We start from the raw sequence: 144,179 nt of genomic DNA on the forward strand, positions 1-144,179 counted from the left end.
CCCACTGGGAAACGGCCCAGGCATCTAGTGAAAGCACAGGCTGTGCCAAGGAGAGAGCAGGCTTCAGATCTGTCTTTAACCCAGTTGGCAAAGAAGGGGAGTGATGCAGAAATGGGGGGAGGGGGGAGGCCCTCCTGCTGGCCCAGCAGTGCTGTGATGAGAGCTGTCCTCATCCCTTTGCAGCCAGCAGAAGGGGGAAATGGGGAATATCTTGCAAGACAACTCCCACCTGAACAATTCAGTACGCTTCACAAACAGTGGTGTAATGCTGAAGCTGCAGGCTCTCTATAATACTTTGCGTATGTTCAAAGTCCTTTACAAACATTAACCAAGTGATTGGTAGCTGAAATGCAGCCAGAGGTGGTGGGGGAAAATACGTTATTGCTGAGTCACTGTTGCCTCGCTCCAGGGCTTCCTTCAGGTGCTATTTAAAGAGCATTAGGCTGCAGCCAATATGGTAAACACACAAAAAATGGTAGGCACCAGTGAACCTGTTGGGAACATTCTCTTCTGCTGGCTCCCGTGTCTGCCCCCAGCTGTGTGACACTGCTGTTTTCCTTGGCGCCCTCCCAGAGCAGGCTAGGGGGCTATTCTGGCTCCCTCTGAAGTGTTAGCACGCAGGATGTGCAAACTAGTGAGAGTGAAGAGGCTTTCTTGTAATTAGTGCAGTTCTGCTCTGGGGAGCCATTTGGGTCTTAGAAAAACAAAGCAATAATAGAAAGCCCCACCCACTCGGTGCCATCTGCAACAGTAGGCAGGAATGGATGGTCTGGTAGGCTGCTAGTGGTTAGAGCTCTATGACAGCAGCACTATTCCACATTTCTATAGGACTTAGGAAGGCCATTAGGAGTCAGGTAAAAACAGGACACCAGTAACAAATCATTATGCCAAAAGACACATCTGTTTCAGAATTTCATGGCTTCCAAAGTGCCTGTGATCTAATCTGGATCTTAGTGGTAAGGCATCACGAGTGACTTTGAATGTAGATTTTTCAGCAGAGCCGATTTTATCACATTCACAAAGAATGGGCTTTTGTTTCTCAGGCAGACAGCTTCCCTTTTTTCCATGCGAAAAGGAGCTGAGCAGAGGCGGATATTATCTGGGCAGAGATTCTCCAGGACACTGCTAATAGGATGCCAGGTTATCTGGAATATAACAACAGCTGCAGGCATTTGGCTTCTTCTCTGAGCACAAGTCTGCATGTGCATATAGCCCTGATTTAGCTAATCTGCTCTTGCTCCCTGAAAGGACAATCTAACATTTCACATTTGGGAAGAACAAGACTAGAGGGCAAGTTGCATTGCAAATTGAGAAAAAGACGCCCCGACTTTTAAGTTTGGGGCGGCTTTCTCATCAGTGTTGGTTTATTACTTTGTCAGTCTCATGACTTAGCTGTTAGTTTTATCTCACTCAACTAATATCGCAGCCTAATCCACTGAAGCCTGTAATAGGCTTAGGAATAACAGGGGTTTACATCCTCATTAGTGTTCAGCACTAGATGTCAGAAGAAAGTAATAGCGGCAGAGTCCCCTCTAAGAAAGCAGAATCCAAAGAGAGCTGGCTAGGTAGTAGGGGGGGTTGGGGAATGGAAAAAATTTAAAAATTCATCTTGAGGAGTGGAAAGGGGGGGGGACAAAGATGGGGGAGGGGTAACTAAAAGGGAGCAGGGATGGGCAGGAGAAGTAGGGAAGGGGAAAGTTATGAAGAGCCTGAGCCTGCAAACAGTTACTATGAACTTAGTCCCAGTGAAGTCAATAGTAGTGAGTATTTGCTCGGTGACTTGAAGGCAGGGACTACCTCCACCTCTATGCCGTTTACAGCACGGAGCTCTCCACTAATGTTTATACTATGCAGTATATTGGTATCCTTATAATGCACATACAGTGAAGCTAGAATTGCACATTGGTGTTGTGCGTATTCAGGCTCTAGGCATGGAGCCGGCTTGCTGGCGATTCAGCCACCTTACACAGAGTGTGAAAAATGGACATGCCTGAGCTCCGTAGCTGTGCTGATCTAATCCCCAGTGTAGACACAACGAGATGGAGGGAAGCATTCTTCCATTGCTTGGAGAGGTGGAGTTTCTACAGGGATGGAAAAACCCCTTGTCGCTGTAGGAAGCATCTACTGAATGCGCATTGGTTAATTTAGGCCTGCTGCCAGCATAACACAGGTCATAAAATTTCACCAAGCCCCTAACTTTATTTGAGCTGTAGCATAACTTCTGGAAAGACATCCAATCTTGATTTAAGACCTTCTGCTATCAGAAATCTTCTCATAGAGCTATTCAAACTGTGATCAAGATACCTCTCAACTTTCTCTTTGATAAATTAAATAGATCAAGCCTTTTCAGTGTCACTCTGCAAAGCAAGTTTTCTAAATTTTGAGTCGAATAGCTGGTGGACCTGTCCCTCTTATTTTTACTGAGAGTAGAGCTAAAATATTGGTATCATTTTATCAACAAATGTATTAGAATTAAAAAGTAGAAAGAAGGGCAACAAAAATGATTAGGGGTTTGGAACTGCTTCTATATGAGAAGAGATTATAAAGATTGGGATTGTTTAGGTTAGAAAAAGGGACAACAGAGGTCTATAAAATCATGAATGGTCTGGAGAAAGTGAATAAGGAAATATTATTTACCCCTTCACATAACATGAAGCAGGGGTCACCCAATGAAATTGATAAGCAGTAGGTTTAAAACAAACATAAGGAAGTACTTCTTCACACAACCCACAGTCAATCTCTGGATCTCACTGCCAGGGGATTTCATGAAGGCCAAAAGTGTAAGTAAGTTCATGGAGGATAAGTCCATTGATGGCTATTAGTCAAGATGGTCAGGGCTGCAACCCCATTACAGGTGTGTGCCTAAGCCTCTGACTGCTAGCTGCTGGGTCTGGAGGACAGGGGATGCATCACTAAATAAATTGCCATGTTCTGTTCACTCTCTCTGAAGCATCTAGCACTGGCCCCTGTTGGAATACAAGATTCTGGACTAGATGGATCATTGGTCTGACCCATTATGGCCATTCTTATGTCTTAGATTAGATCTGTTCTCGCTTGTGGGGCATTTTATTTTATTTTGCATGACACCCTTAGAAGCCCAAATATACTTTCAATGCATTTGGCAAACACCAATTCGCAACCACCCCATTTCCACCAGTGTCCAACCAGACATGGCCCCAGATTCCTTCCTTCCTTTGTAGTCATACCAACAATGGCTGCAGAAATAGGCATGGCTGAGAAAATTTGATGCATTATATTCGTTCCAGTGGAGGATGTGCACTGGGGAGCCTAAAATCACAACACTGCAGTTTAGTATACAGCTGATGAAGCATCTGTATTTCATTGTACGGTATTTCATTTAATGTCTTGAGACCAAAGCGGTAAATTCCAGACCATTTAAAAAACAGGGCCATTCCCTTCCCCACTCAGAAACACTGAACAGTAGGTCCCTTGTGCATTCTCACAAGTTTCCCCTGGCCTGTGAAATGTGCCCCTGACTAACTTACCAAGCTACTACTCTCATTCCAGTCTCTACCCTGACTCCTTTGGTGCTGCCCGCAGAGTATTTTTCAGTGTTTTAATCTATTTTATTTTCATATTTAACCCCCCTGGTTTACACAGAATAACCATATGCTCTTTCATCTGTTCCCCTTATCCCTCCCCGCAGGTTATCACCCTCATTTCACTGGCCCTTGTTTACACCTCACAAGTAAACACCTTATGTCCTCTGAGACGGGCCTCGCTTGCCATCTTGGGTGCTATAAAAGTAAATCACCAAGAGCCTTTATTGCTTTTGATTTGAGAGATTTTTCATTTCTGAAATGCAAATGTGGAACACCATGCACAGAGCTGATGTGAGCACCGGGAGAGGAGATGTTACGGTGCTGTGGACTTTTCCGGATAACATCCTAGTTCACACATATAGAATCATTTTATCTGCATTCACTAAGAGACTTTAATAGGGCATTTAAGACGATACATTTATTTGTAGGAGGATTCAGTTTCTGCTTTTCAGCAAAATATACAGACATAGCGCTGTCTGTTCACGGACACCGACACCCCCATGGAAAGAGAGGGAGTGGTAAACAAGTGGGAAATTTCAGCTTACGTCACCAACAACTAAAATCTAAGCAAGAACACTCACAGCAGGGGGTAACTCCTAGAGATTAAAGATGGGCTGGGAAGAAGTGATGGCCCATGGAACCCAAGGGGTGATTAAGCCCAAGAGAGTGTTGTCACTGCTGAAATAAGGTGCAAACAAAACGAATAGGGCTGCTGTTTCAAGTGGTATTAGGGTGACCAGATATCCCGATTTTATAGGGACAGTCCCGATTTTGGGGTCTTTCTTATATAGGCTCCTATTACCCCCCCAACCCCCGTCCTGATTTTTCACACTTGCTGTCTGGTCACCCTAAGTGGTATTGCTAGCAAAGCTACAAGTGGCACAACTGGCAATGCAAGTTCTTGAATGCTCTCCCCGGTCTAGCCTCTTTACAATCCCCAACATGGCCACTCTGTCGGCTAGCTATTCCTAAACTTGGGCCTGTGGAGCTGACGGCAACAGGCCTTTCTTAGCACTGCTTTGCCCCGTTTGTAAATAGTATTCTCCTTACCGTTATTCCACCCCAAGACCAAGGAGACTTTTGACTCCTTCTCAGCAAGGCCCAGATCACAACATGCAGTTTGTACAGGCACAAAGCCATCTTCTGTATTAGGAGAACAAAAAGCAAACTTTAAGGAGAAAGGGCAGCTTGCCCTGGGTAAGGAAAGTGACCTCCCTCATGGCAATATAAGGCAAGGAACTTGCACAGCTTTGCTTTAGCCTAAGATCACATTTAACCCCTGTCCATCCAGAAGTCCCCCAGCATGTTTAAATACGCGTCTGTCTCATCTTGCTATCCTTAATTGGACAGCAGGCTGCTGGTATCATATTGCAGAGTGCCTTGTGGGAGCACAGGGATTAGGCAGATGCGCAGCCAAGACAGACACACAAGAGTCAAAAAACTGACAGCTCGCTGGGAACCGCTTAAACACACACAGTATTTAATTTTCTGTGTAGAGGTCAGTCTGTGCAGCTGCAGTCTGGCATTGTTAGATACTGGGATTGAGCAAGGCAATTAGTGAGCATGCATATTACAAGGCAGGGATAGTCTTCCAGGGCAAAGGCACCAAAGGGGTCATAGAGCACTTCATACAGTCTCTCGGGGCAAGCGAGAGTAGCTTGCTGCCAGGAGGAGGAATGGGGGGAGAGGGCTGAAGCAAATGACCTCATTTTGGAGAGCTCAGCAAGAGAAGAAATAACATTCCAGGGCAACAGCTGGACGTGGGAAAGGATAATGGGACCTGGAACTGGGCAGCTCACTTCACCCCAGGAGACTGGTCACATTTATACCCTGCTAATCTGGGATGGGTTAGTTCACTTCTGCCAGAGCCATCACAAGAAGGTAATGAGTGTTCGGAAAGAGGAACAGAACCACTCATAGAAGCTGCCTCTGCTCGTTTTGGCATCTTTTTGTTGTCAGAGGTCACATGGCACCAGAACTAACTTCTCTCCCTCTCCCTTGTTCCCCTCCAGCACGTTACAGTGAGCTTGGCAGTGGTTACTAGGGAGCCATTTTGAAGATGCTTCCTGTGAGCAAGTGGCTTCCTCACCCTCCTCCAAACACCATCTACTCAGGCTGGAGAAGTCAGAGCTTACTCACTTCCTGGGTGTGACAATGCGGTTCTGGCGGAACCCAACTGAGAGCGCCAACTCAGGACAAATTGCTAAAACAGGGCAGTTGCAGCCCAAGGCTGGGGTGTTTTCCACCTCTAAGGCAAACCAAACCAGCCAGACTAAGGGAACTTCGGTCTCACCCCACTGGCTAACCGCAAGTCTCTCAAGCAATCTCCTTAGACACTCCAGTTTCCCAGTATAACCACCAGTGCCACTCGTACGGGGACAAATGGTTATGAAAACCAGTACCAAAGTAACAGAAAAAGGTTCTCCTGATCCCAAAGGACCAAGCCCCAGACCCAGGTCAATATACAAATCAGATCTTTCCCACAAATCACGCTGTTGCCAATCCTTTAGAATCTAAAATCTAAAGGTTTATTTATAAAAGGAAAAAGATAGAGATGAGAGTTAGAATTGGTTAAATGGAATCAATTACATACAGTAATGGCACAGTTCTTGGTTCAGGCTTGCAGCAGCGATGGAATAAACTGCAGGTTCAAATCAAGTCTCTGGAATACATCCCCCGCTGGGATGGGTCCTCAGTCCTCTGTTCAAAGCTTCAGCTTGTGGCAAAGTTTCTCCAGAGGTATGAAGCAGGATTGAAGACCAGATGGAGATGAGGCATCAGCCTTATATAGTCTTTTCCAGGTGTAAGAACACCTCTTTGTTCTTACTGTGGAAAATTACAGCAAAATGGAGTCTGGAGTCACATGGGCCAGTCCCTGCATACTTTGCTGAGTTACAAGGCGTATCTGCCTTCTCTCAATGGGTCCATTGTATAGCCGATGGTCCTTAATGGGCCATCAAGCAGGCTAGGCAGAGCTAATCTCAGCTTGTCTGGGATGTCACCCAGAAGCATCGCATAAGTTTGCCATACAGACAGTATAGAGCCAATATTCATAACTTCGACCACAAAACTGATACACGCACATAGACAGCATAATCATAACCAGTAAACCATAGCCTTGTCCTAGACACCCCATTTGACCCCCTTTATACAAGATTTGGGTGTCACTACAGGACCTTGATTGCAACAATGATCTATACGGTCCCAGTTTATGTCAATAACGTCACACTGGGGGTGGGGTTTTAGTCACAAAAGGAACTCAAAATGAAGTGAAGTCCAACTCAGGCCTTCTCAGCCCACACCCAGAGTCTTCTCTATCTCCCTTCTTTCCAGCTAGGGTAGCTGCAGCCCATTGGACTGAAGATGAGGGAGGTGTATAGTGAATCCATGTCTTCACGGGGCGGTGTTATTGCTCCTGGCTGAGCTCTGTGTTGACTTTTCACAGTAGCACTTGCCGTGTGTTCATGCAAGCCTTTTAGCATGTGAAAGTAGAAAGCCTGAAACTTGTCTCTTACTTTTCAAGATTCAAGATTATAGATTTTTTTTTTTTTTTTTAGGAGTAAAATGCAAATGGTTGCCAGAGATGTTGTGTCATATTCCCTCTGGGTTTGTTCCAAGCCCATAGACTCAGACTTTAAGGCCAGAAGGGACCATCGGGATCATCTAGTCTGACCTCCTGCACATTGCAGGCCACAGAACCTACCCACCCACTCCTGTAATAGACCCCTAGCCTCTGGCTGAGTTACTGAAGTCCTCAAATCATGGTTTAAAGACTGCAAGTTACAGAGACTCCACCATTTACTCTAGTTCAAACCAGCAAGTGATCCGTGACCCATGCTGCAGAAGGTGGCAAAACACCTCCCTCCCCCCCCCCCAGGGTCTTTGCCCATTTGACCTGGTGGAAAATTCCTTCCCAACCCCAAATATGGCAATCAGATAGACCCTGAGCATGTGGGCAAGACTAACCAACCAGACAACTGGGAAAGAATTCTCTGGAGTAACTCAGAGCCCTCCCCATCTAGTGTCCCATCTCCAGCTGTTGGGGATATTTGCTACTACCAGTTGCAGATTGACGCTCAGTCTTGAAACCAGTTAGGCTTCCCCCCCCCCCCACTGCTTCCAGTGGAAGTCTGGTTCCAGTAGCACTGCAGGGACTGAAATGGGTTTTCCTGCTGTGACTCATCCATGCTACACCAACACTAAGTAGAGAAGAGAGTCTCCCAGCTCCAGGGGTGAAAGTAACTTACAGGACTTACCGGTATTGCCGGAGTCCTGAGGGAGCGTGGCCTCATCTGGAAGAGGCGGGGCCTCTCAAGATTTAAAGGCCTTGGGGCATCGGCTGTGGCTGGGAGCCCCAGGGCCTTTAAATCAACCCGGGGCTCCCAGCTGCAGAGGTGGCTGGGAGCCCCCAGGGCTCGGGGCAAATTAAAGAGCCCGAGGCTCCGGCCGCCGCGGGAGCTCCGGGCCCTTTGAATCCCCACCACAGCTACTGGAGCTGCGGGCGGGATTTAAAGGGCCCGGAGCTCCCGCAGTTGCGGGGAACCCCAAGCCTTGCCGGCCAGGGGTCGGGATTTAAAGGGCCCAGAGCTCCTGCCACTGCGGGGAGCCCCGAGCCCTTTAAATCCCTGCTGCGGAAGCCGGTGCGGTCCGGCATGGCACTGGCTCTTGCCGGTATGCCGTACCAGACCGTACTGCTTACTTTCACCTCTGCCCAGCTCTCAGTGCTCCAGCTGCTGATGCTAAGCCAGTGTGGAGGTCAAAGGGGTGGCTGGGAGCCCCACTCTCCTCTGCTCTCTCCCAGTTTCCTTGAGGGAGATGGGAACTCACTGGTCATTTTCCTTTTTCAGGTTAGGTCCAGTCACTCTTTCCATAATTGGATAAGCTCTATGCACAGAAATAAGCTCCTCCCTCTCATGAAGACACATTAAGGGAAAGCTACAATAGGTTCTAACAACATATGGGAGTACATAAAGCTAAGTATTGTCTCCAGCACATGGCAAAGTTGGAATGGTGTGCAGTAAATCAGTTGTGGTTCATGCATTACATGAATATAAAAATAATCAGATAGCGGCCTCATTCCCTCAGCATCCTGCTGGTCACCAAAAGCCCATTTTGAATGAGGAAGGAAATAATTGATGCAAGCACATGGGGAGATACAGATCTCCTCCCTCAATGGCTTCTTCATTAGAGACTTATATCACTATAAGGCTGCACGTGATAGACTACAGTGCAGGGGTTCTCAAACTGGGGGTCGGCACGAGGTTATTACATGGGGGGTTGTGAGAAGTCAGCCTCCACCCCAAACCCTGCTTTGCATCCAGTATTTATAATGGTGTTAAATATTTTTTTAAAAGTGTTTTTAAATTGATAAGGGAGGGTCACACTCAGATGCTTGCTATTTGAAAGGGGTCACCAGTACAAAAGTTGGAGAACCACTGCTACAGTGCATTGGCTATTGTCCAACTCCATCCCAGTGTCTCTGATTAACTCCGTCACAACATACAGGGACACTACAAAACTGTGCTTACTGAAATACAAGCAAGGCTATACAAAAGCTGTCCACTTTTTTCCTGGAAAATCACTTCTCAACCCCCTCTCTGTACTATTAGTTGTTTCTCCACACACACTGCCGTATTTCATTGTTAGGAGGGGCTGAATGACACAGATTAGCAGACAAGCAGCTTTGCTGAAATGTAGAAGGGCAGATCATCAACAGCCAGTACCACAAGCTGCTTTGTTGAAATTTAAGTCCCAGGTTTCAGGCTGGTGTTTGACCGTAGCCTGGCAAGCAAGCAAACAAATGAAATGGAGGTTTCCTAACCAGTCACTAATAGGTTAAATCCCACTTCATAAATCCCCCCCGGACAGAGTGCAATCATGGGGCTCATCTCCCCCAGAGGTGTCCCGCAAGTCCTGGCAGGCAGTGCTCCAGGGCCTGCCAGACGGGTGGACAGGGTAAAAATAAAGTAGCCATCCTGACTGAGAAAGGAGGGAAGAGAAACTGGAGCTACACAAGTCAGAAATGGATGGACATGCTTGAGAAATTTCCAGAGCTCTTAATAAAGGAGGGGAAGTGTAAATGCAAGCATGTAACAGGCACACACCCGACTAATGAGAGCCTCAGCCATCAAACTGATTGCACATCACACCTCCTTAAACACAGGATTTGTATCAAGAAATCCAATTGGAGGAGAAGTGATGCTTTAAAAAAAATTGTGAAGGTTTCCAAGTTTATTTGTTCTAATTACCCAGCTCATGCCACTGGGGAGGGCTAGGAACTCATCAGGGCAGTTGCACAGCACAACAGTTGTAATTGAATCACTCCAGCCAGTAAGACAAACGCAAAGGGTCATAGACAACAGATAGCTTCCCCTATGCTAGCCCCCAACGCCATTCACTGCTGAGGCACAATGAAAACACACTCATCTGAAGAGATACTGGTCTAATAATGGCCCATTAAATATAATGAAAACTCAAGTGTGTTATCTGTGCCTGTCGCCTGCATTCAGCCTTGGCATGGCTAACCAGGCTCCAGGATAATGAGTTTACAGAGGGAAAGCTAGTTTGATTCTCTCCGATTTACTAAGACCTTTTCTCTCACTGCAGTTACACGGATTACCTGACAGGATTCTCATTCACGCAGAAACTCACTAGCTTAGGGAAACCGCACAGCCACTCACCCTCCTGGCTGGGGTCAGAGAGCCTCTCACCATGGCATCAGAGCTGCAGTGAAACCCCATGCCTCGAATACTTTCTGCTCCTTCACTTCAGTGATCTCCTATTGTATAGAAGGCTCAGACTTTCCCAACCCATCGCTGTTCCCTTCCATTTCCTCCCATGTGGGCAGGTGAATCCACATCAATCCAAATGGCAGCCTCCATCACCCTGATCCTCAGACTGCCCCCACGCAGGTGTCTGGAGTTCCCTATGCAATGTGGGGAACTCTAATGCACCAGGAAGCACCGACGCTGTCTTGGCTGGAGTCCTTGGCACAAGAAGGGGCGGTGTTGAGAAGAGCTTCCTGCACCAGAAGCATCTGCCTCAGCTCAAGTGCTCCAGCTGGGCAGAGGTCCAACAGCTCCAAATATAGGGTGAGAGGAGAGCCTTGAAGCCAGTAGTGTGGGCATCACAACAGCCAGGCAGGGGACCAGGAGCCAATGGGTGAAGTGGCAACGCAATGTATTGATATCCAGAGACATTCCCCACTGTGCTTAGAGCAGGCGTGTAGGGAGGAAAGCCAGTGGCCTTGATAGAGAACAACATGGGGCCAGGGGCTTTGACAGGAGATTCATTGGGGAGCTGCTGGTCCCCTTACTGTCTTCTGCATCAGCTTCTATCTTGTCTAATGAAGCCAGAGCTCAGTAGCACCCAGGCCACAAGTGCATTGGGGAACCGACACTTGGGGGAACCCTCTATTGTGCTGGCAACAGTGCAGGGCATTTCACTGGTGACGCTTCCCCACTGGGCTGAACCAATGTGGGCAACATTAGCACCAAGTCTGGCACTCAGCCAGCTTGGCTGACTCAGGCTGTAGATTTGAGGGTTTACCGGTCAGAGCACCCCAGGCCAGCCTTGGGGCAGACTGACAGTGGTCTCTCTGGGGTTCCTCAAGAATGGCTTGAGGGTAACTGCTCACATTTTATCAGTGCTGGGGGAGGCAGCTGCAGATTTGTCCAACAGCCCCGGGGGAGCTCTGGCTTCAGTTTGGTGGTTCGGGCCCTGTGAGAGTTCAAACAGCGAAGAGCAGGAACATTTTTCTGTGACTGTTTTATTTCCTTCATTCAGCTTCCAAGTCCACAGGACGAGCTTCCTTGCATGTAGTATTTCCAAGGTGCGATAGGGCCATTAACTAAACTTTTATATTGCCATGTTTCTTGATGGCCCATCTGATTTTGATAGCTTCTGGATGGGCAGGGGGATTATTCCCACACCTGGGTTCACAAGTTCAGAGCAAACATTCTCAGTTATAAGGCAAAACTTCTGTATTTTCTTTAGTGTGGAATCCCGACATTACAAGTGAGATTAATGCATGCAGCAATTAACAAGCATTTCATAGAGTCTAAACAATAAATACATTCTAAGACAAATATCTATTTTGAGCAAAACAAAGATACAGGTGAGCTGATCTGGTCTCCAGCTATGAGTTTGTCAGTTCTTAGCTAATGCCTGGAGACTGAGCATGAGCTAGTATCTGGCCTCCCAGCATCACAGACACTTGCAGGCATCAGCAGCCAGAACGCTGGCTCTGCACCAGGAACTGCACCTGTACTCCTTGCTCCCCACAGCTCCATACTTTCTGCCTCTCTTGCTGACTTTCTCCGGACACAGGAGCCACTGCCCACCTCCTGTGGAGCAGGGACCCAATCTGGCAGCCACCACCAGTGGAGTGGGAGCAGGCCTCTTCTCTTCCTGACTTGCTCTGATGCCCAGATCTGCCAGCCCAAGCACATGGCAGGAATCACTGGAGGGCAACTGTCCCCTTACTGAAATAGCGCCCCTGAAGGATACCATTTGAGAAGGAGGGCTCGCAGGTAAGCCCAAGGTTCTGGTAAGTTTTGCCCCAACTCAGAGGGGCTGAAACTGAAAGGAATTACCATGACGCAAGCCTAGAACAATGATCAGAGTACCAGCCAAACGAGTCCTACCTCCAAGGCAACTGTGGCAGGTTTCTCCATAGCAGAGTCAACACATGTCCTTTCTATCACACTATTATAATGAGAACCTCATGATGAGGCTGGAGCAACCCCTCCTCCTCACTTCATTTTTACCTACCCCATGGGAAGGATTGAGGGTTTGCTAACAGGTATATAGCTAGCTTCAACAGCAGAAGCTTGATTCCTTAGTGCTTAATAAAGACAGTTCAAAATCCTCTCTGATGCAGGATGCCAAATGAACCGGAAGCTCTGCTGGCTGGCTGGAAGACTGAAGTTGTGTGTGTTGTAGGATGTGAATCGCAACTCTGAGCAAACCCTTAATCTATCGGAGAGATATTTTGCAGGCTATTGATTGCAATGTGGCTTGCACTGAAGGTGACTGAGACAGGACGGCTTGTTGCTGCTCTCCATTCCATGGCTCTATCTGGTCCTGGCTGGGCAGTCTCGTTTCACTGGAACCTCCTCCCCGACACTGTCCTTCCTACTCGGATCAGAAATGTCCAGAGGCCAGAACAGTTAGCTCTCCCCATTTCTGCCCATCCTTTCATTGAGATGGGGCAGGGGAGTTGGGTTTGGGTTCATGTATTTCCCTGCCTGGGGCTCTGGTGTCTGAAAATCAACTCTTGAATTACAGTAACTCCCCTTTAAAGATTAGCAACCGTATACGGTGCACTAACGTTTAGTGAACACAACCAAGGACAGGGGTTCACATCATTTTGCACTGGCCTTTGCTCAGTCCCCACAATAAGGATACAGCACAGTCTCAGACAGTAACCGAATACAGTAGGCAACAGAAGTGTTCTCAGGCGCTCAGCGTTTAAGACATTTTTATTTCTTTGCGTGTTACATTTACGTTAGTGATTACGAAAATACAGCTCCTTTTTGACATTCAGACATTTTGACAGGGAAAATAGATTTGTTTCTAACGGGGCTATTTGTTAGCCTTGAATGCTCCAACGCTGATTTCATGATCCACTCACCCTCTTTAGGCTGCAGGTCCATCACAAGATCCCTTCCTGGGCTTCACACTCACATCGCACTTGGGGCCCAAGCCCTCACCACACAGACTTCAAGTTTTGCTCATTCATCTGCTAATAAGCAGTTGCCTAAGTATTTCCAGTTTCATTTCTAACGGCATCTACACAAAACGCTGCAAAACTCCAGCAAAGGAGAGCAATCACTTATGCAGTGCCTGTGTATAGCAATAGATATTACAGACCCATGTTAGCTTGTGACCACGTCCGTAACATATAAATAAGAAACAGATTAATCCACTTTGTTAGAGACCTAGAGAAAATACAGCGGGTTCTCCACACTTGTGCATATTCACAAGCAGAGCTATGGACACCAGGCTCAAGCAACCTTCAGGCCACTGGCACATGGAGAGGAGGTACAGCTAGGCAGAACCAATCGCTACTAAGCTCAAGGCAAGAAATCCACAGGCTTTAAGAACAGAGCACCCCATGCCCCTAGCTACAAATACACACCTCTGTGTGACGCACCAGAGGCTGGGAAGACACTAGGAGACAAGCTGCAGGTTTCAGTTAGCAGGACACACTGTGTCTAGGCCAGAGGCCTCTGAAAAGAATAACGTTGCCTGGACAACTGTTACTACTCTGCCGGCACAGTGTGAGAGAATCTCTGATTTAATCATCACTATGTAAAGCAGACTGGAAAAAGCAGTTGCTGGACCAGGCTGTTAGGACCCCGGTTGGTGGGTTGTAACCCAGAGAGCAAGCCAGGGGTCAGGAGGAAGCGAAAGGCTCACCACACACAGTAGTGGAGATGCAGCTAGCTAACCCATTTGCCAGGACTGCAGCATATTTGCACTAGCAGCAGAAAACAAAACAGATGTTACAAAAGCTTCTTCCAAACACTGGCCTACTCCACTTGGTAACTGCAGGGAGAGATGTGTATGGGATAAGGGATCCGCTACGGCAAAGGCTTTTTACTTCGGGACCTCAGAACAACTAAACATCCAAAGCTATCCAGCATCCAGGTTGGTAAGTCCCTCACAAGCTCGGTGTCCCCTCCTGTTAACAATACCCACACAGCTGATGAATGACTTCCTGTCCCAGTCAGAGCATGACACTAGTGCCAATCGTCCTCTTCCATTCAGGGTAACAACTCTCATAAAGGGCCAGACCTCAGGAGTGCCCTTAAAATGCTTTCTGCTGGGGTGTTCTATTGCTGACACTTCTACAGGGCCTGTCTGAACCCTAGGCCTCACCCGGAGGAATAATAAGTATAAGCAGGACTGGTAGGGGATGGGGAGAAGTGTCAACAGGAGACATTTTTGTTCCAAGTGGCTCTCTCAGTCCAATCTGATGGTCAGTTAGCTGGTTCCTGGAGACATTTCTGGGAACTCCTTATACATTTCCCAGATGATCATTTTGTCCATCTGGCACTGCTGCCCCTCCTCTTCCTCAGCCAAAATGCGCTGCAAGGTACCTTGCAGGTCAGAGAGACGGTGCTGATGCTGCAGGTAGGGTGTGGTACGCATGATCGCATGCATTAGAGACAGATACTCCATCCTCAGCTGCAATGGGGGGAGACAGAGCACAATGCAATATTTAAATGAGATAAACAAGTGTTCCAGCTTCCAAAAAGCATTAACACTGGAACAGCTGCTGCGGGTTACCATCAGGAGTGAGATTCCAGCGTAAGCACCTGCTTTTCTGTGGGACTCATTAGTATCTATAGAATCTTGATGCTTTTCCCAGAGCAACTTACAACAGTTACATCAACAGATCCCACTCATCTACTTTTAGGGAGGGGCTAAAGCAAGGAACTCCCTGTCCCTTGCGAGTCCCCAAGAAGGAAGGGACAGCAGCCAGTTACCCCAGGTGGGGAGTGAACCCACCAACTGAAACGTAGAGAAATTATTCTCATAGGTAAGCTCTTCCTATATCTTTCTGTGAGTGGATAGAGGATGGATGGGGCCAATTTTCATGCCTTTTCCCCATTCACACCTGATCCCAGCTCCCTGATCACTGTAGTGGTCCCAAGGGCTGAAATGCCTGATCTGACAGCAATGTGGGGGCTCTGTGAGGGACAGAGAATTGGCAACAACTCCCTAAAAGGAGGCTTCAGTCAAGTACCTGGACTGTGTCATTCCTCCAGCTGCTACAAGGGCAGACTGGGCTTGCCTCACTCTCTGGTCCTGTTGCTGAGGCGTGCCGGCTGGCCTAGAGTTGCCGAGTTAGCAATGGGCCGTGGAACTCCCAGGAGTCCCTGTGTGTTGCTTGGCCTAAGGCCAGCTCTGCCAAGCAGGCAGAGGACAGGAAAGAAAAGGGATCCAGAAATCACTGATTACTCTATTCCAGAGCACCCATTACTCATCTGGGCTATTCTGCTTCACTGCTAGAACCCGCCTCCTCTCCTCCCCACCATGGCTTGGGTAGCAAGAGGCCTTCTCTTCCATTGCACTGGAAAACTCCCTTCCTTCCCAGATCCCAGCCCCAGTCCCTCTGGCTCAGCACCTTATCTCCAGGGGAGAGATCGGCAATCTGCCGCACCGTTATGTCAATCATCACCATCATGTCTGTGTGGTAGAAGATGTTTGCGGTATCCTTGCTGGCAAAGATGTCCTGAAGGAACTTCAGCACCGAATGCGGCGGCTGAGGCTGGTGCTTGAAGATACAAACCGGATCATCTGGGGGCCAAGCCGGAGAAGGGATGAAGGCAGGTTGTCATAGAAAAAAAGTCTGTGTTAAAATCTATAGTCAACATTTGTTCAAGTTCTCTAGCCACCTTCTTTGGATTGAATCTCTGCACCAGGACAGAGCCAGGACTCGAGTGCCATGTGCCTTGCTGAGGATGTTTGTCCTGACCTAAGACAGCTACTCCAAAGCACTAGTTCAGACACTACACCATGCCCGGTAGCTGTGAATGCTGGGAGAGCACCGGCAAATGCAGTGCCTAATTCCGGGCTGCATAACTGGGATGACGGCTCTGCAGGGCACTGAGCTGAGACCAAACTCATATCTTAGTCTAAGTATTAATCGTTATTTGTGTTTCACCAACACATCACAGGGAAAGCTCATTACTTCAGCACCACCCAGCACCCCTCAGAACTTGCTGGCCTCCCTGAGCAGCTACACTCATTTTCTTCTCCCTGGTTTATTAATTTTGGTGCAAAACTCCCTCAACAGCCCCTGAGTCCAGCCAATCTTGTATCTGAAATGAGCTTTCACCATGGAGACCAGCCTAATAACCTACTCAGAAGCAAGAAAATAATAAACGCCTCCAGGTTTAAATAGGCCACCAGCATCTCCACTCTCTTCAGAGCAAAATATTCACACACATCCCAGAGAGGCTTCTGAAGTACACTGGCCCCTCTCCTCTGCCTGGAGTCTCCCCAGAAGATTATTGCTACCAAAGGGTCTCAACTCCTGCTGGTTTTTTGCAGCCGCTCAGGGTGAGGTGGTAACATTAGGTGATCGGGCAGTGAAAGAGTTAAGTAAAGGCTTTGGAAGGAAGTCAGGTGGACAGCACGGAGGCTGTATGCAGTCTGACTGATGTTGTCCAAAGACCATGATTTACAACCCTGAAAAGAACTGAAGCCAGAGAAAAGAACTACAAGTATCACAGACACAGGACGGGTTATTTAACAGCATGTCAACAAAATAAAGCTAATACCAGTGCTCCAGAAGGTATTAAAAAGCACAACGCAGTGGCAGATAAACAGGTAGAAATACTTGACATTGTGCTGACTGGGAGCTGAGCTTTATGGGTTTCTAATGATCTGCTTTACAAATACAGTGGATTTAACACTATACTGGAGCTGGCGAATCAGGTGGGTGATTTGAAAAGGGAAAGTGTACCTGTAAGCAATGTTCTCTGAGGACAGTATTCCCTCTAGACCCTCCACCTGGGGCACCTGCTCCCCAGCATGGACAATCAGGGGAGTGATTCAGAGCTTGACAGACAAGAAAGGCAGGCAGATCACAGAACGCTATCTCAGGAGGGGCATGAAGACAAGGGAAAAACTGGCTTCCATTCTCCAGAGGAGATAACACTGCTGTGCTGCAAGTAGGCTCAGCAGAGGTCAATTGTTATAGTTTTCTAATTGTGAAGAATTTTTACTGATTCTTATTTTTAAGATTTTTTCCCTAATTTAAACTATATTTATTTCGGTGGTTGTGGGGGGTAGGGCTGGGGTTAGGGAGGTGCTGACAGCTGGGCTGCAGGGGGCTCCCTGTGTGGCTGAGAGGCTCAAGACACCGGGGAGGCTGTGGTCATCCTGGCTCAGCAGAGGGCTCCCTGCGTGGCCGCAGGGCTGGTGACACCCAATCCCTGCAGACACAAGGTGTGGGGAAGGCTGGCGTTCTGGACCAGTGGAGCAGGGACTCCCAGCCAGGACTGCAAGGAGAAGGATGAGCCCTTGGCTCCCGGGGAGGCAATCCCACTGCTGAATAGCTCCTGCTGGGGAATGCTCCTGCACTCCTGGCTGGTGATGAGTGAGTGGGGCCGGGGACAGCTGATCTCTGCAGCACGCCCACTTGTAACCAATTGATTCTTTTAGTCGATTTCAGCATTGGCTGAAATAGACTCTTACCTACAGTTCTCGATTAAAACCGAATCCTACCAAGCCTAGCCTAGCCATTCCCACAAAAGGCTGCACTAATCTCAGCCCATGGGGATCGGCTTGCAAGAGAACATCAGTCCACCTGCCGTTATTAGTTACTTAGCAGATGTCATCAGCAGGGCTTTATTTCAGACAGTTTCTTCCTCAGGAATGCAGCCCTGTCCACCTCACACTGAGACTTGTATGAGAGCAGCAAATCTTAGTGAAGCGGTGAGCTCATCTGCCAGCCGCCCCCTCTAACTCTCTGACCTCTCAATGATATCAGCCTCATCTCTCTAGCTCTGTGTTGCCATTAACCTTTCCCACCTGCTGGGAATGTAATAAAGTTGCAGAGACACTCACCTCCCCTGTTCAGTAGCAACAGCACCTTTTCCGTGAAGGTCTTGACGTTGGAGTGCTTGCTCACCGTAGTCATGATCACATTGTGTTCTGGAACTAAGAGATGAAACAGGCTCACTAGCAATGACAGATCTCTTTGCAACACATTTCAGGTTGTCTTAAGTGAGCGGCAAAGGAAAAGAAACAAAATTCTAAGCCTGTCGTCATGCCACTGACATGGGAATCTTTGGGGTGTCACAATCATTGCTGTGCTCAGAATGAGAACATCAGAGGGTTGGACAGAAAATCTCCTCCAAATTTATTGCATAAATACTGGAATTTCACTTTCTATTTGCACCTGGTGAACTCCCATCCAGGGGATCAGAGCAGCCTTTGGAATACTCTGCAAGGCTTTATGCTCTGAAACATCACTTCCATTCTGTTTTAGATCCAACACTTGAAGCCAGAGGACCCACCCACCCCACAATAGGATCTCCTTCACTTTGTCAGGTCAGCAATACCTTGGTGGACCGTCACCTCTGCAGACCTCAAAAGTAAATAAGGGCTGGGCATATACTTGTATAACACTCCCCGAAGGAAAACCCAGGTGCTGATGAAGTGTACCACACTAATGACCTCAAAGCCTCAGCACGGTGCAAGAGGGGTTCTGTGAGGCAGAAAATGCCATCTTTTGTATGAGATGACAAACAGATTAGAGGAAGATCTAATTTTTGCAAGAATAGATGGGTTAATCCTAGCGTCCTGGCCAAATTCTTACTTGAGTTATATTGCCTCCCTAAGGTTTCGTTTGAATACAGATTTATTCATCTCCTCCTGCTCTGAACTGTTGGGTGGAACATTGCCAAAGTGTTTCTGTGGTGGGGATAGGGATCCTGGTCTATATTGTTTAATTTGTAAAGTACTTCAGGATCCTTCAGGTTGAAAGGAATAATCTATTAAAAGATCCTAAGAAAGCTTTAACTATCTCTGCATTAGTGAAGTGCTAATATTCTGATAGAGGGTCCTGTGGCACCTTTAAGACTAACAGAAGTATTGGGAGCATAAGCTTTCGTGGGTAAGAACCTCACTTCTTCTGACTTGCATCTGAAGAAGTGAGGTTCTTACCCACGAAAGCTTATGCTCCCAATACTTCTGTTAGTCTTAAAGGTGCCACAGGACCCTCTGTTGCTTTTTACAGATTCAGACTAACACGGCTACCCCTCTGATATTCTGATAGATTCTGAAGGCTTGGGAATAAAAGTTCAACCTACTAATAAGGAGCCTGAACATCATTTAGCAAGTTCTCGGAATACGAAAACACGTCACTCTGCTCTCAGCTTCTCGCTACACCCCAGGTGGGCAATAATCCCCCAGAAATGCACCGCCCGTTAAGTGTTATTGCCTAATTACAGAAGCCAGCAAACGCACTGGGTAACAGTAAGAAAGGATAATGAATGAAAGCAACCAAGAGAGCATACTTAATCAGTGTCTGTGCGATAAACTTCCATATGAAATTAGAAACAAAATCACAACTACCTGAATGTTAACGAAAGGGAATACAAAATAATGGGTGAGCTATTGGCCATGTCCTTGCTGCTTCAGCCTTCCCTCGCCATGAAACCAAGGATAAAGGCATTGTACAGAACAACAGCAAGGAAACAACAAGACAATTACAACATAGCAACAGGAGATCTTGCATATTCAGGATTAACAAGCAGAATCCAAGCCTAGGCCCTAATATTACACTTCCATCTTCTAAATGATTACTGACTCCAAAACTCTTGCAAACAGCAGCAGCTGGGAGAGGTTAAGCTTCTTTCCACAAGACTAGATCTTTTGCCTATTAGTAAGGAGCTCAACATGGTAGGCATGATGAGGGATCAAGAAATCCAGGAGAAAGTGATGCCTAGCAGAATATGTTTATGAGACTGACCCTAATGCATCTACGTTTAATGAGATTCAGGAGGCACAGCCAGGGATAAGTAGCAGCTCTGCCAATCACCTGAAGGAGAGAGATTAGTAGTTGTGCAATTATATTGATACGTGCTCACTAAAATAGTTAGATGTTCCTGTGAAGTTAACCCACGCAAGTGCACGGCACGATATAAAATCCCACCAAAATAACTGACTGAAAGAGTGGAGGGAATCATGTGGGCCCAGATGGCTTGGCCTGCCCCAAGAGGTTAATTGGTTTTGACAAGCTGTCATTCACTTAGAATGGTATTTTCACCTGGAATCCCAGGTGGGGTTGTATTTGCTGACTCAGTCCTGGCCAGAGAATGGAGGAGTCAGGGTCTCTCTCACTCTCACACTTTCTTTCCTTGGTGGGTGATTAAAATCACCCTCTGCCCCCAAAGGCATTCTCTCTCTAGGTCCTTGCTCAGTGCCTACAACAGAAGGCTTGGAGGACTAGAAGAGGGAATAAAGAAGAGACGGGAGCTTGGCAAGTTAGCACAGTGCAGCCTGGAGGTCAAGAAACTTTCCCTCCTGTAGACCACCAGAATCCTGTGAAAGGGAGGAAAAGTAGTGTCACTGACCTGGAATGTGGAGATTAAAGGCCAGAAGGACATTAACAAACAGGTCAGGCAGTTGCTCTGTGGTATCTGAGGGCAGCCCCTCTTCAATCACATCCAACAAGAACTGGACAAACTGTGAGTTGAGGTGCTCTGTACATGAGGAGAAAAGGGCTTTCAGTATCTGGTGCTGATCAAACATGCTACCTTCCCTGATGCAAGACATCTGCTTCTTTTACACTTGTGAGCATAAATCAGCTGCAATTTCAGCCACCCAGGAGGTAATGCCCAGGTTACTAGATGGCCAGCTGTGGGGTCTTTTGGTAGGAGATGTGAATGGCTCAGAAAAAAACTATGCCCATTTCACAGCAGTGCTAGGAGCAGGGCACCCGATGAGCAGTTTTGCTGAGTAAATGCATTCCCAAATTTCTATTCTAGCTACTGTTCCAGCAGCAAACCAACCAACGAACATAAGCATTACGGGCAAGAAGAGATTTATATTCTTGCCCAGTAGTTTAGTCTATTTAAAATTAATCCAAATCATTAGTAGTAATTCATTTTAGCCTAGCTATTAGGAAAGTGCTGCAGCCCATGCAAACAAGGCCACCTGCAGGAAATAATCACCAGGTTATACTAGGAGAGGAATACATATTTCTGCAAGCTTTGAGAGATTCATTCTGTGCTCCCCATTTCACTGGCTTCAGAGATTGTGCATCTTTATCATGGAGTCTAGTGAACTGGCTAAGGAGACTCCTACACAAACCTCTCCAACAGCAGCTACGTCTCTCAGGGATGTGGAGAGTCCCTCCTGTTATTCTAGTGTACGTCTACACTGAAGCGCTGCCGCAGCTGTGCCACTGGAGTGTTTCAAGGGCAGACAAGCCCTTAGGCTTCTTGGCAACGTTGGGACAACAACTCTCCTAGGTTGTGCTGGTGCAAAATTGGGAGAGGGAATAGAGAAGGTGTAGGGGGCATCTTTTTCTCTCCTCCCATGCATGCGGCAGGGAGAATCCCCCTCTAGCACTCTGGAGAGCTTTTGGCCACCAGGAACCTCCCCAAGATGTCTAGGCAGTAGATTTCCCTCTCCTCTATGCACTCAGTTCTTACCATAGTGGTGATATGGCAGCGGCTCTCCCATGGAGAATATCATAGCCAGCACCAGTGCAGAGTAGCACATCTTTTGATGGTCTGCAAGATAAAACCATAGATCCAGCCATTAATACTCCCAAGTGTCTGCCCTCTGGTTTGAGGTGATAAGTAATTTAATACATATAGGAAGGTAGGCAACTACCCTCTCCCTTTTAAAGAGGGATCTCAGCTGTGAGGCTTAGAAAAGACTTCCAGCCAATTAATGACGGCAAGGCAGAGGGGCATTTCAGGACAGCTGGCATGCTGCAATACAAACAAACACCTGTATCTAACATTACATGTATTTGACTGTATCCCTCTCTCTACACTCTTCACATATTATTAGTCATATTCCACTGTACGCTCTTTGGGACCAGGACCATGTCTTCCTATGTGTTTGAGAACACCCAGTACAATAAGCCTTGATCCTAATGGGGGCCTGTGAGCACTGCAATGATAAATACATTAATTGGTAGCACAGGATAGACTCAGGAAATCTAGATTCAGTTGCCATATTTAATTTCCCAACACCTATTCTTAAAAAAAAAAAAAAAAAAAAAACCCACAACAAGCAGCATTTGAGAGGATTTTTTGTTCCCTGCAGCTCTGTCAATGCACCTCACACTTGATTTACACCATCTCCTATTAGTCTAATCCTGTACTTTCCCTCACAAGCACACACCTAGCTTTGCCAAGACACCTCTCTTCTGACATATACTGTGCCTGCTAGTCTAATCTTGGACTTCTTGTGAATATGAGGTCCAGTACCAATCACATGTTAACCACTAACACAGATGGCATCTCAACATCTGAACCCGCAAGAAAGAGCAGTTACAGACAAAAAGTTCATGAAAGGGGGCCAGGGTTAAAAAGAGGAAACCCATTTTCATCTGTGACCCCAGGTAGGGTTTGAACACACGTCTGTAGAGAAGACAGGCCAGTTCCGCAACGCATGTCAGAATCCAGTCCCTCATGTTTTTTACACAGAGTTTGGAAAATACAGAGAGAGAGAGAGAGAGAGAGAGTGAGTGTGTGTGTGTGTGGGGGGGGGGGGATTGGGGGGAGGGGCAGAGGAGTTTGATGGGCTGAAGTTTCCTTTGATACATATTATTTTTATAGAAATTGCACAACTCATCCAGCTTTGGAGGACACACCCCTGAACTACACCAACACAACAGCTAAGTGCTCCAGTGGAAAGGAAAGAGGCAAAAGAAGCAGGGTGGGAATGAACATGGTAGACATATGTTTTCAATCAATTTGGGGATCATAATGAATGTTCTTGGTTTTTCCTTCTTTCTTAAGAGGCTCCTAATAAACATGACAGGTGAATAATTAAAATCTCCTCTGTGCCGTCCCTGGACACCTCCAACAATTTATGTAATAACTGGAACCAGAAAAGCACCCATGCTTCTAGCCATCTTTAAATACTTCCTGCTTCAATGGTTAATATGTCATAGCTAGGTTTCTTTGCTACTGTGTCTGCATTCTTCCATTTTCAATGGATCAGCTCTGGCTAAGTTTGTTTAAAGTCACCTGAGACTGCGGCACACAATGCTCAAGACTCCAGGTGTGCATTCTGCTGGCTTTCCAGGATACACTTGTCTCATGCATCAATCTGTCCCACAACCTGCTAGTCTAGCACAATTTGCACTGGCAGTAGCTGTACGTGAATGCTCCACAGAATCACAACCACTGCCTTTCCTGAATCTTAATTAGCTGGTGTGCTTCAGTAGGGGTTTATAGAAGAACCATACAACAGTGCATATGTCACAATGAAATACAGTATATATCCCCTCAATTCCATCTGGAAGATTTTAGGAAGTGGAGCATTAATGTTTGTGCTGTGCTTTGGAAGTGCGGAGTGCTAGATAAAGGCTAAATACTATGTTCAGTTACATCTACCTGATAGTGATTGGGCCACTTATACATATGATATAAATAAAACCTAGGTGTGGGTTTTTTTTGTGTTTTTTTTTTTAAAGTTGAACAGAAAGGTACTTTTTATGCCTTGAAAATGTAGATTTGATAAAAGTTTTCCGTCCAACATATATTTTCATAATGATGCCATATTTACTACAAGAGGCACTCTGTCTCTAATTCATTGCCAGAGCACCTCACCCAATCCCCCATCCTGCCAGATCTGAATATACCATCTGCGAAGGGTCTTGTGCCATACAGAGTTTGTTCTTGCATGTACAGACTACAATTCTATCACTGTGGTATCTTACTGCTACGGAATTGACTGAAACCTGGTGATCATTATTGAGTGCAGAAGCTGTATCATGAGAAGAAGGTGCCAAAGAACCATATAAAGTCTAATGTTCCTGAAAAGCAATCTATACTAATGGTCTCTTACACACAGACTGAGGGAATCCAGTTGAAGTGTGGAGTCAAACAAACACACACCATCACACATAAGCTGCTTGTCCAGAACTCTTCAGATTGTAAACTCCCTGGGCAGAGATGGTGTCTAGGTCAATGACGCTTAACCAAAAATATTACAGCATTATTAAGATTAAGAGATTACTGGATAGAGGTCTATAGATTGAATGGCTGAGAAGGTAAACCAGGCACTCCTAGTTAGTCTCATAATACAAAAATGAGGGACACTCAATGACATTTTGAAAAACAAAATTCAGAATGAATCTGTGAAACTCTCTTCTACAAGATATAACTGAGGCCACAGCTTAGTTTAATTAAAAAAAAAAGAACTGGACATTTGTATGGATAATGGGAATGTGCAATTAGAGGGGATGCGTAGGGAGAATATGGGGTGGGGAGGGGGTCAAGTGACTCCCCAGATGGGCCAGCGGGGAATGGGGAGGGAGAGGCTCTCTGTCTTTCTCTCCCTGTGCCTCTCCCCTGGCATGGTCAGCTGCTCTCCCTGTCCCTGGCAGCTGGGCGGGGAGCAGGATGGAGCCACTTCTGCCTTAAAGAGCCTGGCTGAGAGGCTCGCTCTCACATACACACGCACTCACCTCCTAGCCAGGCTCTTTCAGGCAGAAGCAGCTCCATCCCACTTCCCACCCAACTGCCAGGGACAGGGAGAGCAGCTGAACATGTGGGGGGAGGATGGGAAGGGAAGGGAGAAAGAGGAGATGCAGGGAGAGAAGGACAGAGCCTCCACCCCCCCGCCCCCCACAGAACATGGGACAGGGAAGAGTGCTGTGGCCCTGGGCTGGGCACAGGGCGGGAGGAGTCACTGGGCAGAGGAGACATGTGGGGTGGTCATGTGTCCTTCCTTTTAGCTGGTACCCACCCAGTATGGGAAGGCACCAGTCGCCGATCCTCATTACCTGGAGTTGGGAAGAAATTTCCTGTCCTAACTGTCCAGGTGTAATTGTCTTACATCCTCCTCTGAAGCACCTGGTGGGGGCCATGGTCAGAGGCAGTATGCTGGACTCTTCCTGTGTTCCTACTAAGGCTCTGGTTTGTGCTTGAGCTTTAAAGGCAATACTGGAACATGAATAAACGCTGACTTGAGAGCAGTGTAATCACTCAATACGGAAGCAAGTACATGGTTTATAATCAGTATATTGAATGATAGGCTGGTGTTTTGGGGCATTCCAACCTTCCCTAGTCCCCTTCAAGATACTGGACACTCACTGTATCCTCTACAATGTGTTGAAGAACTGAGGCAATAATCAATCATGACTTTTTTTTTTTTTTAGGATCATAACAATGGCCAGATGGGGAAAAAAAATAGCATTAATACAATTCTTTTGTAAGAATACAAGACTGTAATTCAGCCGAGGGACTCTATTGACATCAGATGGCACGCACACAGCTCACGTGGTTACAAGGGGCAGTAAGGCATGCAGTGAACTCCTGCCACAGATTTCTCAAACTCGCTGTGGTATTCTGCAAGAGAGCCCTTTGCTGAAACATATTTTCTGAAGCTTCTTGAAGGTCTTCATAAACCCCACCTAACCCCACCTCAAAATGCAGCAATGGAAAAGCTGGGTAGGGTAGGTGAGGATCAATCAGTGCTCAATTTGTAATGAAAGAGGTGCCAGGGCTCAAGCAATTAAAAAAAAAAAAAAAAAGTTCATAACTGACATAGAAGTGCCGGGGCTAGGAACTGCTAGAGGTGCCGGGGCTCAGCCCTGGCACAAATGAAGCACTGGCGAGGATTGTCTCCAATGCTCAAATGAAAAGATTTGACAGTAGAGTTGTGTGTATATTGAACTGCAACAGGGAATGGTCATGATTACAGAGGAGATTATCCGTCTGTTTTCCTTAGAATTGTTCTGGTTAATTCTGCCTCACTGTGTCTTCTTATAAACCCTTCTAACAGCACATTGAGAGATCTGCAAGCCAGCAGCATCACAGGAAAATGACTGTCCAGGAGCAATAAAAACAAAGCATCTGTCAGAAGACCTGGACAGCAGCCAACGTGCTTGCATCAACCCCAGGGTAAGGCTTTTTCATCAGAGGCGTCTGGGATCCATGCAGAGAGCTCGAGCCTCAAGTGTTCCTCTGTAACTAGTCAGGCAGGATCCTGTGGAACTCCTGCAGCCAGCTTTACAATCCCCAGTTGCTTGAGGGTTGGCATGGATTGCTCTGGCCCCTACCAGCCACAAAAGGATTAGATACTCTACAATATATCAGACAATGGAGGAGCTGCTATTCTCAAATTCCTAGGGCCAAAATAAGCTTAAGTCACTTCCCGATTCAAGGTCATTTCATTCACGGTACTGTTTGCAGTTAGTTCTCTGTGACAGGAATCTCAGTGCTTAGCTCCAAAATGGTATGTGGATACTGGTAAAGCCTTACAAATCTATCTTTGGGTGACAGGAAAAAAAACACCCTGCAGGTTGGCCAGGGGCAAGAATACAGGCCCATATTATCACTTCTCACCACTCGCTTTCTCTGTGGCTGGAGCCCTCCTGCTTTATGATGAGCTGCTGTTTAAATAAACTTGCCATTGAAGTGAATGGAACATCAGCACACACAGGGTTTTTTGGCAGCCCAGGCAACACACATGTGAGGAGGTGCACCTGGCATGCATAACAAGGCAACACAGGATCCAGACCCGACTTTGTAAAGCTACCCCAGCTAAAAGCAGTCTCTGCCACCTGCCACCTAAGCCAGGGAACACCTCCTTTAGGCAGAATGGGAGCCTTTCCTGATGGGTTTCTCTGATGCCTAAACACTACAGTGCTGCATGGATCAAAAGGCTTATACTTGTAGAATGCAGCTGCAGTTTAAAGACATCAGGCGAAGGTTAGGGAGGGAGGGGATACTGAGAATGAGTCTCAGAGTCCAAGTCTACTGACTCGGGCTTGTGGCGCTCACACTATGCCACTAAAAACAGCAGTGTAGGCATTGGGGTTGGAGTTGCAGCTCTGAAGCCCACCCCTGTTCCCTGAACTTCAGAGCCTGAGCTCCAGCTGGAGCTACAACATCTATACAGTGCTGATGTTTTCAGCACCATCGCGCGAGCCTGAGGCTGCAGCCCCTGCCTCTGGGACTCAGTGACACAGGGTTTTAAAACACAGTGTAGACATATCCCGCGAAGTTGCAGGGCAGGAGTCCAACAGGAGAAAATGAAAACGTTTCAGTCCCCGCCCCACCTGTATCCACCACTGTGGTGCGTTGTAGTTGTCCAATAGTGAAGACAGATAATGCCGTAGGGAAGCCAGACTCTACCAGAAGAGCTATAGGATGGCCCCATTCTACAAAGAAAGCTGGGTACATGTCAAGCAGGATTACGATGCTCCACTCACATGGAGCTCAGCAAGGATACGCACAAGTCAGCTACTGTCGGAGCTTGACACTTCCATTCTAAGGGAACCAGACTGGATGGCAGCACTGGGAGGCACACAGCCCCTGGGAACAGTGACCCCTCTGGCCAGTTAATGAGCAATGCCGAGGGGCTCCAAAGGAAGGGAAGGCCAGTCTATCTTAACTGCACAGATGAAGGGCAGAGAGAGGCTGAATGCTGCAGCACTGCCCTACCACTGAGTATAGCACGAAAACATCCGCCTGGAGACAAACTTTATGAATTAGTGATGGATGCAAGAGAAAGTTTATTTTTAGATGGCAGCAAACCAGGAGTAACCTTGAACTGGAGGCAAGCATCCTGCTACAGCAAACAATCGGAGCTCCAGCTCCAAGCATTTCCAAGTCTGACAGAAAGAAATGCAATGTGTCATACTCATTGTTAAGGCTACATTTTAGTCATGGGTATTTTTAGTAAAAGTCATGGACAGGTCACAGACGGTAAACAAAAATTCACGGGCCAGTGATCTGTCCATGACTTTTACTAAAAATACCTACCATGACTAAAACTTGGGCGAGGGAGGGGACAATCCGGGGGCGCCAGTCCGGGGGCGCCACAGGTGCTGGGGGAGGGGTCGAGGTGACCTGGGACACCCTCTGCTGCTGGAGGAGAGGGGGGCTGGGCCATGGCGCGTGGCCTGGGACTCCCGCTGGTACTGGGGGAGAGGCTGTAGCCCGGACCCCCGTGGTACTGAGGGAGGGAGGGAGGGCCAGGCCGCGGCTCATGGCCCAGGACCCCCACTGGTACTGGGGACATGGTTGGCGTGGCTCCCTACCCAGCTCCCTGCAGCTCCTGGGCCAGCACCAGCTGTTGCAGAAGTCATGGAAAGTCACAGAATCCATGACTTCAGTGAGAAACTCGTAGCCTTACTCATTGTGTATGGCTGATAAGCCAATATAATTTAAAGAGAAAGTTTATATGGTATAAGCATAATGAACTAAGCCCTTGCTGTATTAACCCAATATGCACTGTGCTGCTCCTAGCTTAAAGCACTTTTCAATCACTCCCCTTTTGAAATGCATAATGTCAGAGTCTAAGCACAGAGGAGTACAGAGGGCACCGCATTAGGCTCAACCCTAATTTCCCAAGGCCAGAAGGAAGCATTGTGATCATCTTAGTCTGAACTCCTCTATAACACAGGCCAGAGAACTTCACCAAAATAATTCCTAGACCAGATATTTTAGAAAAACCCCAGTCTCAATTTGTCTAGCTTCAACTTCCTGCCACTGGACCATTCAGCCACATCCGTCCTTTCCATTACACAGACTGCTTGGCTGGTATGGGCAAGCTGTGAGTTAGAGACACAGTAAATTCCATGACCTTTGTGACGTTGCACCCCATAACGCTTATGAGTGTTAATATGACATAGCTGGAATATGTTTTATGCTAATATGCCATGTAACATATCTTTGCAAAAGTTATTATCTGCTGAGTGTGTTCATCCTATTTGTATGAATGCATCATTCTTGTATCTGAAACGAGGAATATAAAATACAACTCTGAGGTCCTATTGTAGTTATGCAAAATGTGGGCCACGAATGGTGGTTTGGAATCTCGATGGCTCCCATTAAACAGGACAATTGGTTGTAAATGGGTCTGTTTACTTGTAAGTCTTCCTGTATACGTGTGTGCTGGCAAGAGGGTAATGAAGTCTTACAGTGACATGTGAACCTGGGCGTAGTACCATTTCTAGTGTCCATCACCAGAGTATCCAGCTGCTGATCAGGTCAATTAGATCTGCTTAAACTGGCAGGTTCTTGAAGAGTCTGGGAACCACATGGATGGAACTTTTAAAAAACATTTTAAAGTAAACCAATCTTCAAGCCAATCCCACGCCCCGAGCCCCTGATCTCTGGTTACAAAGAGAAGAGAAACGCGTGAAGGGAAAATGGCATAACAGTAAAGGCAGCACAACCTATTACAGATGGGACCTGTTCAGCACGGACAAACTATTCCGTTTAAGCAGTATTAGCAGCTGGTTAAGTGCTGAGTTGCCCTTAATTCATTATTTAAATCCTATGGAGGCAGAGGTTTGAAAGTCTGTCTTTTGGATCAGACCAGAGTCTATTTTTGACCTGTATTTACTACAACCTCTTAACGCTCCCTCCTGCATTATAGAAACCTAGCTAAACGGAGCTTTTCCACCAAAATCAACAGGAATAGACAGGGCAGGTTTCTGAAGAGAATATGTACATCAATACATCCATCTGGGAAGGCAGAATCCTTGGCAGCGGTGTAGTTCTAGTGCATGCAGAGTGAGACTACGCTGTATAGTGCATTCAGGAGTGAGGGTGAGAAATAAGTAACCCTTCTGTCCCTGGTTTTAACTGCACACCATTCCCTAGTTCAGCTGTCAGTCCACTGCTCCACACCACAGAGCTAGACAAGTCTAAGCTGCAGACAGACTTTGGAAGCTGCCTGATCCTCTTCCTTCCAGGGAAAGAGGGGGTTCCATTTCATTTGCATAAGGATAAGGACAGACATTCCCGTTATTCCCTCCCAGCTCAGAGGGGTTTTTAGAGTTGCATCTGATGCAAAGGAGGACACAGTCCATTGCTCCATTTCCACACAGCTTTAATTAACGCTTTCCTTCTCTGGGTTGCATCTGACAGTTCACACAGGGGAGAGGAAAGCAGACTGTGAAGTGTCCTCACGCCCTGCACTGAGGGTTGCACTGAGCACGGGCATCGTGTAACACAAGGCAAAAGAGAACCGCGCTCAGCTTGGAAAAGTGAACAAGCTCTCAGGGGAGTTTCCAGCTGTAAGGTTTTTTCTAAGGGTACATCTACACTACCGGGGGGAGTCGATTTAAGATACGCAAATTCAGCTACGTGAATAGCGTAGCTGAATTCGACGTATTGCAGCCGACTTACCCCGTTGTGAGGACGGCGGCAAAATCGACTTCTGGGGCTTTTTGTCGGCGGCGCTTACTACCACCTCCACTGGTGGAGTTAGAGCGCCGATTCGGGGATCGATTGTCGCGTCCCGACGGGACGCGATAAATCGATCCCCGAGAGGTCGATTTCTACCCGCCGATTCAGGCGGGTAGTATAGACCTAGCCTAAGAGGCAGCAGCAGCAGCCTATAGGGGCTTGTTAAACAGTTTTCTTTGTGTTTGAGATGGAAGCACCACCCATTCTCTCAATTAAACTGTACATACTGACACATTAGCCTCACATGTCTCCCACTCCCCCTTCCTCCCACCAGCCCCTGGTAAGGAGTGATTGTTTTCAGCTGGCTAGTTTCAGATGGTAGATGAGAAAGTCAGCAGAATAAACCAGCTTTAATGTATTAGGAGCACACCTGGAAGAGTATTGAATCCAGTGCCTTTGGAACAACCTATAGTGAGTGCCCTACACACCAGAGCCAGCCCATTCCTGGATGCTTTCATTTGCAACCAGTTCTCAGATATGCTCAGGCTATATGAGGGATCTGACTTCAGCTGACTTCAGAGGGAGGGAGAGTATGTGTGTTCCCAGGCCAATGGTGCTGATGACCCCAGGGAGGCAGGTTTTCTGTTAATCTTAATGAAGCGTCAGTTTCTGTATCTGTCCTTTACCTGGGACCCAGGCACACAGCCTGCATCCAGAACGTGCTCTGCATGGCCTCACTCATACACTACCTCCCGTAGGCTACCTGCACGCACTGCTCTGAGGGACAGGTTCAAGGGATAAATTAAAGAAAGGAAGAGTTATACTTAGTAAAGTGAACTGTCATACTGGTAAGATGTGTTGGGTCACATCTCCCCAGGGAAGGAGTAGAACCTCCACTGCTTGCATTGAAAACTTGACTGGACAAGTGGCCAGGAAGTATAGCATCAGGAACAATCTTGCATTGACTCCTAGTGTTGGTGGAATGATAAATGGGATTTATCCCCATCTTCAGCTTCTCGGAGTTTCGCATGTTTAAACCCCTGGCAGAGTAGCTCCTGACCCTAACGAAGGACCAACGGAAGGAGAGAAGACCTATGAATCTATGACAGGAGCTATGCCTACACACTCTGCACTAACTGGAAGCCTCAATATCACCATCCATTCCAGGCACATTGGTGACACTAATGAGCAACAAGACTAATCGCAAGGAGGGTTATTCCATTTTAGCCAGGACATCTCTCCAGTCGTCAGCAAGGGATGCACACTTAGCAATGGGGTGAAAAGGGTGGTGTACAGAGACAAAACCTGCCTGAAAGAGGCCAGATTTCTTCCTCAAGGATCTGCCTGCATCTTCCATTATCACCATGAAACAAACAGAAAGCTGAAAGACTCAAAGCAACACTTGGCAGAAATAAAGAATAAGCTGAAATGATATTAATTTTTGGCACTTCCTGCATAACTGTATATTCAACAGCAAGAATGTGTGGTGCTATAATATAGAAGGTATTTATTTATTTAGTCCTAAATCAAAGGATTAAAACCAAAAGCTAGGTTTTATAAGGTTTATTTTAAAATAAGCATACATGTCTCCCCTAGAATGCTTAGGGCACACTGAACTGGAAGCTCAGGATTGGCTAGAATTCCAAAATGTAAATTCCCCAACAGCACGTAACCTTTCTAATGGAAAGCCATGCCCCTAGGGAGTCACACCTAGGAGCAGTCCATAACTACGGCTCACCTTGCGTATGAGTCTGCATGTCACGAGCCAGCTCCATTGGAAGGACGGAGTTAACGAGAGTGGAGATAATAGCAGCGTCCAAGTTGCACATTGCTCCAAAGCACTTCAGCAGCAGCAGCCGCAATGGCACTCGGTGTTCCTAGAAAGAAAGGAATCCTTCCAATTAGACAAAACCACAATTGAGTACTTGGTTCAAGCAGGGAGCTTGCAAGTCCACACTTACTGTGACAGTGCAGGTGAGTGAGCAGAAGCGCTAGGCAGCCCAATGTTTCAACCCATTGTCAGATATGGCACAGATCTTTCCAGTGTACAAGTTGATCTAGCCCCAATACCAACTTTTAAAAACTATACAGATTTTTTTTAAAACTCATCTTTGTGTTGGAATCAGCTACTAATGCCTGTACTATTGATGCTAACAAAAGGTACAGGGCAGCAATAGCTCACACCTGAAATACCGTGCACCTTATCTGCAGTTTGACTGTTGTGACGAGACAGATGAAGAGAGCCTAGAGTGTAAGATCCTATTTTGGCTCCACCAAAACCAGATCTGATTCAATCTGAATGCCTGTGCCTCTTACAGGGATGCAGAGCTTTCATGACCCCGGTAAGGAGGGGGCCGATACAGTGCTCCTAGAAGACCTATAGCTTGCAAACGCCCCCCCTTTACTTCAGGAGTAATCTCAGGGGCTGGTCTTCACTACCCGCCAGGATCGGCGGTAGAAAATCTATCTCCGGGATCGATTTATCACGTCTCATCGGGACGTGATAATCGATCCCTGAATCGACGCACTTACTCCACCAGTCCAGGTAGGAGTAAGCGCCTTCGACGGGGGAGCCACAGCAGTCGATTTGCCGCCGTCCTCACAGCAGGGTAAGTCGGATCAGATACGTCAAATTCAGCTACGCTAATCCCATAGCTGAATTTGCGTATCTGAAATAGATTCTCCCCCCCGTAGTGTAGACGTAGCCATAGTGAAGTGCCGAGTGTGGAACTGAAAAGGAGTTTTAGCACCTCAAGATCTATCAGGATCTATTAAAATCTAAACCAATTTTGCAGCATCTCTGATAATTAATGAAAAGGACCTTGAAGGGCTGCTATAAAGTTGTCAGGTTTCATGCTGAGAGAATGGGTTTTTAATCAGAAGGCTTTGAGTGCACAAAGCAGAAATTCCATCATCGAGTCTCTTTTCAAGGCAGTGGTTCTGCTTGATCCTGAAGCCCACCCTCTCCCTGACAGGAGCCCCGAGGCTAAGCTTCACTTGATATCACTCCAAACACCAGCCGACAAACTGGTTAGAGAGATCAAAAGAAACCCAGAAGAACAGAGAGAGGAATCCTGGCACCAAGTGTCACACGTACTAAAGTCCAATGGGTAACTGTACCACTTTCCATATGGTCATTCGTCCTGTGAAATCACATTCACAGAGCACACCATGGAGAGCAAGAATGCACTGGGAAAGCCAGCAGCCTGGGCTGTGTACTCCTGACTGGGCTTCCCAGTTCTCCCAAACATGTTGCGGCCTCTTCCATAGCCAAGCTCTGGGTTTATACAGAGCAATGTTTTATTAAAAGCTGACTGCACTGTTTGCTGTGCTGTGGCTGGGGACTAAGGAAGAATCTTCTATCCATGTCTAAGTGCTACCACAGTGAGCCTTAGGAAGCAAATGGGCAGAGAAATATTTCTATAGGCACGGAAGGCAAACTCCCCACTTCTTCCTCTGAACATCAATTTCCTTCCTCAGTCCCAGGGCGGCTCCTCACAACCCACTTTCCTAATCAGAGCTGTTAATTGATGCATGGCTCTACATCAGTAAAGAGAGGAGAAGCCACAGCCTGTCGGCTTTCCCAAGGCATTCTCGGAAATCCTTTCTCTAGACTGCTGCTTCTGTTCCTTTGTGAAGCTAAAAAGAAAGCAGCAATCTTTACCTTTCCGACCGCTTACAGGTACAGTACTATATACTGCTCCTGAAACTAGACTCAAGTCCGACCTCCTCATCGTCCACGTAAGCTCTGCAAAACCCACAAGTCTAATACATAGTTACTTAAGTGTGCAAGAAGGATTTTCTGAAACTCAGTCTAGTTCAGGAAGCAAACTGTCCAAATAGGGAAAAGTTTTACATACATTCATGTTGTTAACCCTTCTCCTTTGAGTCTACAGGGAAACCTCCATTAGAAGATAGGAAGAATGCAACACCTCTTACCATCTGATAATATGCCACAAGGGACAGGACTGATTCAAACTCATTCTTTTTGCACATTTTCTTGCAAACGTCAGGATCTGCATCTGTCTGGAAACACAATCGAACAAGTGAGATTGTTGGCATACTGGAGAAGCCAAAGGGTCTCTATCTGGAACACAGAGAGGCCCCAAGTCAGGCTGGCCTTTCAGCAGGATAAAGAACTGGTCCCATCCCACCAGCTCCTCCATCCCCCGGACTTCAGTCTCCATAGCCCAACCACCCTATAAAGAAATTAGGAGGGAAGCACAAAGACACTGCCTGGGGAAACAGCTGCCCTAGAGATTCCATATCAAAGTGAACTCCTGGAACTACCTTAGTGCCGTGCAGAGTCTCTCCCTGCGTGTCTTACATGCTGAAAGCATCTGAAAAAGGTGAACCAAGAAGGGTTTTGAAAATATTGCAAAATATTGCAGTCGCACCCAGAAGCCCCAGTCAGCGCTGGGCTTGTTATGTGAGACACACACACACACGATGCTTGCAATCTATAATCTGTAAACATTTTGGTTACGGTTGCATTGTCTTCCTCACACTTGGCAGATCTCACCCTGCAGAGTTAGTGGGGGGAGAGGGAGGAGAAACAGAGGAAGCTGGATTAAGCCCATCTGATGAGCTGTATGTTTTAGGGGTGGTCTTCACTTAAAAATTAGATCAACCTAGCTACGTTGCTCAGGGCTGTGAAAATCTTCATGCCCTAAGTGCTGACCTAGCCCCCACTGTGGATGCAGAAGAATTCTTCTGTCAACCTAGCTACTGTCTCTTGGAGAGATGGATTGATGGCAGCAACAGAAAAACCCCTTCTGTTGACACAGCAAGCATCTACACTAAGGCACAGCTGTAGCTCCAGAGCGGTGCTGCTTTATCGTCCGCAGTGTAGATGTGCCCTTGGAGAAGCAGCTGAAGCTCATGTGTTCAGAAGGAATTAAGAGTTAGGACCTTCTACACTGGCCTTCACAGAGTGTTGGAAACAGTGTTTTTAAACAGTCCCGGTAACACTTTTCACAGTTTAAAGACCAGCATGGGCAGGACCAGGCAGTGTTAGCACGTTGTTAGGGCTTAGGCTAGAACACGGATATTGTTTGACCTGTGCATGCTGGCCAGCCAAACCATGAAACAAGTTTCCAGTGGAACAGTGTTCAACTGAGCTTGCAGTGTGTCTGGGGAGGAGGTTTTTGGTGGCTATTTATTCACTTTTTAAAGACGGGTGAATAAAGAACTTAGCACTGTAAAACATGGATGGATGATAATTTTGCAAGGTGGATTTAACCATGGTTCCTAAGCACGACAGACCCCAGGCAGCCACAGCCTTACTCAAAAGCTTGCAACTTAAGTCCCAGGCTGCATTACAGTATATATACATACATATGGCAGGGCTTGTTTAACACCCGTTATTAATAAATGGCAACATAATCCCTTGAACAGCTGTCTGATGATTTCACTAAGGGCTTGTCTACAGGGTGAGTTAGAGTGGCGCAAGCCAGGATGCGACTCTGCAATGCCCCAGCTTGCTCCACCATAACTCACTGTGTGGATCCTGCTATAGAGCAGCACAAGTCACACTCCAGGACTCTTACTGCACTGGAGCAGTGACCAAACAGCGAATTACTCTGCAGCAAGCTGGTGCACGGTCGAGTCTCGCTTGGCTTGCCAAACACTAACTCCCCACACGGACAAGCCCTAAGGAAAGAATATTGAGAGAGGAAATCTACAAGGGGATCTCAGCTTCACTAAACCTACTTAAGAAAGCAACCCACCAGGATACGGAGCAGCTCTTCCAAGTAGCAGCAGATGACATTTTCATCCTCATAGAGTGCCCAGCTGCGCTGCTGGGCATCATCTTTGTGCCTGGCCAGATCTGCAAAGATCACCTCAAGCCGCTGCTCATCATGGCAGATCTGCCCTGAAGGCAGCCCAGAACTCAGATTCTGCAAGAAGACAGAAAATAAATACCAGTAATAGGGGTCCTGATAGTTAGCAGTTTTTTGGAGAGTAATTGTTTCCATGGGTATCCTTTACCTCAGTCCTGAGAGGTCACTTCATTCAAATAATAACTGGCAGCAGGTGGACAGTGAGTTTAACTAACACACACACACACACACACACACACACACACACACACACAAATCTGCTACTTCAGCTTCCAAACACTGTTTTCTGGTTCTCTCCCCCTTCCATTCTTGCAAACATAATGAAATTACTGAATCAGTGAAAGGAAGCTCCAGGACTGGTGCAGAGTCAGAAATCATCTTTGCATCTCCAAAACCTTGACCACAATGCTGAAGAGGCAGTTTTGTTTTCAGAGGGTATGAAAATCATGCTTAGTTCTCAGAGGTTCCAGTGCAGAAACATAAGGCTGGACACCGGAGCAGCTGGTTGTCTCAGTTGGATCAATGAGAATTCTAACAGCTGATCAGCTCCAGAAAACATTCCTACAGCCATGGGAATTTATACCTGGGGGTTGCAAGGACCAGATAAGTATAGTTTAGTTCATAAAAATCCTTCCCTCGCTGTTAACAGGAAATGGGAGTGCCACTTGGCTGAAAAAGAGCATGTTTTGTCAATGCTTTGGAAGGACACTGCTGAGTGGAGAGGTTTATTTTCCATCAGAGGAAAAATAATCTACAACTAGCTTCTACAGTAACTCCTCGCGTAACGTTGTAGTTATGTTCCTGAAAAATGCGACTTTAAGTGAAATGATGTTAAGCCAATTTCCCCATAAGAATTAATGTAAATGGGGGGAAGGGGGGAGAAGAGGTTAGGTTCCAGGGAAATTTTTTTCACCAGACAAAAGACTAATACACACACACACACACACAAATACACACAGTATAAGTTTTAAACAAACAATTTAATACTGTACACAGCAATGATGATTGTGAAGCTTGGTTGAGGTGGTGAAGTTAGAGGGTGGGATATTTCCTGGCGGATGCCTTACTGCTAAATGACGAACTAGCACTCGGCTGAGCCCTCAAGGATTAACACGTTGTTAATGTAGCCTCACACTGTACAAGGCAGCACAAATGGAGGGAGGGGAGACAGCATGGCAGACAGAGACACACACTGTGTGTGTGTGTGTGTGTGTGTGTGTGTGTGTGTGTGTGTGTGTGTGTGTGTGTGTGTGTGTGTGTGTGTGAGAGAATATGAATATGAGTGAGAGAGATGCGCATTGCCCCTTTAAGTACGCTGACCCCATTCTAAGTACATTGCCTTTTTAAGTAGATCAGCAAGGTGAGACAGCAGGTGCTGCCAACAGGCTCCCCCCATCCTGAGCCCTGTCGTGTCCCCCCTGCTCTATGGAGATGGGTTAAGGGGGGGCAGGAGCAGGGGGGAGGGGGACACCCTGACATTAGCCCCCCTCTTCACTCCCCCCACACAGCAATAGGAGGCTCCTGGGAGCAGCTCCAAGGCAGAGGGCAGGAGCAGCACATGGCAGTGGGAGGAGAGACACAGCTGAACTGCCAGCAATTGATAGCCTGCTGGGCGGCTGCCGCATAGAGAAATTAGGGGAACGGGGAGCTGATAGGGGGGCTGCCGGTCCACTCTGGTTCCCAGCCCCCACCAACTAGCTCCAACGGGCTGCTCTTTCTGCAAGCAGTGGACATAGCAGGCAGCTGCCAAACAACATTATAAGGGAGCATTGCGCAACTTTAAATGAGCATGTTCTCTGATTGATCAGCAATGCAACAACGAAACATTAACCGGGATGACTTTAAGTGAGGCGTTACTGTACTTGTTTTGACCACCACAGTCTGTCAATTTCAAAATAGTTAAGGGAAAAAACCAACAAGCCACCACACTGGTGGCACCACCCTAAAGTGTCAGTTTACTTTCCATTTTCACTTTCCTAACATACGGCAGAGTAATACTACTACTTGCCTTCCCATCTGAGCAGTTCAACACATTTTACAAATATTAGTTTAACTTCACAACACCCACTTGGGTTGCATTATTCTCAGTGTACAAATCCAACGCCATAACAATAAGACCACCTTCCTCCTAGATGCAGGTACCAAGCACATGAGATGTCTAAGCACTTGGGTGGGCAGCCTCTGAACTGAACAGGATAAATGCAGCCTGCCAGGCCAAGAGCTGTAAGAGAAACTGCTCTGGCACTGAATGTGTACCACACGACAGCCTGGGTTACTGGAGCCAGGTCAATCACCGGAGTGGATACTTCTACAAGACACAGTTTTGTCCCACAAAACTGAAAGTTCAGCCAGCAGCTCTTTGGATGTGATCCCAGCAATACAGTTCATTTTTCTCACACTCAGAACTGGCAGATTTTCATTTCACCTGCCAGTTGTGTCAATAATTAATATCAGATTAGTTCATATTGGTACGGAACTTTGAAGATGTTAAAGCACAGTAAGTGTTAAGTATTAGGATTGCTGCCTTGTGGATTAACCTGTGCAGGAATCAATTCCTCTCAATTTGCTTAGGCTCTGCTTTTCTTTATATAGCCAAGTGAGAGGACAGGGCACCGTAGATTTATGAGTTTGTATGTAGTCACAAAGTTCAGTAAATCTTCCTTCAGCACAGATCTCTTTCTCAGATTAACAACGTGTCTGGTAGCATTTGCCATGTGAAAAATACTGCGTACACACACACACACGCTGAATCCTTGCCCTGAAGAGTTTACATGCTTGAGACAAAACAGATGGAAGGTAGGGGAAAGACTAACAACTAAAGAGAAAGGTGGCCAGGTGACAGCCAGCCATATCCTGATAGAATTTTATATGCCATTTTTTTCTATAAATGAAAGTTTACCCTACATCTTAGCTATAAACTAACTATTTTTTTGTGGCTATCATGGTAGAGGAGTGCCATAGGAGGGGTCTGAATGAGGAGAGAGTATTGTCTTTGAAGATTAATTCAGGAAGAAGATTCTATGATAAAGGGGCAGCATTGAAGGTACTGAGATGTCAGAGAAGAAGTGGAGAATGGGGACAGGTTGGGAGGGTACAACACCAGAAGAGGTAAGCATAGACTATCAGAAGGGGAAAAATTATTCAGGGCCTCGAAGGCAAGAACAAGAAGCTTGAACTTGATGAAATGGAACGAGGAAGCCAGAAGAGGTTCAAAGATGGGAGTGACCTGGTCAGATTCATGGGCCATGTTGATGAGACAAAGGAACAAAAGGAAGTGGTTCACGAGGGAGTAACAAATATTGCACTTCTCTGTGCAATGAGAAAAGAGATTCTCCCCCCGCCCCATCATCACTACTTAAATTTGGGAACAATTTATTTTTCACTACACGTATGATACAACGTGCCGGGCCTTGGACTCAAGAGAGACAGGTGAGGCGAAAAACTGAATCTAGTCATCACTTTGTTTTTGCCCCTTATGCAGCACCTCAGACAGTAAAACCTTTGAATGGTAACTCACATTAGAAACCAGAGCAGCTCAAGTTCATATTAGAGGAGAGAGCAGAAATCTTTTTTTTAATAAAGCACAAATGCAGCCCAGTTCATCTCAAAGCATGCACTGGTAGCTGCCATAAGCACTTTGAAATGTCAAAGAACAAGCTATTGGCAATGCAGCTGAAACCCAGTAACCCTGAACTGAAAACTTAAGTGCAATGTTTAAGCTGTTTTATTAGAGAGACACTTGTTCGTAATTTGCTTAGTGGCATTTGAGGTGTGAACTAATTAGAACCTTTTTTTTCCACTACATAATTGAAGCACTGAATCAAAGTGTTCTTGTCTCTGTTAATTACACAATCTTTGTCAGGCTGAGATAATGAAGGAGGGAACGTGTTGGTTTAACTATCACAATCCACTACATACTCTTGAGAAAGGCATCTTGGGACACTGTGGAGGGACGGAGGAGTGGCCAGCTACATTACCAGCAGGCTGGTGTGAGACAGAGGGTGACTTTCAGAAACACAAAGCACAAGCTGATTACAGTCACCATGCTAAACAGTGATTTAAAAATCACAGAATCAGAAGGTAGATGGAAGACACCTACTTGGTCACATCCTTCCCTTTGCCTGTGCAGGTTTGTTTCTTGCAGCACAAGCTCAGGTGCTTTGGCCAGCCCATTTTCAAGTGTCTCAAGTGATGGAACTTCATTGGGAGATTATTCTACATCCAAGGGCCAGCCCCTGTGAGGGGGTTAACTGTGGCCAGTATCTCTTAGTACGTGTCCAGAAATATGCAGGTCTGCTCTTAATAGAGTTCGCAGTCGGGATGCCTTTTTAGATCGTCTACTTGTTTTGATGATTAACCCAAACTCTTCTTAGCCTCTCAACACTCAAATCTCTGCCTTTATAATCCCCCCTCCATAGGCTTTCCAATTCCAATGAACGTAAATCTGCTAATGGACATGAATGAGATCAATCTCCTAACAAAGTGCTCCAGTCTGACTAGTAGAACCATACCCTGTGCTGTCTTAATGGAATCTCAGCCCCATTCTCATCTCCCCCAGCCTCAGCAATGAGGTCAGGTCTCTGCTTATTAAGCAGTTTGGCAGCTATTACAGCCCTGCGGACACGCCACGAGGTCATTTCCAGGAATCAGACTGTTACTTGGGAAGGCAGCGGACACCTTCAGTGAGTGGCTGTAACTGTTTTCATAATGAAATTTGCTTTGCATTTGTTTGTTGTTCTTAACAAAACAGCTGGTCCCCTCCAAATGGAAGGAGAACTGTACACTGCTGCAGGGCTTTCATTTCTGCTAAACAGAACATGATTATTTCCAGAAGCTTCTCTCTTGCCACCTCACCCCCACTGCTAACAAACATTGTCGATTCTGGTCTGCAAACTTGGCTGCAGAGCTGCAAAGCTGTTCTTCCTGCTTCTTCTTCCTCCTGTTTTTGTTCCTTTTCTACTTCCCCCTTCTCCCCAAGCCACCAGTTCTGAAAAATCACTGGTGCTTTGAGTACAAACACCTTCCCAGAGACTCCCCTCCAGATCAGCATATAGCAACAGCGGCTCCAACATACAGCAGTTCTTCAGGAGTCACACAAAAGGGACTCTTCTGTAGTTCATTCTTTGCTGTTGTAACAAAGGCTGCCCTCCATCCTTCATTTACAAGAGGGGGGTAAAGCTAATTCAGAGAAGAGCTGGTCTCCTCAACAGCTCTCCCCAGGAGACTCTAGTCCAGATTAACAGAGACACTTAATTTAATTTATTGAGCCAAACTCTCCAGGGTAACCTCTCTGAACACGTAACGCTTTCATTTAGGAGCAAGTTTTGCTCCCTGGCTGGGCATGTAGTAATTAAAGAAATCTTCACTGGAAATATAATCCTGTTAGAAAGCAGGATTGTTCTGCAGAGAGGCAGAGTCTGGTGTGTACAGATGTGCAAGCGTGTCACAGGGAGAGAGGAGAGGAGTTACTTGGCTTTCGACCACCACATTAGCTACACTTCAGTAACGTTTTCCAGACTTCGCCTTTCAGGTGTTCCAGCCATCTGTAGGCCTATAAATACTCACTCCTCCGATTTATTCAGCACCAGATTTCTCTGGCTGATGGCAGTCCTTGATCAAGAACTGCAATGAGAAGATGATGTGCTAAAGGGGTCTGGCAATGACTTCCCCAAACAGGGCTACTTCTGTAGCAATTTATGAGCAAAAGGCCTCCTAAGCCCTAACAATTTTCAAAAAATATTCATGCCCTCTCTCTTAGTGAGATACTGCAGGAACCTTTTTTGGCTTGTGCCAAGAGCAAAGCTGCTGTACAAGTGCTTCCCAAGTGTTCCCACTCCTGAGCTCCCCACGCTTCCGAACAAGCAAGGGGAACAAGGCTGCGAAAAGCTAAACGTGCGCAGAGTGGGAGAAATTTTTCAACAAGATGGAAATGTCATTCGTTTTAAGCAACACAGAATTACAGAAGGAAACTGCATTCAGTGCAAAGGGCAGATTGCTTCCAGAAGCAGCAGTACTGGGCAGAAGTGGAGCAACAGTTTGACAGTGTCAGCAATGAGATTTGTCACGGCTAGTTACAGAATGAAAGGTAGCACAGTTCACATACATGCACTAAAGGCATCATAACCCAGTGCCAGCAAGAATCCATTGGAAGTTAATGGGTTTACACACTGGTCCTTGTGACTCAGGTACCTCTTGATGCCAACCGGCAGGGTACACAGTGTTACAGGCATCCCCTTGGTCTGGTCTCTAAATAAGTTTGTCAATGGGCGATATGTGAGGTCTCCTCTGAAAACCTGTTTCACACTGTTCATCATAATCATTGCTAGAGGTATGTGTGGATAATATGTAAGGAGTTATGTATATACACTGATAATTATGCCAGCTGGGGCTCGCAACCAGACGGTGATAAACAGGTTTCTTTCAGGCAGGAGATGCTTACCTACTTGCCTAGCTACATGTGAACTTCGTAATATATACTTCGCAATGGATGCCTGTTTACAGACAGAGCAAAATGCTAATGAAGAGGCTGCAAAGTCTTCAGGAGAGATTCTCTGAAGGAAATAAATAAGCAGCATGGGGTACCCAGTTTACAAGTGAAGACAATGGATGGTTAGAACTACAGTAAAACCTGCCAAGAGCGACCTCTCATGGGAGTTAGCAAAAGTGATTGCTTGTAAGAGAGGTGGTCTCTCTGCAAAGGTTTGCACACCAGAGCGCGATGATGTTCTGTGGCCTCTGCAAGTAGTGACTTGTGACAATTGGTCTCTCTTCAGAGGTGATCTCTAAGACAGGTTTTACTGTATAGCTGGGGGTGCAGAAGTACATACAGGTATCCCTCACCTAGAGACAAGTAGCCTATTGGCTTGTCTTATGAACAGCGCGTCACAGCCAGTCTTGCTGTTTAATATACTGGAAGAGAAACTTTGGGTGAGCTAACTTTTATGAGACAGGCAAATATCTTGTTAGTTAACACTTCTGCTGGAGCCTAAACTTATGTACCCATTTGTTTCCAATTGCCATTAATTCTACTGGCTTCTTCTCAAATCTCTATTTATACTTCTTTTCACTATGAGTGAATTTAAGTCCTGTAAGCTGAACTGAGAGGTGATACTGAAGTGCAACTGGTCAACTGAAGTGTTCCATTTGTTTGGGAACAGCAGATTGGTGAATTCTGGGTGTGTCCAGTGGAACAGGGTCTGACACTCCAGGGAGGGCTCAGGGCTTGGAGCACGCCTATTGCTGCCGTGCGCAGGCTGTGTCCAAACAGGGTTCTAATGTAGTCTGGCCTCCCAGAAAGCACAGAGTCAAACCAAAATATCAGCTAGCTGTAAGCATGACTGGTCTAACATGGCTTGTGCCCATCCATGCTGGCCATCCCACTTACGTTTGAACTCCTTTGACCAAAATAGAGCTTACAGTACTGTCAACCGCTTTAAAGCTTGATTTTAATGGAAGTGCACACGGATCCTGACTCCCATGTCGTAAGCGGAACATTGTGACACTGCAATTTCACAGGAGACATAGATTAAACTTCTTCCAGAAGAAAATGTAACGTACATTAGAAGGAAAAAATTAAACTACTCATACATCTTACAAGGTGCTAAAGTAACTAATCCCACAGATAGGGCATCACTGCGGACAGCTCAGTGAAGACTGTTCAATGTGCAGCTGCTCAAAAAAGCAAACAAGATACTAGGAGGAGTAATGAATGGCATGGAAAAAAATATTATAATGCCATTATGTAAGTTAATGATGCAGCCTCATCTGGAATACTGCATGCAGTACTGGTCACCCCATCTAAAAAAAGATATTGCAGAATTAGAGGTGGCTCAGAGAAGGGCAACAAGAATGATCAGGGACTTGGAAAAACTCTCATAGGAAGAGAGAGAAGATTGCAATTGTTTGCCTTAGAAAGGAGATGAATAATAGGGGACATGATAAAAGTATATAAAATAATGAATTGTCAAGAGATGGTACATCAGGAGCTTCTGTTCTTGTAGTGACAGGGAGAACAAGGAGATATTAAATGAAATTAAAATGGTGTCAAATTCAAAACTGATAAAAGGAAATGATTTTTCACACAATGTGTAGGCAGACTGTATAACTAGCTGTCACATAATACGATAAATCACAGAAATGTAGGGCTGGAAGGGACACTTGAGGAGTTATCAATTTCAGCCCTCTGTGCTGAGGAAGGACCAAGTAAACCTAACCATCCCTGACAGACGTCTGTCCAACCTGTTCTTAAAACACCTCCAATGTTGGGGATTATACAATCTCCCTTGGAAGCCTATTCCAGTGCTTAACTACCCTTAGAGTTAGAAAGTTTTTCCTAATATCTAGCCTAAATTTCCCTTCCTGCAGATAAGCAGTCCTATCTTCAGTGGACATAGAGAACAACTCCTCTTTATAATCAGCCCATAATGTATTTGAAAACTATTTAGTATCCCCCCTTCCCGGTCTTCTTTTTTCAAGACTAAACATACTCAGTTTTTAAAAAAATTCCTAACAGGTCAGGTTTTTGAAATCTTATTTTTGTTGTACTCCTCTGGACTCTCTCTAATTTATCCACATCTTCCCTAAAGTGTGGTGCTGAGAACTGGACGCAGTACTTCAGCTGAGGCCTCACCAGTGCCGAATGGAGTGGGATAATAACCTCTTGTGTGCTACATACGATACTCCTGTTAATACATCCCAGAATGCCATTAGCTTTTTTTTTTCCCCCGCAACTGCACCACACTGTTGGCTCACATTCAATTTGTGATCCATTATAACTCCCAGATACTTTTCAGCAGTACTACCACCTAGCTAGTTATGCCCCTTTTTGTATTTGTGCATTTGATTTTTCCTTGCTAAGTGCAGTACTTTGCATTTGGTCTTTATCAAAGTTCATCTTGTTGATTTCAGACCCATTTTTCAATTTGTGAAGGTTGTTTTGAATTCCAATCCTGTCCTTCCAAGTACTTGAACACCTCCCAGAATGGTGTAATCTACAGATTTTCTAAGCATATTCTCCACTCCATTATCCAAGTCATTAATACAAATATTGAATAATATTCAGGCCCAGGACTAGTCCCTGCAGTAGCCCACTAGACACACACTCCCACTTTGACAGTGAACTATTGATAACTACTCTGAGTATAGAGTTGCAACCAGTTATGCACCCACCTTATAGTAATTTCATCTAGACCACATTTCCCTGGTTTGCTTATGAGAATGTCATGTGGGACTGTGTCAAAAGCCATACTAAAAGGACAAGAACTTTGCAAGATTTAAAAAGGGACTAGTGGACATGTATATGGATAACAAGAATAACCAGAATTGTTATAGTTAGTACTAACACAACCTTTGGAAGCGTATTAAACCTCAGGGTTTAAGCCAATTCTAACTACCGGAGACCAGGATGAGCCCTAACATGGGGAGCAGATGATCCCTCTTACCCACTGGGATTCTCACACCTTCCTCTCAAGTATCTGGTTCTGGCTACTATCAGACATAGGACACTGGACCAGATGGATTTCTGGTCTGATAAAGTGTGGCAATTCCTATGCTTCTGAAGACTTCATACAGCAAACAAAGGAGTTAGGTCTTTACCCCTATTAGGTGTCATCTTGTTCACCCCCACAATCCACCTGCTAAATGCAGAATTGTCCTTACAAAGCATTTGAGTGCTTTGTCTAGTCTATTTTTAGATTATTCAAGCAGTGCAGCACCTGGGCTGGAGTTAGACAATTTTTCTTGTCTGATATCCAGCCCAATAAATCCTCAGACCAACTCCTCCAATTCCTGAGACATGTGTGTTCCTATGCATGCCAATTCCAATATATCTTTCCAATAGACATTGCAGCAAATACTTTTGTAAAAGCAAGATTTTTCATTTTCATTCATTCTCATCACCTATTAACTGTGTAATTCATTAAAAAAAGGAGGCAGGACAAGAGGAGAGTGACCATAGCTTAGGACAGGGGTCTCAAACACGTGGCCTGCGAGCCCCTTGCAGCCCCCCCCTCCCCCCTCCTTCCCCCAGTGTTTACCAGAGCGGCTGAACGAGCATCGGGAGCAGGACAGGCTCCCTGCCTGCCTGCCCTGCCCAGCTCTAGGAAGAGGCTGGAACGTGGGGAAAGGAGGGCGGAGGGGCTGTTACTTTAGGCAGCGCCCCCAGCAGCTCCCATTGGCCGGGAACGGGGAACTGCGGCCAATGGGAGCTGCTGGAGGCGGTGCTTCAAGCAACAGAAACACACAGCCCCTCCGCCCCCCGAACCCCTCCTGCAGCCGAACCCCCTGCCGCACCCTGCACCCCGACCCCCTGCCATACCCTGCACCCCTACCCCCTGCCTCACCCCACACCCCTCCTGCATCCCAACCCACTGCCGAGCCCCATGCCGCACCCCGACCCCCTGCCCTGAACCCCCTGCTGCAACCCGCACTCCTCTTGCACCCCAATACCCTGCCCTAAGCCCCCTGCTGCACCCCACACTCCTCTTGCACCCCAACCCCCTGCCCTGAGCCCCCTGCAGCACCCTGCATCCTTGCTGTACCCCTCACCCCAACTCCCTGCCCTGAGCCCATCCCACACCCGTCCCACACCCCCTGGGGGCAGGGAGGGGGCAGAGTTGGGGTGGGGATTTCGGGGAAGGGGTCGGAATGGGGGCAGGGAAGGGGTAGGAAGAGGCGGAGCCTCATGGAAGGGGTGGAGTGGGGGCAGGGCTGAGGGCAGCGGAGGTGTCAGTAATGCGGCCCTCGGGTCAATGTACTAGTCCTCATGTTGCCCTCATGGTCATTTGAGTTTGAGACCCCTGGCTTAGGCAATGTCAATGCTTGCTTGGGGAAGCCACTTCGGGAGATCTGCTGCTGTGATTCAGGTTTCCCAAAGGAAAACATTCTGTCTTAGTGTCATTTTATAATGGGAGGGCCTCTAGGTATCCTGAGCACACAGTGGTTGGTGAATTCTGCTTCCCCTTTTTAAGGGTTTGATGGGGAACTATGGCTCACTAGTAATCTCAGCTCACACTTTTAGAAGTTACTCCCATTACAAAGTGAGCATCAGACACCCACCAGACTAACTTAGAGAAATGAAATGTCAGAGGCACAAGAGGTCATTTCCTCCTCCTAGATCAGTGCCTTGCACTGCGTTCTACAGAAGAGGAGCACTATAAATGAATGGAAAATACACAAGCAATTCAATCTTCAGAAGAGCATGCTGGGAATAAGCTGGAGGTAACAGAGTCTAAAATTGATTTAGTAAACCAGTGATTTGACTTCAAATTAAAACCAGAAGAATAGAAGAAAGGGCACAACTAATTAAAGAATGTAATACAAAGCTTGAAATGAGCATGAGATTTACTATAGAGTACACTGATGCTTTAATCAATGATGTCTCACTTCACTTAAAAAAAAGAGACCGAATCCCCCCATGGATAAGTGTTTCTACTGCATGAAATGAAAGGAGAGGATCCAAAGAGTTTTATGAAGTGTTTTAAAAAATATGCCCTTGACTTAAAGCTGAAAACTGAGCCACAGCACTGTACATTGTGTCAGTTTTTTAAATAAAATCCCCTTGGGAACATGGAATGATTTAGTATAATCAAGGATATAAGCTTATAATGATAATTATTTTTGGGCTCATCCACATACAAAAGTTGTATTAATAATGCCAGCAGTACAACCCCCGCTAGCGTGGCTGGGGTTATACCAGTACAAAGTTGCCAGTCCTACACAGCAATGTGAATAAACTCTACCAATATAAGGGACCTCTGTATAACTACATCACACTAGGAGATATACTGGCATAACTATTTTGGTTAAAAAAAACACATTCTCCTCCTAACCAAAATAGTTGTACTAGTACAAAAACTGTGTGTCTACCCTCAGAGAAATACTGCTAAAGATATACTGATAGACTACATTTCTCTGGACAGGGGCAGTGTCTTGTTCCTTGTATAATACCAAGTACAAAATGCAAATACATTGCCCCCCCTCCAATTAATTACAAAATGTAATCCCATGTTCCCTCTGATATGGCCACAGCTATAAGACAGAAGAGGGATCCTAATTTCAGGAACTTGGTACACAGTCTTCACTTTCACAACCCACAAAGTTGGCAATTCTTTACAGAAATGTGGAAAAAAAAATCTGTTTTCTCAGAGCATGATAAAGCTCAAAGTATTTTTAGAGGGTTGTTCAGGTCCAAGGGAAAGGAAATTGAGCAGGGATTCATACAGCTTGGGCCAAATCCAGAACATCTACATGATACATCAGTTACAAATTATTTCTGAATCTAGATCAGACAGTAAGTATATTATTATTGAGTTTGAAAACAATTACCCGATTGGTCGTGGCCACAAAAATGTGAGCTGTTATGATTACTTAGGGGTGATCTTTTCAATGTAGATAATTAACTGGATTATGATTTGATCTAAATTTTAAATACCAGTAGTTTTGCACATCTGAACATCTCTGAACAATTTACCGTAATTTTGCCATCAGCAATGAAACTGTAATCTTAGATGTTTATAGGGAATGTACTTCTTGCATTTAACAAGTGGGAGCTAAATTTATTATCCCTCCATTCAAAAGTAAGGGCTGCCTAGACACTTGTCTGTTTCAATGACTACTGCAAGATGCAGTCTTCTCTTATTTTTGTCTGTGCATGTATGTAACTGAGTGAGGTGTTGAGGGCTTGGTATTAGTTTATTAGGCATGAGTTGAAGATGGTGGTATTACTCAAATGGCTTGGGAACTATTCCCTAAATGGGTTAAAAGAGGGCTGAAGAATGTATCGTGGAACAGCCCAGTATAGAGAGCAATAGAGAAACTTTGACTCGGGGAAAACTATTTGAATCTTTACGGTCCTGATGGGAAGACCAACCAAAGAGCCTAAAAGGTGCAAAGTAAGTTTAGTGTATTCTGTGGTCACAAAAAATAAGGTGTTTAATTGTTACAGCCACACATGTTGCATAACTATGCATACACTTACCTCTACACAGTACACCTCTACCTCGATATAACACTGATCTTGGGAGCCAAAAAATCTTACCGCGTTATAGGTGAAACTGCGTTATATTGAACTTGCTTTGATCCACTGGAGTGCGCAGCCCCGCACCCCCCCCCCGGAGCACTGCTTTACCGTGTTATATCAGGTCGCGTTATATCGGGGTAGCAGTGTAATTCTAACACGGTTGGAGAAAAAAGTGGGTTTATGCATAGAAGTTCTTTATAAACATCTGTTCATTAGTCATGGTTCTATTTTCCTCCATTTAAAGATGTTGCATTAATATTTGTTCCATACTTGCAGAAAATAACTGCCACTCTTTAAAAAGGATCTGTACCACAATAACTTCTTCTCCAGTCCTGTGCTACCTCCATGTTTTTAAAAACTCTCAGAGAACCAACTGTTAATGGCTCAAGTTCTTTGGCTAATTCTCTTATGATGTTGGCATGCACAGTACACAGATCATATGACTAATATACACCTCGATCTGGATAGAACGCTGTCCCCGGGAGCCAAAAAAAAAACCTTACCGTGTTATAGGTGAAACCGCGTTATATCAAATTTGCTTTGATCCGCCCCCTGGAGCACTGCTTTACCAAGTTATATCAGAATTCGTGTTATATCGGGTCACATTATATCAGGGTAGAGGTGTATTTACTTCTTCAACCCATCCCTAAGTTATCCCCAGCTGCTGCCCAAAACTAGAGCACCAACTCCTGTCTCTCTCCTACACAGGTACAGTATAGCAATGTTACTATTCCATTTATGCCTACCAGATCAGTTTTCATTATTGAGTATAAATCCCATCCCATTTTGCTTATTTTTCGTTAGTTCTCTAATATTTCTCAGTTATTGACCACCTGCTGAATGTTTACCAGTTGAGCTAAGTAAGAGCTTTACCTCTGCCCTTTCCTATCTAGGTTTAAAACACCTGCTAACCAGCACCACGAATTCTGATCTCAGGGTACTCCATCTGCTTGAGATGAGACAATCTAATCCCAAAGTCAGACCTCAGCCGAAAAAGCCTCAGTGCATCTCAAGACTTCCTGAATCTCACACATTGGTTTCTAACGCGTTTCCTTCAGTTTTCACTCACACTGGGCACCATAAAACTCTTGGATCTTTTCAGTTGACCAAACTGATCTTCAGTTCTCTTCCTGGATACTGAAAGTCATTCTTGCGCCCATCAGATCCCAACTCCCTCACGTTGTAGGCTCCCACATAAAGGATTTGGGTATTTCTATGTAAGGAGATCCACCACCCGGGAGGCAGCATGCTCACCGGTGGCCTGTGTCTGGTCACACATGGCCAAGACATTGAATGACTCATCAGTAATGCCTGCTGAACCTTCCGTGTTGGCAGTTCCCTTTGCTTGCTTTGCCCTCACTAGTCGGGATACCTGTCCTCAGACTTGCCTCAATCTTATTCTCTCATTCATGGTTGGAAGACTGATGAATTCAGCACTTCTGCTGAAAGTTTCCATGCATTTGAAAAATCCAGCGAACGGTTGCAGACTTTAGGAAGGAGAAGTGATTCAGTGATGGGCAATGGGGAGGCTAATACAACACACTGGCAGCCACTAGTTCTCTCTCTTTCATCCCTGTGCCAGTCACAGTATGGGAAATAAACTCCATGGAGAAATGCTCCACCACCACCTCTTTCTCCTCTAGGATAGCAGCCAGTTTATACTTTGTCCATATGTAGCCATCCCCAGCTTCACAAAGAAACAGGACCAAAGTACAATTCCCCAGAGTCCATTGGATCCTGCTGTATTTGTGCCCATTGACGTCTTACTGCTAGCACTACCCTCTGGATCTAGAAACTCTATCCCCCCAGCTCTGCTCCTACCAACTCACCTGTTTGTTGTTAGTGTCACAGGACCCAAACTGTTAATCTTGGCTCTTCTCCATCACTTCATATGTAGTCTCCTGTAATGCCCAGTTCCCTCCAGCCTATGCACAGTGCTTCTAAAACCCAAGCTGATCACCAAACAGCTCTCGATACTAGCTTCTTCTTTTCATTCACTTATTCCCCCAAAGAGTCAGTTCTTACTTTCACAGCCTGTCTGGAATAATATCCTGCACAATGTACCAGACTACCATTTCTCTGCCTATCACTAGCTAAACCTAACTGGATTATTTTTTCCTAACTCCCTCACTCCTCCCTGAAACCCCTCACCTCCGCTCACTAACTCATCTTATTTTAATTTGGACTCGTCTCTTCTCACTTGATTTGGCCTCTGAGCTCCAGGAACAAACTGCAGAATATTACTTCAATCACATTTTAATATTTTGCCCAGTCCCTGTATGGTGCTCTCTTGCCAGAGCTCAGCATTTCCTTTACCTTACTTTCCACCAACGAGATGAGGATCTGCTCCATGACGTTATTGGTTGCTGGGATGGAGCTCTGAATGTGGCCAATCACTACACCAATAGCAACCCGGGACAGCTCATAGCTGAGGTGGGTGTTCCTGCGCACCAGCTCGATCAGTTCAGCACCTATTGTCTTTGGCACAGACACTGCCTGGCTGCTGGATTCTGGTGCCAACAGCTCCAAAGCAGCTGCCTTCTTATCATCAAGGCAAAGAGAGTTGAAGGCTTCTAAGCCCCCGGATGGAGCTGAAGCAGTCGTCTTGACTTGAAGATTCTTCTCCTCATCCATAGGGAGAGACCTCTGACCCGCTGTTTCAACAGGAGGTCCTGGGGCAGCCCTCTTGGTCTGGGGAGATTTGGTTGCACCACCCTTTGTTGAAGTCCCATGCTTCAGTTGGGCTGAAGGACTAATATCCAAGCTGCGTGATATTGTGGTGTGGGCACTCCTGCTGGGGACAGGGGGAGGGGTGTTGGTGGGGCTGGAAGTGGCTGTAGGGAGACCTGTTTCTGATGCAGTGGAACCAGTGTACAAGGTATCCAGGGAAGTTGTACTTATAGAGGAGGCACTGGAAATGGACCCAGAGGTGATTTCAACAGCATCTGAAAAGGAACAATTAAAAGGCCTTAGCAACAGCATCAAAGAAAAAGGGAAAAACAAATTGCCGCAGCAGAGTCCATTAAGAAACTCATTGTGCATGCTACCAAAGTGGTTTAACTCCTCTTCCTGGCTCACTTATCTCAAAGCAAAAATTGTATTAGGTCTCTCTTGAGCATTCCATAAAATAACCTCTTCAGGAAGGGGAAGAAAGCTGTTCTATAGAGATTCTCTTCGAAAGGCTCACTGTACCTAGGAGAGAGGAATCGTTTTCTCCCCCTGGTTTAGACAATAACTTTCCGCCTCCAAATATACTGCATGCATGTAGCCAGTACTTTTTTGATTGATGTATCTGAAAATTTCCAGGTACATAAGATTACTCATTGCGGCAAACCCCTCCCTTCTTCTGTAAAGATCCTTCCCTGCAGCCCTAACTGTACGCTCTGCTTGGCGTCAAAAGCAAGAAAAAAGCATTTGGCTGACAGGCACGTGTTGTCCACTTTCTGCACTCTCGGTAATCGGATTATAAACCTGTTCGCTCATACTGCCCTTTCCCAGCCAGTACAGGAGTACTTGCTAGAGTATATTTCTGAGTGCTTTCTCCTGTCTAGTTTTGGCTAACTCTAGCAATGGTACTTATACCACTTCTCTGGGGAAACACTAGTCCACTATCTAATCAACCTTACTGCTAAGATGTTTTTCCCTAACATCTAGCCTAAATTTTTCATTACTCAATTACTCATATACTTTGTCCCATAACTTGTAAAAATGGGGCTGCAGATACTTTTATCCCACACCCAACCTCTCATAGCTTGGCCAGGAAGATAGTTACTTGCATAAAAAGTGGCATCAATCATCTTTCTGTGAATCCCAAATGAAGATATTTGAGATCTGCAGGAGAGTGAAAGTACTGCTTTAGGAACACCTTGATTCCCAAGGTGAACGGATTCTGATTTTGCATGCTGCATGAATATTCCCCCAGCCATTCACTGCTCCTTACTGACTCCTGCTTATCCATAGAAAATAATCATCTCCTTAGGCAACGAACACCCTCCCAAACTGAAGAGGTAGAGCTTCTCTTGGGCCAAAGGGCCGGTCACCTCTGGAAGAGCCTTCTGTTTTTTCTGCTAGCCCTGGGTGATGTTTTGGTAATCTCACAATCTTACCCCCCAGTCGAAAGCCAGAACACTAGTTGCATATCCATAGCTAAGAAGCCCGTCAATAGGTCTCCATCCCTATGAATAAGGGAATAGTGGGATTGTCTACTCCAACTGTTCAGACCAAAGACATGTGGAGCTGAATAAGAGCTCACATCTCCCATGGAGATCTCTACCATTTTTCATCTTCCTCCTCCTCCTTCTGAAGATGATCATCCACGTACTTCCAGTAGATTTAACTGAATCAAGGGAACAGATAATGGATTCAAGAGAACCATTCCCAAGGGTAGAACTTCTCACTACTGTAGTGTGGAATGGCTCAGTACCATGAAGCAGGTTGCTGCCTGCTCCAAACTTCAGTGAACTGCCCAGAATGTGACAGATCTGTCCTGCACCCTGCAAGCTCATTTACAGGGCATTAACAAATCCTGGACTGAGTCTGGGGAGAGCGACCCATCACGACAATGTAACTGTATGAACACAATGTAGCACTGGGGCAATACACAACCACCACAACATGAACTGTGCCACAACGAAATAACTTTCACTCCCCGCTCCTCTACCCCATAGGTCTAACCTCTAAAGGTTGCAATTAATTTTTTTGCTTTAGTATTGGCCCAGTAGCACTCCACTGATCAGTAGTGCAAGTTCTCACTACCAACACAGTTACTGTGCTTAAAGCACATGCACCTCTGATCTTCTCCTGGGTTAGGGGGTGAAGACACCACACTCCTGTCTTTCGCACAGGCAAGCCACCAACTAAGCAAAAGTCTGCCTGATGTGGCCATTATATGACCAAAGAGCTAGATGGACAGCTATCAAAAAGCTTTTACTTAATGGAGCCTTTCATCATTGCATTAATAGTGAGTGCCCCCTGGTGATCTAATGGCATCATCACATCCAGATTGGAAAAAAACACAAATTCTCATGCTGCTTTGTTGAAAGATTCCTATGATACTCCTGAGAGAAAACTTATACAAGGATCCCAAAACTCTGGTTATATGCTTGTCAGACAAGCAATACAACCAAGCAGATCAAATATTTTAAAGCTTCTTCTGCAAACATTGTCTTCCCCCAAAATTAATCAGCTTAGGAAGTCCAGAGAACACCACGCCCAGCATCCAATGCACCCACAGTTGGTGGGAGAAGAAGCCACAGGTGCCCGTCAACCACAAATCATGCTTGAGGACCAGGGAAGGACATAGGGAAACACTAGTCCCCAACACTGGAGTTTTATGATTAAAATTGTGATGGAAATTTCAGCCCAGTATCACCTGAGCAGAAATCCAAGAGATGCTTTTCTGAGGTACAGACCAAAACCAGCCAGAATTGCTGCTACCATTACACATCTTCCTATATTTTAGTTCAGTGTTGTCTGCCTCTTGCCCAACATAAAAAACCCAAGAGCTTTTCCTTACTTCTAATGGGTGCTTCCATCTGCGCATTCTTGCGTTTCTCTGGTGGCGGGGGTGTGACAGGAGCAGCACGTCGAGGCTGTGGCGGGATCTAAAAGGGAACATTTTAGAGCAATCAAAGGAGTTTGACAGTCAAAATACACTTCCTATTATAAAACGTGTGTGTGTGTACGCGCACGCGCACTTACATCTCTCTCATCATTCCATAAAGATATTAATAGGCGGCTTCCTGCAAGAACAAAGCAGAAAATCTGAAACCTTGCTTTATTCCCTCCCCTTGACAGGAAAAGCAGCCCTTGTTTAATTGCTATGTTCAGCAGCACACAGTATTTGTGTCACATAGACCTGTCAAGCATTTCCTCTTTTCTTATTCCAGATGCAGTCCCACACGTTCACTAGGACTTTACAGTGATCTCAACAGCTCCACAGAGGCAGCAAACAGTGTGCATATTTAAACACACTTTTGGAGAGATCCATTACATCAGCTACAAATATCCCTGCAGAAAGACAAAGCCAAGGACTGGAGCTACGTAAATTCCTTCCTAATTCATACTTCCATAGCAATTTCTTATACAGAGTGAGAAACTAGGGCTAGAGTAGCTGTGTGTTGCCACAACCCCTGTGTTGATCCCTGCTGCGAGAAGTTTCAACTAGAGAGCTTCACAAAACTCCCTACAGCTAGTACTTCCCACATAATTCTCTCCTCCTGGCAATGATTGTGGGTGGAATAACGGTGAGTTCCCCACGACTCCTAAGTTCTCATCTTTTCTTCTGGATACAGGGACCTCACCACGATTAACCATGTCTTTATTGCTTAGCGTTTGCATGACTGCAGTTTGCTCCATGCAAGACTACGACCCCAGACCACTGGGAAACTGCAGCCAGCATTGAAAATAGCAGCCAAATTAAGTGGTGTTTCCCTCAAGGAAGGGCATTGCACCAGAACTCACTGAATTGCACAGGCTGATCTCCATGTAGAAGCTAAAGATGTGGTTTTGGACCTACAAAGACATAGATTGTTTGGGGCCTGACTGCCCGAAAGATGCTTCTATCCTCATGTGATATTGAAATGGCTACACTCAGGAGAAGTGCTCACAGTGGAATCCTCGGATCAGATGGCAGCATTGGTGCCAGTGGTCTCAATGAGGCACACTAGACTCCAGCTTGGTCCCACAGAGCCCTGATGTGACAACACTGAGGCCATGCTACAATACTCATTTTTTCCAGGCTTCCTCTAATATTTTTGGGAGGAGAGGATTTTATATTGATGGGCTGGGAAGAAGGCTGCCTTTTTTGACATACTGAATTTGTGTGTTTTATAACACCTGTGAAGCAAACAGTGGGGCCAAGAGCTCAAAATCATGAACCAGGCTCTCCCAAAATAAGGAGATTTTAAGAGATATGTTTTGGTTTCTTTTTACTCAGCTTGCTTATGAGCCAACTGGGGACACACGTTCAAGTTTTTCTCTGCAACCATGAGGGCCAGAAACTTTTGTTCCAAATGAAACCCGAGATACTCCCGTAACATGACGACTCCAGCAGCTAGAGCTTTATGAAAATGTCGCAAGACTTGCGATGTAATTGCGAAAGTTGGCAACGCTGCCCTGAACAAGGCTTGTTAGAAATCTGAATGAATAAGAGTCCCAAATAGTATACAAAGCGCTAATAGGACTAGTAGCATAGGGCTAACCACAACCTGGCCCCACCATGCTCCATCTGAATTGCAGCACTAGGAGGACATCCCCAGCAACATCAGCAGCTTCAAGAACACAAAGATTGCTCTTCTTGGAAAGTCTCTCTCTGAAGGCTAATAGTGACACCATTCTTAAAGAGACTGCTTCCCCCAGATAGATCACCGCAATGCACTCCACACAGGATGTTCCACTTGGAAGTCCCAGCTGCCTGCTCAATGAGGTTTCATTTCACCTGTGCTCTGCAATCTGTGCTGGCTTTTTTTTTCTGGGTTCAATTAAGGTGTCAGCCTGACCCTCTAAACAGTAAGCTAATTAGGTTCGGGTTACTTCAGACATAACCCCTCTCCTCATACAACACAGTGAAAGTGGAGATCAAATGGAAGCACTCAAGCGTCTGCTGAAGTGGAAAGGGGGTTTTGGTTTGGAAGCAGATTCTTCTCAATGAAAGATTCTTGACTGTGGAATCTGCTTTCCCCCTCTCAGTTCAGGGCCTGAATTTACTAAGATCCAGACCAGGCTGCTGCAGGTTGAAGGCTTGTTTCTTAAGGCAGAACTGGCCAGAATCCAGCACCACACCTACTTGCCTTTTAAAAATTATTAGTCTTTGGCCCTAAGAGACTGCACAGCTGTGAGAGGCACAATTAGAACAGAGGAGGCCTCTGTAAAATGCTGGCAGAAGGCCCTCCCAGGCTCTTGTAAGTGCAGCTGTGCTAAGGTCAGCCCCATCTTTATAGCCATGAAGCTGCTTAGCTCAGCACAATCACACATACATAAGAGGCAGGTTTTAGCAACCTGCTTCAGTTAGTTTATAAGATCAGCATGCCACTATTTGGGGGCAGCCAGGGAAAGGGCTCATTCTAGGACACTTCACTGGCTCCACTGACGCTACCAAATTTGTCACATATTTGACTCCTACTATTATAGTGCCATGGACCATAACCTATACATGAAGCTCTGGAAATCTTTCCTGCCAAGGGGAGGAAAGATAAAAAGTGATTTCTGCAGAATCTAACCTTTGTTTTAAGGTTATCTTTAAAAATAAGCCTTGAGTCCTCACAGTTGGGAGGGGAATGTGATCAAGGCAGGGCCATCTTCCTGAATGTGCAGAGAACGCCCAGCAGCTCTGCTGTTTGGCAAAGCTGTGAGCAGCAGCAGAGGTGCTGGGTGTTCTCTCTGTACACTGAGGAAGATGACCTCGCTGTGACTGATTCCCCTGCCTTGATCACATTTGAAAGGCTCACCTTCCCAACTGTGAGTACTGTTAAGTGGGCAGCAGTGAGAGTTTCACTGATACCCCTTTAATTCTGAATAACTCAGTAAAACTGACCAAAATGTAATGTGGTGAAGGTGTCAATCAGGTGGATTCATGTTGTTGATGGGTGGCAAAACTGTGAACAGCAGCACAGGCAGGATTCCAAATGAGAGGAGTCTGAAAAAGGGATAGAACAGTAGATACACTTCCCTTCTCATGCCCATACCCACTGGGCACCAAGAAGCTGAGCAGGTTAGGGCAGGCAGACCCACACCAACAGTCAACAGCCCCTTCCCGTCCAGCAGCCAGTGAGAAGAGGCTGAGTAAGAGGCTTCAAATTGATCTGATACCTGCTATATGGAGACTTATACAAAAAAAATATGCCTCCGGGCAGGGCCCACACAGATCCCTGTAAGAATCTCAGCTGGCTCCCTCTTCCCAGGAGCTGGGGGTGGTGGCTGGACTTCTCTGCAAGGGCGAGGGATTCCCAAATCCCTTCTTTCCTGACCTTTTCTGTGTCCATCACTTCCTTCCTTCCAGACACATGCAGGATTTTTCTCTGGCCAGAGAGGGCAGGAGTGCTGCAGGAACTAATCAATGCTTCTTCAAGCACTGCCTGGGAAGAAAAGGGGGCACTGGAGAGTGACACTCCTATCCCACAAGGCTGGGTAGTAAGAGATCAAGATTGATCCCCAAACTCCGAAGCTTAGAAGTTGTGCTGTTCTCAGCAGCTCTTGTGCTCATTTTTAAACAAGTAAAATATACTCCTTTAGCAAAGTTTTGCTAGAATGGACACTACTGTATATAGCAAAGCCTCGAAGAGCAGGAACACAATTAGTTTATACCCAGGAAAGTAGCTTGCCGAGCATAAACAGCGGGTTTTATAACTCTTCCAGTTTCTAAGGCTTCAAACCTTCCCTATTGTGTCAGGTAGTCAAAATTAAATGGCAAAAAAAGTCACTAAAGGGAGAGTTAAGTGCTTGGTGGTAGCTCGTGCCCTTCTAAAATGTTGAATTTAGTCATACTCAGACTTCTGAAAACCAGGAAATACAGAGTTAAAGTAAAGTAAACACCCACATAACCTCTGCCTCCCGGAGCTAGCAACAGCCACTGGGAATTATCTGTATGAACTGCAGCTGCCTTGACTGTGTTGGATGTAGCTGTATTGAATGACAGAGGAATAGGCTGGAGCAGATTGGAAGAACGGTGACAGTAATATGAGGAGATCTGGGTCTGAGTCCCTCCCATGTGAAAGAGAGAAGTGCATGTGTACCTTGAGGTTCCTGTCTGCATTATTTCAATACAGAATTGTGTAGGCTATTGGTAGCAGGGCACTAGGGCCTTCTTGGCATGGGTACTGGCAGTAGTGAGGTGGGATATGAGAGCAGACTGTGGAGTTAATGATGGTTAGGCTTAGGTGGTATCCTGTGTGCAAGTGTGAAGGGATTATAAAAGAGTAGGAAGTGGTTCTTAAATATTAAAAGTGTGGTATTCTGTCCAGAGAGTAGACTCAGTGTTTGAGGGTAGGGAGAGTGCAAGTAGCACCTGTCCACTACAGTGAAAAGGCAATGGGAGGGTGTGTGTTAGGGTGTATCAGGCCATAACTTTAACTCTGCCCTTATATGAGTTATGTGGACATTTACCTTAACTCTGTATTTCCTAGTTTTCAGAAGTTTGAGTTTTGCTCAACTTGACGTTCTGGAAGGGCACAAGCTATCGCCAAGCAACCTTAACTCCACGTTAAAGTGTTTTGCCATTTAATTTCCTAATTTTTTAAAACAGAAAGAGAATTGTTTGTTGTTAGGAGTTAATGGTCATTTAGACAGTTGTAGTTCGCAACTATGTTTGCAGCTGATATGCTACTGTGGCTAGGTAATAATTGAACGATCTAGCTTTTCTACAGTGCTTTTTATCACCAGATCTCAAGGAACTTTACATCATTATCCATATTTTACAGTTGGGAAACTGAGGCACGGAGCAGTGAAATGAATTCCTCAGGGTCACCCAGCAGGCCAGTGGAAGAGACCAGTCGAGTGGTCTTCCTACTAGACCACACAACTGCTGTGTGATTCTTCAATGCTCCTCCCCTCTCTTGCACATTTTGTTACAGTGGACTAGGGATAATTGCCATGCTCGGAGATGTTTGCAATGTGTAGTTACCAACAGGGCCAGTGAGAGAAATCTCATCCTGACTTTTGTCCCAAAACTGTGCCAATTTTATTACATGATGGTTACAGTAACTTTAAGCAAGTGAGAAAAAGACTGGTGTGCGTGTCTCTCGTTCTCTGCCCCTGCCCCACCAATCCCCGCTACATGTAGTCCCCAGCCCACTTTTTAGCTCCCCTGACCTCTCCTAGCCCAAAAAAGCCATTAGCTGGCACCATAGAAACCACTGACGTGTAAGAAGTTGCTCCTTGCAGTGTCCTGCCTTACCCTACTGCTGCTTACACACATTGCAGGCAGCAGCTTACTGGAGGGCCACACACTATCTTGGCTATGTAGCCCAAGCTGCACAATGAGCTAGGACCTTTGCTCCCACTGCCAGCTGGGATTCCTGCCCCTGCTTCAGCCAGACTTCCCTGCCTTGCCTGAGGTGCACCCAGTCTGCCTCTCCTCCAAATCATGTCTCTACTGCATATTGAACAGCCTCCCCACCCCACACAGGGGTGGCGTGTAGCTTAACTATCTGTTTTCTGAGTTTCAGCTGTGTAAATCTGTTACCTTCATTCCCTTCCACCCCAGATCACATGGAGGGTCAGGAAGAGGAGCTCAGACCCCCCCCCCCCAAGAGAAGCATGATCCCCCATATTCCAGACCACAGAGTGGGCAGAGGGAGGGGCTCAGATCCCTGCAGAGGGGTGGGACTCCCTCAGATCACAGCATTCACAGGGAAGGGGAGAATTCAGGATTGACAGCCCCCCCACTACTAAACCCCCAACTTCCTGTTACCCCTCCCATTCTCCAACCCCTATCTTCTCACCCCCAATGCCAATGCCTACCCCCATTTAAGCCCCCAATCCTTTTTCCCTCTCTTACTACCCATTCCTGTTTATCCCCCCATAATACCTGTATCTCTCGCTGCAGACCTAACCCACTCTCCCCCATTACCATACCACCTTATCTTGCTCCCCGAATCACCCCTCCCCACCCCGTAAACGGTCTCAAGTGTAGTTTCTTCTCTTTTCAAAAATAGTTTCATTCCCTTCTGAATATTCTGTTGTACTCAGATTACATTTTTCAAAAAAACTTGCTGGGGCAGATTTTTACCAAATGTTTACAGTTCATTCTCAGACTTCTGCCCTCGGTTGATTTCAAAGTTGCTAGACCTTGTGAATTTAATGAAATGCTGTTTTTATCTTGGGGCTGTATCTTGGGTACCTCTTGCTCAAATGGCCCAACATTTGGGCTATGCCTATACTGGAAACTTCAAAGCGCTGCCGCGGGAACGCTCCCGCAGGAGCGCTTTGAAGTATGAGTGTGGTTGCACACGAGAACTAGGAGAGAGCTCTCCCAGCACCCCTGGTAATCCACCTCCATGAGGGGATTGGCTCCCAGCGCTTGGAGCCTGTCTACACTAGCGCTTTAAAGTGCTCAGACTTGCTGCGCTCAGGGAGGTGATTTTTCACACCCCTAAGCCAGTAAATTAGAGTGCTATAAAATGTAAGTGTAGACAAGCCCTTGGATTACAAATGCCACCCTACACTCGCATGAGACATAACAAATTTCAAGACAATCTAAATAAGCACACCAATTCTAGAGCACTAAGAAGAGTCATCCTTTTAACAGGAAGGGCCTCCAACCTTATCGAGAGCAGAGCTGGTGCTCAATTTTATAATACTGCATAAAACTGATGGGAAAATGAAGGGGGGGGGGGGAAACTCTACATATCCATCAGCAGCACAGCAGGCTCAGAGAGGTGTTAAGTGGCCCATGCATCTCAGTGAGATGTTCTCAGCTGAAACAATACCTGATCGAGATGAATACAGCCTGAAACAATACCTCTGAGATGTCTTAAGTGCCAGCACCACCCACTGATGTGAATGGAGCAGTTCAAACTGGCCAAAGAAAGAACCTAAGGTTTGCTTGGCAGCAAGAGTCCCATAATGCTCTGCAGGTAAGTTAATTTTCAAGAGTGAAATTTTACTAAGCAATAACCTTTAGAAATTGCTGCAAGAGATATTTGAGGAATATTAACCACAAAATGTGCACAAAAGTTATAACAACATTACCCCAAAACAGAAATAAGCAATGACTAACCATTAGGTATTGAGGCAGTTGTAAAGTTACAAGGGAACAGAAATCTTAGAAAATGACCTAAGATAAGAAGTAGGTACCAAAGAGGAGGAAATAAACAAGGACTGGAATGAGAAACACAAAAGAGTAATATTGGTATAACTGCCCTGAGAAATCAAGAGGAAGTAGACACCATCCGCAGTCTGGACTGATAGCAAGTACATACGGGGAAGGGCTTCTGCAGCTGTTGGTATGTCGTGCCTCTCTGGGCAGGTGCTGTCTTTGTTAAACCAACAAATCCAAACAAAGCTGATTTAGCTGAGGTTTGTTATTAATAAACTAACCTGGACTCGAGAGAACCCCTCTCACTAATCACAGTTACAATTTTTACAAGTATTAGTTATCAACTGGATATTAATTATCAATGAACTATTAATCAGTTATTAAAAGTGTTCCCCCCCACTCCCCTGGAGAGTTTATGATATGTGTCAAGCATGAATGTTCTCAGCTCCCCACCCTAGTCTCAGCAGTATGTTCTTGGTGCATACCAGCTTGAGCTCCCCATCCAGAAGGGAAGGACCTCCCCAGATCCTGACTCACATGGGGGGAGGGAAAGGGGCTCAGACACCCCTAGAAAGACAAGCCCCCTCAAATCTGACTCAGGAGGGGGGCAGGGTTGGACGGTCACATCCCCATAGATGAGCAGGAGTCTCACATTCTGGCACATACACACAGATGCCAGGCTCACACATCACCAGGGGGCAGGGACCCCCAGATTTCAGCTCACATGGTGGATAGGGAGATGGGGGAGGGTATAACCTAAGATATGTGAGCCAGGTTCTGGAGGAAGCTTGCCTAAGTGAGGGGTCACATCCCTGTGGATGGGCCAGGTGGCTCAGCTCATGATACACACATGGGAGGGGAATGTGGGGCTGACCGGTGCCTCTGCCCCATTCTTCCTCAGAGTGCTCGGGGTAGTGCTCAGATTCAATGACTAATACATGCTTGGAGACACCCAGGTCCTGTGATGCAAAGATAGTTTTCAGAGAGTTAGCCTCTCTCTGCACATGAAAAAACAATGAGGAGTCCTTGTGGCACCTTAGAGATTAACACATTTATTTGGGCATAAGCTTTCATGGGCTAAAACCCACTTCACTGTATTCCATTAGGTGGGCGACGAGGCATGCGAGTCTTAGCTTACCTAACTGGAGAAGCAAACTCTTTTTGAAACAACATTTTAATTTGATTTCCCTCAAAGGCTGGTGGGTACCAAGCACTCTATTTGGGTAATCCTTGAGAATCAGACCCTGGTACAATGATGTGAGCCCTGGTTTGATATCTGTCAGCAAAAAATGTGTCAACTTTAAGAAAAGCGGTCTTTTCCCCCCATGGACTGTAACTCACGAACCCCTTGGTTAAATGGCCCCAAATTTAGATCACTGACAGTACCCCATGTCCCCACGAGATGTATCAAATTTCAACAAAATTTGATTAACAATATGGATTTCAGAGCACTTAGAACAGTCAAGCTTTAAACAAAAAGCTGGCCTTAACCTTAACTCCAGCAGAGATGTCACTCTGCTATAATACTCTAGATTTTTTTCTCCTCCATAGGAATTGGTCCTCACAGGACTACCTTAGGCTGATGAATTAAAAAAGTGTCCAGCTACACTCTCCATTCAGTTCAGCCTCTGAGAAGCAAGGAGGCAGCATCACTGTTGAAGTGTAAACCACCCACCAAAATCTTGCCAAAAGTTACAGTATGTGCAACAATAGGACTTAACTAGAAACCCACAGCAGTTAAAAGGTGTCTCCCTGTAAGCCTCTGCTCCTCTCAAACACCACAGGAAAGAGTTTAAAATGCATTTTCCCCCTAAAACAGCTTTAGAAGCAGAAAGGAGGAAATTACCTTACAGACAGGGTAGTGTGGCTTTTGCTTTTTTGCATAAGGTGTGGGAGGGATATTTCTGCTCCATTTTGTATTTTCGCAGTGTATCAGAAATATCCCCACCCAGAGGTTAATTATAATCTAATTAGCTTTTCAACATGGGCAAGCACATTCTAATGAGAACACACCCAAAGTTGTCAGTCTCATCCGTCATAGATGGGCGCCGTGCCCTCTTGTTAAGTCAAAGAATTTATGTTCCTTTGGCTCTTCCCTGCAGCCAGGTGAGTGCAGACTTACAAAAGATGATGGGAATTCAGCATTACTTGGAGGTTTGTCACACCATTTGGCTATCCTAAAAAAGCATAGCTGGTTTTCTCCTTTATCAGAGGGCTTTAGAATTGGGTCGGTTTGGCTGCCTACAGGGGCAGAGTATTGGGGTAGAGAAAGAAAGGATTTGTTAGGAAGCCTGTAGACCAGCCCCTTTTTATCTCCACAGACTTATGTTTCCTTATTAAGTCAGTAACAAGCCCCTCCTATCAGCAGTGACAGAGTAATGGTGCCACTATAAACACTCATCTTGGACAGATGCAGCAACCCTACCCCAACATGTCCCATCTCTATGAGGGGAACTCCCATCTCTTTGCTACCTCCCACCATATAATCAGTTACATAATCTAATCCAAACAATTGCTGCTAAGTCTGTCCTGGCCTGTCTCTTTGAAGACTTGTTGATGGCTTGCAGTAATTTTGTTTCATTTAGATAGAATTCTGCTTTTAAGTCACATTTCCTATGTTTTCCTCCTCTAATTCGTTACTACTAGGGGATGTTCACAAGAAAACAGGATCTTCACAATCTGAGCACAGGAATAAGCAGATACACAGAGGAATTCCTAAGGAACAGATATCCCGTTTTTGTGCAGGTTTAACAAGGAGGAAATAAAAGCACAGAAACAATATGACCTAAGCAGAACTAAAAACAATGTATTTCAAAGTATTCTCTGAGGAATCAGCAGCTCTTTAAAAAGGTGTCAAGAAAGAGACAGTAGCACAAACTAGAGAAGATCTTGCACGTTTACATAGTCTTGTATCCTCAGTGATCCCAAAGTGCTTTATAAATGTAAAGAATACACAGATACCATACCATCCATGTCTGGGATGGGACACAGCAGCTGTATAGTAGCAAACAGTGAAGCTACACTATAGCTCAAGGCAACAAGTGTGACTGAAACTACACAGGGAATATTATGTACGATACAAGAGGGAGGGACTCTTTAAGGAAGAATCTAGAAGAGGCCAAGATGCTGTTACCTGGTAAAGACCTTCATCATCCTCTTGGATCTCCGTGTTTGGCAGGCTGTGATGTCGCTCATAACCTGTCCGGCACATGCCATTGGGCTGTCGTGCTAAATCCAAAAGGTGATCACTGGAGGATGGGGTCATAATCATTCCTTGACTGGTTGGTGAGTGACCTTTGCGTGACACAGTCTCCTTCCGATGATGGATCAGTTTCCTGGCAGATGGAATGGGAACAGGGGCATTAGGGACACAGGTGAAGCGATGAAGTCAGTACCCAATGCCAAGAAGCTTAAGTCTGAAACTGGACTGTGGCTACAATAGACGTCTCCATAGTAAGGATCTTTACTGAGGACAGAATAAGTCCAACTCCACTGAACTACTGAGGAAGCACCTCTCCCAGAGGAGGGAAGGGTCTTTGTAAAAAGCACATGATTTGTGAATCAGGGTTCACAGGAGACATATCTCCACTTCATGGTATGGAAGGCTAGTTGTTATGCCACACGCTTTAGACTTGCTTGCACCTTAGCTCTATGACTCCCTTACAATGTCCATGATTGTTTGATTTGAGGTGAAGTAGAGATGCCTCAATCCATAACTCGTTAATTGTTAATGGTGTATTATAAAGACACCCTGCTCTGATGTTCGCTAATCCCAATAGATTTACATTTTTAAGCAATAAAGGAAAGAAACAAATACACCCAACTTCAGCAAGCTCTGGACACCAATTCAGCCTCTCTGACCACCACTGCTCAGGTGGGTTTTTATTTCAGGGCAGGGGAGTTATATGCCACTCTACTAGCTGCAGTTTCCTTTACATGATGCATTTGGCAAATTCAGCCTTGAAACCACTTTGTAGCAGTGTCACGATGCTGAAGTATCACTTCTCTGAGCAATCTTCTAAAAAGTGCCTAGGTGTTTCAGTGTCACTGGCTGGACAGCAGCTGCAGAAGGTACAATTACCGTGCTATCACCGGGGAAGGTAGAGTCCTCACCCTGGAGGAGCAAGGGCCAAGGGACAGAGATAAACAAGTACACCTCTACCCCGATATAATGCTGTCCTCGGGAACCAAAAAAAATCTTACCGCGTTATAGGGGAAACCGCGGTATATTGAACTTGCTTTGATCCACCAGAGCGCACAGCCCCGGCCCGCAGGAGCGCTGCTTTACCACGTTGTATCTGAATTCATGTTATATCGGGTCCCGTTATATCGGGGTAGAGGTGTAGTCTCTAGACCTTAACACTGCATCACTGACTTTAGGGGAGAGATGTTCTCTTGTTCATGTTTTAACCAAGAGCAGATTTAAAGATAAGGGTAAAGAGGCCAAGTGACCTACGAGCTTGGGGGCAGGAAGAAAGGAACCAGTGGGGCAGCTGCATCTGAGAGGGCAAACTGGAACAGCCAAAGAAGGTGCAATATCTCTCTTCCCAACCTGGACTGCAATTGAACCAGAGTATGCCCCCCCCCCATCTCCCTCACACTTGTAGAGAGAACTGTCAAGCAAGCCTCTAGCCAATGTGACGCTCTAAACCACATGTGGTGGGTTAGACTGGCAGACAGGTGCCCAGTGAGTTGGAGAAGCTGCTTTGCTTGGAGGAAAATGGAATTGTGGGCAGAGATTGAGAGGAGGCACTGCAGTGGTGATTGGAGACTCAGCTGTTCATCACCTGGCTCTCACATCAGTGAGTTGGAGAGCTCCTTGAGTACTTCAGTCCTTTGTTTACTTAGCAGCAGTGGGGCTCCAGTTACCAACTGCCAACCCGGCCATCCCTTATTAACCACACCCAGGACTGGAACACTGAGCAACCTCCCACCGTGGCTGTACCACTAAGTTCACTCTTTCCCTGCCTCTTTGGGACTTGACAGCTCATACTCTCTTCCCATCTGTCCCAGGTACTGGCTGTACTTACTGGAGGACATCCCTCTGCTCCAAGTTGTATTTGCCTCCATTCTTCATAGCTGCATTGTGGATAGCCTCAATAGCTCTGTCAATAGACTGCAAAACCACATCTTGTTCCAGCACCTATGGAACACAACATGCTACATGTTACCATATCTTCATTTTCAGATTCCTTTCCATCGCACTTCACATTAAGTGAAGCTGACAGCATAAGAAATCCACAGGAACAGGCAGTGCAGAGAACTCAGACGACTAATGGAAACAAGAGAAAGGCTTTAGTTGCCCAGAACCATGGCATATGATGATAGCCAGTGTCAACTGTCCTGGTCTGTTCATTATCTCTTTGAAGAATCAACTTTTTAAAAACTGATTTTTTAAAAATGTGCAGGTGTACACAAAATGGATTTCAGAGTAGCAGCCATGTTAGTCTGTATCCGCAAAAAGGAGTACTTGTGGCCCCTTAGAGACTAACAAATTTATTAGAGCATAAGCTTTCGTGGGCTACAGCCCACACGAAAGCTTATGCTCTAATAAATTTGTTAGTCTCTAAGGGGCCACAAGTACTCCTGTTCTTTTTACAAAATGGATTCTGTCTATTCAAGATTTATTGTTAGAGATGAAAAACACATCACAGCTCCATGCACTTGCCTTCTGGGCCCTGAATTCCAACAATTCATTACACAAAGATCAATCACAAAGAGCATGGAACAGCTCTTCAGATCAATTTCACATTCAGATTGCCACAGTACGCTTTTGAGTTTCCACTGCAACACATAGTTTGTTCCATGCTCATTCCTTCTGCTACATTTACCCACCTCTGGAGTAACATGCACACCAAGTATCTGGAGACCCTCTCATGCCAGTTGGCTATCGTACTGTTTGCCCTTTTATTGACATTTTTTCTTGCTAGTTTTCTAACAATTTTGCTGCTGAAATGGCTTTTCCGGATTCCCACTCAAGTCATCATTGTATCATTTGCTCTTCTAGTTACATGCCTGCCAGCCAATTTAGCACATTTTTTTTGTTGACAATACCAGCTTTTCAAGACAAAAACATCTAATTCATCAGTCAGACCATGTCCAAAAGCTTTGGAACAGGTTTAACTGTCATTCACAGTGGCTGTGCATTCAGGAAAATAATACTGCACCACATTGGCAGGATTTAAAACTGAAGCAGTTTCCCCAACCTAGTTGAATTACAGCTCAATCCTCCTATAACATGGACTTTGGACCTTCCATTCCCCAGTGATTTTGCACCATGGCTTTGTCTACTTAGACTTCAAATCCTAGATCCATTTCTCCCAACCCACTTAGCGGAGATGGAGGCAGACACCATGCTACAGAACCCGGGCTAGGTGCTTATCCACACAAGGCAAGTTGGACCAGGGCCAAATAGCTTGCGCTACAAGGAATGACTGGAATGAAAGAACAGGAAAGATTCAAGTTGGCCACTATGCTTGAAATATTCCTAAAAGATTTTGTATATTAAGACTTTATACATATTCAGCACCTTCCACCTGAAGTTCTTTAAGTGTTTTACAATCATTACGCAAGCCTCACTTTTAGGCACAGGGCAACTGAGGTCCAGGGCAGACATGTATTGGTGAGTAATTTGTGCAAGGTCACAACAAGTCAGTAGTAGAACCCTGAATATAGATAGTTGGGAATTAATACTCCTGGGCTGAGTGTGCTGACCATTAAAAAACCACTGCCTACATTCTCAGTTCAGAGCATGTGGGTTTTTTGCTTTTAATCAGGCATTCACTCCATCTGTCTGAATGCTGAGAATCTCCTTTCTTTTTCCTTGCTTTACCCCCTGCCCACATCACAGCAACCATTTATCTGGCCAAAGAGCATTTGGAAGCTCATCAAGGATGCACCTTAATTGGCCATGGGGGGTTGCTGCGGAGCAGCACAAGGCAATCCCTCTCCACAGGGGCTGAATGCGCTGCCTCCACAGCACTGGTGTGCAGGCTCTGATAACACACTATGTATTATTTATGCATTGATTAATTACTAAGCCAAATGTGTATTTACAGCAACCTGCAGACAACACTGAAAAATGCCAAACAAGGCAGGGAATGAAAGTGCCTCTGAAACACTTTGTTTTTTCGAAGAGACCATTTTTAGTTTTCTTGTAAGACAAGCGATAAGGAGAAAACAGCAGGGGAATCTGTTTTAGGAGACAAATCCAAAGTATGTTAAAATAAAAATATCTGCTCATTAAACACCACAGATGTGGGCTAAGCTACCTCTAACAGCCTAGCATGCACCTAGGAAAAAGCCCCCTCAACCCTTCCCCTCAAAGGCAGACTTTTCCACCTCTAATGACAGATCTAATTTAAAAGCCCAAGCAGGGCTTACTTGAATATATTTAGAACAGCGTTTGGGAAGGGAGGAAAGGCAAAGCATTTCAGAGAAGGCATTTCACGTTCTGAGAAGATAGGAGAAAACTTAGGTGAGCTGTGTTTCCCCTCTGGGATAGGGAAAGTACAACAGTAAGGAAATCTTCAGTGCTTCCCTCCCCAGAGGAGGGAGGGCAACTTCCCTGAAAGCTGCCAACAGTTTGTGACGGAGCAGGGAGCGGAGCAGATTTGACTGGGAATGTTGCAGGGGGGTTGCATTGGGGATGGGGGGACTTCCCTTGAAGGAAGCTACCTGAGCTGTAACCTGAGCCAGGAGGGGGGTTGGGAGAAATAACACCTTCTGCCCGGGAGACTGAACAATGGAGAGGAGGAGCAGAGGGGAGGGGGGAGAAAGCTGCTGGAGGAGTTTTGGTTGAGTTTCAGTTTTGGGCTGGGTGATGCAACGCAAGGAAGCTGGGGTCTAAGCTCCCTAAACCCCCCAGAAGGACTTGATTGAGGGGTTCTGGTTGTACCTACACGCTCTGCTTGGGACTGTGTTCCTGTCATCTAATAAACCTTCTGTTTTATTAGCTGGCTGAGAGTCATGATGAATCTCAGGAAGAGGGGTGCAGGGTCCTGACTCCCCCACACTCTGTGACACAGGTCTGCTTATAAAACTGTTTTAGTCCCTCAACCTGCAAAGCCCCTGCACTGCTTCCAAATGTCCTGGTTGAAGGTGTGATGCAGCACTTGCCACAGCCTCTCAATACAGTACCACCACTGAACTGGTCAAAGGGCTTGCTACCAAATGACGCACTTATCTCCCAGTATATACATTCACTGTGTCAAACCGCACAATTAAAACAATTCTGAGGCTTGCCACAAAGTGTGCACCGCTACCAAATCTTGCCACTGCATGATCTTATGGTGATTCATCTCACTCTTCCCAAGGCCCAGTGCTTTTAGTTAATCACTGCTCAGTTACATCTTCACTTAGACTGGAAGCTCTTCAGGGCAAGGACTACACCTTTGGTCTTTAAGCTCCCATCCTAGGCACTACCATAATAAACATCATCATAATGAATATAGTCACACCATAAATCGAGTGACTAGCCAGGAATGGCAAGCATAAGTCACCTGCACATTTCTTAATCAATCAAAATGGCATTGGCAAGGCAAGGCTCCACTGGGAGAAAAGAGAAATTCTGTGCAGTCAGAAAGGACCATGGATTCTGTAAAGGCAAAATTCATAGTTGGGATTGCAAATGTCTTAGGCCTGATCTACACGGGGGGGGGGGGGGGGAAGAGAATCGCTCTAAGATATGCAACTTCAGCTACAAGAATAGCGTAACTGAAGTCGACGTATCTTAGATCAACTTAGAATCACTTACTTCGCGTCCTCGCAGTGCAGGATCGATGACCGCCGCTCCCCCGTTGACTTTGCTTCCGCCTCTCGCCGAGCTGAAGTTCAGCAGTCGACAGGAGAGCGATCGGGGATCGATTTATCGCATCTACACTACACGCGATAAATCAATCCCCGATAGATCGATCGCTACCCGCCGATCCGGCGGGTAGTGTAGACATACCCTTAGCTACAAATTCTTTTCCCCCTGTAACTTAAGTAGCAGCCATCTCAGAAACTCAGAGCAATATTTGCACATAAAGATCTATTCTACTTGCATTTTCCCTCTGCTTTTTCCACTGTACTTTAAAAAGAGCATTACTTAGCTTCGTATCTGTGGTTCTTTGAGATGACTGCCTGAACGCCGGTGATTTATGGGGCTCAGAAGCATGAGGGCGGAATTTCTGAGCAGCAGTATCAGCTGGGGTTTATGCACACTCTGCTAATGCACATGGAACCCACACTAGCATAGCATGGCTCTGTCACGCTCTGCTGGCTGGACTATGTAGAGGTTTATGAATCTGCTACAGCTTTTGCTCTAGCAGATCTGGGTCTCGGCTCAGGCAGTAGAGACTCATGCATTTAGAACCAGAGGCGTGGAGTCTGACCTCCATTGCTGACATCTCCCTCAGAGGCATTTCATTATACAGTCATTCCCTCCACCCTGAGAATATCTAATAAGGTGTAGTCCCAACCATCACTTAGCATATGTCTACACCAGGGGTCGGCAACCTTTCAGAAGTGGTGTGCCGAGTCTTCATTTATTCACTCTAATTTAAGGTTTCGCGTGTCAGTAATACATTAACATTTTTAGAAGGTCTCTTACTTTGTCTATAATATATAACTACACTATTGTTGTACGTAAAGTAAATAACGTTTTTGAAATGTTTAAGAAGCTTCATTTTAAAATTACATTAAAATGCAGAGCCTCCCAGACTGGTGGCCAGGAGCCGGGCAGTGTGAGTGCCACTGAAAATCAGCTTGCGTGCCGCCTTCGGCACACGTGCCATAGGTTGCCTACCCCTGGTCTACACTAACCACTACAGCACTTTAGTGTAGACACTTACTACAGCGACTGGAGGGTTCTCCCCTCACTGCAGTAAATCCATCTCCTTGAGAGCAGGTAGCTAGGTCGATGGAAGAATTTTTGTATCAAACTAGCACTGGCTATATGGGGACTTAGGTTGGCTTAACTATATTGCTCAGGGGTGTGGATTTTTCACACCCCTGAGCAACGTAGCTGGGTCAATCTAATTGGCTAGTGTAGACCAGCCTTTAGCTTCTATCAAGCATCTACAGTAAGACTGAAGTAGTGGGAAAGAAATGCAGGTAGCATGTATCCCTGGATGGATGCCATTGCAGGAGCACTCAGTGTGATGCCCATGCATTTGACTTAGACCAAATCAGCAGGCCCACAACAGCATGGATACTGGATCATGGAGCCCTAAGTATAACTAAGTGGTATGGGGAACTATACAATTCTTGTTAGCTATTGACTATATGGACTATAAAAAAAAAAAAAAAAACTGTAGACAAGGAAACGCTACCTTTCCTGGAAGGGAACAAGGGCTGACAGGGATTAAATGGACACACTGATTACAGTGACTAGAAGAAAGTGAGTGGGTGGTTGAAGCTGCACTTTCTTAGATATCCCCAGGTGGGGGAAGTGAATGTACAAGGATGCAGCAGAGTGTACTCACAGGGCTATTCAGATGTTCCTTGCTTTTGTACCGGGCCACCGAGCCACAATTCTAAACAATAGTGCTTTAAGACGAATCAATAGAATACTCTTAGCTAACATGGATGGAGTCAGATTGTGATGAACTGGGAAAATATTTTGATTAATATTGTATGTCACTCAGTTTCCCTGTTCCATTTTGTACTGCTGCCTATTCGAACACATACACCTAAACCAAAGGGGGCTGTAGAGGTGCCAAACAAGAAATGTAAAACAATGACACAGATAAGTCCACTTCAGTTGCACAGTAGTTAAGATAAAAATTGATAGCTCCATCCAGACTAGAATGGGGTACCCTCCCCAAGGCCAACTGGGATCAAAGACGACAAAAATATTAAGAGACCACAGAAAAGGGAGAGGGGATTTGGGTCAGAAAGGAAAAGCTGACAGCTGGGAGATGGGGGAGACATTAGCTGGGTTTAGCAGCCTGCTCACAGCATGAGATAGAGTTAGCTGGGATATGAGGGACTTATGATGGTGTAACTAATACCAGTGTAGGCTTTTCACTGTTACACCTTTCTCTAAGAGTATGTCTACACTGCTATTAGACACCCACAGCTGGCTGTGCCAGCTGACTCGGGCTTGCAGGGCTGTTTAATTGCAGTGTAGAGTTCTGGGCTCGGGCAGCCCAAACTCTGGCACCCTATCACCGAGCCCAGAAGTCTACACCGCAATTAAAGAGCCCCATGAGCCCGAGTCAGCTGACGTGGGCCAGCTGCCGATTTTTAATTGCATTGTAGACATACAATAAATGCTGTGCATCTTTTGAAGAAGCTATTTCTATATCACTGCAAACATAGCGTCACAGACACCCAGAGAAAAAGGGCTTCTGGGTGCCAAACCCAGTTGGACCTGCTGAAGTAGTCACAGCTGGTGCCCAAGGGCTGTAAATCCAGGTCCCAGTCAGAGCAGGTGAATTGCAGAATTCCACCCAAGGCGTTAGGGTACATCTACACTGCAATTAAAAACCCACAGCTGGCCCATGTCAGCTGACTCAGGCTTCCAGGGCAAGACTGGTTAATTACAATGTAGACTTTCGGACTTGGGCTGGAGCCCGGGCTCTGGGAGAGCCCAAGTGGGAGAGTCCCAGAGCTTGGACTGCAGCTGGAGCCAGATCATCTACACTGCAAATAAACAGCCCTGCAGACAGAACCCCACGAGCCCGAGGCAGCTGGTATGGGCCAGCCGTGGGTGTCTAACTGCAATGTAGATATACCCTCAAAGGCTCAAGACTGGGGGGTGATGCACTTGATAAGATCCATAGATGGGACAGTGGCAACCACAGTAGTGACTGAGATTTTATTGAAAAAGCATTTATACGGATTTTCATTCCAGAAGAGAATGAAAGAGAAGAGAGATTAATTGCAAGCTTCTTGTTAAATCAATTAAAAGAAATTGTATCAAGGAGACTGTGCTCCATATCTGGCCTGGCACAGGTAGGCTGGACACCAAAGACAAAGCAGAGGGAAGAGCAGTTATCTCTGACAGTCACTGGCCATGCTAGTGTTGAATTAGTTATACCTCAGTCTATATCCTATAAAATGGTGCTCCTCAAACACAAGAAGAATCTCTTATGCATGTGAAATTCATTTAACTAACAGGTTACATTTAAATATGCCCTTGAACAGTATACAAGAATTGAGGTTTCCTTCTTTACAGCGTAGCAGAAGGAATTATAGAACCTTCCATAAATCAGTATTTCTCTTTCTCTACTGATAGCATGAGCAAACAGGAAGCATGTCGCTAGAGCTGGTCTGCAGGCTTCCTCTCTTACCCCGTAGCATGGAGATCAAACATTATGATGGGGGGGAGGAGAGGCTAATACAGATCTACACTTTGAAATGTGCTACTGGTCAGCTGTGCATGGTGGTACAATCTATGACTGGAGCAGTGCACCCTTCCCAGATCCCAAAGAGACAGGGATGGACACCAGCATGCATTTCTCATTCCTGATATCCTCATTCAGCTGAGGGCAGTTTTATCTTAAGGAAATATTTAAACCCTCTAAAAATCTGATTTTTTTTTCCTACTGAAAAATAAAATCCAGAATTTGTCAGTATTCTTGCTATCCCTCTCCCAGTACCAGGAAGAGAAATTTAAGTCGATTCAGGGTTTTAGCATTTCTCAGAAAACCCCAGTGGGTGTATTATGTACAATGGCATTCTAACCTTTCACCTCAACAGTCCTCCCTCCCTACTTCCCCAATACCACCAAAAATAAACTTTCCCTTCTTCCTCATTTTGCATTCATCTGCAAGTGTCATTCTGCAAAATGCCTGGGCTTTTTAGATGCAATCAGAGCGAAAAACTTGTTCAGCAGTCCAGAATAATCATACCTTTCAGACAAACATTCCTCTAGACAAATAGACCCTTATGGGCTGTCTGAGTGAACAGAAGATGGACTGCAGCCATGCTCTGTGCACACACGTGTGTAAGATTTACATATTTACTGCATTGGCCCATTACAGATTGGACAGGCCCTGCAAACTCTCCCTTCTAAAACAGACTTTTCTTTGCCTTTGGGACGGTTAGACAGAAGCTAACAATATTCCATCTCTTCCAGTCTCTCCCAATTCTTCATGATCATGGGGACATCTGATCACGTGCTTTAGCAAAGTCATTACGCACATTTCAGTGTTACCAATGCTGTAAGAGTGAGCATAGAATCATAGATCTGGAAGGAACCTTGGGAGTTATCTAGTCCAGTCCCCTGCACTCATGGCAGAATTAAATATCATCTAGATCATCCCTGAGAGGTGTTTGTCCAACCTGCTCTTAAACTACGGAGATTCCACAACCTCCCTAGGCATAGAGAGGGGCTCAGATGATTTTACCATCATGTCATTGCTCACGGTATCCTGACAGTAGTATGAACACCAGGCCCTCCATTAGCAGCTTAGTTCTGGTGCAGTAGCACTTTGATGACTGTTGAAATCAGGATATTTATTTTTCCAGTGCAGATGCACTCAAGGGCTATGATATAACACAAAACTGATTCTTTGTTACTCAAAAAGATTAGAGATGGACATTACCTAGGAAAGATATCAGCTTGAAAAAGCCTTAGTCTTTAAGATTTGCACTAACAAAGCAGCAACAAACTCATCCAATAACCAGCAGGACAATGACGATGTCAGATACAGTATTTATACATTATTACAGATCAAACCTGCACCCTTCACATTAACATCATAATAATCGTCAATGTAATATAAGATGAGCAGTTTAAAGAAATGATTGAAGCACTTTACCCTGAATATGCTTCTCAGAACAGATTTAAGTTCACATAGCCACTACTAGATGGCAGAAGTGAAACAAGAGAAAAAAATTAAAGAAGAAGAATCCACATTGACACAAGTACAAAATGGTAAGTCAATCTTGAGAAGTGACCCGTGATGGTTACAAACACCTACACAGGGAAAAACATGCACTTTCTTTCAGCTATTGTTTCTACAGTTGAAAAGGAAACTGCAGACCACTGTATTTGCTGAAGGTGCCATTCAAGAATGAAGAGAAAAATATGACAAGTTGGTCTTTAATGAAGCTATGAAAAAGGACAGAATTCCTCAAGGACAATTATTCTAAACTTCTGATATGGGTGTTTGGCATTCTATTTAAACTTCACTGAAAAAAAAAAAATCAGTAGTAGTGGTAGTTACAGAAGTCCAAAAATTCTTCCACAACCATCATTTGCCTCCAGTTTAATGACTGAAAAAGGAGGATTGATGTCCCAGCTCCTCAGTGATATTTGGTCTCTATCTGCATCCAGTTACCACAAGTATATTGAAATGTCTACAAAGCACAAGGAAACTTTGGTCAAAACATAGCACACATTTTATATGACAACTAATTACCAAAGCAGTCGAAGGTGGTTTTAGAGGTACTTGCCATATTACAGACTGATGTAGTCTCAGTTGAAATCTGTCTTGAATTGATTAGTAAAGAACTGGATCTACACAAAGAGAAAACTGAAAGACTATTCACAGAAGCTATGGAACCGTTCCATTACTTGGCAAACATCACTGATCCTAAAGACAAGTCATAGGATGGCATCCACAAGAGGAATCAACAGCTGAAACATGGCTGATGTAACCTAAAGCTGAGTTCCTCTCTTCTGTTCTAGCATTTAAGATTGAAGATCCATATTTCTACCCAAATCTACGTTTAGGAAGGAGGCTGCAGCAAAATGGTGGAAAATGGAAGGTAAAATCATGGAAGACAGAACAGCTGAGTTTAGAATGCTGTCATTTTTCAAAAGAACTCTTCTACATACCCAGCTCAGCAGCTATCATAGGATTGGTATGTGGAATCTTTGTAGCAAGCTAGGGCTGAAAAAACAAACTGGTAAAATTATATCAGTATCCAAGGACAGGCACAAAAAACTGGGGCAGATACAAAGCTTTATTGTATATCTACAGAATTTCAAGCTTTTAATTTTAGACAATTTTATGTTACGTTTACAAGATCAATCACATGCTGTGCATTGTGCTTTATCTAAATACCATTTTGCAGAGAGTTTTTTTTATTTGTGTCTCTTCCTCCACCAGTCATTTCTCTTCCCCCAGGGAGGAAAAAAAAAATCACAACCTTGTTCTGCTGTCAATACTCATATTGCCGATAACCACAGGCATAGATATTAGCAGCAAGTTCTACAGTTTGCTTCAACCATTTCAAGAGAGCGTCTGACTTGACAGGAGAGAGAAGGGAGAAAAATAAAGCTGACCTCACTCCCCATAGCCATTGCTTGCTGCTAGATCAATAGCAACCATCAACAAGCAGTTATTAGAGGGAAGCTGCCAGCAGTCTCATAGCACCTCTATCACCTGCAGGGTTGGCCAGGTGCAGAGAAAGAAAAGCTAGGGATTTGAGAGACAGGAATCAATGAGGGTGGCAGGTAAGCTGCGGATTTAGACTAGGCAAAACCTAAGTCTGCCACATGGAGCACAAATGTAGCTTTCAGGTATATGCTCCATAAACACAACCATATGTGCTTTATTAAAGCCACTAATGAGGAAAAAGCACTTCTTACCCTCAAGGGGCAGACTGAGCGGAAAGCCATCAGTTAATTTTTTTTCTGGACAGATGTGAGAATTGCACAAAAAGAAATGTAAACTAGACAGAAAATCCCAAGGACCTTTTTAGCAGCTGTTGCAACAGAACCCTAGGGCCTGAGAGAACAGACTGTGCTCCTTTCTACCCACCTTTCATTAAACATCAGCATAAACTTTAAAAAAGCCATGAGAAGTTCCTTAAACAAGGATTATTCTGGACTTGAGGATCAAAGACAGCCTGCCAGCTACAGGACCAGTTAACAGTCAGGCTGGAAAAGGAGCCTCCGGTGTACTGGACACAGATTATATTCAGCATGCAATCTGAGGGTAAGTCCGCACTACAAGCGCTACAGTGGCACTGCTGCACTATAGCACTGAAAGGGGTTTTTCCCCATTATTATAGTAAATTCACTCCCTCAAGAGGCAATAGCTAGGTTGATGGAAGAATTCTGCTGTTGATTAGCTTCATTTATAGTGAGTTAGGGTGACGTACCTACGTTGATGAAATTTGTCACAGCCCTGAGTGACTAAGTTTTAGGTACAGACCAGGCCCAAGAGTTTACTTACAGAAAGGCCTAATCACCACCCTTCCCCCAGTAATTTGCAGGATTCTTTCCACCAAGCCAGAGAGGCCCTCATCTTGATGGGGAGATGGTCCATACAGCGTTCATACTGTTTGCTCGCTCCATGTATATACTATTCAAACCAAGCCTGCAGGCAGCAGAGGTATCTGGCAAACAGCATTATGCAAGTACATGACATCATGTGACACAGGAGAGTAAGGCAAATCTGGACAGATGTACAAGGGTTGTGCATAACCTGATCTATAAGTCTGCCCATGGCAGATGCAAAGAGATGGTGCAGCAACAAGGTTCATGCTATGATTTTTGGACGTGGCCTGCCTTAAGATGCCAGTTGTCCACATACGGGAAGATGATGGTGTGATGGGTTCGGTCTCAGAGATCCCCTTGGGACTGTCACCTGATGTGCTGAAATTACCTCTGAGCCAGTTTTCCCTGCCAGCTTGGGACTCCAGAACTCTGCCTTATTGAGCCAAACACGCTAGCCTGCTGCAACACAGACTCAGGGTCTGTGCCATGCCACCAAAGCTGCAGACTTTAACTAAAAACAGCTCAGCAGGTTACCTGTCTCCAGCACCCAAAACCCAAATAAATCCATTTTACTCTATATAAAGCTAATACAGGGTAAATTCATAAATTGTTCATCCTCTATATGACTGATAGAGAGATATGCACAGCTGTTTGCTCCCCCAGGTATTAATCAGTTAGTCTGGGTTTATTAATAAACCAAAGTGATTTTATTAAATATAAAAAGTAGGATTCAAGTGGTTTCAAGTAATAAGACAGAACAAAGTAAGTCACCAAGCAAAATAAAACAAAAACAGGCAAGTCTAAGCCTAATACACTAAGAAACTGATTACAGGCAATATCTCACCCTCAGAGATGTTCCAATAAACTTCTTTCACAGACTAGACTCCTTAAGTCCCTGTGTCCTGGGCATGAGGACTCACCTGACTTGGACAGGGTTGGGGAGGGATACCTTCCCTTAGTAGATCTAGGAGGGGATCTGTTTTTAAGCTTATGAGAGTGCTTGTGTCTTACTGTCATGAGAAGGCCTAGATGAAGGGTCCTTTGCTCCAATTGTTTCTGCTCCCGAGTCAGACACTGAACTAGGAGGTGCACTCCGGGATGTCTCAGACCAATGTACAGAGGGGTCTCCCCTGGATTTGACCAGGGCCTGATGGCATGTTCCAAAGGTATTTCCAAAGCCGGAGTTCTATTGCCTGCCGCATCTGGCTAGGAAAGGAGTAGCAGGTACTGCACTTAGTGGAGATATGAACTTCTTCAAGGAAATAGAGGCAGTGCTAGTGGTCACTGCTGACTAAAAAATAATCAGGGGCAGGAAACACAATTCTTAAAGCCCAGAACACTGGACATACTCTAAATCCTGTATCAGGAGAGCAGAGAATTCCCCTGGGGCAGAGATTTTAACTACTATCTAAACTTATAAAAACTCCTAACAATAGCAACTATCTATATGAGAACGTTGAAATATTTACAAAAAAACTGTCAAAGAGTTTCAGTTCTGGAAATTCCAACTCAGGCCATGTGGCAGTAAGAAAGAACTTAAGAGGTTTCTGCACTGCCCCTTATGCCCTCTGCATGGAGCACAAGGAGAGCAAGGGAGCAGGCAAAGACCCAGGGACACTGGTTGCTAGAAGTCTCCGGTCTCAGGTTCATGGAATACACAGAGGGACCAGCACTCAAAGAACAAGTATTTGACAATAGGCTCTTCAAAGAAAGGTGTAACATGACCCAATGGCTGGAACTTGAAGCTAGACAAATTCAGAATGGAAATCAGGAGTAAATTTTTTAACAGTGAGGGTATTTAACCATTAGAACAATTTACAAGGTCACAGTGGATTCTCAATTATCCAATTTTGATTTAAAAATTGCCAGTATTTTTCTAAAGGATGTTGTAGCGGGGTGGACACCCGCTCCTGCCTGAAAGGGCCTGAAACAGCCCTGGGTGAAGGCTGGTGGCTGGGAGCTGCTAAGCTGGGCTGATTGGGGAAGCAGCTGCAGCTGGGCCATACCCTAATCAGGCTTCAGGTGGCCTATATAAGAGGCTAGGAGCCAGGTGCTCAGTTGAGTCTCTCTCTGCCTTCAGAGAGAGTAGGGCCTGGCTGCAGAGAGTTAGACATAGGGTACCTGGGTGGAGCAGGGTTGGGGAAAGGCTGAGGAGCTGGAAAGCCCCAGGCTGTGGCCTAGGAGAAGGCTAAGGGATACTGGGAGTGCAGAGGGCAGCCCAGGGCTAGGCCAAGGCAGCAGGTCCAAACCCAACCTTGCCGATGATGAGTGGCCTATACTGCAGTCTGCCCCAGAGAGTGGGGACTAGTTGGTGACTGGCAGTAGCCTTATCCTGAGGTGAGGTGGGGTTAGTGGGTCGGGGTTCCCCTGGGAGGGGAGACCCAGCGTGTGTGGGTATTGCCAGTGGGCAGCACCCAGAGCAAAGGGCACCGGGGTCCTGGGAGGGAAACGGGGGCCAGTGCAGAGGACAAGGCGGATCACTGGCCTGCAGAGGGCGCTCCAGAGGCTGGTGAACTAATTCCCTGGATGAGCAGCAGGAGACGCTGCAGAGGTGAGTCCGGACCTTCTACAGATCTGCTCTAAAATATTTTGGGGAAGTTCTCTGGCCTGTATTATACAGAAGGTCAGACTAGATGATCACAATGGTCCCTTCTGGCCTTAGCATCTAGGAATCTGAGTCAGTTATGAGTTCTAGGATTCTAGCCAATTAATGAGACCGTTGTGGGGAAGGGGGTCTGATAAGTGGGTGCTGCACATTAAACATTTCTATCAATTGGAGTTCCATTAATCAACAGTGAGACCCTCTGAAACAAGAGCACAGCCTGGGCTGACTTTTAGGACCAGGATAATATCACTGCACAAGTCAATAAGCCCTTAACAAGCACATGTGTGCTCAAGTGCAGGAGCAAGTTTTCAGAGTAAAGATTAAGAGGTGGCAGCACATCTGGGGTTAGAATCGGACACTGTCAGATGCCACTTTAAAAAAAAAAAGTTCATCTTTAGGCCTGGCATGCCACTGTTTCAATTCCCTGCTGTGCATTCTTCAGGAAGCCACTACACCGGGGTTAAGCAAACAGCAATCCCCTGGCTCGGAAAGAAGCGAAACCTCTGAACCAGAACTTCAGAATTTAGACAGCAAGATCAAATGTGGTTCACACGTACAGTAGTCCTTGAAGCCAGCCCAAGCTCTTACAAGGAAAGCTTAAGGCCACAAACAAGTTTAGACTTCCCAAATCTCACAGCTGGAAGTGATTTTCCCCCCATCCCCCCACCTACTGGAGCACACAAGATCATCCTTTGGAATAACAGCCACGTAATGTTTTCTAATACTGCTTTTATCTCATGCCATCAAGATAATGGAAGAAAAAGCCTGAAATCAATTCCAACAATTAAAGGGTTGTAGGGTTGGTAGTCAATAAAGATGATGCTAGGGCAGACACAAACTTCATTATTTAAAACTGAAAAGTTTCAAGGAATTCTGCTTTCTTCTGGCTAACTGGAAGAGAGCTTTCAGCTCCAATACCTTTGATTCTGCAAAGCTCAGGATAGTCTGACTCCGAAAATATTTCTGGAACATATTTCCAGAACACAGAGACACACACAAAAAACTCTTTACACACCATCCGTACATGACTCATGCAATATTATTAACTGGCACGTCACAAGCTTTCGTTTGATGCTACACATGACACTTTTTACAGATCAATACTATGACAGTAACGTGTTAGGTGTAGTAAGTGTTTCAGGCCTGACAGGAGCTCACAGAACACTGGGCCCTCTGCCAGTTGATCTTGAGGGGCTCTTAGGGTCACAATCTAGTATTTTGTCCTTTCACAAGAAAAAGCAAGCTACCCAGTTGGATTAATTGTACATGGCAGGAAGTGAATACAAAATTAAAATGGAGCTAACCCTCATCGCTGCTGCAAGTTAATAAGCCTTGAGTCCAGGGCAACTCTCTTTCTTTAGTGGTAATGGATCTTTGCTCAGAATACTGTTGCAGACTACCATGGGGAGGAGAGGGCGGGGGGAATACAGAGAAACAGATGCAGTAGCTGATGAATCATGTTTTCAGTCTCATTTCCATTCCTCCCACGTGACAAGTCTCTCACATTTTGTATCACAAAGGTTTTGTTGTGTGAAATAAATCAGGGAGAATTTGGTTTGGCTGAACTCTTCCATAAATGTCAAAGTTCTTATTTATTCAAGAGCCACCAGCAGCAAAATTGAAGTTGTTACTTTGGAACCCGATGCTTCTGCCATGATGAGGAGATTGGACAAACAATCAGGGCACGGGGTGGTCAAAGTCAAAATGATCCAAAGATTGAGCTCTAGAATAAAGAGTTGAGAAAGTTACATTCATCTTCATCAATCTCTGAGGAACCCAGTCTCACCAGACCTAAACTGGGACTGTCACTTAAAACACACAGGAATTTTTTAAACACACATCTGGCATTTCAGAGCTCCCCTGCTCCTGAACTTGCTGAAAAGAAACATGCTTTTGATTCCTCCCATGGGGCTAGTTTCACAACATCAGAAGTCATTTCCATCCAATGAGAAGGTAGATTTAACAACCAGTCAAACTCAATTCTGTACTGAAAAACTGCAGGTTGACAACTTTCTACTGCAGGAACAACTGTCTGTTGCACCAGTTGCTCGGGCTGGCAATCCACTGGCACAGCAATTAAGCAACGGGATGTATGCAAGGACTAAAATTTGGTTCACATCCCCACAGACTTCCTTACATCCCACAGAAGCCACTTATGGGAGCCAAAACTCTACAAGATCCAGTCTCCTCACTGGATTCTGGCATTTGAATAATAGAAATATTGTGAGCAGACCAGATTTCGTGTTCTTTTGATTCCATATAGGTCTCGGAGACAAACAGAGGTCTAAAAGGTACAAACACAAATGTCAAGACATTCAGGTTTATGTGAGTTCCTGCAAAAGTCCTATTCATCAAGACCCCACTGGCTGGGTTTTGTAGTCTCATGAAGCCTTTTCCCCAGAGCTACTCCCCTGGAGACCACAAGCGAAGATAAGGAAGCTGTTCACACCTATATATGGAAATCCTTGGCCAACCTATACAGAGAAGGGGGCACTTCATTTCAGAAGTGTCCAGGCAAGCCTCAAGACAGATGCAAGACATTTCACAATTTTGATCTAGGATTCTCACTTCCTCTAGATAATGGAGATTATGTAGGCTGCAGATTTAGAAGGTCAGGTGTTCCTATCTCATCCAATTTATGGAGCAACAATGACTTAGAAAGCCCTGCTCCCAGCCAAAAGAAAGATGAAGCAACTATGAGTTCTAAAAGATGAGCACAGGGCTGGGAGTCAGGAACCCGAGTTCTAATTTCTGCTCTGACACCAACTTTCTGGGTGATCTTTGGCAAATCACCTACCTGTCACCTGCCTCAGTTTCCCCAGCTGTAAAATGAGAATAAAATTTACCTAACCTTATAGGTGTAGTTGTGAAGCTTAACATATTAGTGTTTGTAAAATGGTTTGGGTTTTTCAGATACACAAGAGCAAAGATATGCCAACTATTACAATTAAGTAATTCAAAGTGAAACTCAACAACACCTTAGCAAAGAGTTCAAATGGAGATTTCTGTATTGATTGTCAAGGTTAGGGGAGGGAATGGGAAACATGCTAGGCCCATCTCTCTAGTGTAGCACTGCTGCTCCTTGAACCCCATTAATACAAGCACTTGGGGAGGACGCATCCAGTTTCAAAATTCTTCCTACCTTGCCTGATGACAACTCTAATCTTTGTCCACTTGCCAAGACTTGAGAATGGCTACTCCTTCCCCTTTAGGAGTTAATTCTCATTGACTCCTGAAGGGGATGACAAAGCAATCCATGTGCACACATTTAACGAATAATCACAAGTCCAACATGCAGCAAGAATTACAGTCTGTCACCCACCCTTGTCAGATCAGTTTCCTTCCTCTATGAAGTGCAGCACGGTTACTGCATTTGTTCAAAGTGGAGTCATTGCATGCAGAGAACACAGCCAGACATTTAACAGTCATGGAGAAGGCTGCTCTTCTCACAGCAATTAAATAAACTAGACTAGAAAGGGCATTCCTACCCCATCTGAATCAACAAGACACTTTGCAACAAACACTAATATAAACAACAGATCAGATGTAAAACAACGAAATCCACTGATTTGGGGTAGATCTATTACAGCTGGAGTACCAGTTGATCACCAAGCTAGCAGTGGACACATTTGGCCCTTGCAACAGTAAGAATTCTGTATTCAAAATGCATCTTGTAGTGAAATAAATTACAAAACTGGAATTGCTACTGCCAAGAAAAAAGGTTTCAGATTAACACCCCCGCCCTTTGGAACAACTATAGATCACATGCATTTAATTTAAAATCTTTGCACATGTAGCCCCACTAGAACCTATGACTCATAAAATTTGGGTTATGACGTTGACTATATTGGACCTTGTCTCTGAAGTCTAATTTTCTTGCAGACTGTACAGTGCTATGTATTAAAGCTATTTGTATTTCTTTTTCTAATAATACCCCTAGTGGAATTGATTCTTTTACCAGTGCCCAGGCCGACAGCTCAATTACTAAACAGATAATTTTGGCTTGGAATGGCATGAAATTTAAATCCTTCACCAGGGAACAAGCCAAGATGTTATTAAAAATTCTGTTTATTTTTATTTACATCTAAGATGTACAGGGAGGGGAAGAGAAAGGCAAGGCTGTTTCTTGGAACGAAAGCAGAGCTCTAGTAACAATGATGTTAACAGACAGATTCATCTGTTTTCCAAATTTCACTGTCAGACAAAGAGCTTATTTTATATTCTGGATATGATTTTTACCATGGCCACATAAATATGCCTGGTCCATGCAAGGAATGTCCTCAGATTAGTAAGGTACTAGGATATGGTATCTAGGACTAGAGCCTTGGTTAGTTTACACTGTCTTATGAGTCAGTTGCAAACAGAACAAAAAAGTGTATCTTCCTCCCTTCCCAATAAAGTATTTTGTAACTCTAAGCTGTTGTGCCACCACCTCACTGCAGAGGGCCCTGTAGAGACCCACCGAAGGCCCCACACAACCACCTCTGACTCAGACGAAGCAATAATCCCAATACTTACCCGACACATGAATGATTAAAGGATGGGAAAACATGCCTTATAGTAAAAGGCTCAAGAAGCTCAATCTTTTTATCTTAAAGAAGGTTAAGGGGTGACTTGATCACAGATTATAAGTACTTACAAGGAGAAGAAAAAATTAATAATGGGTTCTTTAGTCTAGCAGACAAAGGTATAGCAAGACCCAAAGACTGGAAGTTAAAACTAGACAAATTCTGACTAGAAAAAAAAGGTGTAAATGTTTACCAGTGAGGGTGATTAACTACTGAAACAGTTTATCTAGTATTATGTGGATTCTCCATTATCCAAGTCATTAATGAGAATACTGAATACTACCAGACCTAGGGCTGACCCCTGTGGTACCCCACTAGATACCTTCCCACTTTGACAGCAAACCATTGATTACTACTCTTTGAGTATAGTTTTTCAACCAGTTGTACATGCACCTTATAGTAATTTCATCTAGACCACATTTCCCTAGTTTGCTTATGAGAATGTCATGTGAGACTGTCTAAAACCTTGCTAATAAAAATCAAGATATATCCTGTCTACTGCTTCCCCCCTCCCCCGCATTAGGCCAGTAACCCTGTCAATAAAGGAAATTAAGTTGGTTTGACATGATTTGCTCTTGACAAATCCATGCTGCCAATTCCTTATAACTCTATTCTCAACATTGTTTAATAATTTGTTCCAGTATCTTTTCAGGATTTCGAAGACAGGCTGGCTGGTCTGTAATTCCCTGAGTCCTCATTGACCCCCTTTTTAAAGGCAGGTACTACGTTTGCCCTTCTCTAAGACCTCACCCATGAGCTCTCAAAGAGATTTGCTAATGGTTCCCAGATTGTTTTAGCTAGTTCCTTAAGTAGCCTATGATTAATTTTGTCAGGCCCTGCCGACTTGAATACCTCTAACGCACCTAAATATTCTTTAACCTGTTCCTTCCCCCTTGTTAATATTAGTTGTGCTGAGTATCTCGTCACCATTAACCTTTTTAGTGAAGACTGAAGCAGAACAGGCATTAAACACCTCAGCCTTCTTCATCAGTTATTAACTCTCTTTCCCAGCTAAGAAGAAGGATAGTGTAGGTATTCATTTTTCCTCTTGCTCCTAACTTACTTAAAAAACCTCTTATTGACTTGTATGTCCTTTGCTAGGTGTGACTCATTTTGTGCCTTAGCCTTTCTGATTTTATGCCTACATGCTTCGGCTATTCTTTTGTATACTTTCTTTGCAATTTGTCCATGTTCCCACTTTCTGTAGGATCCTGATGGAGCCATATTAGCCTCTTACTATATTCTTCTTATTTTTCATTCGCATCGGGATACTTTGCAGCTGTGTTTTTAACTTTGTTTCCTCAAGAAACTGCCAGCTCTCCTGAACCTGAACTTTTCTCCCTTAGATTTTCTTCCCATGGGACCTTGCCTATCAGTTCTTTCAGTTTGTTAAAGTCTGCTTTTTTGAAGTCCATTGTCCTCTGTCCATATCTAGTACCTTTCATCTAAGTATCTCAATGTTTTGACAACATTAATTTAGCCTGAATCCTCCAGTGAGGTAGGTCAGTACTATCCCCATTTTACAGACAGGGAACCAAGGTATAGAAAAATTGAGACCTGCACAGTCATGCACCAAGTCTGTGAAGAGAAGCCTAACTCCAAGTCCTGTACCTTAACCACAAGAGCATGCTTCCTCACAAACACCACATGCAATGTAATCTCAGACCAGAAGTAAAGACCTTGCCTGCAAACAGGACATCTGTGTTTGCTCCCCACCATAGACAGTACATTCCAGGGACACATCACCTAGTAAGAGCAATGTACAGATGTGTCTGAAACAGCAACTCTTCCCTTATAATTAAGCAATGGTCTATCATTTGTTCAGCTGTAAACAATAGGAAAGATTCTTTGATACAAAATGTATGCAGTATATGTGTAACTTTAATTGATCTCTTAATTAAACAGATCTGAAGTCTCAACATCACAGACCAAGAAGTAGTGAGGAAGTAGTAATACAAACTTAAGCAGCAGAAACTGAAAAACCAAAAAAACAAGGTATGGGCAATTAGATGAAAACTAGCTGTGAACGGCTCAAGGCTGAGGCTAGACATTGGGGGGGGGGGGGGGGGGGGGGAAATGTGCTCCAACCAATACCAAAACTCTGACTGTTGCAAGACACTGAATGTGATGGGGAGGCGGCAAAATTGACTGAGTCACCCCAGAGACACTTTCCACCCTCAATATCAACCAATCTACTAAAGTGCTTCCTGAAGCCCTAGAGGACAGCACACACCAACCCTTCATTTTGCATCTTCCCTTCACACTCCTTTCTCTTCCCTTACCATTAACAGCCTCAAATACAATAACCAAACCCACATTATTTAGGAATGAAGCTGTGCTCTCAAGATGCATGCTTATACCATTAATTGATTTTAAGTAAATGGAAGTGCCATGTTCACCTGAAAGCTGCATTTGACCCTTTAACTCAGTTCTCAACCAGGGGTACATATACCCATGGGGGTATGCAGGAGTCTTCCAGGGGTACATCAGCTCATCTAGATATTTGCCTAGTTTTACAACAGGCTACATATAAAGCACTAGCAAAATCAGTACAAACTAAAATTTCATACAGAGAATGACTGCTCTATATACTATACACTGAAATGTAAGGACAATATTTGTATTCCAATAGATTTATTTCATAATTAAATGATATAACGAGAAAGTAATAGTGTGGCTGTGACAGTTGTTTTTTTATGTCTGATTTTGTAAGCAAGTAGTTTTTAAGAGAGGTGAAACTTGGGAGTACACAAGACAAATCAGACTCCTGAAAGGGATACAGTAGTCTGGAGAGCCACTGCATTAACTGGTTTCAATGTAAAACCTCCACTTTTGGGCAATCACTTTGAGACCACTGATGGTCCCTCTTGCCCCCCTTTATGACCACTGTACACATTTATTAAGCATGTTCATGAATGTAAAGGGTTTGTCCTCTGGGCCACCAACATAGCTCACATGCAGCAATCCAGGGCATGGAGACAAATTTTATTGGATTTAAAAAAGCCTAATTATTTTTAATCAATGTGCCTCAAGTGATGAGAGCTTATCTTAGCAGTCAAACGCGCGCGCACACACACACACAAAAGGCTAAAGATCACTAGTGTATTTCTACTTTAATCATTCAAAACTGTGAAACATTCTAGAATTTCAGGTTAAAACATGAAGTCTTCAGCTATGGTAATTAGAAAGGGCTATAATTCCCTTGACTGAGTAATTTAATTTCAAATAAAATTTCATCTCAAAGCACTAGCGGGCCCTGACATATCTTCTCAGCTATTCTGACAGCCTGAAGAAAAATGCTGTTTTATTTCTTGAGTGCTTAGAAGTGCAGGCTCAGCTGTAAATCACTACTCGCTCCTTATTCTCTAAAATAAAACTTTATTCTTAGCCTAAGTGCTTATTCGGGACTGTGTCAATGCCCTGATTAGGCTCTCTTGCCCGTTAGAAGCTCTGCCACATCAGAAGCACACAGAAAAAGCTATTCAAGTGCCACAGAAATTTAAGAGATTTACATAACAGATTGCACTTGTATATACATTTATCTGCACTGTTCAAGAATGAGTTCCGCTTCTTACAAGGGAATACTCTATTTCAGGGGTAGGCAACCTATGGCATGTGAGCTGATTTTCAGTTGCACTCACACTGTCCGGGTCCTGGCCACTGGTCCAGCGCGGGGGAGAGACTCTACATTTTAAATGAAGCTTCTTAAACATTTTAAAAACCTTATTTACTTTACATACAACAGTTTAGTTATATATTATAGACTTATAGAAAGAGACCTTCTAAAAACATTAAAATGTATTACTGACATGCGAAACCTTAAATCAGAGTGAATAAATGAAGACTCAGCACACCACTTCTGAAAGGTTGCCGACCCCTGCTCTATTTATATAGGGTGAAACCCTGTACTCACTGATGTCAGTGTCAAAATTCACAGACTTAAAGAGGACCAGAATTTCACCCATTTTATCCATAAGCTATTGTGGAGAGCCTTTATTAGGCAGAACTTACCCACAAATGCTTCCACTCCCATGACCCCAGGAAGTGACCAGTATTTGCTCCCTCAGAAAGAGAGTTAAAACCTAATAGAGCTGATGGTCAATTGTACACCACTGTGCACTTTACTATATATGTAACTTTGAGTTCATATTGCGGTCACTCTTGTCTTTCTCCTCCATCTCAATTAGCTTAGCCACCTGACATAACTTCACTATTTAGATCAGTGGTTTTCAACCTGTGGTCTGCACACTATGTCTAAGGGGCCCGTGAAAGGTGACTATGAAAATGAAGTTTCAGATCCCAGAAAAGGCATTCTGTTTTTCTGATTAATCTATGTGAATACCCCACCCTACAGGTCAAAACCCAGAATTGTTGTTACCACCTTAGAAGCCCACAGTTTAGCGCCCTTTCTCACGCTGCATCAAATGCCATGCCGAGCACGTGCAACATTTATCGTTGAATTCTGTTCAGTCAGTTTTCAGTCTAAGAGTTCTATGGTAGGGGTTCACAGACCACAAGTTGAATTTGCAGAGGGGTCCTCACCTCCATTTGAAATTTTTTAGGGATCTGCACATCAAAAGAGGTTGAAAACAACTGATTGAGATAAGCAGCTCTTTGGGACAGGAACTGCCTTATTTTGCATTGTTACCTCACCCAGTACAATAGGGTTCCAATCCTGCAATACAAATTAATAAGAGGGCAATAACGAGTTTCAAGGAATTATCTCAAGTTCACACCCTAAAGCAACCTGGGTTAAATAACTAACACTGTTATTCCTATGCATATAAATAGCCAGTCCTTTTCTGAGTATCACTAAAATATTGGCTCAATACTCTGCTCCAAGAGTGAATTTCACAGATTGCTTACACACAGACTGCATGAAGTAGTATTTTAATTTAATCATGTGCCTGTTTATTCTGGTATAAAGGGACAGAGTAAATAGCAGCCCGAGACACTCCTTAACAAACCTTTTAGTTCTCTTGGTCGTACCACCTTTCCAAATTAGGCAGTCCATACTTTTTCACCCCCTCACAAACGAAAATGTTGTTCCACCCAGTATCTTACTTTTTTTGTCCTTCTCTAGACCTTCTATATTTCCTACTTTTCAGAGCTAGAGAGACCCAAACCAAATGCAATATCCAAGTTAGGGAGGGCTCAAATGATTTTGACAATGCTAGTGTAATATTTTCCATGCTATTTTTTATTCCCTTAATATAGCCGAGCAGCAGTGTATTTGTTACAGGACAAATAGCTCCCACTTTAGACAGAAACGTCTCCATGTCAACCTGCCACTTATTTTTGATAAATTCTGAAGCAGGAACAGGAGGCCAGTGTTTTATAAGACTGACATTATCTCCTCCCTTTACATAATGCAGTATTAATATCAGTTATTTTTAATAATGGATTAGGGACTGGGACAGTGTAGAGATTGAGCCACAGAGGCAAGGCTAAATTGTAGTTTAAGCACCCGGTCGAAGATCAGAAAAAGGAAGCCATTTCAAAGCGAGCAGCACTGGGAGTAGAGAGAAGCTTCTCAATTCTTAGCCCTGAGTAAAAGACTTCATAAATGATGCGAAAGCCAAGCTGGGCCTCAGAGGCTCTGATAAAGGCACTGAGATCAAAGTGAGGCATAGCAGCTGCAAACAGGAAGTGCTGCTCCAAGCTTGACTTGTCTTCTCTAATAATTACCGTAACAGAAAGTTAAACTAGTGAACTAGAGTGACTATTTCCTTCTTACGGGAGGAAGCCATGTAACAGTGGAACCTTCTCTCACTGCCAGGAACTCCTGTCCTATGCAAGGGGAAAGTAATTTTCCCACTCAGAGTCAACTCCTTTTTACAAGGAAATACGAAGTCCCAGAGCAACAAAAAGGCATATCCTTAAGTTGAAAAGAGCATGAATGAAAGTCACCTCTCCAGCCAACAGGGCCTCCAAAAACCAAAGGAAATACTAAGTCTACCCTTGTGCAGTTGGTGTTTTATATCTATTTAGACCTGTCAATTTCATTTATTACCATCTTTATTAGTGAAGTGCCTAGGAGCCCTAAACATGGGCAAGGACCCCATTGTACTAGGCACTGTACAAAAACAGAAGATGACAGTCCCTGTCCCAAAGAGCGTATGTCAGTACAAAACTAGAGGGTTGCACACTTAGTTGCTTCAGTAGGCTGCACATGCTAAGGGATCCCGTGTGTCACCCTCCCATCCCCCTCTATTTCATGGGTTCCCTGAAAACACCTCCCAACTCCTCCTTCATACCAGGAGCTCTGTGCCCCTCCCCCCCAAATCTCTTCTCCACCATATTGGGAAGATGTTTATGGGGAGCACCTCCCAAGCATGAGGGGAAGCATGGGAGGTGCTTGTTTGAAAATGTAACAAGAGGCAAGTGGAGGCTAGCATCCTGGGCCAATCAGCAGCAGGCAGCAACGTCTCAATAGCAATCTCTCAGTAGGGTGGGGAATAGGCCATGAAGAGCCTTGAAAGTGCAGACAAGTAGCTTAAGTTGGATGCAATTGAAAAGGGGGAAGCCAATGGAGGGATGCAAAGAGGGGGTGACATGGTCAAAGTGACAGGCTAGGAAAACAATCTTTGCAGCAGCATTCTGAATGGGTATAAGCTTGGCCAGACTGCATTTGTCAAGGTTAGATAGATGTTGCGGTAATCGAGACACAAAATGACAACAGCCTAGATGAGAGTTTTAGCTGTGTGCATGGACTGGAAAGGCCAAATCTTAGAGATACTATGCAGAAAGAAATGGCAATATTTAGACAGACTGAAGAGAGGTCCAGATGACACCCAGGTTATGGGCCTGCATGACAGGCAGGAGGGTGGTGTTGTCCACAGTGATTGAGTAAGGAGGAAGAGAAGGCAACTTGGGAGAAGATTAAGAGCTTTATTTTAGCCTTTGAGCTTCAACCGGTGGCTACACGTTCACAAGGAGATGTCAGAGACAAAGATTTTAATTTGGACAGCAGGAGATAGATCTGGAGTCCAGAGGTAGATCCTAGAGTCATCAGTATGAAGACTGCAGTTGAATTTGTGTTTGCAGAGGAGATTAGCCAGAGCTAGAGGGAGAAGGGGACCAAAGATAGATCCCTGTGGAACCCCCATGAGGAGGATCCTCCACAGAAGAATCAATTAAAGGGACAGGAGAACCAGGAGAAGACAGTCACAAAATGCCAGTGACAAGATTTCAAGAAGACCATGGTCATCTGTGTCAAAGGCAGTTGACGGGTCAGGAAGGATGAGGATGGGGTAGTGATTCTGAGAGCCAGCTATGAAAAGGTCATTAGAGACTTTGGCAAGAGCAGTTTGTGTCATGCCAGGGGCAGAAGCCGTACTAGAGAGAGTTCAGGATGGAATTTGGGGGAGAGGGACTCCACAGAGCAATCATAAACAGCGTGTGCACCAGGCTTTGAGATGAAAGGGAGAAGGAAGATGGGGTGGTAGCTGGAGAAGCAGGTGGGATCAGGTTGTTTTTTTAAGATGAGAGACTAAAACTTGTTTGTACTGAGGGGAAAGAAGGACAGTGAGAGGTCAAGGAAAAGAGTAAGGGAGGGGATGATAGTGGGTGAGAGAGTGATCAGGAGATGGGATGGGATCACTGGGGCAACAGCGAGGTTATAGAATATGAGAAACATCTGCATCTGTCACAGGGGAGAAAGGCAACAGTTGTAGGAGAGGAAAGGAAGGCAGGCCGAGGGACTTATAAAATTGACAAAATATGATGTCTTAGAAATACAAGCCATCAGAGATCTTATGTGGAGAGAGAACCGGAGGCAGGAGGAAGGGAAGGTTTGAGAAGTAGGTCAAAGGTGGCAATTGTGAGCATGGGATTCAAGTAAGCTGAGAAGTACAGCTACTTAGCAAGGAAGGTGTCATAACTGAAGTAGGAGAAAACTAATTTGTAAGGGAGGAAGTCAGTCTGGTGATGCAATTTCTGGCAGAAGTGGATGCTGGGGGTGAGCCAGGCCTGGAAGTTGGCAGGGCAAACCTTGTAAAAGGGAGACAGGGACAGAGTCAAGGATGATGGAAAGTAAAGCACAGAGAGAATCAAAAACAATATCAATGGAAAAAAGGAAGAGACAGCAGGAAGGAGAGGGATGAGAGCATACAAGAAGTCATCAATGCTGATGGAATGGAAGTCACAGACAGGGCATGCAGGAGGTGCTGATGGGCGATGCTGAAAGAGACCAGGAGAGAGCTGGACTGAGGGAATGGGGCAGCAGAGAGATTAGAAAGAGCAGTGCTTAGCAAAGATTAATCAAGTGAGTGGCCCTTCTGGTGAGTGGGACAGTTGAACTAGGGAAGCAGGTTGAATAAAAAAAATAATATAAAAAATATATGGAGATATACCTATCTCATAGAACTGGAAGGGACCCTGAAAGGTCATCGAGTCCAGCCTCCTGCCTTCACTAGCAGGACCAAGTACTGATTTTTGCCCCAGATTTGGCCCCCTCAAGGATTGAACTCACAATCCTGGGTTTGGCAGGCCAATGCTCAAACCACTGAGCTATCCCTTCCCCCTCACATGAAGAGGTGAGTATGAGGAAACATGCAGCTAAGGTGTTGGATGGGTCATCAACAAGGAAATGGAAATCCCCGAGGATGTATGTGGGACACTGTGAGGAGAGGAAGAGTTAGAGCCAGGAATTGAAATCAGAGAGGAAGCTGATGGGGAGGAATTGGGCAAACAGTGGATGACAGTGACATGGAGGGGGAGAGAAGAAAAAAAGTCAGGTGCAGTGCTGTTCTAATGAGAGAGCAGGAAGGGGGACAGAGAGAGAGAGAGAGAGGAGAAACCTAACATCCCCACCATGATCTGACACAAGGGAGGGAGCATCGAGGAAGAGAGGCCTCTGTAAGAGAGGACGGAGGAAGAAGCAGTGTCAGACAAAGGGATCTAGATCTCAGAGCCAGGAACTAGAGGGAGCGAGATATGAATCAGTCATGGATGGCTATGGTTTTAAAAGAGGGAGTGGGCATTCCAGAAAGAGAAAGGGAGGCGGGAGAAGGATAGGCATGAGGTCAGGAACAGCAGCATAAGAGGGATGGGGATGGGTGTGGAAGATACAGAAGATGAGATGGAGAAAGGGCCAGGTTGGGGCAAATGTCACCGGGGTTTAGGAGGAAGGTGTGATGTGGGATAAGGATGTGTGTTGGTGGCAGAGGGAGAGATTGGGATGGGGACGGAAAGGAGCTGGTTTAACTTGTGGGAACTGTAAAGGGGAGAGGGCAACAAGGAAAGGGAAATGGAGTCATTGGGGGGGAAGAGAGGGAAGAACAGAAGTTGAGATGGGGCATGGTGAGAGCAATGCATGAGTGGCAGATGGATAAGATTACATTAAAAAAGCAGTGTGAAGGTTTTCATTCCATGCTTTCCACTAATGCCATCATTGCAAATCTGCAGCAACAAATATAATATTTCAAAGGCATTCATGAGAACTCCTGCTTGGATAGGATTTGCCAGTCCAGGTCAGACTAGTGGTCAATCAAATCCAGTGTCTTGACACTAGCAGTGGCCATTACCAGATGCCTCTAAAGCAGTGTTTCTCAACCTTTTTGATACCAGGGACCGGCTTACTGCCTTCCTAAACTGTGTCACAGAGGTCTCAGGGACCGGGACCGGTCCATGGACCAGTCAATGAGAAACACTGCTCTAGAGAAAAATAGTAGCTCCTTCCCATAACAGGCGTGTCATTTCAGAGTCATATAGTTAATCAGCAACATAGGAGAACCCTATAATAGACTGATTACCACAATACACCAATCCAGGGCTCAGGGACTGCAAAACTAGCCTTCTTAACCAAGTGTCACTAGTAGTTCATACCTTACTGGAATCTTCAGTTCTTTACAGCTTATAAATACCTTCAGGGTAACCTTAAGAGGAAGGACAGAAATTATTCAGTTTCAGAGACAGCAGGACAAAAAGGAATAACCAGAAACTAAAGGAGAAAGAGTTCCGGTTACATATTAGGGAAACGTTTTTAAAGTCAGTAGTTGGGTAGTGGAGGCTCCATGATTGCGATATTAGAAGATATTAGATAAAATGCTTTGCAGTCTACACAAATACAACACTGTTGCTGTGTGCTAGTTAATTGCTGCTTGCCACCCGAGTTGGCTGAATGTCAACAATGCACAACCGTGGGATATGGGAGGGAAAATTTTAGCTAAGAACATAGAACCTGTATTTTTCCATGCTAGGAAGGATAAAGGACTGAGGTGACCATGCCAGGATTGAAACTTATCATCCCCAGGAAGCTAGGTGTTTGAAACCTGATGCTTGGATCTCTGGCCACTAGGGCTAGGTAGTATTAGTAAGAAGGCTGAAGCAACTATTCTCTGCTTTATTCTCCAAGGAAGGAGAAATTAGCCTTGCAAACTCCAGTGGGTCAGATTCTATGTACCAAGTGGCCTTTTCTGGCCTTGCGGTCTGGATACTGCCAGTGTCAACTCCATTGTCCTCTCTGCTGGAGAGTAAACGGTCGTCTAGTGCTGTGGTGGTACAATCCAAACCTTCATAGGCTTGAAGCCGGAACTTGGAACAGTTCCAGCTTCCCATTAAGTAATTACACATCTCACCATTATGATGATAACATATGGGCTCTTTAACCCAGTGAAAGGACCCTTGTTATTTGTTACTCAGCCTTCTCCCCTATTCAGCAGCCATTCTCCTCCCTGATACAAAGAATAAAACCCCTGCTCCAAAGGAAGCTTTTTAAATTGAATTTTTTACTACTTCATATAAAACTTCAAAAGGCTCATCTTCTGTAATGAATGACTGTCTCCGACTGAAAAGCCAGGCTCCAATTTAATCTCCATATTCTTCTACTGCTCAGAAACCACTTAAGTGTCACCGATGCAGTTTGTGACCAAAACTAAACCTCCTGCCAACTAGCTCCTTCCCATTTAATCAGAAGATACGAAGCTTTTGTGTTGATGATTTCACTACGACAGCATCTGCCTGGCATTAGCTATTAGCAGCATTTGTCTCTGCTATGTCAATAACTCAAGGCAATTATCTTATGTGCCATTACTGGATGGCTCAGTGTCGGGTACAGATTCTCACTTGTTTGATCAGCAGCACCTGTTAGCTTTGTAGTTTGTTATAGTTTTGCTTGCTAATATTGCTATTTCAGAGTCTGCCAGCACCACTGTGAAATCTCTATTTGCAGTTTAGAGCTCAACCGAGGCTTCACATATAAGGTCTAAATTCAAGCAAGCAACTACTTCTGCTTCAAATTCTGTGCTAGTTTTTATGCAAAAGTAGGAGAGGGCCCATTATCTTTCCCTCAGGCCTGATCTACCCTTAAAATTTATACCAGAAAAGGTATGTTGATTAAGGGAATGATTTTTTTTTTTTTAAACAGAATAGCCATGCCAGTATAAGCCCTAACATAGATGCAGTTTCTAAGGGCAAAAACGTGCTTTTGTCGGTATAGCTTATGTCTCTTGGAGATCTGGCGTAAACTGTGCCAACAGAAACAAGTTTATGCCAATGTAAGCTACATCTATGCTAGGATAGGTTGCCAGTATAGCTCTATATACATAGGTATGCCAGCAAAACTTATCAAGTGTAGACAAGGCCTTGTTTATTTTTTTGGGACCCTATCACTAGTATTTACCCCCCAAACCATTGAAATACTCTTTACTAATCCATAATATACCCAACCCAGAACTACAGCAGTGAAAAATGTATAGAAATATCAACAGCAATTAAATGTTTTTTTAAGCAACCTGCCATTAACTGCAGTCGGCTGCAACATCCAAATCACACCAGGCACCATGCATTCTTCCCTTTGCTTAGCCCACAACCTATTTTCTAAAGGCATCAGATGTCTCTAAAAGGAGTTTGCTTCTACATTTGAGTCTCCCTATTTCATGGCAATACCGTTTAAATTATTGAGATTAAAGTAAAAAAATGTCAGCAATTTTGTAAGTGGAGGATACCAACAAACCAGAAACTCCACTTCTGTACTTGCTGGCAGCTTATGAAGAATATGTTTAGAAGAGTTGTTTTTAATATGGACTGCATGTTCCTCCCAAAGAAGTTAAGGTATGAATTTTCCACCTGTGTTATAAATAAGGGAGAAGCCTGAAAATAAGCGATAACTTAAAGAAAGGTACCGTGTATACTCGTTCATAAGTTGAATATTTTTGGTAAAAATGTGACGCATCGAAGAGTGGCGGTCGGCTTATAAACGGGTCCACCAAAATTTGATTTTTAACTCTATGGAATCACTGAATTGAGTATCTAATACATTGTCGTTTTGAGTACCTGGAGCGTCCGCAGGCATGGAGCCCTTCAGCTCCCTGTGGCCGCAGTTGGACGCTCCCAGCCAATGGGAGCTGCGGGAAGTGGCAGCCACTTCCCTCAGCTCCCATTGGCTGGGAACGGCGAACCGTGGCCACAGGGAGCTGAGGGGCTCCATGCCTGCGGACGCTCCAGGTAAACAAAATGTCCTGACCTGCCAGCGGCTTACCCTGACGGCCGGGAGCCAAAGTTTGCCGACCCATTTATTGACGTCAACACTGCAGCCTTTTAAAGTTGCAAAGGCTTTGTTTAGTGGACTAGATTGGCTTGAAATGAATACTAAAAGAGCAGTGCTGCAGATCTGCATGACATTTGACCCATGCATTTCACAAAATGCTACACCTTACAAGCCAATCAGAAAAATACAATGAACGATAGTACTATAGCACCAGTGTCAGTCCGCTACTGTGTAATTTGATCTCTTCATGCATTTCTACCAATAGACCTCAAAAGTCTTGAGCCAATATGAAAATATAACGTGCAGAATTGATGGAAGCTCTAATAAAATTTAAATAGCCTGTTATCACAGACATGCCACTCTACTGGGCTGCTTTGAAATAAACAAAGAATAATTTGACAGTGATAAAGCAGGTGACATTCCTATATAAAGTCCTACAAAATCTATAACTATAATAATAATAATAATCTATTTTCATACTAGTATTTAAAATGAACGGTGAAATCAAAAGAAAATGGTCTGCTTATCACGCAGCATTCAAACTTAAAATTGTTGGATATGCAGAAGCAAACAATAATTGCGCCGCTGCTGGTGAATTGTGTATCAATGAGAAGCAAGTAAGAGAATGGCAAAAAAATTACAAAACAATACTAAAAGACATGCCAAGAAGCAAGAGAAAATGTCCAACGAGGGCCGCTTCAATTTCCTGAGCTGGAGAAAGATCTCAATAATTGGGTTGTTGAACGTCGACAAAATGGGTACATTGTCACTAGAACTGGAATCCGTCTGCGTGCTCTCCAAATGTCAAAAGATGACAAATACAAGTCAGTAAAGCCATCAATGTTTGTCGCATCAGCGGGGTGGTGTACTTGCTTCATGAACCGTCATGGTCTCAGTCTTCATCAGCGAACAAAAGCTGCCGAGAGGTCTGGAAGAAAAAAATCTAATCTTTCCAAAGGTTTATTATAAAATATCAAAAGGAATATGCATTTGAACTGTCACAAATAGGAAATATGGACGAAACACTGATGACATTCGATCTCCCGAGCAACAGAACGGTAAAATTGGTGAAAAAACAATTTTAATTACATCCACTGGCCATGAAAAAAATCCATGTTATGGTGATTTTATCATGTTTGGCAAATGGATTAAAGCTCCCTCCTGTTATTTTTAAAAGAAAAACCTTGCCTAAAACATGAAATTTCCTGCTGGTGTCATCGTACGTGCACATGAAAAGGGATGGATGGATGAAAGTGGGACTACTGAATGGCTGGAAAAAGTGTGGAATAAGAGACCAGGAGCACTTTTCAAGAAACCTGCTATGCTCGTTTGGGACATGTTCAGGCACACAAGATGGATGAGGTGAAAAATGTATCCAAAAATATGAAAACAACTTTGGTTGTAATACCTGGAGGCTTAACTTCAGTTCTACAACCGCTTGATGTCTGCCTGAACAAACCCTTTAAAGACAGGCTACGCAAAATGTGGTCTGAATGGATGTGCACAGGCATGGCGAAGTTGACAAAAGGCAGGAATCTTATGAAGCCCGAAATCAATCTGTTCACCCAGGGGATCAAGGATGCGTGGGTGTCTATTCCCTCGGAAATGATAGAAAAATCACTTCGGAAATGCTGTATCAGCAATGTACTTGACGGGTCAAAAGATGATGCCATATTGGATAATGACAACAGAGGCTGATGATGAGAAGGAATCTGAGTCTGAAAACGACACTGACTACATCTACGATGACAATGCAGGTGCAGCTGTGATTGAAGCAGAGTTTAATGAACTGTTCGGTGAATCAGAGACTGATTCAGACTTTGAAGGATTAAGACTTTTTAAAGTCTCATTGTTCTAAGTTACTTCTTTTAAATATCCATTTCTTGATTTTAAATATTGACTAATTTTGAAGGTGAATACATATTTGTTCAATTATTATTATAACAGGTTTTTCGTTAGATTACATTAAGTTATTTCTAGCAAAACTTTTGAGTGTTTCTAGTGACGCCAACTTTTAAAATATAACGGGTCAAAAAACTTTGTCTCCCGGCCCGTCAGGGTAAGCTGCTGGTGGGTCGGGATGTTTTGTTTACTTGGAGCATCTGCAGGCACAGAGCCTCTCAGCTCCCAGTGGCCGCGGTTTGCCGTTCCCAGCCAATGGGAGCTGCGGGAAGTGGAACAACTGCCCGCAGCTCCCGTTGTCTGGGAACGGCAAACCGTGGCCACTGGGAGCTGAGAGGCTCCATGCCTATGAACGCTCCACGTAAACAAAACGTCCAGGCCAGTTAGCGGCTTACCCTAACGGGCCAGGAGCCAAAGTTTGCCAACCCCTGAAATATAGGGTCGGTTTATGAAAGGGTCATCTAGTTTTTGTTGTTTTTATCTATCCAGCTGGGGGGGGCGGGGAGGGCGGCTTCTAAACGAACAGGCTAATGAACGAATATATACGATAATTCTCCTGGTACGGACAGTGCCAGGGAAAACTCACCTGCTCTCTGCAAAGGTTCCCCCTTTGACATTATTTTAATTTCCTTGTTGTGAGCAAGATTCCTCTGGGAAGCATTAGTAGTATGAGATGTTTACTTCTTTTGACTGTGATTGTCGTGACATGTACTGCTCACCAACAACCTGACTGCACTGTTAATGAATCTGCTGACTTATGTTTGCAATGGTGACTCCTTCCCATTGGCGACATGCTTTCTTTCCCTGCTCAGTACACACTGTCACTAATCGTTAGCTTTGTTATTCTTGTAGTGATCATGGTGACATTAATTACCTTTCAGCATCTTGTCATTAATTAGCATCAAACTTATTAGAGATGTGGTACGACTTGTTTGCATTCTTGTCTCAGACAGTCCACTGAACTGTTTAAAGCAAAGCTTCAGTCAGAGTTTTTTCCATGTCAGTTCTACTTGGTTAACTGATAAAAGCAAATTTTGACTCCAGACAACTCTGAAAAGCTGACCTGAAAGCCCTATGATATCACTGAATGAGAGGCAGTCAACACAACTAAGCATTGTTAGAATGACAGAGCAGCCATTTGAATTTTATTCTGCCTCATGCATCATCAGCGTGATCACCAGTCAAGTTCTGGCTCCAGAACCTTTATTGTCAAATACAGAGGTGGCAGAAAAAGCCCCATGCTATATCCTGGTAACAGGTTGAAATGCCAGTTAGGAAAGTCAGATTTGAACTAAAGGAAAACAAATATGAAGTACCAGAAGCCATTTTCATGGCTTGTCATAACCCTGCTTTCATATTCATTTTAATATTAGTTATTAATATACTAGCAATACAACTCTTCTGAAGCAGCTTTCATGCCTGTAGCTTGAAAATACTTTAGAGTTAAAGCAAAATAGAAAGGCAGAAAGGACAAAGAAGAGCCCACTGCTAGATGAGCAGATGAAGCAAGGGAAAGAAATGGCACAAGAGGTAGGTTGGAGAAGGTCCATAGAGGATTATAAGAACATAAGAACAGCCATACTGGGTCAGACCAAAGGTCCATCTAGTCCAGTATCCTGTCTACCAACAGTGGCCAATGCCAGGTGCCCCAAAGGGAGTGAACCTAACAGGTAATGATCAAGTGACCTCTCCCCTGCCATTCATCTCCACCCTCTGACAAACAGAGTCTAGGGACACCATTCCTGACCCATCCTGGCTAATAGCCATTAATGGACTTAATTGGATAAATTCATGGAGGTTCTCTTTTAAACGCTGTTATAGTCCTAGCCTTCACAACCTCCTCAGGCAAGGATTTCCACAAGTTGACTATGCACTGTGTGAAGAAGAACTTCCTTTTGTTTGTTTTAAACCTGCTGCCTATTAATTTCATTTAGTGACCCCTAGTTCTTGTATTATGGGAATAAGTAAATAACTTTTCCTTATCTACTTTCTCCACATCACTCATGATTTTATATACCTCTATCATGTCTCCTCTTTTCCAAGCTGAAAAGTCCTAGCCTCTTTAATCTCTCCTCTTATGGGACCCGTTCCAAACCCCTAATCATTTTAGTTGCTCTTCTCTGAACCTTCTCTAGTGCCAGTATATCTTTTTTGAGATGAGGAGACCACATCTGTACACAGTATTCAAGATGTGAGAGAACCATCGATTTATATAAGGGCAATAATATATTCTCAGTCTTATTCTCTATCCCCTTTTTAATGACTCCTAACATCCTGTTTGCTTTTTTTGACCGCCTCTGCACACTGCATGGATATCTTCAGGAAAAAGATCTTGGAGTCATCATGGATAGTTCTCTGATTTGTTGTAGCTAAATTAGCCCCTATCATATTGTATGTATAGTTGGGGTTATTTTTTCTAATGTGCATTACTTTACATTTATCCACATTAAATTTCATTTGCCATTTTATTGCCCAATCACATTTTAAAATATATATTGTTTTAAGTAGATCATCTGCTTTGTAACTGCTGTGAAATATCTTAGCACCTGATTCTTACACACAAGTAATCTCATTGAAGTCGGACCATTGTCATGAATAAGGGTTGCAGGATAGGATCCTTATTCAAGGGCAGAGGTTTAATCTTAGTGTGACACTGGCAGACCAGGTGCCAGCTCTTGCCAAGGCTGTAGGCATCAGCTAAGCACTGACAAATTCATAGCTGGAAACCAGACCAGCTCACTTGTACGTTAGTATAGTTCAAAATTGGTGTTAGACTTATAAGAATGTGTTTAGACTCTATGGAATGCTTGTAAGTTGCTGCATGCATTAATTTCACTCGTGATGTCTCTATCCCATGCTATAAGGTGATATGAAAGTTTTTTGCTTTACAATTGTAAAAATGCTTGCTCTGAACCTGTGAAGCCAGTCATGGGAAATGGCCCACGGCCCATCAAGAAGGACCATCAAAACTAAATGGGCCCCTGTGGAACATCAGGATACAAAGACTTGGTTAATGACCCTCTGAAACCCATGAAGGCGCTACAAGCAGGAGCCTGCCCCATCAGCTTGAATGCTGGAAGAAGGGGATAAAACAGGGACACAAGAAAATGTGTTCTCTCTCATTTGCTGCTCAACTCTTACACGGCTGGAGCTACGAAACAGAAGCAAAGAGGTCCTAGGCAGGGCCGGCTCTAACTTTTTTGCTGCCCCAAGCAGCAAAAAAAAAAAAAAAGCGCCGCCCCGCCAAGCGCCGCCGGAACCCCACTCCTCTCCCCCCCCCCCCCCCGAGCACCGCGCGCCACCGGAGCCCGCCCCCCTTGCCGAGCGCCACGCCACCGGAGCCCGTCCCATCCCCCCCGCGGAATGCCGCGCCGCGCTGCCCCCCACCACTCCAAGATTGGCCGCCCTTTACCAGGTGCCACCCCAAGCATTTGCTTGGTTGCCTGGTGCCTGGAGCCGGCCCTGGTTCTAGGTCACCCTGGGTTAGCCCTAAAAGACATTCAGTGCTGACAGGTGACTACAAATCTGTAATCTTTTAAAACCATAGATTGTAACTAATTTGTGTATACAGGTTTGCCTGCTTTAACCTGTAAATAACTAATTTCATTTCCCTGGTATAGGACTGGCTACAAGTGTAGTCTTTGGGGTGAGATCTGGGGTACAAACTGAATCTTTTGTGATCTTTGGTGTATGGAAACCAACTATCACTAAGTCCAGCTTGCCTGGGTGGCAAGATAGACTGGCGTACCCCATGGGATTGTCTGTGACTCCATGGTAGGATTGTTCCAGTGCTTCAGGAGTTCACATTTGTTACTGGATTGGTGAAATCTAACTATAGAACACATCACCATACACTGAAATTATTTAGAAACAAATTTACTATTTTAATCACAAGACTAGAGATATCTGAAAATTACTAGCATATTAGAATAAATTGGTTTCTATTGACATTCTGGGCTGTATTTTCTCAGGGAGACCAAAAATGTACCTGTAACATGTGTGTACTTCTATACAGACTTATTTGGTATATGCAACTTAGAGATATTGTAGGCACCATTGCAAACCCTGGGATTAGGAGGATAAAAAGCTTGACCCAAACAGTACATGTAACAAGGGTATTGCAGGATCCATGTTTTGTCCAGGAACCCTCCATTAAAACATACCATCACCCTGTAAAAGAGGGCATACAGTTTTATCTTCTACAGCACCAACAAAAATGTATGGGTTATCCTTGCTGTTGTGATTACTGCATGAGCCCTCATCACTGACTCCTATTAGGGCTGGAGGAGTCTGTCCTCTCATTTTCTATAATTACTAATGTCACTGACTTGACTATAATTACTGCCCCTATCATTACAGCTGGTTGTTCTTGGCTTCTCCCCGAGCCCTCTCATCAGTGCTGGGACAGGCCTGTTATTAGTCCCTGTATTATTCGCTACATTAGTGGAATGGGTGCGCTTGCTGATCTCCTGCTAAACATTCTCACTTATACACAGTAGTAGCTGTGAATAGTCATTCTCGAAGCAATTCTCTGCACATCTGCTCTAACACATGAGGGTCATGAGGCTAAGGGCAGGTATGAGGACCACTACCCTGGAGAGATGGGCTTCTTACATCTTGCTGAGGTGACATTTTGGTGGTCAAGGACCAGGAAGCACTGACCTGGTGATTGAGCTGTGCACTGAACTTCTGTAGGTCAGGACCATAGAGAAGCGATATGGGACTTCACTCTAAGGGCATGGGTTATGTGTTGGCCCCTACATCTAACACATAGATTGTGATAACTGCATAATTTAAAAGCAACCCACACTGGTAACTCCAGATGTTATAAGCCGCACACAGCCTACCATCCACTCACTCATAGCCTGTCAGAGTAGACTAACTATATATGTAGTCTCACCAGCGTAGGCCATGTGAACTTTTTCTCCTCAGGCTCTCTGACGAGTGCAGGTGATCGGGAACTAGCACATAACGTCTTCTCCCATACGGATGCCCCCTGACTCCCTTGTCTTCTCACCAGTAGCCATTATACGTAGGGGCCAACACATAACCCGTGCCCTTAGAGTGAAGTCCCATATCGCTTCTCTATGGTCCTGACCTACAGAAGTTCAGTGCACAGCTCAATCACCAGGTCAGTGCTTCCTGGTCCTTGACCACCAAATGTCACCTCAGCAAGACATAAGAAGCCCATCTCTCCAGGGTAGTGGCCCTCATACCTGCCCTTAGCCTCATGATCCTATATTGCTGCAGCTAGGAGTCACATCTCCCCTGGGCAGTACAAGCTGATCCAAGAACTTCAGGACGATCATTTGACACTGCCTCTCTGGGTGGACAGGAGGCCTGTGCATAGACTTTCTTGCTAGCATAGCACCCCATGACTTGTAACTTTTGAGGGAAGAGGCTAGCACATAGCCCTTCCCCAGAAGATGTACCCTCCAAAGCCTGCACTCCAGACGTTCAGATCACAGTCAGTCTCTGAAGTACAGTCTCCCTGTTCTTCATGCTAAGCCCTGTCCTACAGAGATAAAAGGCCACACTTCATCCTCTGATGTGGGACAGCCAGGATAGTGGCCAGCTCTGTACCCCCAAATGCTAGTCTGCAGCCACTGCAGGAGAGAGTCCCCTACACAGCCTGTAGTGCCCCCCACACAAACCCCACCCTCCCTCGCCCACACACAGCCTGTAGTAACTTCCCCAGAGGCCATCCTAACACAGCTTGGCCTCCCCCTTTCCAGCAACCCCGTACAGCCTGGCCTCCCCGCAACGCAACCTGTCCTCTCCCCTCCTCGGCCCGTCTCCCCAACACAGCCCGTCCCCGTCAGCCCCTGCCCTCCCCGGCCCATCCCCTTCCTCCTCCCCGGCCCGTCTCCCCAACTCAGCACGTCCCCTCCTGCCCGGCCCGTCTCCCCAACACGGCCGGTCCCCGTCAGCCCCTGCCCTTCCCGGCCCATCCCCTTCCTCCTCCCCGGCCCGTCTCCCCAACTCAGCACGTCCCCTCCTGCCCGGCCCGTCTCCCCAACACGGCCGGTCCCCGTCAGCCCCTGCCCTTCCCGGCCCATCCCCTTCCTCCTCCCCGGCCCGTCTCCCCAACTCAGCACGTCCCCTCCTGCCCGGCCCGTCTCCCCAACACAGCCCGTCCCTCTCCGCCGGGGAAAGGGCGCAACTGCCCCACTGCCGCCGCCACGAAGCACGGAGCGCATCTCCCCGGCCCGCTGCCCTGACCTGCAGCCGCTGCAGGTAGGAGGCCGGCGCGTAGCCCGTCTCCCCGGAGCCCGCGCGGGTCACCAGCCACCAGTGCTGGTTGCTCCGCTCCAGCAGCAGGAAGGTCTCCCCGGCGGCGAGGGGCAGCGAGTTGGGCTCGGCGGAGCGGAAGCTGTACAGAGCCCGGTACATGGCGGCGGGAGGGCGGCCGGCGAGCGACACAACGCGGCCCTGGGCTGCCGGCTCCCGATGTCAACACGGACCCACCCACCAACGCGCCGCGTCATCCATGCCTGATGACGTCACCGCGTAGACCCGCCTCCTTGTCTGCTCCTTCTGTTAGACGTGAGCGCCCCCTGCTGGGCCCGCCTAGCGAGTCTGCTGGCCCCCGCGTGACTCTTGCCGGGGCATCCCCGCCCCCTGCATGGCTCCAGCTCCCGCCCCCGCAGGAGGCATCCCCTCCCCCCTGCATGGGTCAGCGGCAGCCCCTCCACCCGCGTGACTCCTGCCCCCCCCCACGGGGCAGCCCCTCCTCCCTGCATGTAGCTTCTCCCCCAGCTCATTACTGTGTTCCGCCCCCCACCCCCGGCATATGCCATTCTTCCCGTACCACATCACTCCCATCTCCTCCCGCAAGTCACATAATACCTCTGCCGCCCCATTGCCCCCTCGCAGCATTTAAACCCTTTGCTTTGTGGCTACCATTGCCTTTCGTCTGAGGACATCCCCACACTGAATCACTCTCGCTGACTGCCCCCCTCGCTGCCTCTAGTATCAAGCCCAGGGCCGGATCCAGGCACCAGCCCACCAAGCTTGTGCTTGGGGCGGCACCTGCAGGGGGGCGGCGCGGTGCGGCGCTCCGGCTCTGGCCGCCGGGGAGAGCGGAGCCCCGGCCGGGCATTCCGCCCTCCCCGCGGCGCTCTGGCCGCTGGGGACAGCAGAGCCTCAGCCAGGGAGAGCGGAGCCCCGGTCAGGGCTCGCCGCCCACCCCCCGGCGCCCTCCCCTGCCGCGCGGGAGGCGGTGGCCGGAGGCTTTTTTGCCTAGGGGGGCAAAAAAGCCAGAGCCAGCCCTGATCAAGCCACCATTCCCCTGGTGCCCTCCTCACCCCAGCTCCGTATGTGACTCCAGTCACCGCAGGGTATTGTCTAACCATGATTCTGGAATGTGGACATGAGTTTTATAAAATACCTTGAGGTGGATTCCACCTCCTTCATGCTGCTCCGGCAGTGTAAAGGGGTCATAAGAGCCCCTGGGGGAACTACCCGGTGCAGGAGTAGCATAGGAATGACATTTGTTGCCCTATGCTCCCCCAGCACCTTGCCACCCTTAGGGTAGGGGGCAAAGGTGGAGGGGCAGGAAGAGTGAGGCCACAGCACTTTGTACTCTGTCTATTTTGGGATGCCCACTAACCTACTGTAAGTTAGAGCATCCCCCACGGTTGGGGACAAATATTAGGATGCATACAGCATGAGACAGGGAATAATACAGAAAAAAATACAATACCATTATGTCAATGAAAGGTCCACTCTTGTCTGGAATACCCTGTGCACTATTGATCACCACATCTCAAAAAAGACTACTGCAGAATATTGCAGGTTCAGTGCAAACAAGGAGAGTGATCAAGGGGCTAGAAAAACGCATGCAGGAAGAGAGCTTGAGAAGATTGGGATATTTACCTTAGACATGATATAAGCATATACCAGTGGTTCCCAAACTTTAACAACCTGTGAACCCCTTTCCCAAAAAATGTCAAGTCTCGCGAACTCCCTCCCAAAAATGAATATTTCCAGGGATTTTTTCCTTTACCTGAGTATAAATTATAAAAGCAGTGATCTTGGAAATATAAAATTTGTTTTTATGACATGCTTATTACACAGTATTATTAATTATTTATCATTACAGTATTTTTATTACATTATGAAAACAGCAACACTCTTCCAAGATCTCACTTTTGTAGCTTGTATTTAAGAAGCCAACTCAAAACGTTCTTCCTACACATTCAGGTCTTGAGCAATCCAGGCAAACAACGCATGTTACAACAAAGCTTAAACTTGTTCTTCATAATAATTTTAAAAACAATACTAGCTGCCTATTTAATTTTAAAAACAGCAAAAAATATCCACTTCCCTTTCCATTTCTTATAAGGAGTCTTGAAGTTTAAATCTCTTCAATGTGATAGATATGCTTGTTTTGATCTGCTTAGCTGGCAGTCTAGGGGCTCCAGGCTGCTGGCCCCGTGCTGGCCAGGGTCCCTAGTGACAGTTCTGTCCGCCATTAGGGAATTTTTTCCCCAAGAACCTCCTGTAACATTTCGCGAACCTCCAGGGGTTCACGAATCCCAGTTTGAGAACCACTGGTATATACCATTACAGACATAACAGTGATGTTAAAAAAACATTAATAAAGTTAATTCAGCCCCCTTGTGCATCTGCATTGCGATACAGTCTTTAATTACATGATCATGCACTATTTTGTCCACTAGATCCCTGCCTCATTTAGTTCATAGGCTGGATGCACAGTGCTCACTGAATGAGCAGCTATTCCATATTTGTCTTTTCCTTGTTCAATTGTGGCCCTAGGCTTTATTTACTGCATGTTATTCAAACCTTGCTCTGAAGACAGATTTATTAGTTTCCTCATGGGTTTTTTCTATGGTACTCATCACTATAGCGTCTGAGTGCTGCACAAACATTTATTTTCACAACTGCCTTGTCAGATGATTGGGTATTACTATCCCCATTTAACAGTTGGGCACTGAGGCACAGAGAGATTAAGGTCAAAAGTAGCGCTGAGCAGATGGATACAGGATTTTCTGTTCTGTTCAAAAGTCTGAGATTTTGAAAAAAAAAAATCATTCCTTAGCAGAACAGGAGGGAAAAAAGTCTCAGAAGTTTTCATAGAATGGCTGCATGGCTGGCAGCCTGCCTGCCACCTTGGAGGGCAGCCCAGGAAGCTGGCCGGGGGGGACTGGCCACTCACCTCCCCGAGAAGGTGTGGGTCCCTGGGTTCCACTTTTTTGCACAACGCACAATTAATCTTTGCAACTCTCTGCCAGAGATGGTCACTGAAACCAAGAACTTGGCCTAATTCAAAGAGGGACTGAACATTTATATGAATAGGAAGAATATCCAGAGTTAGTGTAGTAAAAATAAAATAAAATGAAGCAGGGATATAACACTTCTTGCTTTAGCATTGAAGTCAACCTCTAACCATAACAAGTAGGTTTCAGAGTAGCAGCCGTGTTAGTCTGTATCCGCAAAAAGAAGAACAGGAGTACTTGTGGCACCTTAGGGAACTGGCCTAGTTGGAATTAGGGTCTGATTCAGTGTAGTCTCTCACCCATTCTACCCAGGCAGGGGGCTGCTGTCGGGTACATTTAGGAAGTAATATTGTGTAATATGGCAGGAGTCTTATCATTCAATGACAAAATTAGAATTCACAAAATCACTTAAAATGAGACAAAGTTCAAAGAACAGTCACTAGTAGCAAACAATCAAAAAAATACAATGGAAATGAAGCAGTCTTTGGTTTGATGAATACCCAGCAGAGGGCAGTAAAGATTCATGAAACAATCAGGTCGTGGTTCATTGTCAGTTTTCTGTTCAGGTACTTTAGAATGCAATGGGCCCAACTGTGCCCTGAGATTCACACAATGGCGTTAACCAGAAGTGTGCAAGCAGATCAGAGGGTGGGACTGGGCCTAGTGCATCAAAGCACACCTGTGCCCCTTGGTTTATTCCCAGTGTTGAGACTCCTATTTAATTTCCCACTTCATATCCTCATCCCAATTCTTTTGCCTGACTCTTATCTTCATCTCCTTTGCATGCTCCCTTGCTTTGAGGCTTCTACAATGCTGGCCCCTCTAACAAACAGTCTCCCTGACAGATATCTCCTTCAAATCCTTTCTTAGAAGCCACCCCTTTAAACAGCCCCTTCTCATCATTAATAATCCCAACATACTCCCTCTCCTATCTACTGCATTGTCTTATTGGTCACACTGTTGTTGTAGCTGTGTTTGTCCCAGTATATGAGAGACAAGGCGGGTGAGGTAATATCTTGTATTGGACCAACTTCTGTTGGTGAAAAAGACACCAAAGTCGGTCCAATAAAAGATATTACTTCACCTGCCTTGTCACTGTCTGTATTGTCTTATTCACACAGTAAGGACTTGGTTTGCACAACTTCTTACTGGCCTCCATGGGATTTTTGGATGCTCAGCATCTTTCATGGTAGGGAACATGTAAATTAACTTCCCCATAGGACTAAGGTGATTAGGGGAGGGATAGCTCAGTGGTTTGAGCATTGGCCTGCTAAACCCTGGGTTGTGAGTTCAATCCTTGAGGGGGCCACTTAGGGATCCAGGGCAAAATCAGTACTTGGTCCTGCTAGTGAAGGCAGGGGGCTGGACTCAATGACCTATCAAGGTCCCTTCCAGTTCTAGAAGATAAGATATCTCCATTAATTATAATCACTGCAGGGGCTCTAGATGTGCTCCGGGGCACTACCGAACCATGTAAAGGAGAATTGCTCTTGCCACTAACTTTTAAAAGACACCAGATAATCAATTAAAGGCCAAGAACCTCATTCAGGCTTTTGCTACCTCTGATGCTTTACAGTTTGAGACGCTGGAAATTGCCCCAGTTTGACTTAGTAGGTTTCCAAATGGATTGAGTGAAATGGATGCCCTGCACTCACCCCTCTGGTGTGAAATCTTCACTTGGTTTCCGAGTGCCTTCTATCGACTTTCTTAAACCAGCTTAAGACTGTCCAGATGAAGGGGCTGCATTGATTTAATTACATCCATTGGGAAACTGATTTAGTGCAAGTTGTCTGTGTAGTTCAGCCTGAGTCAGTAGGGCTCATTTGGCTCTCACACAGGGCAAAGATAGAATCGTTTCATGGCAGTCAGAGGACCCCCACCCTGCGTCACTGACAGCAGGCTCTGGCCCCAGGTGTTTTATTATGGTGAGCCAATTCTCTCTTGGGCAGAAATGTAGGCGACCGATGAACCAAAAATTCCCCCTTCTAGGTGGGTTGTGAAAGGGAAAGTGTGTAAGAGGACACTCGTCTGCCGTTTAGCCCTTTATACGATCTCACTAGTATTTTAAAAAAAAACAGCCAAAATTAAAATAGCCTAATGCACAAGGCCAGGCAACTCCTCAGCCAGGTTTTCCTCAAGAGAGGGCCTGAGCTAATGACAGAATGAAAGCCTGGGGAAAGGCCAGAGGGTAGCTTTGTCTCTTGGGAACATTAGACTCTGTCCAGTGCAGACCTACATATTGCTGTGGAATCTACTAGGAGCTGGGTTTTGATTATCGTTTTAATGTTTTTTTACTCCACTGGTGTGTAAAAGAGGCAATGAGAGGAAAGGCGGAATCTGGCTGTCAGCTGAAGCCTCCCCTGCATGCAGTGATCCAGTAGGTCGGGGATGGAAGCAGCAAAAAATTAAGCAAGTATTTCGTCAAAGCAGCAAAGCCCTTTGAGCATGGAGTTTGCACTGGATCCCTCCCTGCACCTCTCAGAGCTAACTTTATTCTAGATAGATCAAAGCTAGCTCCAGTAACAAAAACAGTGCAGCAGCATTGACCACTCGAGTGTGCATCCAAGGTCCTGGGCAGGCAGGGCTAGCCCATGCAGCTGCCTGTGCTGCCCTAGCCTGAGTGCAGGGTAGACATACTCAGAGTGATCGGATCTGCCAAGGGGTCACTGTTCAGAGCCCGCCAAGGGGTCACAGATGAAGCAGAACCAACCTTAACACTTGCACAGTACAGTGGTTCTCAACGTTTCCATACCACACCCTCATGTTACAAAAGAATAAACCTTTGGGACCCTGGCCTGTCCCAGCTAGCCCTCAAGGAAAAGTGGGTGGCCATGACTGCCTGGGCGAGACCCCGGGCGATCATGCTTTACAACTGCTACCGGTAAACAAGGAATAACTCCCTGCCCTGCTCTGAGGGTGGAGTGGGGGGAGCATTGCATCTGTCCTGGCAGTAAGCTTGCAGCCCTCTGGAGGAGGGCAGGGATCTGCTCTACCTGCACTCTTTGCTGTTTCTTCTTATTGCTCTCTTACTCCTTTCTAAAATGCATCTCCCTGTCACATGCACTTGCACACACTGTGCCCAGGAGCTTCACAAAGGGCCTATAGGACAAAAATAGGAATTTTCCACATGGTGAACCCCAATTCTCACCTGACAGCACAACAGTAAGGGGCTTGGATCACAGCTAATTCCCACAGCCCAGGGGCTGTGTGCATGCAAAGGTGGAGAGGGACAAAACCCTTACCTCACACAGCTAGTACAACAAACCCAATCCCAGGGGAGCACCCTCAGCGCTGGGGCATGGAGAAGGGGGTGACAGCAAGACAAGGGAAATTTCTCCCTCCTCCCACCCCCGACTGGGGGAGTTCAGTTCCCTTTAAAAAACACAACGAAATGAAATGATAAAGTCTGCACTGGTCTCTGCCCAGACCCCGGCCCTCTTTCGATAAAGCTGGATTTCACCCAGACCCCTGCAGGTTCGCTTGCCTTTTCCCAGCACTGCAGATCAGCCAGGGGCTTGTGTGTAAATGAAGCTCTGTCCCTGCCAGCTCTGGTGCTGGGGAGGCCACAGTGCACCACAGGTAAAGGGCACAAAGTGCTCTGTCAGCAGTCATTACCGACACCTGACGAGACGATTCCCGTAACTGGAATATTACACTCACTGATTACAGCCTGTTTAGGAAGGATTGAGTCGGTAAAAGAGGGGTGTGTGTGTGTGTGTGTGTGTGTGTGTGTGTGTGTGTGTGTGTGTGTGTGTGTGTGTGTGTGTGTGTGTGTGTGTGTATTGAGGGTGACATTAAGGCACCAGTCCTGATATTAGTTATTGATAATACAGAACCTCAGGATCTTGAATGCATATGGAGCCACGTGCTGGCTAACAAAAGCCCAGGAGGGAGTGCTCATTATAATGGATAAAGATGAACTGATCACTGGACTGGAAACTGGTGATTGCCTAGGCCTCTTTAAGCTAGAGGAGAAAGACCCAACAAGAAAGAAAGGCTGGAAGTTAAAGCCAGACAAATTCAGATGAGGAATAAGGCACCGTTTTTCATTTATTTTTTTTAACAGGGAGGGTGATTGACCATTGGACCAAACCGCTAAGGGAAGGAGTAGATCCTTCCATCTCTGAAGACTTCAGCTCAAGGCTGGTTGCCTTTCTGGAAGATATGATTTAGCCAAACACGAGTTCCTGGGCTCTGTGCAGGGGTATCTGGTGAAATCCTAGGGCTGTGATATACAGGAGGTCAGACTAGATGGCCTAGTGGTCCCCTATGACTCTGAGGCAGCAAAGCAGGATCAGCGCAATGCAAGTTCCTGGTGTGTTGGGGGAGATGGCCACTGTGCTGCTATTTCCTGCCTCCGAAGATTTAAACCCTGGTTTGGGGGAGGATTTTTGCCCACTGTAGTAGCAATGAGTGACCTGGGACCTCTGCTGTGTTGGTTGGGCCTGATCCCCACACCGTGTTGCACAAATCCCTCGCGAGCTGCATTGCCCCCTGAGAGCCCCCTGCTCTCTCCTCCCGGGAGCCCGTGCCCCTTCGCCTCGGGGGTGAGAATTCACCCAGCTGGGGGAGGGCACCAGAGGGGAGAAGGGGGTTTGTTTGGTATTTAAAGTGTCAGGAGCAACCTTCCCCCTCCAACCCCCACTGAGCTGCACTGACCTGTTGTGGGGAGGGGTTTCCTTTCTCCCAGAGCCCTTTGGCTTCTCCTTTTGTTCGGTCCCCTTTCCTGCACCCGCTCCCCACTAGCTCCCTCACAGGGCTTCCTGCTGCTGACCGTGCACTTCCCTTGCAGCCTGCCCCTTCCAGAACTTTCTGGTTCCAACACTATGTCCTCTCCTTTCCTGCTGAGACATCCTGCCCCCTACTCCGCACACCCTACTCAGTGGTGCCACCTGTATCCTGCAGTAAGACACAAGCCCCCCGAGCCAGGCCAGCCCATGGGGTCCCCCGCCCAGATTCCCTTGGCCCTGCAGCTGGCCCAGGGTTTTGCTGAAGAACTGGCTGTCAGCGCAGTTTCCATTTTGCACACAGCAGGCACCTCTGGGGCCAGGTGCAGGCAGCACCTTCCCTGGCATGTGCCCAGCTGCTGTTTGCACAAAGGATAATAGAGCCTTATTTCCATGAAGTCAGCAGCACAGCATGTGCCATGAAGTGAATGCGGCAACCCCCCACCTCCCACACAGCCTCTTACAGCGCCAGGGCCTCACCCTGTGCTTGGCACAATGTACTGAGAGGGGATTGAAGGCACAGCGCCCTGAGGGGCCCCCGGGTTTCCTCTCTCCTCTTGGTCTAATCAACGCTATTTCCTGTGTCCAAGGGCCTTCTCTGCAGGTGAGGGCAGCATTTGCATGGCCCAGCTTCTGCTGCACACAATTAGCAATGCTGCTAGGTCAGCGTCCTGCTGTTGCTTGGATTATCCTAGACAAACCAGCTCCGTCTGTAGTTTACAGCACATCCCCCTGGGTTTATTGGGGGTGGGGGAGAATTCCTGGACCCCAGACTGCGGGGCCTGAGCTACCTCCCTATACAAACCCAAACCAGTTCCCCCTCCTCCTCCCGTTCAAGGCTCTCCACAACTGCACAGATCATCTCTCCCTTGCTGCCTCCACCTGATGATCAACTGTATTAGGGTTACCATACGTCCTCCTTTTCCCGGACATGTCCGGCTTTTCGGCACTCAAACCCCCGTCCGGGGGGGATTGCCAAAAAGCCGAACATGTCCGGGAAAATGGCGGCTCTGCTCCTCCCCTGACTCTTCGGCTCTGTTTAAGAGCCAGGCTGCCCGAGCGCTACCGGCTTCGGGCAGCCCCCCGTGCCTCCGGACCCTGCGCCGCCGGAGCCCGGGAGGGGAAGTGCCCGGCTGGGGGCGCAGGGTCCGGAGGCAAGGGGGCTGCCCGAAGCCCAAGCGCTACCAGCTTCACGGTTTGCCGGGCAGCCTCCAGACCCTGTGCCCCCGGCTGGGCGCTTCCCCTCCCGGGCTCCAGCTGTGCTGGGGAAGCGCCGGCCGGGGGCGCAGGGTCTGCCCGGCAAACCGTGAAGCTGGTAGCGCTCGGGCAGCCCTTTCCGCGTGGCTGGGAGTGGGAGGGAGGAAGGGGCGGAGTTAGGGCGGGGAAGGGGCAGAGTTGGGGCGGGGCTGGGTGGGGAAATGGGCGGGGCCAGGGCCCGTGGAGGGTCCTCTTTTTTTATTTATTAGTTATGGTAACCCTAAACTGTATCCTTCTTCCACTTGACTCCATGCTTGCCCCTGGAATGCCCTCCTGACCCCAGTGCAACAAGTGTCTTCCCTCTGCTTTCAAATCCCTCCCCGGCGTTATTGGGATGGCTTCAGAAGTCCTGTGATTATGGTTCAGTGGTCGCCACTCCATAGTTAAGGTGAGAGCTAGCAAAAATACAAACATGCAAGCTCTACCTCCACTGCCATAATCCTGCAATGCCTCAACAACACAGTTCATGACAGCACACAGATAAATCATTCCACGTCCAGTCATAAAAATGTTATTCTACTCCACACCCATGTCCTCTGATAGCACTTAATGGATCCCGGGACCAGATTCCATTTGAAATCTGTGTCACATACTTCAGAGACAATAGCTATCACCAACAGCCTAGACCCATGACAGAACCACACCGGGGGACCAAGCTGTGGACGGTGTAAAGCAGTAGGGCAACAGTGAGTGTCTGGGGCTGATATGGCAGTGGGGAACTAGACAGAACCCTGAGCCCTTCACTTCCAGCCTTTCTAACCTTGGGGTATTTTTACAAGGTAGATTTTGGGAAAGAAATTCTAATTTGGGGGGGCCAAAGGGGGTAGCTAGCTGGACTTCACTGAAATTCACTTTCAGCCTTTTTAATGACCGGTAAGTATCCCGCTTGCGAGTTCATTCTCAGGTCTGTTGCCGAGCTCCAGTAACTCCATTGCTTGGCCACTTGGTGTTTTCTACATCTGAATGGTTGCCTTTTGTGTGTCTTAGACTGGAAGCACTTTGGGGCAGGGGTTGGGCCTTACACTGCATTCCGAATCCTCACCAAGCAAACTCATTGCTGGCTCTCAGCAAATACCAGCAGCCAGGGCCGCCAAGAGTGGGTTCGGGTCCTGGTGAAAAAAATTTCGGGCCCCCCGAGCAAGGGCAGACCGGCTAAACAGGGCCGATGAGAGGGGGGGAAGCCGGGCCCCCTTCCGGACCGCCGGGCCCCGGTAATTTGTACCACCTTCCCCCCCGTCTCGTCGGCCCTGGCAACAGCAGCCAGGGTCAGAGGGGAGTGCTGAGCAGACAAACCTGAAACACTCCTGTCAAGATGAGGCCTCGCTGTCCTCTAGGCTTTCACCCTGCGGGAGGAACTAGGTCTGCAACCCTCGAGCAAGAGGAAACTATCAACAGTTCACTGAAGTTCATCCAGGAGCTTGGGGGAGGGCAGTGCTGCCCGTTTCCTGCCAGGCAGAAATATACACTCTTGCCCTCATTTTGGTTTGCACACAACAAATCACATTACATGGCACTACAGCATCATGCTGCTTGGAAGGGAAGGTCACACAGGAAGGAGTCTTTCCCAGCAGAAGCAGACATGGATTTAGCAGGCCTGCCAGTCCCACACATGAATAATGCCCAGCAATTTCACCCAGAAAGCTCACAGCACTTTCCAAAGGAGGGGAAACAGCACCAGGCCCACATTACAGATAGGGAAAGTGAGATACAGAAAGTGGAAAGGACTTGCCCGTAGTCACACAGCAAGTCAGTGGCAGAGCTGAGACTAGACCCGAGGTCATCCATCTCCAGGCTGGTGTACTGTTCATTGGACTGCATGCAGCCACATGTATGGCCACCTACATAGGCAGCTGCCCAGCTCTGTTTGCTGGAAGATAGTTTCACTGCTAGTTTGTTAATAACTGTTTTACCTCCCCACATCATGTGGAAGAGGGGCTGTTGGATCCAAGATCTTGAGTAGAAACCTGCAGAAGAAGGTGGGTTTCCATTTGCCCTGGGTCCTGGGACTGAATACAATGGCACTTCTGAGCAGTAAGGTAAAGTTGTTCTAGTAATGTGCAAGTTCTCATGCTTGGCCACATGGCAACCGTACCTGTGCTACGAGCCTTTCTGTCTTCAAACAATACAAATAGGTGGGCAGCCTTTCCATGCTCACACACATGCTCTCCGTTTCCAAAGGCATGCATGCCCATGGCCAGCTATCCATGCATTGCCTGCAGGTGACCATATAGGTGCTGCATCGATACAAGTGGCTGGATGTGTGCAGCCCACTCCGCATAAGCTCTTATTTTCTGAGGACAACATCTGTATATGTGGGCAGCTGCACAGAACTGATGGCTGACACACATGCTACATAGATGCATCGTTTTTTACCAGGGCTGAATCCTTCGTGTGTGATCTTTACTTCCCATAATGTAATATGTGGCATTACAGTGCCATGCAGAGGTGCACATTGTATGGAAATAAACAAGGAAGGAAAGAAGGTGGTGGGGTGTCAGTCGTTGTCCTATATATTTACGACTTTGTTTATATGTAGGGCCTTTAAGAGCTACTTGGTTCCAGGTGGGGAGCACTGCTTTGAACTCACTTCCATAGGACCATCATGTTCCTTAGGACGGTCAGTGCTTAACCCTTGCGAATTTAACTGTTAAAATCTCATTCATGCAGCTTCCCCTGATGACAAGAACCAAAATGAAGGTCTCCTGCCAGCCTCGGGGAATGGCGCTCACCTCACTGGGAGAATAAATCATCTCAACAGCCTCCAGCGGAGGACGTGGGGATCCACCAGCAGCATTGTGTAAACAAGGCCAGCAGGCTGTCAGGAAGGGGTGAGGGAAAGGGAGTATCTGAGGAGCCCTAATTGAAAACACCAAGCCAGCCATTACTTCCAATCCTGACTCACAGTGAGAGAGCAAGAAGTAAACAGAAACCGAAGTCAGAGTGCTGGCTGTCTCTGGGTGACTGGCTGGAATTTCTCCTCTTTGAAGAGAGAAGGCTGTTTTGTTTTGTTTTGTTTCCTTCTTCTCCTCTTTCAGGAGCTCTCTTGCATAATCTGTTGTGCTCAGAATCTATAGACTCCCAAGCCCCGGGCCCCTCCCTCCAGACTGCAAAGAAGGAACATTCAGCTGCTGTCAACAGCTGGAATTCTTAGAAGCGAAGACGACAAAAGGTTGTGTGGGTCCAGGGAGCACGGCAGGGGAAAGGAGCCAGTTCCCCAAGAGTGATGTGTGGGAGAGGGCTGTCAAAGGGATCTTCTATGCGGACTCACACACTGCACGTCCCAAGACAAACTACCCCAGCCTTTCGCCTGGCTTGCCCCAGCTAGTTCTGCTCAACAAAAACAAGCTCTTTGCCTTCACCCAGCTGCTCTCTGTTGCTGATTACACATTCCATTTGCCTCTTGACATGTATTCCTTCCCAAGCCCTGAGGATCCTGCCTGTATGTCACCCCCATCAGCATGTTTAAAGTGGAGGTGTAATTACAGAACTGAAGTGACCCACCACGTACAGTAGTTTGTTGCTTGGGACTTTGATCACGGGGTTTAAGGAAAGGCAGGTATGCCCCATCTGTAAAGGTAATGTCACATGCCATGGGGTCAGCTCTCTGCTGGATTTCCTTAGCCCATGTCCAGTGGCTGGCCTGGATTAGGTCTCTCTGCCTTCTGTAGCTATAGGTATAAAACCCCAGAGAGAATCGAATGCCTTTGCCCGGGGAAGGCAGAAAACAGACAGGCGCAGAGCTGGGATTTGCCCCTTTCCTCCTCCAGCTACCCCAACACACTTAACAAAATGCAGAGAGCGCAGAAAGGGGTAGAAGGAAACTCAGAGCAGCTTTCCTGTGCTCCACTTCCTCCCTCTCACACCGCGGCGACGTCAGTGACATCTTGCCTGCACTGTGCCATGCAGGGCCAAGGGCTAGAGAGAAATGAGCCCCCGTAGCTCTAATTCTGTTAGTGATTATACCTTAATAATGACCATCCGCTGCCATTCTCTGGCTCCTTTCATTGGGGGAGCGCAGTGCACTTCACAAATGTATCCTCCCAGAAACTGAAGCACCAAGGGGTGTTATAAGTTGCCCACCATCCAGTGGCAAGTATGTGGCAGTTTTGGGGACTAGAACCCAGGAGTCCTAACTCCCAGTCCTGTGCTTCAGCTGCGAAGTCATTCATCCTTCCTGTGTGCCAGGCCCATGAAATAAGAAAAGGTTGTTCATCCCAGAGCACTTTTCAAAAGACAGCTCAGGGAGGCTTGTGAATGGGCCGCAGGGCCTTTCATCTCTATGGCACTGCACTCAGTAAGACCCTGGGTCAAAGGGGACTGGCCGGCTGGCTTAGGAGCCAGGGGAATGGGATACAGAGCCTTCCACTCCAGGACACTGGTTCTATTCTAGAGCAGGTCTGGAGTGACAGGAAGTTATTACCATCTGTGTCATGAATGGGGGCTCTCACTCCAGTCCCGGGGGGCATAACAAAAATGGCCCCTGTGTGGCCCCTTGTTGGCTGCCTCAGAAGAGACACCAAGGATGGAATGGGCCATGGAGAGTGCGCTCTCCTCTCACATTTAGAGGGGAAGTCTCTAGGTCAGAGGTAGGCAATCTATGGCAGGCGTGCCGAAGGTGGCATACGAGCTGATTTTCAGTGGCACTCACACTGCCCGGGTCCTGGCCACTGATCTGGCGGGCTCTGCATTTTAATTTAATATTAAATGAAGCTTCTTAAACATTTTAAAAACCTTATTTACTTTACATACAACAATAGGTTAGTTATATATTCTAGACTTATAGAAAGAGACCTTCTACAAACATTAAAATGTATGACTGGCACGCGAACCCTTAAATCAGAGTGAATAAATGGAGACTCGGCACCCCACTTCTGAAAGGTTGCCGACCCCTGGGCTAGGTCATGGGGAAGCTAATGGGCAAAGTGGAGTGAGGGCCTCTGTGGTAGAGAGCTCCCTGGGCCATTGCCCAGGCTGCACCTGTGCTGAGGATAGACAAATGGAGGATTTGCCTCCAGTACTGCCCAGCTGGCATCCCACTCACTGCAGAAATTCACTTCTGAGCCCCCATGACAGCTCCATTCAGTGGGGCGGGTCCAGCCGGCTCCTGGGTGCTTTACCGAATTGCAGCAGACACCTGAAATCCAAACCCCAAACCCACAGTGCGGGTGGAGAGCTCAAAGATGGCGAGTTACCTAGGAGGGAGTGAAAATAAAACTGAATGGCAATTACACCCTGCGCATCCATGGCTCCAACTGGATCCTGGCTTCTTTTGCCACCTCCCAGAGCAACATTGTGTCCTGGGCAGAAGGCTCATCACCCCAGCTCACCTACCCTGGCCAGAGGTCCCTGGGTGGGGGTGCTGGCTGCGTTGCTTAGCAAGTAGGATGGCTCTATCAAACGTGGGGCTCCTGGGCAAAAACACAAACAAGGAGCCAACAGCTCACAGCCTATTCTGAGGCAGCCAGATAATGACACCCAATGGGGTGCCGGGGGTAATTTTAAGGTACCGTGGTCACCACTCACGAGATCTTACCTCCCACATCACAACAGCTTCGCCTCAGGAAAATAAATTATACAGCGGCATGAGGGAGATAATTGGAGGCTGGAGCAGCAGAGCTGTATAAACACTGGGCTGCCGAGATTATATTTTTACCCTTTAAAATAGATCGATTTTATTTTTAAAATGCCAGAGACGAAAGGAGTTTAAAAGAGTTCTGGTGCCTCCTATTCCCCTCCCCACGCAGCCTTTAACTGCTCCCCTGACTGCAACACTCCTTGCCACTTCCCCACAACTTCCCCGTGGTACCTTCTGAAACCCACAGCCTCTCCTTCTGCTCCACAGTCCCATCAACACCCCTTGTGGCCCTTACAGCCAGCCTCTGTCACTCCTGAAGCTGCAGCATCCTATGCAGGCCTCCCCATAGCAAGTCCCCAGCTCTCTGGCCTACAGCCTCCCTGAACCATCTCCATATATTCCCTCTCAGGCCTTTGGAGGGTGGCACCACTTCTGAAGTATTCTTCACATTATTGGCCTTGGCTTCAAAGACAGGCTCAACACTGGGCTTTCTCCCCCTTGGCACTGGCTTTTCCTCAGCCACCACTCTGTGACTACGTATGCCAGCTGGCATACGTATCACACCACGTGCCTCTCAGCTTCTCCAATATTCTCCAGCAATTTTAATTTGGGAGTAAACAACCTTTCAGTCAACATTTCAGCAACAACTGCCTTCCTTGGGATTGAAGCAGGCGAATCTCTGCCCTCCCCCAGCCATTTCTTGTGTTCCATTCACAAAAACAGGAGATGAGATCCATGCTCCTGCCACCTTCTGACTTATCCATCATCATGTTATATAGCCAAAGTGTGGCAATAATCTAGTAAAATGTGTGATCTAAGCCCCATTCCGAAGGATATTGAGTTCAGTTCTGGGCCCCTCAGTACCAGAAAGAGATAGAGAAGACTAAAAGAATTCAGGGAAGAATAATGCATGCAATTAAAGGCCTGATTTCCCAGGAAAGTTTAAAAGAGTTAAATACATCTAACTTGTCCAAATAATCATAGAATCATAGGACTGGAAGGGACCTCAAGAAGTCATCTAGTCCAGTCCCCTGCATTCATGGCAGGACTAAGTCTTATCTAGGCCATCCCTGCCAGGTGTTTGTCTAACCTGCTCTTAAACATCTCCAATGATGATGATTCCACAACCACTCTAGGCAATTTATTTCAGTGCTTAACCACCCTGACAGGAAGTTTTTCCTAATGTTCAACCTAAACTGGCCTTGCTGTAATTTGAGCCCATTGCTTCTTGTCCTGTCCTCAGAGGTTAAAGAGAACAACTTTTCTCCCTCCTCCTTGTAACAACCTTTTATGTACTTGAAAACTGTTACCAGGTCCGCCCTCAGTCTTCTCTTCTCCAAACTAAACAAACACAATTTTTTCAATCTTTCCTCATAGGTCATGTTTTCTAGACCTTTAATCGTTTTTGTTGCTCTTCTCTGGACTTTCTCCCATTTGTCTACATCTTTCCTGAAATGTGGTGCTCAGAACTGGACACAATACTCCAGCTGAGACCTAATCAGCATGAGGTAGAGTGGAAGAATTACTTCTTGTGTCTTGCTCACAACACTCCTGCTTATACATCCCAGAATTGTGTTTTTTTTTGCAACAGTGTTACACTGTTGACTCATATTTAGCTTGTGATCCACTGAGACCCCCAGACTCCTTTCCACAGTACTCCTTCCTAGGCAGTCATTTCCCATTTTGTATGTTTGCAACTGATTGTTCCTTCCTAAATGGAGTACTTTGCATTTGTCCTTATTGAATTTCATCCTATTTATTTCAGACCATATCTTCAGTTTGTCCAGATCATTTTGAATTTTAATCCTATCCTCCAAAGCACTTGTAATCCCTCCCAACTTGGTATCATCCACACACTTTATAAGTGTACTCTCTATGCCATTATCACAATCATTGATGAAGATATTGAACAGAACCAGATCCAGAACCTATCCCTATGGGACCCCACTTGATATGCCCTTCCAGCTTGACTGTGAACCACTGATAACTATTTTCTGGGAATCGTTTTCCAATCAGTTATGCACCCACCTTATAGTAGCTCCATCTAGGTTGCATTTCTCTAGTTTGTTTATAAGAAGGTCAGGCGAGACAGTATCAGAAGCCTTACTAAAGTCAAGATATACCACATCTACTGCTTCCCCCATCTGCAAAGCTTGTTACCCTGTCAAAGAAAGCTATTAGGTTGGTTTGACGTGATTTGTTTTTGACAATTCCATGCTGTTACTCATCACCTTATTATTTTCTAGGTGTCTACAAATTGATTGCTTAATTATTTATTCCATTATCTTTCCGGGTACTGAAGTTAAGATGACTGTAATTCCCCAGGTTATCCTTATTCCCCTTTTTATAGATTGGTATTATATTTTCCCTTTTCCAGTCCGCTGGATTCTCTCCCATTTTCCATGACTTTTTGAAGATAATCACTAATGGCTCAGATATCTTCTCAGTCAGCTCCTTGAGTATTCTTGGATATATTTCATCAGGTCCTGGTGACTTGAAAACATCTAACTTGTCTAAGTAATTTTTAACTTGTTCTTTCCCTATTTTAGTCTCTGATCCTACCTCATTTTCCCTGGCATTCACTATGTTAAACATCCAATCGCTACTAAGCTTTTTGGTGAAAACTGAAACAAAAAAGTCATTTAGCACTTCTGCCATTTCCACATTTTCTGTTATTGTTTTCTCCCCTTCATTAAGTAAGGAGCCTACCCTGTCATTGGTCTTTCTCTTGCTTCTAATGTATTTATAGAATGTTTTCTTGTTACCCTTTATGTCTCTAGCTAGTTTAATCTAGTTTTGTGTCTTGGTTTTTCTAATTTTGTCCCTACATGCTTGTGTTATTTGTTTATAGTCATCCTTTGTAATTTGTTTCCACTTTTTGTAGGACTCTTTTTGAGTTCAGATAATTGATGATCTCCTGGTTAAGCCAGGGTGGTCTCTTGCCATACTTCCTATCTTTCCTATGTAGTGGGATAGTTTGCTCTTGTGCCTTTAATGTCTCTTTGAAAAACTGCCAACTGTTTTTTCCTTTAGACTTGCTTCCCAAGGGATCTTACCTACCAACTCCCTGAATTTGCTAAAGTCTGCCTTCTTGAAATCCATTATCTTTATTGTGCTGTTTTCCCTCCTACCATTCCATAGAATCATGAACTCTATCATGTCACTTTCACCCAAGCTGCCTTCCACTTTCAAATTCTCAATCCGTTCTTCCCTATCTGTCAAAATCAAATCTAGAACAGCCTCTCCCCTAGTGGCTTTCTCCACCTTCTGAAATAAAAAATTGTTTCCAATACATTTCAAGAATTTGTTGGATAACCTGTGCCCTGATGTGTAATTTTCCCAACAATGGGGGGTGGGGGACAGACTTCAGCTGCCCAGACATGTCCTGTGCTTAGGATGATTTGGTAGGTTAGTTATTTATAAAAGGCCTCATCCACCTCCTCTTCCTGGTTAGGTGGTCTGTATTAGACCCCTACCATAATATCACCCTTGGTTTTTACTACTTTTATCCTTACTCAGAGACTTTCAACAAGTCTGTCTCCTATTCCATCTCAACCTCAGTCCAAGAGTACATATTTTTGATATATAAGGTAACACCACCTCCCTTTTTCCCCTGCCTGGCCTTCCTGAGCAAGCTGTACATTTCTATGCCAATATTCCAGTCATGTGTATTATCCCACCAAATCTCTGTGATTCCAACTATGTCATAGTTGTGTTTATTAACTAGCATTTCTAGTTCTTCCTGCTTATTCCCCATACTTCTCACATTAGTATACAGACAGCTAAGATACTGATTTGATTTCCCCCCTATATTCTCTCTTGTCTCTCCCTTATCCATGCTATAATTGCCCATGCTACCCCCAGATTCTGACACTTCTCCCAGGTCTCCATGTTTTTGACTTACCTATGGGCTTTGTCTCCTGCCCTCATTGAATATAGGTTAGCCAGTCTGTATCCAACTATGCTCTTCCCCTTCCTCAATAGGTGGACCCCATCTCTGCTTAGCAGTCCTTCTTCCCAGAACACCATCCCGTGGTCAAGAAAGCTGAAGCCCTCCTGGCAACACCATCCTCACAGCCAGGCATTCACCTCCAGGATACATCTGTCTCTGCCTGGGTCTCTACCCTTGACTGGAAAGATCAAAGAGAACACTACCTGAGTCCCAAGCTCCTTCACCCTTACTCCTAGAGCCCTGTAGTCACTTCTGATCTGCTCAGGGTGATATCTCACAATATCATTAGTGCCCACATGGATGAGTAGCATGGGGTAGTAGTCAGAGGGCCAGATGATCCTCAAAAATCCCTCTGTAATGTCTCCGATACGGGCCCCTGGCAGGCAGCATACCTTTTGGGATGCCATGTCAGGGTGACAGATGGGCGCATCTGTCCCCCTCAGAAGAGAGTCACCAACCAGCACTACCCTACATCTCCTCCTGGGAGTCTGGCTGCAATCCTCTCAGCCTTGGGGATACATGGCTTCTCCTCCTCCACCTTTGGGGGTGATTCCTCATTGCTCGTTGCCAGGGCAGCATATCGGTTTTCCATCACCATGCTGGGTGGGTTGGGAGTAGGGGTGGAGCGCTGCCTGCTGCCAGAAGTAACCAGCAGCTAATGTCCTCCCTGTGACAGAGACATATCCTCCACCCCTGACTGCGAAGTGATAGAACCATCCACAAGCATCGGGAAACACCAAGGAGGGAGAGGACTGGTTGAAGGCAGGACAAATGGGCACAAGCAGAATAATGGGATGAAACTCAGTCAAGGACAATTTAGGATGTAAATATCAGAACCACATCCTAAGATGACTGCAATCATCACCCACGGGGCATGGTGCTGGGAGCCCCAATGCTTGGGGCATTTAAAACTAGACTGGAGCAATTCCTGGAGAATAGGATGGAGGAAATAATTCTGGCCCTTGGGGTGGAGGTGGGGTGGGTGGGTAAGGATGGACTATGGGACCTACCATGATAGATCTTATCTATGTATTCACAACACACATAATACATCTATACAAAACTTGAGGCACCTTTGGCATAAATTAAAAAAGACCAGCCACATAACAACCAAAGGGCAGCTTCTAGCGTTTGTGGCTTTGGCTACTCCCAGATCCCCTGCATACAGTGCTTCACTCCATCCTCAAACAGAGACGCTTCTATGGAAATCAATGAGTGCGAGTAAAGGCTGGGTAGGGGGCTCAGCATTTAACCCCTTCGTTCCGCTGGTGTCCCTTAACTGCAGCAGCTGCTGAGTGAGCGCACCACAACAGACCTGAAGAAGAGCTCTGTGGACCTCAAAAGCTTGTCTCTTTCACCAGCAGAAGTTGGTCCAATAAAAGATATTCCCTCACCCACCCTGTCTCAGCTAAACAGAGGCACATACCACATCCAAAGGCACCATATGAAGCCAAAAGGGCCTAATGAGCCCCAGATGCTGTTGGAACAAATGACCCAGCCAAGATGCAGTCAATGATTTTCTTAGAAAGAGCCACAGCAGGCACTGAGGTTAGAAGCTTGCCCCTCCCAACCCCCCCATCCTGGGGGAGAGATCTGGGAGCTGGTCTCGACCCGCAGGCAGTACAGAGCATGCCCATGTGGATTAGCAAGCAGGAGAAACTGCGAGATCAAAGAGCCAAATTCTACTCTCATTTTACACCTATGCAAGCCCGCTGAAGTCCATGCACTGGTGTAGCGGAGAACAGAATTACCTAGCATCCAAGTGCAACTACATGGGAGTATGGGAATTCCCCTCCAGCCAGGCATACAAATAGGACGATTAGTGCCGGTTCTGGAGTACGAGTTACAGGAACATTGAGGAGGGGAGAAGAAACTAGTCCAGGGGTTCTGGCAGAGTTGGGCTGGGAAGCAGGGGGAGTGAGAGCGTGTGAAAGGGAATAAAAGGGTCTGGAAACAGTGTCTTTGCCCTGGCAGGGGGACCATAGGGCAGATTATACAATTGTTTTTATGTTTGAAACACACATTTTGGGCCTAATCGGCTTGTGAGTTGTGCTGCTGCAAGTGGCTGGAAAGGCAAAGACACTGAGATCCCAGGCAAACGTGGCCTGTTACACTGCCCTGCACGGTGCCCAGCATGGAATGGTGCTGGGGGGGTGTAAGTTAACGCAGCCCCAGGGAGCGTAGTGCTGCTTGGCATCACGGTGCAGCTGCAGTGCTGGCCTCCATTCAGCCCCATGCACTGCCAGTTCCTGCTGTGGTCCATTGTGCCGGGGCTGCTACCTAAGGAGCTGAATGGGCCAGTCCCTCTCCTCTGTCTGGCTAGAGTTGGGCCATTGCCTTGGGCCCCAGCTGGTTCCCGTTGAGTTATGGCATGTATTGTTTTCTCCTGCTGGTTCATGCCCATCACCAGCACAAACCAGACACATCTAGATCCTTTACTTGCTGGAGCTGTGGACCTTCCTGTTCCAGATTCTATGGCTGGGTTCCCTCCTCCTTTGCTGGGAAGAGTCACACATGCAGGGCCCTTTGACCCACCCTGGGGAGATGTCCCCTTCCTGGCTCCCTAGGTTAAGGCTCTCGGCTGCCTAGACTGAAACGCAAAGCGAGCTGCATGTCACGACTGCGTCCTGTTTACCCTGGGATGTGCGCACTTCCGCTGGGTCACACCTCCCTCCTGTCATATATGCCGGGGAGCGAGCACTCAGGGTTTCCTTGAGCTGCTCAGCCAGGGAATGACTCCTGCACAGGTAAATAGCCCCAGGTCCTGGGGACACCAGGGGGCTATAAACTGTAACACATTAATACAGGAAATATTTAACCCTTAGCAGCGCCAGGGCTAGGGCCTGGGCTGAGCCAAGGCAGGGGACCCAAGAGCCAAGCTGCCCTCTCTGCTGCTCAGGACTGCAGTGAGTCTGGGTCAGCATGGGACACATTGGGCCACTGCTGGCAGACCCAACATTACCAACCTTGGTTTATGTCAGTGGAGGGAGGACTCTCTGTCCTAGCATTCGAGTCAGGCAGCCCAGGGTGTCACATGCTGCACAAGGTTCCTCGTCCAGAACTCTGAAACGGAGCCACCCCTCTGCCCTGCCCATGATAGACAGACCCCAATATTGCGATCCCAGGCCGCTTGCTCTGGGGTGATCCACCATCACCCTCCCACCTCCTTAATTAAAGCAGCTTTGGTCGGAGGCTGGAGCTCCACAGAAGCTCAAAAGGAATAAACTGAATCAGTAGACGTGCCCACTCCTCAGCCTGCACTGACCATGTTTCATACTGCACAGCCTCCATGGTGCAGGGGAGGTTGCTCTGCAGGAGACTTCCTAATGCTGCCAGGCCTGCACCCCTGTAACCTGTGGTGACTCTAGCTTCCTGCACCCCACTCTGCACAGCAAAGCCTAGGGCTCCTGCAAAGTCTGTGATACAGGGACAAGACATGCTGCACCACGAAATCGAGTTCAACGCATCCAGCCCCCATTTCACACGCATCATCTGAAGGGTTCCCACAGCCCCTTCCAAACAAGGATCTCAAAACACTTTATAACCATACATTAATCAGTCCTCACAGTTCCCTGCGATGCAGTGACACAAAGCGGGAATGGTTCTGTAATATTATCATCACGCCTATGAGTGCCTCAGTTTCCCTCTGTATTTTACCTGGCTACCCAGTGAGGGGAAAGGATTAAGACTGCTCTTGGGGCAGTGCAGGAGACATGAGGTGTGTGTGTGTGTGTGTGTCACCTAGCTGTCTGGGTGGAATGAATGGCTGAAACAGACCCAAATCAACAGAGGACCCACAGAGACAATAGAAGCCCCAGGTAGTGTACAACGGACACTTAACAGAGGGAAGCTGCGGCAGGCAGGGGATGTGAACTCAGCATGGCTCTGCCAGAAGACAAAGGCCTGAGAGGTGACAGTAAGGGTAAAGAGCTGGCTTCTGGGAAGGCTCAACTGCTCTCAGCTGGGTCTAATAAAAAGACAGGGAGACAGAGCCCGAATGGAGTCCATAGCAGCTTGGCCGGCTAATTGCACGGGCTTGGCCAGATGGACTATGTCTTAACCTTTGTTTCTCTGTGCTTTATTTTCTTCTCTGCTAAGTTCCAGTTGACTACCAAACTCTACTCTGTTTTGAAAACACCGCCTGGTGTCACTCAAATACTTGCTGAGGCGCCCTGCTCCCTGAAGAGCGGACAAGTCTCTACTAGGAATCTAGCCCAGCTGGACAGAGCTCATGGTGTGAAACGGGAGTGCTAGAGCCCTGGAGCTCAGTCTTGGAGGTGGTGAAGCAGCAGCACCTACCCTGAAGGAAGGGTAGGACCCTCCAAGAAGGGGCTCCTCCAAGGGGCTGTGTAAAAGCTGGGGGCGTAGGATAGATCCTGAAGATCTGTGATAGCAGGTCAGCTTTACCCTCATCTCAGCGACAGAGGAGCTCGAGCACAGAGCATGAAATTCACCATTGCCCTGCACCTTCTGTAGTTAGCAGCACCAGTGACAACTGCTGCTAAAGTTACTTGTACCCAGTCAGTGACAGAGCTGGGACCAGAATCAGGAATCCTGACTACCAGCCCTGGGCCTCAGCTGCAAGCCCGTCTCAGCCCAGCTCAGAGAGCGCTCCAGAGAGGGAGCTGTTCCACCCCGTAGGCACAGAGCAAGTGCCATCAAGCAATTGAGTCCATGACAGGTCAGTCAGGTCAGCACTGGCGCCCGCTGGCCCTGCCACAACCTGTCACATCCCCCCGGCCACCAGCAAGGGAAAAAGAAACCCAGAGGAATTCTTCCAGCTGGACCTTCTACCCAAAACCCTCACTGACCAGGGTGTACACGGCCAAGCCCCCTATGCCGAAGGAAACAGGCTGCTGATGGGCCAGTCTGGATGCCCAAAGCTGAATAACTGGCCTGGTACGTGGGCACCAGTGACACTGCACTCTACTGTACATGCGGTTATTCGAATGGCGAACAGGCCAGCCATGCAGGGCAGAGGAAAGTGCTAGTGAAGCACAAGGCTTGCCACGAGAGACAGACTGATGAGCCAGCCAGGCTGCCTCTGGCCCGAGAGACTCCTTCTCTGCATCCCTCCCTGGATCCATGTGCTCCAGTCTCTGCAATACATCTGCACTGGGCTGGGCTCGCTGCTTGAACAGAACAGCCTGGAAGGAACCTCTCCCACAGTCACGTTGCAAAATGAAAACAACCAGGCTTGGTCTCAGCTGTCCTGAGACGTGGGACATTAGGGCTCTCTAGCCATTAACATCAATAAAGGGTCGGGTACCTCGGCACAGCTACTTGCTTGAGGGGAGAGCTCAGCTAAGGGTGCCTGGGAGATTCAGGGGCATGAACAGAAATGAGCCAAATTCATCCCAGGAGCAGCCCCATTAACTGCAGGGGTATTACGCCAGCACACAATCTGCCCCAGTATCTTGCACACAGCCTAACAGAGAGAGAGAGAGAGAGAGAGAGAGAGAATCTGTGGTTCCAGCACCATGGTCAGAAAATCAGAACCACTGAAGCTTTCCGGGGCTGAGGGAAGGACTTACAGAGCTCCAGAGACCCTGGGCCTTTTGCTCTTTTTAATAACAACCTAGCAATCCAATTTCTGCAGCTCCAGTCAGTGTCTCCCCAGCCAGAGTGAATGGATGGGAAACAAGCAACCAGGTTCTCCCAGCCTTGTGTGTACCCGGAGAAAGGGGCCTTTGAATTTCTGCTGAGCTGCTCTGGGCAGATTCTTCTGCTCCTGAGACAGTCACTTGGTAACAAAGCAGCAGCTGCAGACAATGTCTGTGTCCTCAGCAGCTGGAGCTGCTCTCGCCTCATGCGCCCAGGACACGAGTTAATGCAGCTGAGTGCGTTGGCTTTATGGTTTTGCTGCTGTCAGCTCTGGGAGGAAACGCCAATCCCCTCTCCAGGTCTGCCCAGATCTGAGACGCTCTGCAACTGCTGGCCCCTATTCCCACTACCCTTGTCCACTGCCGCCCCATCTCAAGACCCCCTCCCCAACCCAGCAGTCCCCACTGCCCCCCAAGCCATGCCCCTGCTCTGCTTCCTACGCAAATATCCCCAGTTCTGCTTCAATCCCAAATAACCCCTCTGCACCTCCCCCCCACCCACAACAAGCACCCCCTGCTTCAGTTGATGGGTTGGTAATGATAATACTTAGCATAGTATTTTCTCTCCCTAGGTTTCAAAGCACTTTACAGAAGTTGGGTAGCATTAGCCCCATTTTAGAGGTAGGAAAACTGAGACAGAAAGGGAAAATACTTTGACCAAAGATTCCTGGGAATGTGCAGCATCCCCTCCCCTCTGCACCCTCAGAACAACAGGCACACATGAGATTCAGACTGCTCTCTTCAGGCCCAGGGCGTGCCCACACCCAGTTCCCTCCCACTCAGAGACAGGCTCCAACACTTTAGTAATCCTGGGTTGGAGCTAACAGGTCCTAGCTCCTGACACCCTCGGTCAGTCACATGATGGGTCAGTGGAAGAACCAAACTTTGACACTGTGGGCTATGCCACCTTCCAGTGGAGTTATTGTTCAGAGAGGTGACTAGGTTGGAAAAATGGCTCCTTACTCAGCTTGGGTGCCTCTTGTGAGCCGCCCCCCAGCCCAGCCCTACCCTATTAGATCCACTGACCCTACTAACACATAATTCTCAGCCCCCTTAGCCCTGCAGCAGTTGATCCCATGAGGGGACAGCAAGCTGGAATCCCCTCTGCCTTGCACATCTGTACCCCAGTTAGCAGCTCATCCCACAAAGGGGAGACAGCAGAAGCAGAAAGAACCGAGCTGGAGTTTTCAGTCCCAGAGAAATGCATGGCTTTGGCAGACAGAAAAATCTTCTCGTGATTTGTAAGCTGGGTTCCTGCGCGGCATCAGCAGAGATGTTGTGTTTCAGGCTCCATTGCATTCCTACCTGACGCAAACTGCTTCACCTCTCGGACAGCACCAGTCACCACAGCCACCTCTCCTCGGACAGCATCAACTCCTCAGCGGCAGGAGGGATGGTGCCCCGAAAGGGTCTGGGCCTGGAACTCAGGAGACCTGGGTGGGAATTCCATGTGACCCTGGGCAAGTCACAGTCTCTGAGTTGAAGTCCTCCCTGCTCAGCACAGGATGTGGAGAAGGGGAGTAAAGGTGGTTTTTATCCCACTTTTGTGCCTTCCCTAGTCAGGGGCTGCTGAAGGCCCCTTTGCCCCCAGGGTAAGTTAGCGCAGCCTGAGGGCTTGTCCTAACCTGCACCCAGGCGCCCACAGAGCCCCTCTGGGCTGTTCCAGCAGCTGGGAAAAGCAGGGTCATAGGAGTGGCTTGCCACTCCTCCCTACTCTGAACAATGTCCTCAGCCCCCCCACTCTGCTGAGGGCTCATGCCAGGGGGGGCACACAGCTGACTATGCTGGCTCTGCACCTATTGGAGGCTCTCTCTATGCCAGGGCATCCCAGCAGGGCCCGTATAGCAGATTGAGCGGTCTTTTATGCCTACAGAGCTAGTATAAAAAACAGGGCACCAACAATATGGGCCATCTGTGCCTTGCTTTCTCCATCTGTAAAACAAAGAGAACAGCACTTCCCTGCTGCACAGGGTGCTGTGAGGAGAGAGGCATTACTGTCTGTGAGGTGCACAGCTACTACAGTGCTGGGGCCATGTAAGTACTGGGCTAAATAGACACTTATAGTGTGCCCCAGAGCACCCTGTGCATCCCCTGCAGCATCACAACCAGGCAACACAAAGGAAAAGAAAATCATATTGACTGGCAGACATGTACAAGGCCCCCATCAAGCCAACTTCCCAAAGCACGCTACAGCCTTCCCAGAGGGCCAGTGCCTGAGCCCCGCTTCACCACAAACGTCAGTAGTGTTTCTCTGGTTTTACACTGAAGGAAATTAGATCAGACTCTGGCCTTAGCTCTATTGCTTTACCCACCATTGAAATGCAGCCACCTCTGGGGTGAAGTACTGCAGCTGTTTAACCTCACAACATTCTCAGTAGTTCTGGACATGAGATGAAGTAGTAGCCCACCCATAACCAAGTGAAACTGCAGGTGGCATTTATACTGTCATAATGCAAAGTGGGACTGTAAAAATCCCAACAGCTGGGACAGCCAGCCGGGGAGCTCCCCTCTGAGTCTAGGTGGAACCAACATCAGCTAACAACTGACTCCTCATTGTGCTTCCCTAGGGTCTCTCAGCCAAATGCTGACCACACTTGACCTTGACTAGTCCGTAGGAGTCGGTGCAGTTACAGCCTAATGTGTTTAGGTAAGACAGACGCATGCTGGTAAATAAAACCCATTCACCACCCTGGGGCAGGACCCCTGAGCTGGCCAGTCACCTGGCAAGGCTATGCTGGGAATAGAATATGATCATAAGACGCCTACAGATCTCAGCTGTTGCTCCCTGCGTGTCATTGCCTGCGCTGGAATCCCGCTGAGACCTGACAAAGACGCAGCTTAGGGCAGAAGGGTTACATAACGCTCATTACCATACAATCCAAGGAAGGTGGCTTCACCCAGCTGCCTATTCTTAGCCCAGATCCCAGGACGCAAGATGTTTACTTGTCCTCTCTGTTCTAATCTATAAGCTCCCCGCAGCAGCCTCACTGTGTCCATATGCCCAGAAGGATGCTAGAGCTGGAAGGGTCACCATACCCAGCTCTTGTGTGCCTCTGAGCACTGCGGGGATGCCAGCCTCAGGGGAACAAGCCGACCCAGCTCTGAGCATGGGCATTTGCCTGGGACTGGCAAACACACCAACAGCACCTCCCTAAACAAAACACCTCTAGGGCAGGGTCAGGAAATACCCACTTTTCATGTGGAGGAGTCACGGGCTGCGGGGTCCCCAGATGCAGGGTCTGAGAGGATCAGGTCCCGGCTGGGTGAGTGAGGTGGGAGCCTGTGGGTTCTCTGGAGAGCACTGAGGCATAGGCGGGGGTCCTAGGGTACCCTGAAGCAAGGGCATGTGGGGGTCCAATGCGGGGCAGCAGGTGTCTCCAGGCTAGTTATGCTCTAGAGGTTTAACCTTTTGGGTCTCTCTGCAGTGTGAAGTTTATGGTTGGCTTCTCTCAGGGCATCCAGCTGGAGCCAGCTTAGCAAATAAGCAGGTCAGCTGTTTAACCTCACAAGTGGCCAGACTGCCACAGTCCTTTCCTGGGTGCAGCTTGTCACCAAGTGGCCACTCTCAGGCCTGTCCATACTAAACCTGCAGAGCACAGCCAAACAGGGACTGTGTGCCGGGGAGCTGCCTGAGCCAGACAAGGCACTGCGTGGGCCGGGGGGAGCCCGATGGAAAGGGTCTGTCAGGGACAGGGGGCTGCCTTCAGTGCGTGAAGGGGGGGTTGGTGACAGGGTATGTGTGTCCTCGGTGCGCTGAGGTGGGAGTTATTCATATGTGTAGGCAGAGGGCTGCTGCATGGGGCGGGGGAGGTTGATACTGCACTGAATGGCGAGAGAGGGAAGGGCAGCATATGAAAGGCCAATATGTTCTCGGTAGCATCTCTGGACCCCTCCCCAGTGGCTCAGTCCTAGCCTGTTCTGCTCAGCGAGTCCTTTGGCTCTGTCCCTCCCCATTGTATGCCATACAAACCCCTGCATTGTGGCTCTGCTCGGCCTGCGTCACCGCTGTGGGCACAGGGTGGGGGTGTGGAGGCCGGTACCATCTGGGCCAGGAGATCTTTGCCCTCCCCTGAAAGGACCCTTTGAGCTGCCAGCTCTCAGGCCTGCAGGGAAGGGACCTATTGGGCTGCTCTGCTGAGCCAGTGAGGGGCATTGCTCCCTCCATTGAGACAGAGAGGTTGGCATCCGGCCAGGGGAGGCGAGGAGACATAGCACAGACACAGGCTCTCGGCTGAACCTACATCAGAGGAGCCCAAATTGAGCAGAGAATGGAGCCAGCCAACCCAGTAAATCCTGCCTCAGGACTAATGTGGGGGAATCAGACACCCCAGGACTAATGGGGGAGCAGGAGGAGATGTACCACAGCAACTACCTGTGCAGAAAGCACTCTGGCAAGGTCCATAAACCCGTGGTGTGCCATAGATGGATAAATGCCTCCACAGATGGATGCAGTTGCCAACCCCTCCTGGTACCTCCCTAGCCCCAGGGACAAGCCCCATTCTCTTCCCAGTGCACCAGCCCTGCATTCCCAAGCAAGTGGCCAGACTCCCCCTAGTAGCTGCTGGTTTCCTTGTATCTCAAGTCTGGGAAAGAGCCCTTGCCAGCCCCCTGCAGGAACCCCCCCCCGGCAGACTCTGCTCCAGTGTCCAGGAAATTGGGTAGCATTTGAAGGGTTAAATCAGTTTAACAACACCTCCCCTTGACTCTCTGTCTGCCTCCCTCATACCCAGCTTTACACCTTCTTCGGTGCTGCCCCCATTCTGCAAAGAACCGCCCACTCACCAGGTCCTTTCCCCCTTCAAACTCCTGCTAAAAATGCACCTGCTCCCAGCACCATTCCAGCTCCAGGGATGCCACCTTCCCCATCAGCTGCTCCCTGTACGCCACACTTCTGCCTTCAAACCATGGGGGCTTGTACCCAGGTGCCCAAGGAGCATCAGGGGGCCCGGCTCATGGGGACCCCGCCACTGGAACGCTAATGTTTTGAGAAGACAGAAGTTAGGCTCCACTGCACATTAGTGCAAACAAAAAATCCACTCTAACATACCATGGCTGCATATGGCCACGTGGTCACTGCACGTGCAAATTCCCCTGTATGGTCTAAAAGTCGAGGCCCTAATGGCTGTAAAGTATCCCATAAATCATAGGTAATAATAATTAATAGGCGAGTCCTCCTAAACTGGCTGTACTGAGGAGCCTGCTCTCCCGGCGGAGCAGAGGCGGGTGCCAGAGGAAGCCACGTGATCTGATGGCTCCAGCTTGCCGATTGCCATAGCACACAGCACCGCCATCGCCTCATGCAAACTCTCCCAGCCCTCCCTGAAATCCACGTCCTGTAGTGAGTGGCGGGAGGAGTTTGTGTCAGGATGACAGAGAGTGAAACCTGCCCCTCAGAGACGCACACGCAAGCAGCCGCCGTGCCTGCTATTCAATAGCTCTGGCAGGCACGTTGCTGTGCATCGCAAACACACCACACCCCGGCCTGTGGGACAGAGACCATGGCAGCAGGCCAAGGCTCTCACCTCAGGCCCTGGTGGGAAGTGAGGGGGTAGGGAAAGGAGCTGGCTCTCCGGAGTGGGAGAGTCAGGAGCTGTGGATGGCAGCCCCCAGCCGTCCCCACTGTGGGGCTTCACCTACGCTGACTCAGCAGGTTCCTGTACATTTTCCCACAGAGCGCAGAGACACACAGAGCTCCTGGTCGACTGAGGACCCAATGGCTGCTCCCGCTCAGCGCAGGAGGAAATACTTTGCTCTCATTGTAGGAGACCTAATTGTCCGTTTTTCCTGTCTGGTTGTGACGTCAGCTGTTCAAAATAACCCCATCACAGAGCCAGGACTCATCTAAGGCCAGCTCCTTTCCTTCCCCTGGGAGCACAATGCAGCCAGGGTCCGGCGGGAGCCTCCCCAAGCAGCTCGGGTAGTGCAAAGGATTGCAGCTGCCTCTTCTTCACTCCCATCCTTTGCAGCACATCAGCCCATTCCTGCCTGCTGCAGCCACCCCACCTTGTGTTGCTAACCCACCCGCTAAGCAGGACAAGGCCTGGTCAGCCCTCGGAATGAAGTCCCCCAGGGAGCAGCCAATCACGTCAGGGAATGATGTTCGTGATTCAGTAGTGGGTGTTCTTCCCATTGATTCATTCCTGACCCCAGTGTGGAGGCAGGACGTGCTGTACTTCTGTGCCCCCTTTGTGGGCATTAAAGATCCCCTTGCACTGTTTGTGACAATCAGGTGCTAGCTCCAGTGTCCTGGGCAAATCAAACCACCTCAGGAAATAACAATCAGCCAACCTAGAAGCAATTTCCTCTGTCCACCTTGGGGGGGGGGGGGGAGCTTGGTATAGGTCAACAGCAAAGTTAAGCTCCTATAGAGCACTGTACAGCCATTAATGAATGTGTTCTCCACACAGGGGGGCAGGTAAGTATCCTTGCCCCCCACTTTAGAGCTGGGGACACTGAGAAGCTGAGTGACTTGCCCCAGGTCAACTGATTTATGTATAGGGTTTTCTATGGCATTCAACACTGTATTGTTCAGCACAGACTGGGCTAGAACCAACAAGTTTCTAGCTCCCACTCCCCTGCCCTAACCACTAGACCACACTGCAGTTCAGCAAGTCAGCTTGGTTAGCCTCCCTCACTCTTCTGGCTGATGACATCATCATTAATGAGGAGGTTGCCAAGCTGTGGCTGCCAAATCTGGGCAGAGAATAAATCTAGGGAAGCCAGGTTGGGCTGTGAGAACACGTCAGACACAGACATCCCCACTAATGGGTCGATCACCCTGGGGCCACAGCCCCTGAGGAAGGAGAGACAGAGGCTGAGTCTGCTGCCTTATGCTTCACCCAGCAGCTGAAACTGCAGGCAGGAATGAACAGCCCCCTGCAGCCCTCAGACCTTTCCATGGCAGCCAACAGGCTGGAGGCATCAGACATGATGCCCAGGTGGGAGGCAGGAAGATGACAAAGACTTGAACTGCCCGAGTCCCTTGTTTCATGCCTTTCTCTGTTTAGTCTCCTCTTAGCCCTTGGCTCCATCCCAGAGAGCAGGAGGGGCTTCAAGTCACCTTTCCCACCACTCTTTGCCCCCTGGTTCCTGCACTCAGTAAGCAAGAATCAGGGCTGTCATCTTTACAGCTCATGCAAAGGCTACACGATGGATGAAACAACAGGATCCAATCACAGAAGCCCCACGCCCCTACAAACGAGAACAGCAGCTCCAGAACACGTCCCAGGCAAGCACCTTCACACTGTGCATGCACCGCCTTGCAATCGGCCTGTGACTCATGATCAAATGGAACTAAATTTCTGGGAAAAGTGACTGTGTTTCCTGTCTGTCCTGATAGTCTGTGGCAATTCACAGAAGCCTCCTCCTAGCCCAGTTTTGGCTTCAGGCTGACCCGCTTACATACTAAGGCCTCTAAACAAGAGAGGGACAGAGAGTGTTGCATGTGCAGCCAGAAAGCAGTGGGGGACAATTGAAAGAGGCAGCCAGCATGCAGGCCAGGAGTCTAGTCCCTCTCCATGAGAGCCACCAGGAAGAGAAAGGGCAGGGTGAGGAGGAGAAAGCAACCAGCAGGCAAAGAGATCCAGGCCTGAGCTGTTCTGAATCTCTTTAACGTTGGCTAGGCTGCTGAGTTACACAGGCTCTCCTGGTACTGCTGCGCTGAATGTGCCCTGTGGCATCGCCCATTGATGCTGGACCCATCCAGGTTAGAGCAGCACGAATGATTGCTCATAGCAAAGCAGAGGTTGATGGTTTATTCAACCAGCTCAGATCATGATACTGAAAAATGACAGAGGGGTTCACACAATTAAGTCCCCTCCGGCCCTGTGCACACCTTGTTGAAGAGCTGAGGGAAGCCAGTAAACAGGAAGTGTTAATACTTTCTGATGTGACACTTCTGAGCAGGGCCGGCTCCAGGCACCAGCTTCTCAAGCAGGTGCTTGGGGCGGCCGCTCCGGAGAGGGGCGGCACGTCCAGGTATTCGGCGGCAGTGAAGGACCTCCCGCCGAATTGCCGCCGCAGATCGCAATCGCGGCTTTTTTTGTTTTGTTTTGTTTTGGCTGCTTGGGGCGGCCAAAACCCTGGAGCTGGCCCTGCTTCTGAGCAAGCCACCATGCAAAATAGCAACTCTGAGTAGGTTCCAGTTCCTATGGGCCATAGTGTCACCAGTACGGACCACTGTAGAGAGCACAGCAAAGAGGAACTCAGTTAAACTCCCTGAGTAGCCAGACATGAAGCTGCTAGGAAAGTACTTACTGTACCACAATCCAGGATGCCAAGGCTGGTGGGAGAGTTAGCAATGTTCCCACCTGACACAGCTACTCACGGGGGGAGGGATAGCTCAGTGGTTTGAGCATTGGCCCATTAAACCCAGGGTTGTGAGCTCAATCCTTGAGGGGGCCGTTTAGGGATCTGGGGCAAAAAAATTGGTCCTGCTAGTGAAGGCAGGGGACTGGACTTGATGACCTTTCAAGCTCCCTTCCAGCTCCCTTCCAGCTCTATGAGATAGGTATATCTCCATATATTATTTATTATTACTCCTCCAGCCCGCAAACAGACCCTCAGGGGACATGCAACAGAGACAAGGAGGAAAATGGTACTGGAGCAATCAGCTAACACATAACCTGTGAAATTCCAAGGACTGGACATGCTTCATTGGGTTAGTCATGGCAGAAGAAGGGTAATGGGGACAATGGTACACATAACGTATCCCTACTATGGACCTTCCTGGATATCACACTGTCATTTCTGTGCCTGATACAGGGCCGGCGCAACCCATTAGGCGACCTGCCGCCTCTGTGGGGGGCAGCATTTCGGGGCGGGACCTTCCACCGCCTAGGGCGGCAGAAAAGCTGGCGGCGCTCCTAGCCTGATATGGGCGGGGAGGGAGGGGAACGACCATGTCCTGAACTTGCAGAGGGTTGGTCTGGGAGACAAACTGACCAGGTATCTTTTCTATATACCTTCTATGATGCTGTGCAATGCGAAAGGAGGAGGATGGGGAAAGGTCAGAACATTGAGGGAGGATGTGGTATAGGAACAGGGATGAGGTGCAGAATAGGAGGCAAAGGAGAAGGGAGGTTGATATGTGGGGAGCAATGGGAAAGAGGATAGAGAGGAGGAGAGGGGGCTTGATGGAGAGGAGGGTGAAGGATACTTGATTGTGATGCCAAGAACTGGAATGAAGCAGAAGGCTGGCTCACATGGCGCTAGGAAGGTGGATCTGGATGACGACAATGAATTAGGCTACGTCCGGTGAAGGCAGCTGGAGTGCTTGCGTGGATGGACATTCTATCTATGGAGCTGCATTCAGTGAGGTACCAATTCCAGGACCATAGGTGACTCCTACCCTGCCAGCATCAGTCTCCTCCTCCTCCGCCTCTTTCTCGGCCAGGCCTCGAGCTATCCCAGAGACATTCTTATTCCTGTCACTGCTATTGCTTACTGGTGAAACTGGAAAGAGGATCCAAGATATCTCTCTGCTGCCAAGCGCTGCGACACCCAGTCCCCAGTGTTCCAGCATCTCTTGTCTCTGATCACAGGGAAAGGCAACCAGCTGCCAGTGTTTGTTTTGACGGCACTCACCTGTCAGCACAGGTGTTGCTTTAGTTTATATAACTGGGGTGGCTTTGACAGCTAAGTCATCCCTTAGCCCCTTTACACACCCAATCTGTTACAGCAGCCGCTGACATGGTACCTAGTGGTTCACAATCCAACCAATAAAGCATGGCTTCTGGACTCTCACCTCCTTACCTCAGGGAGGGCCCAGAAACCTGTCCAGCACCGTTCGACTGGAACAACACGCTAGGATCTTAGCTGCTGGCTGAAAAGCCCAACATGGTAGCCCAGGCCAGCACTGCACTGCCCCTGACCTAGTGGATGCAGAGCTCTGGGATCCTGCATTGGCCAAGGCATGGAACAGACTAGATGAACTGAAAGGAATTTTCCAAGACCCGCCGCAGGCTGGTGCTTTCATGTAGCCATCATTTCACCAGAGGAGGTTAATTAAGTCCCTTTGGCTGGAAAGTCTTGATCCTTTTTTTTATTAATTAAAATGTCCTTATGCACTTGAACAGACTAGAGCTGGATGGCTTGTAGCCCAGCAGTATCTAAAGCGGATTGTGGGCTGCACGGAATAGGCAACTCCAGGGCAGCATTGTCTCCCCCAGTCCACAGCCATGTCCACTAATCTCCAGGGATCAGGAGGAGCTTGGATCTTGCCACATTCACAGCAAAGTATAAGCCCCTACCTAAGCACCAGCACAGCAGGAAAGATCCCGCAGGCCCAGTTACTGGGTTCAGAGCTGCTCCCACCTTCAGCTCCCTATGCGGGACATTTCAGCCAGTGGGTTTGCACCACTGTAAGGGACTGGCTTTGGGATTCTGCTGACAATGCACAAGAAGGAATTGATTCCAGCTCCCTTCCCCGGAGCTCAGCTGGCTCTGCAGAGCTAGAGGGACGGAAAACTCACGTTAATCTGTACGGTCACAAACGGGACTCCATAGTGCCATGGGGTAGTGGCTCTGAGCCCAGCAGCACCCCAGGCACCAGCTCTGAGTCCAACAGTGCCTGGAAGTGGAGGGCAGGGGCTCTGAGCTCGGTAGCTGCCAGGGCGGAGGGAATGGCTCTGTCCCTGATAGCACTGGGAAGGAGGGGGGAGGAGAAAGGCTCTGAGCCCAAACTGCACCAGCAGCACGGTGCCTGAGTAAGGGGGGCCCAATAAGAGGAGAACTGCACTTTAACATCTTTCCTCAGCCACTGGATACTCGCCCTGGGTGTTCAGACACCCTCCCCAGGCTGTCCCGTGCGACCCGCACCCCTTCAGTCCAGCTTAACCTGGACAAGGGGCATGACCACGCCCAGCCCCTTGCAACCCCCCATCTCTGCTGCCTGCGCTGCCTCCATTCCCCTCCCGCACCCCATGGAAAGCCAAGCTCTCACTATGGCCTGACACGCTGGGGCCTCCAGCTCAAGCAGGCTTCCAAGCTCCAGCAGGGGGAGATGTGGCTGCGAGCGCTTCTCCCGCTGTCCCCCTGGCCCAGCCCAGGAGAGTGACTGTGCTCACAGCCAGCCCTGGCTTCAGTGACCTTAGTAAGCCTTTTTCTCCCTGTTTTTTCTGCTCCTGAGCTAGAGCTGCCTGTGTTCTCCCTCCCGGGGGAAGCCGGGTCCTTGCTGCCTGGGCCTGCATTGCTCAGATTAATTGATGTCTGGCAGCCATTTCCCCGACTGACAAGTGCAGCGCAGCCTTTGGTTCACATGCACGGCCTGCCCCGTCACCCCAGAGAGGCAGAGCACAGCGCTCCCCTTGGGGCTGGAGGGCCTCAGAGCCCCCATTTGCCTGCCCTTGCCTCAGTCTTCTAACATAGGACACTGAGGCTGCGGCAGGGGACGTGACTTGCCCAGCAGCAGAGAGGGTTCCACGTGTCTGAGGCGCAGCAGGCCTCAGCCGGGTTTCACATCCAAGCCCCAGCTAATTAGCTGACGACACATTGCCCTGCGCTTGCTTGGCTGCTGTCAGGAGCCTGCTCTCCCTCTGGGAATTCAATCCAGCCCCAGAAACTGCAGCAGCCGGCTGGGGGTTCTGGCTTCAGCTCCTGCCTCCAGCAAGCTGTGTGCTGGGGGGTGAGGAGGAAGTTATGCGAGAAGGGGGATTTCCCACTCTTCCTGCCTCTGCAAAAGGTTAAATACCAGACTGTCAGGGAGCTCAGGGCTCCAAGCCAGGATCAGCTATGTGCCCAAGGGCTTAGCACCACCAGCAGTTGCCAAGCGGGGTCTAAGTTTAGCTCACAGCAGTGTGCACAAATATTACAGCCCTTCCACGCCTGCCCAGACACACACGCCGTACGTAAGAAAAAGTCTAATTCAATGGCGATCAAGGGCATCAGAGGGAGAATCTACCAGGCTCTCAAAGGGAAGTTCCATTGCTGGGGTCAGATAAAACAGAGCCCTGAAGAACACAGTGTACTGGCCCTTGGGAGGTGGCACTAGGGGAAAGAATAGGACCAAGGGGGCTTTCCCAGCTCTGATTTCATGGCTGATATTATAGCCACAAAACTTAGAAGCATGAGAAAAAACAACTTGGAAAGGTGGAGAGCACATGACCCAGCTGCAGTCCCTGGGGTGTCAGAACCCCACCAACCAGCCAGGTGCTCAGAACTGTCCTGACGTCAGTGACAGGATCTGGGGGGGGGGGGAGATCTCCTCTAGCTCATCGCCAGCCAAACCACCTCCACTGTGCTGAGACAGAAACATCCCAAACGACCACACTCCGAGCGCCAAATCCAACTAGGGTGACCAGATGTCCCAATTTTATAGGGATAGTCCCCATTTTTGTGTCTTTTTCTTATATAGACTCCTATTACCCCCCATCCCCTGTCCCGATTTTTCACACTTGCTGTCTGGTCACCCTAAATCCAACTGAGCCTGTGGGAGGCTCCAAACCAAGAGCTGAGCCCCCGGGGGGCGCTGTTCCGAGGGCTGAGCCCGGCAGAAGGATGGGGAGAGGCTCTGATCCGAGGGCTGAGCCTGACAGGAGGATGGGGGGAGGCGCAGGGCTGAGCTGGTGGAAATCTCTGACTCGAGAGCTGAGCCCCCGAAGTTAGGGCGAGATTTTCAAACTTGTTGAGTACCTGCTGCTCTCACTGACACAACAAGCGCTGTTTGGAAAGCCTGGCTGTGATTGTGGGTGCTGGTTCTTTTGAAAAGCTGGCCCCCGAGGACTCCAGCCAGCGTCATCAGAAAGCTCAACACTTTGCTCTAGGCCAGGGTAGAGGTAGAAACATTTGGCTTAGTCATTCAGGCAGTTTCCTTACTGTTCTCTCCACACTCACACATGGTTTGTAGAATACTCATAAATGAAGCCTCTGACTCAGAGAGGTAAGCGCAGGTCCTTGTAGGGGGTCTATTACTGAGAGGCGTTCACTCTCGAGGGGGTGAATTTGGGGTGCCCCTTAGGACGAGTTGCAGTTTCAATTTTAGCAGTTTCTGCCTCAGCCTTGGTTTGCTCTGGGCAGGCACTGGCCCTCCCTGTTTTTATTTAATAACCCAGTCTGGGTGGGGGCTTCAAAAGGGTCTAAGGGAAAGTCTGCACTGCAACATAAGGCCAGCGTTAGTAGAATTCAAGTTGGCAGACCCTGGGTTTGTGGACCTGGGGCTTGAGTGTCTACACTCATCTGAATCCCCACGTTAGGAATTGCTGAACGCTGTGTTAAGCGGGCCCAAGTCCAACTGCCTGTAACCAGGCTTCCTAGCGACCTTCCAAAATGAGGCTGCTCTAGCCCTTTGTGGTGCAGTTTGGGAAAACTCAACTGTCCACCAAACCTGATTGTCCAGAGGACAAAGAAGGTTGGCCTGTGGGATTATGGGATATTTGACAGACTCCCAGAGCACAAATCCAGTGGGACTGAGTCTACACTGCAAAGCAATAGGGCTTGGACACTGGGTCCTGGCTTGACTCGGGCTTGGACCCTCCCCTCCTGTGGGACCCTGGATGTGAGCCTTGGGTTAGTGTGACTCATGTGTAGACAGAATGGGAGCGGGGGGGAGGCTTGAACCTGAGTTGGAACCCTGGGCTTACATTGCAGTGCGGACATACCCTAAGTGACTTAGGAGCACACATCCCCAGGACCTCCACTGGGACTTGTGCTTCTAAGTCACCCACGTGCTTTGAAAATCCTACCCTGCGTCACCAAGTGTAAAACAAACCCAAGAAATTATCAGCTTAAATGGGAGTCAGAAGAGTGGCCGCCTGGTCTGAACTCAGGGCTGGAAGCCAAAAGTTGCTGAGCTCCATCCACCAATTCCTACTGTAGTCTTGGTCAAGTCATGGGAGCTCTCTGCCACGGTCTCGCTATCTTTACCCACCTCCAGGTGTGTGAGAGGACTTACTCGTATCAGTGACTATCCGTAAGTCTCTCATCAGTGCTATCACGGTGGCCCTGCTGCTCAAGCAGATTTCTGGAGACATGAATCGGCTTTTCTGTGGCCACGTCACCTCCCTTGGCTGGATCCTGAACATGTAGGGCCAGGTATTTGCTGACTCTTCCCTTTTACGCAA

At 46.9% G+C, this 144,179-nt stretch overlaps 1 protein-coding gene across 1 annotated transcript; it reads right to left on the minus strand.

Annotated features, from left to right (window-relative positions):
• Nucleotides 1-13,027: 13,027 nt before the first annotated feature.
• NCKIPSD (NCK interacting protein with SH3 domain) lies at nt 13,028-106,217 on the minus strand. The gene is made up of 13 exons (XM_054035604.1): nt 105,989-106,217; nt 67,070-67,182; nt 65,173-65,374; nt 54,801-54,888; nt 51,602-52,230; nt 36,154-36,324; nt 34,364-34,450; nt 32,163-32,301; nt 21,746-21,826; nt 20,663-20,791; nt 18,150-18,242; nt 15,700-15,872; nt 13,028-14,756 (listed from the first exon to the last, which is right to left on the minus strand). Exons 1-13 carry the CDS (start codon nt 106,157-106,159, stop codon nt 14,553-14,555), a joined length of 2,280 nt encoding a protein of 759 aa, XP_053891579.1. The 5' UTR covers nt 106,160-106,217; the 3' UTR covers nt 13,028-14,552.
• Between the last annotated feature and the right edge of the window lie 37,962 nt (nt 106,218-144,179).

The sequence above is a fragment of the Malaclemys terrapin genome, chromosome 7 (genome assembly GCF_027887155.1).
Source record: "Malaclemys terrapin pileata isolate rMalTer1 chromosome 7, rMalTer1.hap1, whole genome shotgun sequence".
In the NCBI taxonomy this organism is placed as follows: domain Eukaryota; kingdom Metazoa; phylum Chordata; order Testudines; family Emydidae; genus Malaclemys; species Malaclemys terrapin.

Excerpts from the sequence above, each read along its gene's own strand:
- NCKIPSD (XM_054035604.1), bottom strand. The coding sequence starts at position 106,159 with ATGTACCGGGCTCTGTACAGCTTCCGCTCCGCCGAGCCCAACTCGCTG. Across the intron at positions 65,375-67,069 it reads GAGCAGAGGGATGTCCTCCA|GAAACTGATCCATCATCGGA; the intron begins GTAAGTACAGCC and ends TCCATCTGCCAG. Across the intron at positions 14,757-15,699 it reads ATCTCTCCCCTGGAGATAAG|CTGAGGATGGAGTATCTGTC; the intron begins GTGCTGAGCCAG and ends CCCCCATTGCAG.